The following is a 144,179-nucleotide window of genomic DNA, read 5'->3' as shown; positions in this document are numbered from 1 at the left end:
GAAATAGTGATCTGTCACAGACTGCAAGTGATAAAATGTTGCTTGACATACCAGTTCTTGCAGTCGCTTCTTGCTCATGCCTTTCCGCTCGAGTTGCTTCTCAATCACCTTGGCATTTTGTGCATAGGAGTCAGCAATCTCCCTCTGTCCAACACAGAAAATACAAATTAGATCATCTCTAGTCCTGCCATTCAGCGAGATGACTTGCTGCCTGTCAATATTTTTTACATCCACACCAAATTTACAATGTAGGGAATTTAAAAAAAAATTGTTAACTCCAAAACTGATTTATTAGTATATCATCATTTTAAGCAGTGAATCAGAAGCAGCTAGGGTGAACCAAAGTACAGAGGATTGTCACATGGTTAATAAGGAAAAGCTGATCTAGTTGGGTCCCATTGGAGTTTAGAAGAATGAGAGACCATCTTTTTTGAAACATTGAATATTCCTAAGGGCTCGACAGGATAGGTTTCACCTTGTGAAACAGTTCAAGGCCAGAATACATAACCACAAAATGTCACAATACAAATTTTAGTTGCAGCGCGGAAATAGGCCCTTTGGCCCAACAAGTCCACACCGACCAGAAATCCCCACACACTAGCAGTATCCTGCACACACTAGGGTCAAATTAAACTTACACCAAACCAATAAACGAGTTTGGAATTCCGACTGCACATGCCCAGGTCATAGGTCACTCGTTATAAACAGTCTCGGTGGTGCTGCGTTGTGTGCAGGCCTGCGTTTCTTCCACGGTCGGGCCTGGCTCTCCGGCCGCTGTTGAGTTGCTGCTGCGCCATCCCCGTCCCTGACCGGGGTGGCCCTGGGCTGGCAGAGCGGCCCAGGACCTGTAACCGCTGCTCGGTTCTGCCTGTCTCGCCAGGTTGGCCCGCAGCACTCCACCTCCACCCCCCTGCCCCTCAATCCGACATCGTGATCCTGCTGAAGATGGGCAGCTGCCGGCCCTGCTCGAAGACGGGCGACGTGGAGCCGCTGCAGCTGGAGTCGTCCTGGTTGGAGAGAGAGTCTGAGGACGTGCTCTTGCTGGCCATGGGCAGGTTGGGCGCCCGTTGGAGCTGCTGGTAGTGCTTGTGGCAGCAGCAACCTCCTCCGGGCTCTGGCTCAGGCAAGGCCGGGGCCCTTGCTCCTCCTCGGGGTTGTGGATGAAGTGGCAGTGGGTACCATAGGGGCAGAAGCTCCTTCTTGTACTTGGGGTGGCGGCTGATGGAGCACAGCTCAGCCAGGCACGGGCGAATTGGCACGTTGCCGTAGCGGCCCATCGGGGTGCGGATTCCTCGGTAGTTGGAGTGGGGTTGGGCTGCAGTTGCCGCTTCTTCTCCGCGCCGGCTGTGGGCCTGTGGCCGCCAGTGTCGTCGGGTCGGGGATGTTGGTTGGGCAGGCGGGAGAGGCAGATTTGAGCTGGAGTTGGTGCTTCTCTACGCTGGTGTCCCAGCCCAGTGGCAGTTCAGCAGTGCTTGCGGTGTTGGGGACCCGGGTTCGATCCTGGTTGCAGATGAGGTGCGTGTCTGTGTGCGTGCGGCTGCTGCAAATGTCTCTCAGCCAGTCCAGGATATATACAGCACTTTGTTCGTTTTTTTTTAAATAATATAGCACTTAACCTTTAACAAATCCCACGATTCCTTGCGTTTTTCGGAATACCGAACTCACTTATTAACGGACAAACCTGTAGGTCTTTGGCGCGTCGGAGGAAACCGAAGATTTCGGAGAAAACCCACACGGTCATGGGGAGAATGTACAAACTCCGTACAGGCTGCACCCGTAGTCGGGATCGAACTTAGGTCATCGGTGCTGCAAGCACTGTAAGGCACCAACTCTACTGTTGCGCCACCGTGCTACTGTTAAAAAATGTCTTCTCTCAGAGGGATTGTGAGACTTTGAATTTCCATGCTCCAGAAGGGATGCATATTTTCAATAAAATTTGAAAAAAACATGAATGAAAATGTATTAAAATGATACAAGAACGCTTGTTAGTAATCTACTTTAACCGTTCACATTGCAATTCAGGAAGCTTTAAAAGACAATCACTATGTTTTAATATTTATTTTCCCCAACGTGGTGTGGCTGTCACTTAAAATGCCAGCATTTGGTATGTATTACGAACTGTCTCCAAGCACGAAAGCAGCTAAGAGTTAACCACATATTATCTTCATGAAAACTATGCAATACTAAAACAAACATTTCCAGAACTCACCGCTTCAATCTCCTCTTCCTCCTCATCAATAGTGGATACAGTGACAGAGCTGAATTTGCCCATGTCTTTGGTCCTCTTTGTCATCATCACCTGTAGAAGCAGAAACGTGTAGACTAGTGCTTATGATGAAGGAATATTTTGCTTGTTGATTTTAAGAAAATAAAAGTATGTAGTCTATTTAATGAGACACTATATATCATTATTTTTTAAGCCTGGATAGGTCATACTTATTTGAGATTTATCTCCCAACAAAAACAATACTACTTTACTTTTTTACTGGTTGTTCCAAGCTGTGCGATCTGCTCCAAAGCTTTCATTGAAGCAATTTCTCAGCACAACATCACCAACAGGCAAGAATAATGTTAAGCATGAGGACAGTACTCAGATTTAAATTTGTTTACTCAGGGAATCCTTAACTTTTCCCCAATGGCAGAATTGTGAACAAGAAATTTATATACACGGACCCACATTCTATCGTTTCACCTTACTGGGTTTAGCATAACCAAACGCGTGATTCATCCTCTAACTGAAATATACTGTTAGACACAATGTTTAAGAAGGAACTGCAGATGCTGGAAAATCAAAGGTAGACAAAAATGCTGGAGAAACTCAGCGGGTGAGGCAGCATCTACGGAGCGAAGGAAATAGGCAATGGTTCGGGTAGAAACCCTTCTTAGACACAATATGTAGAAGCATGAAATCAGGGAATTCTACCCAACTGGTCTATGCCAAATAGTGGGTATCCTTGCATGTTAACCCCATCTCCCAGCACTTGGTCCATAGCTCTTCATTTCTTAGCGATTCACGTGTTTATCTATATAACTGTCAGCAACCGAGCTTCAATCACACTCTCAGGCTGTGCATTCCGGCTACTTAAAACTCCATGGATGTTCTCCATATATGAAGGTCCCCCTCACATCCTATCTGAATCCCTAAACCTATATGCATTAGTTCTGATATGGGGCTCCGATTCTTGCAATCTTCTCTGTCTATACCCCACATATAATTTTTACATACCTCAATCATCTGCTCTCCCAACCTCCTCCGCTCCAGGGAGAAAAGGTTTAGCTTCCCCAATCACTCTTTATAACTGAACTGCTCCATCCCAGGCAATATCCTGGAGAATATCATTTACACCCTCTGGAGGGCTATCACATCCTTCCTTAGCTTGATGACCCGACCTGGTCGCAATATTCCAGCTGACATCTGACCGATGATTTATGAAGTTGGAGCATAACCTCCATACTTTAATATACACCTATCCATGTTCTCCTGAGATGCTGCTTGATCTGCTGAGTTACACCAGCACTATATCTTCTGTATTCAATACCTAACTCATGAAAGCCAATATCCAGTATGCCTTCCAAATCACATTGGTACACAAAAAAGCTGGAGAAACTCAGCGGGTGCAGTAGCATCTGTGGAGCAAAGGAAATAGGCAACGTTTCGGGACGAAACGTTGCCTATTTCCTTCGCTCCATAGATGCTGCTGCACCCGTTGAGTTTCTCCAGCTTTTTTGTGTACCTTCGATTTTCCAGCATCTGCAGTTCCTTCTTATATTCCAAATCACATTGTCTATCTGCATTGCCACCTTCAAGGATCTATGGATTTCTACTATGAGTTCCCAATGTTCCCAACGCTATACTTGCCAAGATCCAATCAGTCGTTGTGTGTCCCAGCCGAGGTCAGGCAGCATCTCTGGAGAACATGGATTTGTCTACAAGGTTAAGCCTAACAACAGTGCTAGTGAAGTTGCAGGGAAGAGTTCTGAGGAAGAGGATTAATCACTTGGAAAAGCAGGAACTTATCAGAGACACCCAGAGTGACTTTGTCAAGGATAGATCCTGTCTGACCAATTTGATAGGATTATTTGAAGAGGTAACAGGATGAATGAGTGAGGGTGGGGCTAAAAATGGCAAGTGGATTTAATGCAGAAAAATGTGAGGTCAGGCAGCATCTCTGGAGAACACTACCTTTGTCTACAAGGTTAAGCCTAACAACAGTGCTAGTGAAGTTGCAGGGAAGAGTTCTGAGGAAGAGGATTAATCACTTGGAAAAGCAGGAACTTATCAGAGACACCCAGAGTGACTTTGTCAAGGATAGATCCTGTCTGACCAATTTGATAGGATTATTACAAACAGCAATGGCCCTGGCACCAATCCTTGTGGGACATCACTGGTCACATAAATAACCCACTACCATCACTCTGTCACCTTTCGCCATGCCAATTTTGGATCTATGTAAATCACATCTACTGCCCCACCCTCACTGATTCATCCTGTTACCTCTTCAAATAATCCTATCAAATTGGTCAGACAGGATCTATCCTTGACAAAGTCACTCTGGGTGTCTCTGATAAGTTCCTGCTTTTCCAAGTGATTAATCCTCTTCCTCAGAACTCTTCCCTGCAACTTCACTAGCACTGTTGTTAGGCTTAACCTTGTTACCAGGTTAGAACAGAACAGGTTTGCTGAACGCTATTAATGTGGTACCTCACTTACCTTCAGCAAACATTTGGAAATCTCAGCTAGAGTCACAGCTATTTCTTCTCTTGCCTTTCATTGCTGCCTGGATTTAGGGATAAACTCCATACTTCTATTCATGTCAAGTCATCTTTATAACGAAGCCCAAAGGAAACTTAATAAACACCACCTCATCTTCCATTTGAGTAGGTTGCAGCTTACCAAAGTCAATGTAAAATTGTACAACTTCAGGTAACTGAAGTATCAGAACTTTCATTGGCTCAAGTTTACCCTCCCCATCAGCACTGCTGGTTACATCCCACAATACTGCATTTAATAACATTTTGCACATCCTTGGTTTGTATGTTTACTCTAGGGACTGTTCATCAACACAATGAGCAATACACATCCCTAGAGCAACCACAAATTGGCCACAATCAATCACAAATATTCCCGTCGTCCTATCCAGCCCTCCTTCACCTTCTCTGCAACTAACCTTCAAATTAACCTCACCTTAAAACTAACTTGTTTACAGAAATACAATTGAAACAATGCAAATTAATTAATAGAGAAATAAAATTGAAAACCGGTACGCTGATTAATCCCGATTCTCTTTCTGTTGATGCTGCTGCACTGCTGCTTCTCGCTTTTTCTGTGTTCATTTTCAATTTCTTGATTGTATTTATCGATGTACCTCGAAGATATCATTCGAACGATGCCCAGAACTACACATGATTTACATGTTTACCACAATAGTACTGATTTTCCAGTTGCATTTCTGCATAATCTTTTATTTTCAACTTAGTGATTTACTGACATTGCATCATAACTTTTCATTATTATCACATCTGTTCCCCAAAACACTGATACTTCTTCACTTTCCCATTTTTAACTCTCATGTTGCAAGGGATATGTGGTTTCCTTTAATAAAATTGTAAATCTAAGTATCAAAACTATTTGCTGAGTGGTGAGAACTTCTGCGGTCACATTAGCGAGCCTGTGTGGGATTTATTAAAGTTGAAATGAGACATGGAGGCTGAACAGAGTTGTACATTTGGGCTCCTTCATTCAAAAATGATCAACCGTAAAACATTGAGACACACAGCACATTGATAAACATCTGGAAGAGAAACAGACATTAAAGTTTTAGAGACACCCTTCATCAGATAACTTAAATGTCAAGGTTAAAGCCCTGTCCCACGGTACGAGTTCATTCCACGAGTTCTTCCGAGTTTGCCCTGATTCGAACTCGGAGATTTACGGCAATGGCCACTCGTCGGTACTCGGGGCTCTCGTGGACATTTTTCATCATGTTGAAAAATCTTCACGAGTCTTCCCGTGCTTACCTGCCGTTAGCGAGTCTTCCCTGAGTTGGATGATCAGCCATGATCATATTGAATGGCGGTGCAGGCTCGAAGGGCCGAATGGCCTACTCCTGCACCTATTTTCTATGTTTCTATGTATCCTGAGTATCTGCCGCTAGCGCTAAGAGACATCTCCGAGCTCCGACGTACCCGCTACGATCATTCTCCGTGCTTACCACGAGTTTGATTTTTTTTAACTCGGGAGAGCTCTTGGAATGAACTCGTACCATGGGACAGGGCTTTTACTAATTAACGTCATGCAAATCTAACATTTTTTGAATTTTAGAACTTTTACTTCCATGAACAAAATAGGAACTGACAGGTAAACAGCATTAAGATAGAGATCATCTATGATCTAAAAGAATCAATCATTTGATTTTAGGATCATTTTATTACCTTGAATCAGTGCTACTGAATCTCAACAGGATTCGTGGTGGCTATATGGGAGCTGAAAGTTCTTTACAGCTAATGTAAAGCATACTTTCAGAACAATGTGAAAGTAAATACAAAAACAGTCCAATCTATTAGGACATATAAGGTTCCAGCTCATCCTATGAAAGATTCAACACCCAAAACCTGCTTATTTATCTCTGGAGAGATCCTTATGGTCATCAGTTTTGGTTCTCTATGCCTTTTGATACACTACTGACCAGACCTGCCCTAAACCTCCAATGCTCCAAAGAGAACAATCCAAGTTTGTCCAACCTCTCCTTATTGCCAAGAGAGCTAGATAGGGTTAAAGATAGCGGAATCAAGGGATTATGGGCAGAAGGCAGGAACGGGGTACTGATTGGGGATGATCAGCTATGATCACATTGAATGGCGGTGCTGTCTCGAAGGGCCGAATGGCCTACTCCTTCACCTATTGTCTATTGTCAAATAGCCTCTAATCCAGGCAGAATTCTGGTAAAACTCTTCTGCATCCTCTTCCAAGTCTTCACATCGTTCCCATAATGAGACGATCAGTTACTGTGGACACAATACTTCAAATGCAGCATGACCAAAGTTTTATGAAGATGCAATATGTCTTCCGGAGTCTTATTCGCAATCCTTTTCCATATGAAGGGAAGCAATGCCACATGCCTAAGACACAAAAAGCTGGAGTAACTCAGCGGGACAGGCAGCATCTCTGGAGAGAAGGAATGGGTGATGTTTCGGGTCGACACCCTTCTTCAGACTGGTTAGGGATAAGGGAAATAAGAGATATAGACGATGATGTGGAGAGATAAAGAACAATGAATAAAAATATATGCAAAAGAGTAACGATGATAAAGGAAACAGGCCATTGTTAGCTAGTGCGACTTGGTTGGAGGAGGGATAGAGAGAGAATGAATGCTGTGGCTACGTGAAAAGAGAAAAATCAATATTCAAACCACTGGGCTGTAAGCTGCCCAAACGAAATATGAGATGCTGTTCCTCCAATTTGCGTTTAGCCTCACTCTGACAATGGAGGAAACCGAGGACAGAAAGGTCTGTGTAAGAATGGAAAGGAGAATTAAAGAGTAGCAACCAGATCAGGTTGGTTCAGGCGTGCTGAGCAAAGGTGTTCCGCAAAACGATCGCCCAGTCTACGTTTGGTCTCGCCGATGTATAAGAGTCCACATCTTGAACAACGGATACAGTAGATGAGGTCGGAGGAGGTGCTAGTGAACCTCTGCCTAACCTGAAAGGACTGTCGGGGTCCCTGGACGAGTTGAGGGAGGAGGTATAGCGACAGGTGTTGCATCTTCTGCAGTTGCTGGGGAAGGTGTTGCATCTACTGCGGTTGCTGGGGAGGGGGTGGTTTGGGTGGGAAGGGATGAGTTAACCAGAGGGTTGCAGAGGGAATGGTCTCTGTGGAAGGCGGAAAGGGGTAGAGATGGGGAAATGTGGCTAGTGGTGAGATCCCGTTGGAGGTGGCGGACATTTTGGAGGATTATGTGTTGTATGCGATGGCTGATGGGGTGGAAAGTAAGACTAGGGGGACTCTGTTGCGAGTAGGGAGAGGGGGAGCAAGGGCAGAGCTGCGGGGTACTGAGGAGTCATGAGTGAGGGCCTCATCTATGATGGGAGAGGGCAACCTCCATCCCTAAAGAATGAGGACATCTCGGATATTCTAGTATGGAACACCTCATCTTGGGCGCAGATGCGGCGTAGACAGAGGGATTGGGAGTAGGGGATAGTCTTTGCAGGAAGCAGGGTTGGAAGAAGTGTAGTCGAGATAGTTGTGGGAGTCAGTGGGTTTGCAATAGACCACTCAATAGCCATATATCTTTTTAACCCTCAATCTCTTACATTGCCATTTTCATGGTGCAATGGACTTGGCCTCACGATCCCCGTTTACATCAATGATGTTAAGGATCTGCCATTGACCGTATACTTTCTCCTTTCATTCAACCTCCTAAAGTGTAATACCTCACACTCCTTCTGCCATTTTTCTGTCCACAAACTTAAGGGCCTGTCCCACTTGGGCGTCATTTGCATGTCATTTACACATCATTTATGTGTCACGACGCACGACGCGCGTGTCGTGACGCGTACATGGTGCGCATTACGAGCACATGGTGCGCGGTGACATAGGCAGTGACGCGCAGCTCCCCAGGATTTTTGGATGTATAAAATCTTCGGGCGCCATCTGCGTGACGTGCAAATAATTCCCAAGTGGGACAGGCCGTTTACTAACCAAAATTTAAAAACTTACATATTTTGACCTCTTTCTGTTAATTTAATATCTAGACATCCACAACAAGCATAGAACATTCCCGGAGTACCTACCCCTGTTCAAATTACAACCTAAATATGTTCAGTTAATGTACAGGTACATGTGGCTCCTCTATTTTCTTATTTTTTTAATAATTGTACATGCAATATCACTCATTTATAGTTTTTGTACCCGAGTTAGGTGGTGATCCGCAAATACTTGAAGGTATCTAAAAGGCTTGAATAATTCTTAAAATTGACTTCAGTTACAGCAAGAATGGGAAGGCAGAAAGCCAATCATCAGCCAGTTAAGTGGGAACAGCCACTGCACCATCTACCACTTCGTTGGCCACTGAACACTTAGCATTACTTCATAGGCAACCGCTGCGCAGCAGAAATCAGCATTAACAAGTCCTTTGCTTGCCAAAATTGAAAATATTTAAGCCCCTTTTTACATTTTGATAAATATATATTAATGGGGGAAAGGAAGATGGGAGATGTAGGGGAAAGTAATTACTTGTTCTGTCTCCCTTTTACTCCTATAAAATATTCCATTACCAGCAGAGAAGATGTCAGGTTCAAATTAAACATCAACCAGAATCTCTGCAACAGATAAAGGCATCCTTGGAGACAAGTTCAACATGTCCCAGGAATAAGTCCCCAGCTGGTGTAGGTCAGCCAAAATGCCTTTAATTATTTTCCCATAAAGCAGTTTGACTGGGGTCACCAGAAAGTAGTCAATCATCATTTGTTTCAAGCTTAAGCCTTAGAAATGTATTCAAGTATAAATTAATACACTGCAAGCTTCCATAAACAGCGGCCAAGAAGCACCAACTCTCCCAATACTCGGATAGTATTTATCCAGTTATAAACTTTTTGTTTTGAGTGTGTGCAGGTGATGGTAGGCATTAGGTGTTAGAAAGAATCAAGGTTATTCTTAGAATGGTTAGAAGGGGCCAGGGGTGGAAAGAAGGGATGGGCAAAACAACAATTTTCCAGACAATTCAGAGGTGTAGCTGAAATCTTCAAAGCCTGTAAAACCCTTTCTGTTGTGTCTCTTTCCCACCCAACTTGCTAATTAAAAAAAGTCAGAAAAACACCAGTGTTAAGTTTTCCATACATGCTCCTCATCCAGACTAGTCACTCTCTTTATCTTTAGCATTGTTTCTGCACATGATGAAATTTTAATCGAGAACTGCTTTTTATATGCAAAAGTCACCCTGTTCCTTATGGGAATGAAAATCAGGCAGACATAATTGCTGGCTTAAATAAATCACCAAGGCTGAATTGTCCTAACTGCATTGGGCTGCTCATCGCTAGACCCGAGGCTTCTGTTATCATGTAGAACACTGGAACATTTTGTGAAGATATCATCATCAAAAGATTTACTCTTTGAAGTAAGAGTAGTTGAGATAGCTGGATTATCTGTGGGGATCAAATATTGCAAAAGTAAATTTAAAAATGTACCAGAGAAAAATGTTTCCTCCTAGATTTGATTGAATCAGAACAGTCCACAAATGTTGTTAAATCCACTCCACTATTACATAATTAAGCAATAAACTTTTCACATTTCACTCTTCCTCCATGAGGAGTCAAAAGCATTAAACTCAACAACCCTGTTCTTTGGCTCTGCAAATAATTACTTCACCACACGTAAAGGCAGGTATAGCGAGAGAAAATAAGAGTAGAAGAACAAGGGAAGGAATCAAGAGGGTAAGAGAGAGAAAAAATAAAAAGAGAGGCCCATGAAGAAAGGGAGAAGGAACAGTGAAGAGAAAGCGAAGGGGGATGTGGGAGGGTGAGAGAGGAAGTGAGGAGAGAGAAAATACAGATAAGACAACCATGCTTACATTTGACAGCAATTGGCTTTCGCGAGTTTCCATTATTTCTTATCACTGAGGTACTTTTTAATAACTTTTGATTTACAGAGTAAAGCATCCCAAGTTATTTTTTTTTACATAAAAGTATTTCACTTATCTTGAGCATTTGATACAGTCCAGACTCAATCTCAAAATGAATACCTCAAAAATATTTATATAAAAATGACCTCCATGAACTGCCTTAGAAGTCAGTTTTGCGGAGCCAATTATTCTTTAAAGAAAGCAGTGTTCAGGTGACTGAATAATAATAATAATAATAATAATATTTATTTATATAGCACTTTTCAACAAAACCAGTATTTGAACCAAAGTGCTTTACAGAGATTGATTAAATTAATTGAACAGATCAATGCAATAAATCCATACAAATCAAAAAAAGAGAAAAAAGAGAAAAAGAAAAAAGACACAGAAACAGTACACTATAGAAATCAACATGAAACGTCCCCCCACAGCAGAATTCACTGTGAGGGAAGGCACCAAAAATATCCAGTTCTCCCCCTCATAGTCCACCCGAGGTCGGGGCCTATATCTGGCCTCCTCAGCCATATATAATATTGCATGCAACAGGTCCATACAGATGACACGGTCCAACAATTTTTGAAGCTTTAAAGAAAACTTGAAACTTGTTGTGCTTTTCTCTGATCCACTATAATCTCTAGATACCTCCAAGCTCTCATATCTCACAATAAAACTCCAGCCTATGCACAATCAAATAACCTCAAAACTGAACTTATCTGCTATACCAATTTCTGAACTTAGATAACTGATCATTAATATTCCATCTGGATTCTATCCATCTCATCATAGAAGCTCCTCTCCAGTCACTTCCATAATATATTATATCCCAATAATTATGAAAGCAGCCCACACATTACGTACACCTGAGTGTGCATAATAATTATTACTCCAAATCTGATTCATACATTTTCACTTCTATCTTTATCACCTTCATTTCCTTCTTTTTATCACTTACAGGTCCCTCTCTTATCATTCGGCTCACTACATTTGGTTATGCTGATCTCTACTCCAGAATCCCCTTGACAATCTCATTCTCCTGATGTCATCCCTCGCTCATTGCCCTCTCGTGCCACTCAAAGCATCCTGTTCTTGTGCCATTCTTCACTCCCCTATTCTTACTGCTCACTCATCTCGCTGCCCAGCTCATCTGCCGAGTATTAAATGTTGGAATTGCCATTTTTGTCCCAGTGTTTTCCTGATATTTGGTCACACTTCTGTCCATCTCCATATCTTCTTCCAGAATACACGAGTCTATAGCAGATGAAAGATTGAGAAAATAGTCTTTAAGGAAATCCAGCAATGGGATGATGGCTTCTAGTCTCGCCCACATGCTAATCATCTCTGCTGCACCAAATACTCCCGCACCCCAATCCTCCTGCCATCCACAAAGAGTAAGAGCAATTTTGGAATATGAGAGGTATAGAAAAGGTTGCCTGTCAGATCTCTTTTATATCTTTCACCTCTCACCTTAAGCCTGTTCTCTCTAGCTTTAGATTCTCCTATCTCCAGAAAAGATGATAACTATTCATCGTATTTATGCGAATCATGATTTTATCAACGTCTGTAAGCCTCCTATGCTCCAGGGAGAAAAGATCTGGCCTACAATTCCAAACTTACAGACCCAGCAATGCCTTCTTAAATTTCCACGGCACTCTTTCCCATTTAATCACATCCTTCCTGTAGCAAGTAGACCAAAACTGTGCACAATATTCCAAATGTGGCCTTACCATTGCCTTGAATGTCAATACTTTCACCTCTAGAATTTTACAAATTTCTATGTGTTGTTGCCCTCTTTCTTCCTTTAAGATAGCCCTGAAAATCCATCTCTTTAACCCTAAGATTCTGGTCATCTCTCCTTTCAAGTTCTACGGTGAAGCACCGTGCTATATATTGCTACGTTACAGATGCTCAAAAAAATGGTTTTGCAATTTACTCTCTGAAATTCAGAACAAAGAATTTGATTACACAACTTGGAGTTGTGCTGCAGAATAAACATATTAAAAACTTCCACACTGTTCATATTTATCAGCAGGACATTAACTTTTAATTTTAAACACAAGTTTTAAATTCAAGTTACTAGATTAGAAATGAAGACAACAATTCCATCCATTTGTCATATGTCTCAATAGAAACTAATTGTTCCCTTGTGGCAGCATCCAACTGGATTTGGAACATGTTTGTGGAGGCTAAAACTAAAAGATAAGTAATCATCCCATGAAATGCGGCCTGTATACCTTTTGACAGTTTGTGCCCTGGTTCCCATGCCCTGTTGTCACAATTTGACACAAGATATTGCTGCAGTTCAATTACTCTATTCCTTTTGATTAAGAAGTAACTCCGTTAATTTTCCTCTTTTTAACATCTGTTCCTTGGGAAATGCAGTCTTCAGGTGTGTTCTGAACACACCATCCATGTTGAAGGATGGCACTATAACTCGACATTTGTTTAGCTTTTTTTCGCTCTACAATTTTTAGACATAATTCCATCATGTTTTAAATTATTTTCTGGACCAACTATACTGGATCAACAACCATTCAACCGCTAAACTCATTTGTTCTCCGCCTTCCATTAACAATCCTCTTTTCAATATAAGGTAGATAAAAATGTATTGATTCGGGTCGAGACCCTTCTTCAGATCCATAGATGCTGCCTCCCCTGCTGAATTTCTCCAACATTTTTGTCTACCTTCGATTTTTCCAGGATCTGCTGTTCTTTCTTAAACTCTTTTTAATATACAGCTCTATTCAAGATTTTACCTGACCATTACTAACATCTCTGTTCCTTCAATTGCAATATTGCATGATTACATCTTGCAAATGTCCTGAGTTTTTATCTTTGTTGGAGAAATTAAACAATAGCAATTATCACTGTTGGTAGAAGCACAACCAGCAACTGAACATAAAGTTACGAACATTCACATTTTCTTTGGACGGATGTTGTCACTGTATATAACAGAGCATCACATTAACTGAGTTGAAACCCACTCTGACGGCAGCAGCTGATGTCAGCTACATCAGCAGCAAAGGTAGCACAGTAAACCCTTGTTATAACAGACCACAGGAGGGGAATGGTGTTCGTTATTGCCAATTGTCTATAATAACCAAATACGGGAGTATCATTGTATGTACTTGAAACAAAGACCTGCAGATGATGGTCAATACACAAAAGGACACAAAGGTAAATCAGCGTGTCAGGAAGCAACGCCAAAGAACATGGATAGGTGACGTCAGGACCCTTCTTCAGACTGATTCAGTCTGCTGTGTTACTCCAGCACTTTGTGTTGTTTCACCTTAAAACTAGGCGCTAATGGTACTGGTCAACATCAGCGAGCTCCTCTTCACCAGCTGCTGTACGTTCCAGTTGAAACGGCTGTTGTTGTGGTTCGTGTTGCAGCCCCTGGCCAGCAGTGCTTTCTTCAGGCCGCTACCAATGACAAGATGCGCTCCTTCCCCTCTCACCAGTTGCGATTCCAAGGTGGAGTATGTTGGTGGCTGCAGGGTTGGGGAGACACTGTGCCCGAGCACATCCTGTCGGGGGCAGCAGCTGAAGAAAATGCTGTCGCCAGGGGCTACAAAATGAGCCACGACAGCCGCATCAAAGGACCGTGCGGTCGGTGAAGAGCTCATTGTTGCACCATTCGAGTCAGGGATGGCGTCGGAAGCCAGGGCTCTAAACGGCCGGGGAGACAGTGCGAGCCAGGGGTGGGTTGGCAGGTGTTGGTCTCCTCTAACCAAAATCTGTTATAAAGGGGTCCGTTAAGCCAGGATTTACGATGACTAACCACCCTCAATGCTTTTTGGCCAGTAGGCTAATAAAGCACTGCTGTCCAGAAATTCTGGCTCGCAAAAATTAGCATAACTTTTGTTTACAATAATTATTACAAAGAGCAAAGCCACCCTGCACCAATGCCAACAAATTTAAAATGTTTAACACATTTACAGTGACTTGGATAATGTTCTACTGAGGCCTCCATCCTTGTGTATGTGATTGCATTTACCATTTCTGCCCAACCAGATGAAGCCATTCTGTTAAAACCACCACGTGGGGTGAAGCAGCCAACAGGCATTAGAACAGAACACTTCGGCCCACAATATCTGTGTCTAACATTATGCCAAATTTAACTAATCTCCTCTGCTTGTACATGCCGCCAACCCCTACATGTGCCTACCCAAACGCCTCTTAATCGCCATTATTGTATCTGCTTTAAACACCACTCTTGGTAGCCAGTTCCAATGAGTTACCAACCTCTGCAGATGCACCACAGCAAGCATCCTATTGGGTTGCATCACAGCTTGGTTTGGAAATTGCATAGACGCAGCCCAGTCCATCATACAAACTAGCCTTCCCTCACCGACTCTATTTATACTTCACACTGCCTTGGGAATGTAGCCAACGTAATCGAGGATCACTCGCATACCGTCATTCCCTCTTCTCCTCTCCCCCGTTGGGCAGAAGATACAAAAGCTTGAAAACATATACTTCTTCCCCGCTGTTATCAGACACTTGAATGGACTTCTCATTTGATAAGGATGTGTTCCTGATCTCTCAATCTATCTTGTAGTAGCTGTAACATTACATCCTGCACTGTTTTCTTTCTATTTTGCATCACCTTCTGTACTCATGAATGGTTTGATTGAAATCACGTAGAGATAATTTACCTAGATGGCATGCAAAACAACATTTTTCACTGATAATAATAAACCAATCCATTTAAAAACAGTTCAAAATGGTTTAAATCAGGGGTCGGCAAACTACGGCCTCCGGGCCGAATGCGCCCGTAACCCAAAATCATCCGGCCCGCAGGCGGATTCTTTCCCCCGTAATCATCCAGCCCGCCGAGCTCCCACCACGAGCGCAGCCAAGCTCAGGCTGTACCGCATCCTGTGCAAAGCCGCCGGCACAGCTCGCATCTTCTGTGAACACATTTAAGAAAGAACTGCAGATGCTGGAAAAATCGAAGTTAGACAAAAATGCTGGAGAAACTCAGCGAGTGAAACATACAAGGAATGCATGAGGCTGCCTCACCCGCTGAGTTTTTCCAGCATTTTTGTCTACCTTCTGAGAACACGTGATTTGATGCCTGCCATCCGGGACGGGATCCATGTGTACACGTGATAGATGTGGCCCGCCAACCGCTCACATACATGCGTACTGGCCCCTATGCAGAACAAGGTTGCTGACCCCTGGTTTAAATAGAGCTATATATCATAGAAATAGCCCTTTGGCCCAAGCAATCCATGCCAATCAATCTAACCAGTTTAAAATGCTTAAGTGATAGAAATGTAATTAATGTAATTAAAATCATTAAGATTACTAAACTAAAGAAAACCTACTTTTCTGTTTCAATTTTTCAATTCAAGCTCAGCACCCACATTTAAAATGAAGTGATTCAGCTGCTCAGCTGCAGAATGGTGTACTGGAACCACTACATAACACCCCTGGACTCAGTGCAGAGTTCAATGGTGTAGCAAGAGGACAGATTCACTGGCATCTGACCTCCAGTTGCTCCTGACTCCCACATACAACACAGTCACAGAAGTCAGGAATAAACTGACCCATGCACTGCAGCTCGCCAACAACTTTCTGAAAAAATATTGGCAAGATCTGGTCCAATGACCTGAGTTGTTAACTATTTTTCTCTACAGATACAGCAGTTACTGTCCTTATTTTGGAATGTAAAATAAAAGAACGTATTTGACATATCCAAATATCTTGGAAAAATCCTCCTTAAACCCATAAATAGTTACATTTGCAACAAACCGTATGAACGGTGGGGAAAATTGCAAATGTAATTACGTCTTGCTCCCAATTAGTTCATTACTGAGAGAAATGCTGAATTTGAGTCTGTGGCATTTTGCACGTCATAAACATACTCTAAACCTTATTTCCCAGAACAGTCACTTAGGTATTCTACATTGACCAAAATAATAACTTCCTTGAATATGTATTATCTGTATTTTTTTGTTGTCCATATCTGTCTCAGCATAAAGCATGTGTTAACTGCTTGGTCCAATCACCCCGTTTACATGAACAATGAAATCTTATGTGGCCCACATTAAATTTCATGTATTGCTGCAAATATATTATTATGTGACCTTGAATTGCTTGATAAATAAATCCTCCAGCAAATTCCATGATGGAAATATTTAAACATTCAATCTCACCTTCTTCGGAGGTTCCTGTTTTTGACTATATATATTTGTGGTACCAATCCCTTGGCCGAATTTCACCAAAGCACCATCCACAATGAAAGTAACTGGAGTATTCTTCTGTTGGTGCTGATAAAAGAGAAGCAGCCCACACCTGCAAAAGTACATCATTACTAGACATTTTTTACAACAAGAATGTAAACACATCTGGAAATTTTGATAAGGACAATGGATTAAAGATTTGTTAAACCAAAGCTTAGTCCCATACGAACTGGGCATATGAAGATAAATGAACGTGGTCAACAATTCAAACATTAAAAGGAATTTAAAAATTGTATATCCAAATTTCTGCTACTAATTCCTGAATGTTTACATTTAATATGAACATGATATATATGGCTTAAATAACTTGTATACAGTGCACATTTGAAATATTAGTATAGTTAAACCGATGAGAACATGAAACGAAGAAGTGCCCCATCCCAAAAGGTCATCTATTCATGTTCTCCTCGCATGCTGTCTGAATTATTCCACCTTGAATTATTACAACTTCCACTTGTTTCAGTAAACCTGCATCTGAAGTTCCCGTCACCCAAAGCACCATGTGTGTGTGTGTGTGTGTGTGTGTGTGTGTGTGTGTGTGTGTGTGTGTGTGTGTGTGTGTGTGTGTGTGTGTGTGTGTGTGTGTGTGTGTGTGTGTGTGTGTGTGTGTGTGTGTGTGTGTGTGTGTGTGTTATCTCAGCTTTTGCTATTTCAGTTGAAAAAATAAAGTAAAAATTCTGAAACAAATATAATTTAAGAATATATTTTTGGCTATAATGCAAATAGGTCCAATTCCCAAGTGAAGAATGCTAAGTGACTCTTACTATAAGGGATGACATTCTTTTACAATGCCTTTGGGTTAAATAGTTGAATCGGACAGCAAGTTACTTTGAACAACCATATCTGGTATTATTCTGAATAGGCAATGTGATTAGTCCTGGATGGGTGCCAAATTCATGGTGATAAGCAGCTAGAATCCATGATCATTTACATTTTGCACCAGATTGTAGTCACTATTTAATTAGTGACCCGAGCACTCATTTCCAGCACTATCCGATATAGTCTTGTAGTCATACCTTATTCTCTCATCCAACACTGTTCCAAACTGTTATTCACCTACAATGCACCTTCAGTGAAATTATAGGTACCACTTAAGTGCTCATGTTGCTCATGCAGAGGTTGAACATGTATAATTCCCTGTTTATTAGCTCTCCGAATACATACCTCATGCTATTAATCCACACTTCCATGGACGTTCAATTATTATTAGCATAATAAATTAATATTTTGCTTTTAAATCTGAGAAGACGCAACAGAACTTCTAGACTAACCAATCACACCAATCAAAAAATAAATTGTATGGGATGGAAAAATGAAATAATATGTTATGTACTACCTTTTATGACTCTCGTTTCGCCTGTACCATCAATACTTGCATTGGTCACACTCTTGGTTCACCCCTTTCAAAGACCTTTCCTTTCGTCCTTTCTGCTCTCTTCCTTTTGTCCACAACTTCAAGCTTGTTTTACTCCTAACTTTTCCCAAATTTGATTAAATTTATCATTCAGAAAAAAATAATTGTTTCTCACTGCAGACACTTCATGAACTGTTATTACCAAAAACTTCATTAAGCTTATCAAGCAACTGTAGCACCATCTCACAAATATTGCATTTGTTATTAGCAAAGGATCACGTCCTTTAATATTCATACCTGACAGATCAGCTACCTTATGTTACATTTAGTCTTGACTGCTTATATGTAAAATTACACAAGATAAGTAAACACAGAAATATCAAGTACTTACTTTCCACATTTTTTCCTAAATTGCTTCTCTATTCCTTGTGGCCTACAAGTGGGAAGAAAAGAAATGATGACTGTTTTAAACAATTACTCATTAAAATTGAGCTTGTGTGAATGTTTTAACTGAATCCAACCAGTTTGATGAAAGTAATTGGTCAGATAAAAGTTACTTCTGCAGCTGAATTACCCATGGCCATTTGTGCTCCCTCACTTACTCAGGTTTTTTTTCCTTGGAATCTCTTGCCCACATTTCGCTTAATTTAAAACCTCTTTAATTTATTGTCAATTCAAAATAGAGGAGTGAAAGCACCAACTTACATATGACCTGTAAAATCTTAACCCTAGAATACCACAGGTCACAGTTTGTGAATGGATTTACTAAAGTTTTAAAGCCAAGGCACGTTTCAGCATTCTTCAAATGATTCTGCCTTACCGTCGTAGGTAAATGGTCTCATCTTCCTCAGCATTACAGAATTTATGAGCATGTTTGGATGCATCGATGACACGTGCTCTATCTTGTGGTCTCATGGGAAGTTTCTCCAAATGGCAATCTGAAAAAGAAAGGAAACATTTTTTTTAATGCATAATCAGTATTTCCTGGATTGCACAATGAATAGTGTAAGATTAGTTCATGTACACATGAAATTCCCAAATGGTGATCTGACTGAAATCCGGCAGAAAATCGAATCTTAGTGGTCCCGAGATAAGGAATTATAGTGGGTGATGAAAGTGATTCTGCCCAAATTAAAAAAGCCTCTATATTTGCACCTAAAGCATCATTCAATTGTAGGATACTAGCACAGTCACATGGAGTAATAAAGTCAAATAGCACAGAAACAGGCCATTCGGTCCAATTTGCCCATGTTGGCTAAGATGCCCCATCTACACTAATGCCATCAGCCCATATTTGGCCCATATCCCTCTAAACCTTTCCTATCCATGCACCTGTCCAAACGCCTTTTAAATGTTACAGTACCTGCTTCAACTATCTCCTCTGGCAGCTCGTTCCATATACCCACCACATTCTGTGTGAAACTAACACCATCCTACACACTATGGGCAATTTATAATCTTTGCCGAAGCCAATTAACCTACAAACGTGCACGTCTTTGGAGTGTGGGAGAAACCGGAGTACCCAGAGAAAACCCACGCGGTCACAGGGAGAACGTACAACTCTGTACAGAAGTAGCAGTAGTCAGGATCGAACCCGGGTCTCTGGCGCAGCGAGGCATCAACTCTACCGCTACGCCACCGTGACAAAAAGGTCGAAATGGTAACGGCAAGAGGAGTTGTAAAAGGGATCGGCAAAACATTTGCCAAGTCTACCCTTGGTCTCACCGATGTAAAGGAGGGGGAGGGGAGGGGCAACAAATGAAGTAGACAAAGTTTAAGCGTCACCCACCCATGTTCTCAAGAGATGCTGCCTGACCCTCTGAGTTACTCCAGTACTCTGACTTTTGTTTTTGTAAACCAGCATCAGCAGTTCATTGTGTAATTAAGTTTTTGGTAATAACAGTTCATGCAGTGTCCGCAGTGAGAAACAATTATTTTTTTCTGAATGATACATTTAATCAAATTTGGGAAATGTTAGGAGTAAAACAAGCTTTAAGTTGTGGTCAAAAGGAAGCGAGCAGAAAGGACGAAAGGAAAGGTCTTTGAAGGGGGTGAACCAAGAGTGTGACCAATGCAAGTATTGATGGTACAGGCGAAAAGAGAGTCATAAAAGGTAGTGCATAACATATTATTTCATATTTCCAACCCATGCAATTTATTTTTGGATTGTTGTGATTGGTTAGTCTAGAAGATTCTCAGATTTAAAAGCTGGGCTGAGAGAGATCCTCAGCCCCTCTCAACACACTACTCGAGACCGCGGCTTCGGGGCCTACACGGACTCGGGCGTTCGCTTACCGAGGACCAGCACCATCTGTCCGCACAGGCAGTAGTAGACGTGCAGCGGCTTCTCGCCGTCGTCGTACTCCTCTCGGTCGCGGGTGTCGGAGCACACCACGCTGCGGGACACCACTTTCGGCATCTTCGGCGGTCAGAGCGGGGCCGTCGCCGGGGTAACGCTCATTCGCCGGCCGCCATCTTGGACGGCGGGCCGCGGGGCATTGTGGGAGCGCGGCCTGGCCAGGCCAGACCAGACCAGACCCAGACCAGACCCAGACCAGACCAGACCAGACCAGACCCAGACCAGACCAGACCCAGACCCGACCCAGACCCAGACCCAGACCCAGACCAGACCAGACCAGACCAGACCCGACCCAGACCCAGACCAGACCCAGACCAGACCCAGACCAGACCCAGACCCAGACCAGACCAAGACCAGACCCAGACCCAGACCCAGACCAGACCCAGACCCAGACCAGACCCAGACCAGACCCAGACCAGACCCAGACCAGACCCAGACCCAGACCAGACCAAGACCAGACCCAGACCCAGACCCAGACCCAGACCAGACCCAGCCCCAGACCCAGACCAAGACCAGACCAGACCAGACCAGACCCAGACAAGACCAGACCAGACCAGACCAGACCAGACCAGAGATCCTTTTGGACCAAACCATGTGTGGGCTATGAGGTGAATGTGGCTGCTTCACACATCAGCTCCTAGCACCACTGAGACAACATTTCTCACAACCTCAATAGTGTTCCATTGTCATATGGATCAAAACAAAATCGAAACAACGAAATTCTTGCTGCAGCACAATGTGTACACAGTGAGGTTTTGTCTTTCCGCTGAAGATAGACACAAAATGCAAGAGTCTGCTTCAAACATCAACTCCTAGCACCACTGAGTCAACATTTCTCAACCTAGCAGTAGACCTCAAGAGTCGGGAGTGTTCCATAGTCATATGAATGAATGAATGAATTAATTAATACGTTTAGTGGCCATGTATGTACTTTAGTTAGACTTTGTTCCTCCCACACTGTTGAGTGCAGCAAGCTTTCGCCATTCTGTTCGGTCGTGTGCGACGTCTTCCACCCTTGATAGGTTAGCGTCCCGGGCTTCCAAATCCATCTGGAATGTTCGCCTCCATGTGAGTAGGTCGGCCTCTTTTCCTTCTTCCGTCAGGTTGCCATGTCATTGTTATCTTAGGCGCATGTTCTGGTGACATTCTGAGTACATGTCCTGCACATTTTATCCTGTGTACCTCTGTGTCCTGGCTGAGAGGCTTTGTTGCAGTTTCCCAGTAGATCTCCTCGTTTGTGATGTGGTCTCTGTAACTAGTCTTCAGGATCTTCCTCAAGCAGCGTTGTTGGGATGCATCCAATTTATTTTTCATCATCACTTTGATTTTCTATGTCTCACTGGCATAGAAGAGCTTAACTGGAAGAGCTTGACTTTTAGCATCTTGGATATCTCGCCATTAAACCATATTGGCTACATTCTTCTGAAGACTGATGCAGCTTTGCCAATATGGGAATGTTGTACACATATTATTGTATGTACACATACAAGGAATTTGCCTTGGTGCTCCACTTGCAAGTGACAACATGACTTACAGTAAACCATTAGGAATAAAACATAAAACATTAAACATTACAAATCAAACATTATAGTTCAAACAAATGAATGAAATAAAATACCAAAGCAAAAGGAGGCTACAGACTATTGGTTATTGAGCAGAGCTACTGCTTGTGGGGAAAAAAAGTTATTTTTATGTCTGGCTATGGGGCCTTTGCTGGTTCTGAGTCGCCTTCCAGAGGGAAGAGCTTCAAAGAGTTTGTGGCCAAGGTGAGAGTGGTCAGAGATGATCTGATCCCTCTGCACCAAACCAAAATCAAAACAACAAAATTCTTACTTGCTCATGTATCTGGACACGGCGGATGGCTTGATTATGTGTTGTCTTTCCGCTGAAGATAGACACAACATGCTGGAGTAACTCAGCATGACAGGCAGCATCTCTGGAGAGAAGGAATGGGTGGCATTTCCAGTCGAGACCCTTCTTCAGACTTGATTTTTCATGGACTGGATAGTACATAACATAAGCTTTTCACGGTACCTCAGTACAAGTGACAATAAACTAAACTCAACTACCTGTTCTCGATAGATATATAATTGACAAACAAAATAAATTGAAGTTCATTAAATAACAAAAACCTAATATAGTGTGAACAAAACAAAAGTCCTTAGTGCAACCAAGATGGTTTGCAGTTCAGTTGTTTGTAGTTCAATGGCCTGATGGTTGGTGGAAAGAAGCTGTTCCTGAACTTGGAGGTCACGGTTATCAAACTCCTATGCCTTCTCGATGGCAGGAGTGAAATGAGCATGTGGCCAGAGTGGTGTGGGTCCTTGATGATGGCTGCCTTTTTGTGGCAGCTTCTATAGATCCCTTCGATGGTAGGGAGGGGAGGGCAGTACCCGAGATGGACCAGATAAGACAGTATTCACTTCATTGCAGGATGCCGAAAGATATATACAAAATATATATAGCATTTCTGGGATTTCAACGGATTAAAAAAAGGTTAGGTTACTTTTGTTATACTTGAATTTTGCCTGAACAGTCTGTGACCCATAGCGCTGTGGACATAGTGCTATGTTTAAACCTTTGCGTGCCAAATGGCAGCGCTGTGTGTATTTGGGGGGGGGGGCTCGCTCGGAAGCAGTTCCCTACCATTGGTTGAATTTGGGAGAAGCGCTATTGGCCTGGACTTACTGGCGGTTATTTCAACGGCTGATTTCTTACCTGTATAAAGGCAGGCGCCCGGAAACCATACGTTTTTTTGTTAGTTTATGTACGTGAGCATTTCATGGAAGGGTTGAGTCGTGATCAGCGCCGCAGACGGAGGCAGAAAGCGAGGTGTGCTGCTGTAAACTGGACCCCGTGCAAACCAAAGCAAGTATTGTTTTGTTCTTTCTCTTGCCAATAAAACAGATTTGTAATTAAACAGATGAGTGAGCCTTTTTCTGTTCTACTAGTCAGATCCTTTGGGCAGTGGGTAGGTGCTATAGACCTGCATGGGAAGGTAGACGCTCCTGCCCCCATGAGTCTCGGGTAGATGGTGCTGATCAGCCTGGGAAGGCAGTCCATCTAGGAGAGGGAAAACTGATTTAAAACCTCCACTGCCTTGTGGCCATATCCAGTCATGGAAAAGGCTCTAGGAGTAAACCTCAAGAAAATCCGGAGTCGGAGCCCCTAAGGTAGTTCGTCGTTGTGTACAACCTCGCTCTGGCTGTTCCTGCAATGGCGCTGGTGCCAAACTGTAACGGCCATGCTGTTCCTTTGGATCGATCAGTGATGTGGAAAGGGGGGGACGTGCTGCATGAGCAACAGCCTGTCCTCCATATGACATCGCCCAGGCTTACATCCGACCAGGTTGCATCATCCATGGTCAGTCAAGACTGAGGGGGCCCTACTACTACTACTAGCCAGATCCTTGAACCTGTTCCCTTGTAACATTTGGCGTAGTCGGCAGGATCTGACGAATAAAATAGAAAATGTTTGTTAAAAGGAAATAGCAAACAAGATGGTGCAGGTGCAGGCTAAGCGCCCCTGGAATGAGCTGCTGCATCGATGCAGGGGAGCCTGCAGAAGGCCGTGCTGCAGGTGGGCCCAAGGACCTCGAGACTTCAGCTCCTCTAATGCTTTTAACAGGTCACGAGGGAGAAGTTTATTGTTGTAAATATCACTGGAATGGATCAACACTGGCATCTGCAGGATTTGATCGACTCGTATTGTTTTGGACTATATATTGTGACTACGATGATTATGCTGCAGTACATTGGAAGGTCACAGTGGAGCAGTGATGGAATTGCATTATAACGCAAAATGGCAACATTCTTTTTCCAACATCAACAGAGAAAACTGTAGCAGTGTGGGACAGTGAAACGGGCGAAAGAATCAAGAGACTTAAAGGTCACACATTCATTGTGAATTCATGTTATCCAGCCCGACGGGGACCACAGTTGATCTGTGTAGGAAGCAACGATAAAACAGAAGCTATGGGATATTAGGAACAAGGCTGCAATCCATACGTTTCAAAATATGTACCAAGTACCACATCTTGAACAACAGATACAGTAGATGAGGTTGGTGGAGGTACAAGTGAACCTCTGCCTAACCTGATAGGACTGTCGATGTCCCTGGACATTGTCGAGGGAGGAGGTATGGGGACGGGTGTTGCATCTTCTGCAGTTGCAGGGGAAGGTACTTGGGGAGGGAGAGTTTTGGGTGAGAAGGGATGAGTTAACCAGGGAGTTGCGGAGGGATTGGTCTCTGCGGAAGGTGGAAAGGGGTGTAGATGGGAAAATGTGGCTCGTGGTGAGATCCCGTTTAAGGTGGCGGAAATTTCAGAAGATTATGTGTTGTATGTGACGGCTGATGGGGTGGAAGGTAAGGACTAGGGGGACTTTGTTGCGAGTAGGGAGAGGGGGAGCAAGGGCAGAGCTGCGGGGTACTGAGGAGTCATGAGTGAGGGCTTCATCTATGATGGGAGAGGGCAACCTCCATCCCTAAAGAATGAGGAAATCTCGGATGTTCTAGTATGGAACACCTCATCTTGGGCACACATGCGGCTTAGACAGAGGAATTGGGAGTAGGGGCTAGAGTCTTTGCATGAAGCAGGGTTGGAAGAAGTGTAGTCGAGATAGTTGTGGGAGTCAGTGGGTTTACAATAGACCACTCAATAGCCATATATCTTCTTTACCCCTCAATCTCTTACATTGCCATTTTCATGGTGCAATGGACTTGGCCTCACGATCCCCGTTCACATCAATGATGTTAAGGATCTGCCATTGACCGTATATTTTCTCCTTACATTCAACCTCCTAAAGTGTAATACCTCACACTAGCTTGTCTCTGTTGCGACGAGGAGGAGGGGGAGCAAGGGCGGAGCTATGGGGTATCGGAGAGACATGAGTGAGGGCCTCATCAATGATGGGAGAGGGGAACCGCCGTTCCCTAAAGAATGAGGACATCTCGAATATCCTGGTATAGAACACCTCATCTTGGGCGCAGATGCAGCGTAGACAGAGTAATTGGGAGTAGGGGATAGAGTCTTTGCAGGAAGCAAGGTGGGAAGAAGTGTACTCAAGATAGTTGTGGGAGTCGGTGGGTTTGTAATAGACGCCAGTCAATAGTCCAGTGATGGAGACTGTGAGATCAAGAAAGGGGAGGGAGGTGTTTGAGACGGTCCAAGTAAATTTGAGTGCAGGATAAAAATTGGTGGTGAAATTGATGAAGTCCATGAATTCTGCACGGGTGCAGGAGGTAGCATCGATGCAGTCAGTTTAGGGCTCATGTTGGTTTATGTACGAGAGGGGTTGACTGACGGGCTGAGTTGCGATCAGCGCCATGGACAGAGGCAGAGAGAGAGGGAGGGAGTTGTGGTTGTAAAACGGACACCGTGCATGTTCTCACGCCAATAAAACTGATTTGTAACTAAACAGACGAGTGAGGCTTTTTATGTTCTAGTAGTCAGATCATTGAACCTGTTTAAGAAAGAACTACAGATGCTGGAAAAATTGAAGGTAGGCAAAAATGCTGGGGAAACTCAGTGGGTGAGGCAGCATCTATGGAGCGAAGGAATAGGTGCAGTTTCATGTTGAGACCCTTCTTCAGATCCTTGAACCTGTTCCCATGTAATAACTTTGCAAAAATGCAAGATGTTACAGGTGCTGGAATCTGAAGCAATAAACAAAGTGCTGGAGGAACTCAGCAGGTCAAGTAGCATCTGTGGAGGCAGAACGGTGGTCGATTTCTTTGGTTCAGAACCCGGCATCAGGACTGGAATTACTTTATGAAATGTGACTATCCTTGAAGGTAGGCAAACCTACCAGTTTTTAAACAAGTGCATAATGTTTGAAATTCAAAGTAGCTAGTTTACTTTAGTTGTTCATATCTGTACTTACACAGGAGGATTAAAATATATCTGATAGCCCCAATTTTGCATCTCAACAAAGAATCAATAGATATGGACTCAAGTTGCAGTCAACAACATCAATGTAATGCTCATAGGAGACTGCATTTAGATGTGGTGTTATCCCACAAATTGATTTGTCTGTTCATTAAAGATCATTTGGCATTATCAAGAAAATATGTAGAATGACATAATGCAAATGTTCTTTGTTTAATTGTCCATCAAAACAAATGAAATTAAAATAAATTTTAAATTTCTGGACATAGCTGTGTACAGATTGGCTGTTCTGATTGTTATTAAAATTTAATGAACTTATTAATTTTGATACAGTACTAAATGGACGATAACTTATTTTGAGACTGCCTGAAGTTCGATATATCTCAGGCAGCGGAAGCATCTTTCCCTTATTGATTCTGTCGAGACCACGAAGAAATTTGTGCATTTCAACATCATCACCTCGCATCCTCCTAAAGTTTAAAGAACAGAGAAATAGTCTATTTGATTTCTCATCGTGGGACAGACCTGCCATTCCAGAAATCTGCTGAATCATCACAACACTCTCTATGGCAAGTTTATCAGTTTAAAGGTAAAGAAACCAAAATTGTATCCAATACTCCAGGTGTGGTCTCACTTCATGGCATCTTTACATTGTTACTATCATTTGCTTGCAATAAATGCAAACATGCCATTTGTCTTCCTGTGTTCTGCACCTGCACGTTAGCTTTCAATGACATGCACAAAGATACCAAGGTTCCATTGAAAATTAACATTACCCAATCTCTCAGCTTTTAAAAAAAAACTTAGCATTTCTATTTTCTCTCCCAATGTGTACATCAGTCATCACAGTAGACCGTGTTCAGCCTATCTGGATGCAACACCGCTTGGTATGGAAAATGCTCTGCCAAAGATGGCAAGAAACTGCAGAGAATTGTGGACACAGCCCAGTCCATCACGCAGAATGGGCTATCTTCCATGCTATGTTCTATCTGTAATGTTGTTCCCATTTATTCAGCTAGTCTTTATTTTCTTGAAGCCCTTTTGCGTTCTACACCATATTCATCTTCATGGCAGCAGCAAGCCTGAAAGTAATACATTTAGTTCCTTATGTTTAAGAAGGAACTACAGATGCTGGAAAATCGAAAGTAGACAAAAACGCTGGAGAAACTCAGCGGGTGCAGCAGCATCCATGGAGTGAAGGAAATAGGCAATGTTTGGGGCCGAAACCCTCAGTCTGAAGAAGAGTTTCGGCCCGAAACATTGCCTATTTCCTTCACTCCATAGATGCTGCTGCACCCGCTGAGTTTCTCCAGCATTTTTGTCTACATTTAGCTCCTTACACTGAATTGCTAAATAGTCACAAGTCAAAGTCTGCCAACTTGAAATGAACCGGTTCATTCTGACTTCCTCTTCAACAAATAGCGATTAATGTTAGGTCACTTGTTTGTTTTTAATTTTTGGTTGATAGATTTTTGTTAATCAAAGATGGTGTCATGTACAGAGTACAAGCAATTATATGGATCAGGTTGGGCACCAGATATGACCATTCACATTTTGCCGCATGCTTCACATCTCGGTATGTCAATTGCTCTACAAAGACCGCAAGTTGTGAGTGCAGCCCAGTCCATCACACAAACTAGCAACCTCACCATTAGCCATAGTCATAGTTATAATCATAATCATACTCTATTAGCCAAATATGTTTTGCAACATACGAGGAGTTTTATTTTCCATACATAGAAACATAGAAAATAGGTGCAGGAGGAGGCCATTCGACCCTTCGAGTCAGCACCACCATTGATTGTGATCATGGCTGATCGTCCCCTATCAATAACCCGTGCCTGCCTTCTCCCCATATCCCTTGACTCCATTAGCCCCTAGAGCTCTATCTAACTCTCTTTTAAATCCATCCAATGACTTGGCCTCCACTGCCCTCTGTGGCAGGGAATTCCATAAATTCACAACTCTCTGGGTGAAAACGTTTTTTTTCACCTCAGTCTTAAATGACCCCTTTATTCTAAGAAATAGAATATAAAGAGAGAAAGAAATATAGAATCCAAAAAGAAATATACAGTCATACTAATAAAAAACAACAGGACACACAAAATACATTTTAACATAAACATCCACCATAGTGACTCTCCACATTCCTCACTATGATGGAAGGCGAAAGAAAGTTCAATCTCTCCCTTCTTTGTTCTCCCCCGGGAGGGGGCCTCTAACCTTGACGGGATTATCTTACTCCCGTAGCCGGCGGAGGGCCTCCTCGTCGGGGCGATCACGCTCCTGCATCGGTGGGATGTCAGCTCCCCGCGCCGGGCGATCTACCCCGGGGTCGGGGCTTGTCGAACCTCACGCGGTTTTGGAGCTTCCAGACTTGGTCTCCCGAGACTGCGAGCTCCTTGATGTTAAAGTCCGCTGGCCGCGGTTGAAGCGTTGATCCCAGGCAAGGAATCAGCTCCGATGGTAAGTCCATGCTCCGCAGTGGGGCTCAGTCCCGAGCAATGCCTCCAGCTCCACGATGTTGGGCCGCAGAGTGACCGGAGATACAGCCTGGAAAACAATCACATCTCCGACGAGGTAAGAGATTGAAAAAAAGTTTCCCCCAACCCCCCCCCCCCCCCCCCCCCCCTCCTCCCCCACATAAAACAAACTGGAGAATATTAACACAAACTTTTTAAATACACTAAAAATAACAAAAAAAGACGTAAATGCCAGACAGACTGTAGGCAAGGCTGCCATCGATGTGTCATCCGGTTTAACTCTGTTTATACTTTGCGTTGTCGCAGGAAAGCAGCAAACATAATCAAAAACCGCTCACATCTTGGTCATTCTCCTCCCTTCTTCCGTCGGGCAGTAGATACCAAAGCTTGAAAGCAGGTACGATCAGATTCAAGAACAGCTTCTTCCCCGTTGTTAACAGATTCTTGAATGGACCTCTCATGGGCTCGGGATAAATTCCCAATCTTCCACGATTACAATGTTGTTAATTTATTGTATGATTGATTATGTATATTTATCTGTGTTTTATTATGTTAATGGGCCTGTAAGTTGCAGCAAGCAAGAATTGCATTGTTCTGGTGCCAGTACATGTGCCAAACTTGACTCTTGATTCCTCCTGTCTACCTGACTAGATTCTGCACTTTGTTTACTATTTGCACTGGCCATCTAAGCATGATATGATTTGCCTGGAAAACATGCAATCTTGTTATCTCGTTAGGGCAGTCTAGAACTAGAGGGCATAGACTGATGGTGAGAGAAAAGAGTTATTAGAGACCTGAGGGGCAATTTTGTTGTGCAGAGGGTGGGTGCATATATGGAATAAGCTACTAGAGGAAAATCCAATGCCAACATTTGGACAAATTCATGGATAGGAACGGTTTAGAAGGAGGCACGATAAACCAGATACTGGAATCTTGAGGAAGTAGGATCCTGACCTGAAACAATGTCTGTCCACTTCCTGCATAAATGCTACCTAACCCTCAATATTTAGAGGGATAGTCAAGTTAAGTCAAGTCAAGTTTATTTGTCACATACACATACGAGGTGTGCAGTGAAATGAAAGTGGCAATGCTCGCGGACTTTTGTGCAAAAGCCAAACAACGAAACAACCAAAAAAATTATAAACACAATCATAACACACATATTCTTTTACATAATAAATAATGGAAGGAAAAATAATGGAAGGAAAAACGTTCTGTAGAGTTAGTCCCTGGTGAGGTAGGCGTTTACAGTCCGAATTGCCTCTGGGAAGAAACTCCTTCTCAACCTCTCCGTTCTCACCGCATGGCAACAGAGGCGTTTGCCTGACCGTAGCAGCTGGAACAGTCCGTTGCAGGGGTGGAAGGGGTCTCCCATGATTTTGTTTGCTCTGGAGTTGCACCTCCTGTTGTATAGTTCCTGCAGGGGGGTGAGTGAAGTTCCCATAGTGCGTTCGGCCAAACGCACTACTCTCTGCAGAGCCTTCTTGTCCTTGGCAGAGCAATTCCCAAACCAGATGGTAATGTTCCCGGACAAGATGCTTTCCACCGCCGCTGCGTAGAAGCACTGGAGGATCCTCGGAGACACTCTGAATTTCCTCAATTGCCTCAGGTGGTAGCGCTGCCTTGCCTATATATAGCCAAATTCAGGCAAATGGGAATTGGACTAGCTCAATTATAAGACCTGGGTGAGTTGGGCTGAAGGGCTTGTTTTCATGCTCTGTGACTCTCTTATGACTGCTTGATGAGCCTGCTGCCCACTGTTACTGGACAGCCGGAATCCCATTAAACTCCTCACATCAGCAGACATTAGAAATTGGGGAAATGAAGCCCCCTACTGCTATCATTTTGGGGAATATTTCTCCTGCAGCAACACATATACATCACTAATTCACTGGTAGGTGATTTGCTTTATCATCTTTCCCATTCTTTTTAAGCATGGTGTTCCCTTTCTTTATTGAGCTTGCTACCCACCTGAATTCACAATAAGTAAATATAAACTAGTGGATAGTTCTTGTTTTTGCATTTATTTCCCAAATAGTGCTCCCTTTTTGTTAATGCTAACGATGTAAATTGCAAATCTACCCTGGTGATTTATGGAGCAATTCAAGGATTCCTTTGATTGAATCCTTTTATCTTTAGGGTTGGATTTTGACATATGTCTTAACTAAGAGGATGGGAATCTCCTATCTCTGATGATTTCAACAAGAAACTAACTACAGAAGTTTCAAAATAGATTTCCCCTGGGAAAGGTCTTGCATTGTAAATTGGCCAGACCAGTAAGAGATGGTACAGAGATGAGAAGTGTGGGAAAAATCTCATTCATATTTTGAGAATGCACTCTTGAGTTTGGATTAAGGTTTATAAATGAAAATATGACAAAGAAAACTGATGAAAGTTGACTCAAATGAGAACAGAAAATAGATACCAACTAATATTAAAAACATGATTTTGAGATTGAAATCATCATAAATCATATCAACAGCACCATTTGATTTTGATGTTTGCAGTTCTATTTTAAAAGAATCATTAAATGATTAAAAAAATAATAATAATTCTGCTCCTTGATTAAATGTAGAAATGTCACAGTGATCTGGAAAAGTTTCATTTTATACAGAAAATAATACTAATAATCAACAATAAATTAATTGTACTTGCATTTAAAGAAGCTTGTGACATCTGAAGGGCTTGGTACACAATAGCCTGGACATTGTGGTCAATGGTAATGTAACAAGACTCAATCTGACTTTGAAGAAAGTTGCCTGCAGAGATCAGTCGATTAGGACTTCCTCATTTCCAACATCTGCTGTTGTCAAGAGTTCAGTGGGTCCCTGGCGTCCAGCAACAGTGATGTTGTCAAGCTCACTGAACAACCAGTCACGTTGAAAAATTCGGAAGACAGCAAGCAAGTAAAGAAGTAAAAAGTTCAATTTTTAACATAGACGTTAAAAGTTGGATTTAGCATCAAATAAAGTTTGGCACAAGCACATCATTTAAGATAGAGGTTGAAGTTTCATAAGTTGCAAGAATAAATTTAAAACATTTGTAAAAAACATAAAATGTTGAAATATATATCGGAGGAAAATACAATCCATATGCAGATTACTTTTTAAGGCCAGGATTGCCAAGCAATAATAGTGAGATTAAACGAGTACTTACCAGTACGAAGTTTGATCTGTATTTTATGAGGAGTTACGATGAGGGATTACGTGAAGAACCCACCCAGCGCGCAGGCGCGGCATACTTCCAAGCAGCGGTGTGGAATCACAGATAGACACAAATTGAAGTAAAGATAGTTAAGATTAATGAGACATCAGGCCGAGTTTGATCTATACAATGAGGGTGGGAGCGGAGGGCACGTAATCCCTCATCGTAACTCCTCATAAAATACAGATCAAACTTCGTACTGGTAAGTACTCGTTTAATCTCACTATTTTACTTCGGAGTCACGTGAGTGACTACGTGAAGACTTCAAAGGTCTGTGATTTCAAACCGTGTAACAGTTATATCACTCACTGCCGAAAGATCATCGAGGGAGGAAGTGGTATCTAAAGACCAACGAATTTGTTTGTTTTAAAAAAAACAAATGTTTATTAACAACAACAAAAAATAGCTCCCCTGGGCATTAAATTATAAATTTGCGGTTTCTAAAATTCTTTCCGCAAAGACGTCCTTCTCCATCAGCGGTTTGCGGTAGAATTTTTGGAATGTCGATTCCCTTGACCATCCCGTTGCAGTAAGGATGTGGTCTAGGGGAACCTGCATCCGATCCGCCGCTGACGTGGACGCTGCCCTGGTTGAATGGGATTTAAAAACATCCGTGTTAATCCCTGCCGTATTAAGGACCTGTTTCAACCATCTGGATATAGTCTGGCTGGTAACCCGTCCAAAAGGCTTTCTATGGCTGACCCATAAGGCTTTCTCTCTCCCTCTAAGAGTCTGGGTTGTGTCTATGTAATCATAAAGGTGGGTCACCACACACAGCCTAGGATCTGGAGGGTAGGCCTGGCCTGCTCTGTTTAACCAACCCCGGCATGGTAAACGTAATGGAATCTGGGGTGGTCACCATGTGGTCCAGACTTAACTGATGCAGCGACTGCACCCTCTGAGCAGACACAAGCGCCATGAGCATGAGGGTCTTGTAAGTGGACTGTTCCAGGCTCAGGGATCCCACCGGAGGCCAACCTCGAAGGTGTGACAATACTACACTAACATCCCACACATGGGTGTATCTAGGTGTAGGGGGTTTGGTGTTATAAATCCCTTTAAGGAGTTTGATAACCAGAGGGTGGGATCCAATACAATGCTGTCCTGTGGGCATAAGGTATGCGGACAGGGCGCTCCGAGCTGCGTTGATGGCACTGGTGGTGGTGGGCCAGGAACTCCAGCACATCCGTGATCGAAGCCGTGTTGTAAGATGTCCCTGCTTTCAGACAGTACTGTTCCCATTTCCTGATGTAGGTCAGGTACTGTTTCTTGGTGGAAACTCGCAGGGATGCCGACATGGTGGTGATTGTTCTCTCTGATAACCCCAATCCCTGGTAAGGTCTGTTCAGAATCTGGAAACCAGGAGGTTCAATTTTTCATGGCATGGATGACTTATGCCAGTTACCGGGTGAGTCAATAATTGGGGGTGGTTGTGAAGGACCATAGGTTTCTCTACCACCATGTCGTGGAAAATTGGGAACCATGGTTGGGTAGGCCAGTCGGGTACGACCAGAATGCCTGAGGCTGAGTCAGCTTGAATTTTCTGGAGTACCCGACTGATGAGGCAGAAGGGAGGGAAAGCATAGAAAAAGAAATTTCCCCAATCCAGCGTGAAGGCATCTACCGCTGCTGCCTCTGGGTCTGGTTCCCAAGCCACATACATGGGTAGTTGGTGATTTAGTCGAGACGCAAACAAATCTATATCTGGCGTACCATATTGCTTAACAATTCTAGCAAATAGTTTCGGGGTCCAACATCCATTCGATGTTGTCGTTGAATTTTCGTGACCTGGTGTCCGCCACTGAATTTAGCTTGCCTGGTAAATAGGCAGCTGATAGCCAAATATGTCTCTCGACACACCATTGCCAGATTATAGTAGTCAATTTGTCGCATGATACTGATTTTATGCCACCCATGTGCTTGATATAAGATACCGCCGTTGTGTTATCAATCATAATCCTAACATGCACATGCCGCATATCAGATGCATATGCTTTTAGCCCATAAAAGGCGGCGAGCATCTCCAAGAAGTTAATGCCCAGTGTTTGTAGTAGCGATGCCTCTGAGTTAGTCCATCTGCCACCTGTGCTGTCTATAGAGTTAGTAGCTCCCCAGCCTAAAGCACTGGCATCCGTTGTAATGGTTATGTTAGGATTGGCGACGGCGATAGGACTGTGACTGTGCCAAATGTTATCCACCCACCACTGAAGTTCTGATCTGGCTTCAGCGGGTAACTCCATTTTACGGTCATAATGCCCCCTATTAAGACGTAATGCATGTGTCCTTGCTCTTTGCAAATTTTGATAATGCAAGGGCCCATATTGGGCAGCCGGGAATGCTGCTACTATAGTACCAATGACTCTGGCTACGTGCCGTATCCTTGGTTGCGGTATTGCAATTAAATGGTTACAGGCTTCTGTAAGTGTAACTTTTTTGTCTCTGGGCAGAGTGACAGTCATATGGATGGTGTCAATAGTGAAGCCTAGGTAATCCATGTTAGTAGTAGGCTCCAATATTGATTTATCTGGGTGTAGAATGAATCCCAAAGTTTCAAGGAGTTGTTTAGTGGCTAAAACTCCTGCGACAGCTAGTTCCCTTGTTCTCCCTAATATGAGAACATCGTCCAGATAGGCCACGACTAAATGTTTTTGTTCTCTCACTTTTGTCATGGCCACTTTAAGAATTTTTGTAAATAATCTGGGAGCTGTCGTTAAACCATTGGGCAAGGCTCTATACTGCCATTGCTGGCCCATCCAGATAAATTTCAGATATTTGTAATAATCCTTATGAATGGGTACTAAATAGTAAGCATCCTTGATGTCTATGCTTGCCATGTAGTATCCCTTGGAGATCAGTTGTCTGGCAGTGACAAATGTCTCCATTTTGAAATGTTGATACTCAACAGATTGATTAAGTGATGTCAAATCAATAATAATACGACATCCACCATCTTTCTTGGATTTGAGAAAAATATTCGATACAAATTCCTGCGGCTCGTGTGTGGTCATTTCTATGATGCCTTTACCCACGAGCCTGTCTAGTTCAGCTTGTCCTTCTACCTTCTCTAATTCTGAGGGAAGGAATACCCTTTGGGGCATATGCTGAACTGGCGTTTCTATGCCTGGTTTGAATTCAATTTTGTATCCACTGATGCTGTTGAGTATAAACTTGTTGTTAGTAAGGGAGCACCAAACATGCTTGAAGAACCTCAAACGTCCTCCTGTTAACACAACACCCTTTGACTGTGCATGTTGGCAGGAACCAGACCCACCTACCTCCATGTTTATTTGTGGGGGCGTTTCCGATGGGTTTGGCCCGAGGGTGTCCGTGTTGGTGCTGCGGTGGGGCGGCGCATCTTCCCACGGCTCCGCCCTCGGCCCCGCTCTAAAAAAGAGCTCTGGGGGTAGTGGGAGGCGGTCACCAGGCTTTCACCAGCTCGGTACCTACTGGTGGATGCCGAGGCGTGCTGCCAACTGGGTGTCTTCACCTGCTCGGTCCTGGCGCTGCCCTCATGAGGCCCACAGGTTTGGCCGCCTCTTCCAATTCTTTAAGTTTCTTGGCCAAGTCTGCTCCAAATAGCAGCGCCTCTCGTTCCGGCGCTGGAGCTTTGCAAAGGCCAGCATATTTGGGATTGAGGGCAGGCCTGATGTTATCCGGCCGTAGGCTGTTGAGCTCGTACGTGGTGTTGCACATCAACGCCAGCGCATCCTGCTGGGGTATGGAGAGCTCGTCGTTACCGACGGGCCGAGCAAAGGCGGTGATGGCTGCAGTGTGGAGCTTCAGGACCCGCTGCATTTTTACCTCCTGAGTCCTGATCTGCTGCCCCAGCTGGTTCCATATTTGCCCGTTGACAGTTTTCACCCGCAGCGCCTCGCAATTTTCTGGCGCTGTATAGGTGTCAAGGGTCTGCTGCACGACCTTCTCCTGCAGCGGCTTGTTGGAAAGCCTATTGATGCTGGCCGCCATTCTAGGTGGTAGTACCATCCCGGTCGTTGGGGGCGCTGCGTACCGACCGACGACACCCAGTAGCTCTTCTTCCAGCTCGCCCGGCATACTTATGTTGTCGTCCGCCTGCCCTTGCCCTAGGCCAGCCCAGTCCTGGCCTCCCTTACTGCCCTCGAACAGAGAGGGTACAGAAGGGTGTGGCGATGGTATGGAGGAGGCCAAAGCCCGTCCTCCTTGGAGATGCCTAGCCTGCATCTCCTCATTTATCATCTGCTCCAGGAGCTGCCTCATGCAGCTGATGCGGGCGTCTCCCCGTTTCGCCGGTGGAGAGCGTTCCCGTTCCTCCGACGAGTCGGAGGACACCGGCCGGTCAGTTTTGCGGGTTGCCTTCCTCCCTGTGCGGGGCGTCGAAATCGGCGGCACAGGGAGCGGCTCGGTGTCGGGTGAGCGGGAGCGTTGAAATAGCTCCTCCGCTACTAGTGGCTGCCGCCCAGATATAGACCCTTCCTCGGGTGGAGTTGGGCAGGCAGTCCTTCTAGCTGGTCGCTTTCTGGTGGCCATATTCTCACCGTTGAGCGACTCTGTAACACAAAAAAGGCACTTACCTGAGGTCTTGTCTTTATGCTGCCGCTGGAGAGCCTGGCTCCAGCTGCTGCCGCTGTTGCACTGCTGACGTAATGCCGCGCCTGCGCGCTGGGTGGGTTCTTCACGTAGCCACTCACGTGACTCCGAAGTAAAATTATGACTTTGTATTGCTGTTAAAAAGTTGCATAGCCTCAATGCCCCAAAACAGCATGATATTTGAAATCCACTTTCCCAAAATAATGCATCTTAAGAAGAGTCTTGGCACAAAACGTCACCTATTTATTTTCTCCAGAGATGCTCCCTGACCCGTTGAGTTACTTGTGTCTATCTTCGGTGTATACCAGCATCTACAGTTCCTTCCTACATGAAACAAAAGACTTTCTGGGTTTCTTCATTTAACTTCATATCTTTGTTGTAAGATAGTTTCACTTTTATTGCAACCAAAATATCAGCAATCTTTTAAGGTATTATTCTACAGCAAATAACACCATAGCAAGCCTGACACAGAAAATCCTCTTTCATGCTTGTATTTCTTTTGGCAAACTTTCCACATTTTGTAACCTGCATTTCATTTCAAATTATGTTCTCTGTATCATTACTCTTAGGAAATGCTTGGAGGATTTTCATCCCCCACTTTAAATCGGCAATATTTTTCTCCTTCTAATACTGTCAGATCAATTTGGCATTTCCTTCTCTTAGTTAATTCTAATACTCTCTTCCTGTCCCCCTTCCTCTCGCTTTCATGCCCTCTTTCCCCCTTTCCCAGCCCTAAGCACTGCTCATAATGTCTATTCCATGTAGCTTCGACTTCATCACTTTCTTGCGATATTCCATCAAGCTCCCTTCTCCCAGCCTCACTTTTTTCATGCTTCCTTCTTCTCAACATTACTCCCTTTGTCCTTTTGCCCTGCTCCTATATGAGGAGATTCAAACTAGTACATACGGTATTACAGGCAAGAATTAATGATATTGTATCAATAGTACGTGGCGGCCAGAATTGCTTCCAATGGCAACCAGACTGAATAATTGCAGGGATGCTTGTCCATTTGGATATTTGTGAATAAAAACAACCTTGATATCACAGACAACTGGCATACATTTTACACAATTGAAGCCATCGTTTATATATGAGAGCTAAAACAGATTTAGCTCATCCATTATCTACAAACAAGGCCCTCAAATATTTCTCTAATTAATGATAAGGGGTTGCAAATTTCCTCCATCCTCCCATTGCAAGGCCACAAAAAAATAACCATATTACTCTATCCGGCAGTAACTTTGAGTTCCAAAAACTTAGCACGAATCAATCATTATATTTGTGTTCAAATTTAACTGCAGTCCATTAAGGCTTAGATAAGCAAAAATAAAATAGCTGAGGATTTTAGACTAGATGAGGCAGAGTCCTATCATGTTCATTAAGCATATTTTCATACCCAATTTCTAAGCAGTGTTTATATGCTCCAGTATATGATTTATGTTGACAAATGAAAGTATCTTGGGATGATTAAGAAATGTGAAGGAATGTATATCCAGTGAAGAATTGGGCACAAAGTGCTGGAGTATCTCAGCTGGTCAGGCAGCATCTCTGGAGAACATGGATAGGTGACGTTTTGGGTCAAAAACCTTCTTCAGTCATAAGAAGGGTCTCTACCATTAAAAAAACAGAGATCATAAGGAAAGATCTGTCAATCTTCATTTTCTCCCCAAGTACAGTATCCTATTCATTCATTCATTCAATCATTCACTCATTCATCCATCAATTCCAATGAATACAAATGCTGTCTCAAGAAGGTGATTACGAAGGGATTCCCTTCAACAAACAGTTGCAGCCAGCCAATGGTTAATTATGTTTGAAGCAAGCATAATTCTTTCAAGAGCGCAGAGGCCATTTGTAGCCTGGCTCAGCCCTGAACTTTATTGTGCAGCTCCCATTATCGTAGAAATAGATTAAATGTTTTTTTGCCTCCACTTTGAAATTACTCTTATTGTTTATTCTTATCAAACATTTATAAAAGTGTGATGAGTAACCTAATCATTAACAACTCATTACGTTCGGGAATAAGCCTTTGACCAATGGATCTTTGAAATATAGAGGAGCCAAGAGTTTTAGGGATCAATGTTGATCTGGGACTAAATTCAAAGCAGTTAGGATCTCATCAATGGGTCAAGCCTCTCGAGGGACTGCATCGCCTTCTCTTGCTCCCATTACTTATATTGCCTTGGAATTTCTCCTGCGAGGTATAAAATCGGAGAACGGAAGTCTTCTTCCCTGCTGAATAGAGAAGAATTCACTCCTAAAATAGACCAACAACAGTGATCAGAGAATAGTGGAGACAGTGGATGCCTGGAGCATTTTGCCTTGCAGTAGTATTTCATGGAATTCAATGAGCTGACTGGAACCTTCATGATACTGCTCCCATTCAAACTCTGCTCCTCCATTATCACCACTTGGCTGTAATAGCAATCCTATAGTAGCGTCTGTTCCCCTGCCATATTCACCGCAGGCGCCTGTGGTGTCTGATACCATCTACTCAACACATGTTGATTTAGTTTAGTTTATTGACACATGTACCGAGGTACAGTGAAAACCTTTTAGTTTAGTATTGAGATTTAGAGCAGAAACAGGCCCTTTGGGCCACCGAGTCCACTCCGACCAGCAACCCCCCCCCCCCCCCCCCCCCCCCCCCCCCCCCCACACACACACACACACACACACACTACCACTATCCTACACACTAGGGCCAATTTACAATTTTTACCAAAGCCAATTAACCTACAAACCTGTACGTCTTGTGGGAGGAAACTGGAGCACATGGAGAAAACCACGTGGCCACGGGGAGAACGTACAAACTCCGTAGAGACAGCACCTGTAGTCGAGATCGAACTGGGTCTCTGGCGCTGTAAGGCAGCAACTTTACCTCTGCGCCACCGTGCCATCATGCCACCCAGTCAGGATCACTCTCAATGTGTCTATCCTCAATTCCATATTGACCTTCCTTCTCCATTTATAAGCTCATACTGAAATAGTCTCACAGCTGTTATGCAGCAATTCAGCAGGGGGTGACGTGAATTGGAGGAGATACACTTCCAACTGAATGTAGAGAACATTGCCCCAATCATAGACAGAGCGGGACTAAGCACTATGACAGGCAGTGAGCCAGAGGAGGATAGGTCATCCACCCTTTCCTATCCCAGTAAATTCCAATTGGATGGATCAGGCTTGGACACTTCCTGAAAGAGCTCTTCAGGGTATATTGGATTTCACAACCACAATCAGATTGGAGTCTGATTCTATGACCAGATACTTTGGGTCATGGATGGAGAGTCACTGATCTGAAACATTAACTCTGCATCTCTCTCTCTCTCTCTGCTTCTTTTATTGATATTTCTTGTTTGTATTTCAGGTGCACGATAGAGAGCATTCTGACTGGTTGCATCGTGGCCTGGTTTGGCAACTTGAATGTCCAGGAGCGAAAAAGACTACAAAAAGTTGTGACCACTGCCTAGTCCATCACCGGCTTTGACCTCCCCACTGTCGAAGGGATCTATCGTGGTAGCAGCCTCAAAAAGGCAGCCAAAATCATCAAGGACCCACACCATCCTGGCCACAAACTCATCTCACCACTGCCATCAGGAAGAAGGTACAGGAGCCTGAAAACTGTAATGTCCAGTTTCTTTCCCACAGCCATCAGGCTATTAAACACAACGAATAAGCTATGAGCTCTGAACTGCAAAAGACTATATTATTATTTTGTAGTGAGACCAGACAGATTGAGCAAAAAGGTTTTTTTTAAAATAAAGATTAACAATGAAAACCGGTGAAGTTTGCGAGTCTGTCGGCACTAACAATAATAAGCGCCTGTCGCTGGGAGGAGCACTGGCTAACTGACGGACACACCCCAAAAGCCCACGAAAACCGACACCCCGGGGGTCACATGACCGCACCGACCAATGAGGAGGGTTTTGCCCTCTCCACCCCACCACTAGGTGCCGCTACAGGACCCCCCCCCCCCCCCCAGAACCCGAGGAGAGGAAACGAGCGGGCGTCCGAACAACCCACCCAGAATGAGTGGAGACCGGAGGGACAAGCACAAGCGGTGCCACGGACAGAGCAGGAGGGACCGGCACAACTGGCGCCCCAGGCGGAACAGGGCAAACAGGCGGAAAAGGGGAACATGCACAACAGGTGCAACAGAGGAACAGAGCACGACTGGCGGACGACCCCTATGCTGGGGTTGGGCCAGCACCACTGGGCTGTCGATCTCCAAATGAGCAGGCTTTAGGCGGGCCGCCTACACAATCTCCTCACAACCCCGTCATCCAATACAAGAGTCGCAACCCCAGGCCGCAACACCCGTTAAGGCCCTTCATAAGGCCTCTGGAGCGGAGTACGATGCGAGTCCCTGTGAACAAAGACGAAAGAGCAGTCCTTAAGCACCGGCAGCACCTCCACAGGAACGACCCCATGGCGGGACGTGGGAACGGGACCCAGGACCCCCCACTCTCTCACGCGCCAGCACAGACGAGGCGGGCTCCGGCGACCCCCGAGCCGCAGGAAGGAAATCCCCAGGCACCCGCAGCGGCGCACCATATACCAGCTCCGCGGACGATGTGTCCAAATCCGCCTTAGGAGCCATGCGGATCCCCAAGGCAATTGGTCCACCCAATCCGGGCCAGTGAGCCGCACCTTCAACGCTGATTTCAAATGTCTGTGGAAGCGATCGACCAACCCGTTGGCTTGCGGGTGATACGCGGTGGTATGATGCAGCGGAGCACCATACAGCTGAGCCATGGCCGACCGCAAGGCAGAGGTGAACTGGGCACCACGATCAGTAGAAATGTCAGCAGACACGCCGAAACGCGCCACCCAGTGGGCCGCGAGAGCCTGGGCACAATTCGCAGCAGAGGTGTCGGACAGCGGAATAGCTTCAGGCCACCGTGGGAAACGATCCACGATCGTGAGCAGATGAGTGCCACTGCGAGACGACGGCAAAGGACTCACCAGTCCACATGGATGTGCACAAACCGGTGGGAAGGAACCACAGAATCCTGATGCTGCACACAAACATGCCGCTGGGCCTTAGACGTCTGACAAGGAATGCAGGCCCTGGCCCACGCCGCAACCTGCTTACAAAGGCCATGCCACACGAACTTGCCGCCACCAGTGCAGAAGTTACCCGGATGGAAGGATGAGCCAGTCCATGAACAGAGTCGAAAACACGGCGCTGCCAACCAACCGGAATGACAGGTCATGGCTGGCCGTTGGAAGTATTACACAGGACGGTCACCCCTGCAGGGCCAAATGGCATGTCGGCCAACACCAGACCCGATGCAACAGTACCATATCCTTGCATCTCGTCACCATCGCGTTGGGCAGCAGCGAGCGCAGCATAGTCCAACCCCGGGGCGACGGACAGCGCAGCGTGGACTGCAGGACGGGACAAAGCATCTTACCGGCCACGTGTCGAACATCGGTTGTAAACTCAGAAACGAAAGCCAGCTGCTGATGAGCAGAACAGGGATCAGACACCTTCGCGAAGGCAAACGTGAGAGGTTTGTCGTCCGTAAACACGGTAAATGTCCTGCCCTCCAGAAAATACCGGAAATGTTGGACAGCCAAATAAAGAGCCAACAGCTCACGGTCAAACGCACTGTAATTGCGCTCAGGAGGGCGTAGGTGCAGGCTGAAGAAAGCGAGCAGTTGCCAATGACCACCGATGAACTGTTAGTGGACCCCTCGTTCGTGGACGAGGCGTTGGCCCCGGACGTTCACAGCCCACAGAAAATTGGCCCCGAGCAACGGCTGGGTGACGTCGGCGATGGTGAAGGGTCACGATTAACACTGAGAATCGAGCACAAAGGAAACAGTCCGAGTCCCATAGGAGCGAATGGGGCTGCCATTAACTCCGGTCAGGGCGGGGCCTCACTTACCAGCACGGGTATCGAGGCCGATCGAAGATATGATCAGTGCCGCATTTAGATGAAGAGGCCCTAAGCTGTTCCACTTGTGAGGCCCACAACGACCGGACAGCCATGGCGGCCAAGTCTCCCACAATTCAAAGCGAGGGAGAAAGTGCCCAGCGCCGACCAGTTGCCGTTGCAGTGCGCATGCGCAGGGCGGCCGATGATGTGCTGGCCGTGGTTGTGCGCATGTGCAAGGCGGCCTGCCGTGCCGGCGGATGAGGAGTGAGTGGAACCCGGCGGCCCAGACACGGATAGCGGGGGGAGATGGAGAGAGAGAGAGATAGAGAGGGGGGCCGCCCAGAGTTGAATGGTAGGTGTTCTGCCTTGGCCGGAGGCCCCCCTAGACCTCGAGGCCCATCTATTTTTTCGGGGGGCCCCCTAGAAAGTGGGGGCCCTAAGCTATAGCTTGTTTAGCTTATACGTAAATCCGGCACTGGATATGATGCAGATCTCATGCCCAGAGTCCACGAGGAGGCGTAGCCCGGAATGGTGATCCCTGACGTAGAGGCGATGTTTCTGGCCGACCGTGATAGCCTCTGGCCGTGGCGATCAGCCGAGGCATTTCCTGAAAACAAGCAGGGGGTGTGGCATTGGCGGGCCTCCGCACCCCAACATTGGTGGTAATAACACCACTGGCACTTACTGCAAACCACGGCGGTGGACTGTGAGCCAGTGAAGTCATCCTGAGGAGGAACAGCCAGACGAGGCCGCCGTGGCGACGTCGTGGACACCCGGTTGATGGAACAGCCATCCTGCTGTTTGTAAAGCCACAGCTCGTCCGCCCGTTCAGCGAGCTGCAGCGGGGTCGGTGAAATCGGATCCAGCGAGAAGCAGGCGGATGCCATCGGGCATCTGCTCCAAAAATGCCTGCTCGAACAGCAAGGCTGATGCTCACCCTTGAGCGCTAACATCTTCCTCATGAGAACCGACGGCTGCCGATCTCCCAAACCATCCATATGTAGCAGCCAAGTCGCGCGATCGCGGTGGCTGAGCACGAAGGTGTGCAGCAGCAACGCCTTCAGGGCCTCGTACTTGCCAACGGCCGGTGGATTCTGCAGGAACGGCAGCAGCCGCGATGCCATCTCCTGGCTCAGAGCGCCCACAACGTAGAAGTGGCGGGTCGCATCCGCAACGATCTGGCAGAGCTCAAACTGGGCCTCGATGTGTGCGAGCCACACATGAGGCTACGCCGCCCAGAACACGGGCAGTTTGAGTGCGACCGCGTTCTGTTGGGTGGGCGAGTTGTCAAAGTTCTCGTTGGTGTACATGGCGAGAAAAAAATCCGTAAAACGTTCGAATCGTTGGGGTCACCAAATGTACTGAGAAAATGTTTTTTATTTTGAATAAAAATGAACAACGAAAGCCCGTGAAGTTTGCGAGTCTGTCTGCACTAACAATAATAAGCTCCTGTCACTGGGAGCAGTGCGGACTAACTGACGGACACACCCCAAAAGCCCGCGAAAACCGATACCCAGTGGTCACGTGACTGCACTGACCAGTGAGGAGGATTCTGCCCACTCCACCCCACCACTAGGTGCCACTACAATTTGTTATTTGCACTATATTTGTTATTTATTGAACTTTTTCCTTTTTTTCCGTTATGGACAACGTTTACATATTCATATATTCTGTCGTGCTGCAGCAAGTAAGAAGTTCATTGTCCCGTCCGGGACATATGACAAAAAACACTCTTTTGACTTGAGATTCCCAGCACCTGCAATGTGTTGCCTTCACATTGTTGTCCAATGACCAGGTCACTCAGACCCTGCCCCAGTCACGTTTGCATCCGGTTGAACCAAAATCCATTGTGCTGCCGTGAGGGGGCGCTACTGAGCGATGTACAGGTAGCCGTGGAGAGCCCTGGTCGAATTAGCACTCATCTGTCTCCACGTTCTTTCCCCGCTGTTGCATTCTGACCTGCTGTGTGTTTCCAATGGGGTTTTTTTTGGTAGTTAGATCTCTGGTGCCGGCAGTACATTGATATGGTGTGTGTGAGATGCACGATGCAATGTGAAAATAGTACCCAGGTGTGTTCCCGAGGTATTTACTCGGGCGTTACATCCACTTGCGCTTTGTGCGTTGAAACGGTGCAACCTTCGGGGGTGGGCTGTTATTTACTGTTTGACCCTCATTTTTTTTTTCAATCAGAAACATGAAATGCATGAATTTAAAGACAAAGTTGCTAAAGAACCGAATTGCACATTGCAATTCACAAAGTGCTGGAGTAACTCAGTGGATCAGGCGTGGAGGGAATGGTTAGACTAAGTTTCGGGCCGGGACCCTTTTTCAGAAACGTTGCCTATCCATTCCCTCCACAGATGCTGTTCGAACCGGTGAGTGTGTTTTGCTCAAGATTCCAGCATCTGCAGTTGCTCGTGTCTGTCTGCACATTGGATTAGGTGAGGCTTAGAATAAAGTAATGCACGGATAATGTTAGGGAAGATGATAGATGTTCTGGGGTTGTGACTCCGGTAAAACTGATCTCTGAGAGCAGTTGCTTGTGTGTGATGTGCTGGGAGTGGGTTGGCTGAGATGGGATAGTCCTGAGAGTGGGGCGGAGACTCAAGGCACTGGATCCGATATGCACTCACACACAAGGTAAACTCCTGTCATAACAGCGCGGTTCTTGGAGAGTGGAGACTCAGTCTTAAGAATGGCATCACTTTTTATCTCATTCGTTCTTCTCATCGCCTTTACCGGTGAGTCTCCCTGTATTTTTGTTCTCAATCTCCTAATAAGGGCGTTTAAACAATGTTAAAAACACACACACTTTGTTACTTGCCTAATTTGCATGTTACAACATTGTTACAATTGTTACAATCGTAACAATGTAACACTATATGCGTTTTGTAGCGGGCAATACTTGATATAGATGCAAATGTCTTCATATTCTTTTGAGGTAGCCCCCCACCCCACAAACATGTGTTTGCACCGAAGGTGTTTTAGTAATGTGCAAGAATTCCAAATGTATAACTGGTGTGCCAGAAAGCAAGTCTTTGTAACTATGGTTACACTAAAGGTTGAATGCTTCTTGCTGTGCATTGGCATTTAATGCTACTGGTGATACTGTGCCACTAAATTTAAGTTAATTTTCATAAGAAAAATAAAAACCAGAATGTCAGATACCAGAACGTTTGGAGCCTGTTCTGTCATCCAATGAGTTTGTGCTGATCCAATCTCAAATCCACCCTGCCCGATCTCTATGAACCTTGTTTCTCTTATAGTCCAAATCTCCACCTCAGCTGTGAATATAATACCTTGCTGTTGTGCATCAACGACATCTTGGGTACAAAATACCAAAGAACCACTGCCCTTTGAAAGATGACAGTCCGTCTCATCTCTATTTTAGACTGGCAATCCCTTATCCTGAACCTGTGCCTACTTGTTCTGAATTCCTCAAACAAAGTGAAGATAATTGCAATATTCACCCTGTCAAAAGCCCTCCCAATCATCTAGGCTTCACTGAGATCGCCTCTCCTAACCAGAGAGTATGAATCCATTCTTTCAGTCTTTCTTTAGTGGAGAAACTTTTTAACTCGAGAGTTGATTTAATGAATCTTTGTTACATTATTTCTAAAAAAATTATATTCTTTCTTGAATAAGGTGGCCAAAGGTGTACCCATTACTTCAGCTATGCTCACACTAAAGTCCTGTAGAAAAAACATCCTTACTCATGTACTCTATCCATCCTGAAATAAAGGCTAATGTTTCCTTTGACTGCCATTTAAACACAGATCTGTTCTGTGTCACGATTTGCAAAACTGCAGTTAATTATTAGTAATGTTAAAATATGGTCCCCATTCATTAATTATTTGAAGGGATAGATTGGCTCGGCACGGAAACCTAACTGAAGCTTGAACTCAGGATTAGATGAAAAGTTATTCTTTATAATCTACGAACCTATCTCCAATGACGTATTATTAGTAAATCATTCCACTTTTTGTTCTTTTTTGACATTTGTAATTATTTTTTTTCCTCTCTTTTTCTATCTGTATAAAAAATTCTAAAAGCAGAATCAATCCACAATTGAAAATTTTAATAATGTATGATTGATGTACATGAAAAGGTTTTACTATAATATGTAACTATATTTTACCATAACATGTTTGCTTCTAATAAAAATATTATTAAAAAAATAATAATAATTAGTAATGTATACTATACTATTCCCTTTCTACATGCCGATAAATGTATATAACCCTGCTACCCTGGCAAATTAACCAAATTTGACATATCTTTGTATTTCTGATATTTGTAATTAGATATTCATTCCATCTAGAGTTATTTTTGTGTGCCGTTTGTTACTGATTGCTATAGGATTTTAATGGTCTCACCTATTCTGGACTGCTCACATCGTGGACTTTCAGAAATGATCATTGTCCTCAGGTTTAGGAATTTAATTAATCAGAATATTGGTGGGATTGAAGACAGTGGAAATGAAAGAGCTTAAAGACAGACACAAAATGCTGGAGTAATTCAGCGTGTCGGGCAGCATCTGTGGAGAAAATGGATAAGTGACTTTTCATGACTGGACCCTTGATGTCAGACTTTGATGTTTGAACTCTCAGCTGGAGCCTTGAAAACAGTGAGATAGTGGCATCATTAATGGGATAGTCATCATTGGTGATTGGAGTGAAATGATTTCAATTCATCAACTCTGATTCTGATAAGATGCCTCGACTGATTGCAAAAAGGTCTGTCCTTCTTTGCTACGTACAACCCACCACACCGATTCTTTGCAGCACTACGGGTACATTTTGATAGAAGTGACGATTCACTTTTTACTTTTAGCAAGTGTGAAATTATGACAAAATGGTAACAAGTAGATTTCAAGTCAACTTCCGGACTTCTCTGTAAATTATGTCTGCTGAGGAATAAGAATGTAAGCATAGGAAAACATAGGAAACAGAAATTGCAGTACTCCATTCTTGTTCTTGCACTGCTATGCAATAAAATTGTAGATTACTGAATTTCCTGCACTAAATCTGTATCCTTTCATTCCCTTTGTGTACAAATATCTTTCTATGTTTCCAAAATTTACTCAGTGATTGAGCCTCTTCAGCCCTCTTGGGTAGAGAACTCCAAAAATTCACTACCCACTGTGTGAAGACACTTTCTCTGTCCTTAAAGTGTACACATAGTTTTTCTACCAAAGACGGGCATCACAGTCTCAAAATCTGTGATTCCTGGTATGAGGTATCCAGCCAGTGGGGAGAAAATATCCCTTGAACTCTTTCTTGCTTAAGATTCCAGTATCGGCAGTCTCTTGTGTATCCCTTCAATTATTCTCCAAGGGGAGACCAACCTCTAATACCAGAGATATTATCTGGTACATAATATTCCAGATCATTAGATTTTCTGTTTTTTTCAACAACAATGATCTCTACATCTTTGCACGTTATTTCTCATCTGCCCGTCCTCACTCACAACCTGTTTCTATCCATTTGAATCCTCTACCTCCTCTTCGCACTGCCACTCATCTCTGTGGTGGAGAAAGTCCTTAACAATGTACTGAATTGTAACTTGGCTTTGAAAACTGGCATTTAATGTGTATTTAAACGTTCAAATGACCAGGTCAGAATGTGCAACTTCAATTGAAGGTGCAGATTTCTTCCACTGTTCAGACTCATCCACTGAGAACAGAATTAATTATTTTTTTCACATGTACAAGGTTTTGATTGAATTGCGATATACATTATGGAAACGGGCCTTTTGGCCCATCGAATGCACGTCGACTATCAATCACCCGTTCATGCTAGTTTTGGGCTGGAAACGATCTGGGACTAATGTAGTTTAGTTTTAGTTTAGAGATACAGCTCGGAAACAGGCTCTTCGGACCACCAAGTCCATTCCGACCATCAATTATTCGTTATTCATTTATACTAGTTCTCTGTTATCCCACTTGATCATCCACTCCCTACACACCTGAGGCAATTTTACGGAGGCCAATTAACCTTTAAATCTGCATGTCATTGGGAGGAAACCAGAGCACCAGAGGAAAATTAAATGGTGCCAAAACCACACAGATAACAGCCGAGATGAAGATCAAGTCCGGTCTGTGGCATTATGTGGCAGCTGCTCTATTACTCTGCTACATTCAGCCTGTCTTTGACTCTGACTAAATCCTTTAACATTCTGAGCTAAGCTTCAAGAATCTTCCAAAACCAAAATGCTTCCAGCAGAGCAACCTTTTGTTTCTTCCAATTTTAACTTGCCACCAGCCTCCTGTCCTACACCTTCATAAAGGACTAATTAATCCTTTGCAATATTCCTATTACTGGCTTCTTGTATTCATGTAGAATTAAAATCACAGAGTTAATTTATTTCGACCCTAACCTGCATTATATCCTCTCTGTCTCTTATCAGATTCGCAACAACATTTGTTGTCGTCCTTTACCCAAGGGAGAACAAAAATGCTTCCTTGTGCATCTATGGTTATGGAAAGAAATGATGTACTTGCGGTGTTTGTAATCCACATCTGTGGAGTGCAGCTGCCAGACAATAACCTGATTAGAAAGTCATAGCTACATTTGGACCTGCATAATGCTTCAGAATAGCCAGATAATTACAAATCATATATTGTATCTGAAGCCAAAAGAAGATAGAAACACAGTGGAGATCTTGGAATAAGTAGGGAGGTGCAGCATCTATTTTCCTATCAGTTTTACAATGCTCTTGTTCAAATAGCAATTCTTAGGCCCCCTTCGTTCATTGCTGACCATGGGTGTCTCCAGGGTGCTATTCCCTATATGGAAGACGTCTGTGCGTGACTTTGTTTAACGTGGGGAGATTGGTGCATAGACAGCCACCCCACGGTCCTTGACAGATCTGGGTCAGGATCCAATGGCATGGAGTCCAAGACGACTGGAGACCCTTTTCTGCTGCAGCCTTCATCCACCTTCCCAGCCGTTGTGACGCTCCACTAAGGTCAGCCATCATCCTCCACCTGTTCCACTGTTGAGGTCTTGGTTGGATTGCTCTTTGTCAGAGACCTCCCTCTCAACCTTACTGCTATGGGTGGCCCTACCAGGAGCATAGCTCCAGACGGCATCACTCTCAGGATCTCAGGTCCACACAAGCTTCTCCACCACAACATGGTGACAATCCACGGAGAAGTAGGAGTGGTTTGATGGTATTCCTGGCAGTCTTTTGCTTTTTATTTACCTTATAAAATTTGATTAAAATTGATTTTAAGTACATTAGATGAATTCAATAGGTAACATTAGTGAACCATTTCATTTTGATTTGGTCCACAGCCTACTGCTCCAATTTAAAAAAAGGTGCATGATCTCATGATTTTTGATGATGATGGAGCTTGTGTGCTAATGTATATTGGGGGAACAGAAAAGTCAACGTGAAATACCATATATTATTGTTTGAAATATATCACATATAGCTTAGTGACAGAAGGAAATGCAAATGTTGGAATCTTGAGTAAAACACAAAGTGCTGGAGTAGCTGAAGAGGTCAGGCAGAATCTGTGGAGGGAAAGGACAGGGGATGGGTGGGTGGGGTGGGGTCCTGGTGCCATAGCTGACATATACATCTCTTTCAGAGCTTCATTAATGATTATTGCTCTTTGTGGGATCATGGCAAAATTGCTTTGGGAAATCCTGAGATGAAAAAGGTGCTATTTATATGAAGCAAGCTCTGTCCTTATCTGTATTGATGCCAAGGGAATCATTTAGAGTGGAAGTTAGGTTTAGCAAAGCCAACTGTGGAGAAAAGCAGAATCTGCATTTGGTAGCTGGGAATTAGAGTAATAGAGTGGTACAGCATGGAAACAGGCCCTTCAGCCCACGTTCCCCATGCCGACCAATGTGCCCTATGTACACTAGTCCCACCTGTGTACATAGGGCATATCCCTCTGAACGTTTCCTATCCATGTATTCGATTATAAAACTTTTATGGCACATAAGGGAGTCATTTGGCCCATCTAGTCTGTGGAAGCCTCCAATAAACCAATTCTATCCATTCCCATTCACGCTCTTTCCCTGCAGTCCTACTCACGATTTCTTATCAAGTGAATACCCATTTTCCATTTGAAAGTCCTGTTTAACTCCGTTTCCCCATACCTTTTTAAGGTAACAGGTTCCAAATTATAATTAGCCTCCAAGTTAAATGTCTTTCCCTCGAACCCCCTATGTATCTTTTCCCCAAGTTTTTTTTAAAGTTTGTATAATCTTTGAACTATATGATATTGGGACATTTTTCATCGATCAACTTACGCCAGTTGCGTTCTTTACATTATAATTACACTTCCTTTACTCCAAGAAGAACTACCTCAGTTTCTCCATTGAAAGGCAAGATTGTGGCATTTGCAAATGAGAGCACTAGGTGAGGATAGTTTTGAACTTTGTGTCGCCTCCACCAATGTACGTATTTCTACGATGCACTTGAATATGGGTCGGTAGACCCGCACTCTGAGCAAGCCAATTGTGCACTTGTTTTCCATTTCAGTCTCCAAAACACACACAACAAACTGTTTTGTTTTTTCCAGTCTGAGATTCAAAGAACAAAATGAACTGAAAGCAGGTCAGGTATTTTACTGTCCACATACTGTATACGCCAACTAAATGCAGTATGATGTCATCTGTTTGGAACAAAGAGCTGCTGCCATTCTCCCCGTGCCAATAAGGGGCAGAAAAAAACCTTCACTTTCAAAGACGTTAACTTTGTCATTAAAGCAATCAACATGAATTGTAACCTAGAAAATGGATCAGTACTTTTTATTCAGAATACGTGTTCGTTCTCATTTTCACTTAATACAAATTTAGATTTCTTTGGATTCCTACATGAACAAGGACCTAAATGACATAAAAGACTATTAAGAGTTCTAAAGGGCCTGTCCCACTTGGAGGTCATTACGCGCCATAATTTTGAATTGAATCCTAGTTGGATCGCTATGTCCAGTTCAGGTCTTCATTTTAAAAACAGGATGTGGAAATCCTGAACAAAGCACGAATATAAGATATCCTAGGGTGTTATGACTAGAATATTTTGAAAGACTGAATAGGCTAAAGCTTCTTATACTAGGGAAGAAAATATTGGTTGGTGACCCAATCAGTGACTTTAAGATTATGAAGGGGTTTAGCTTTAGAAGGGGAAAGTCAATGATCCACAAACTTATCTTCATCAAAGGGTTGGAGCGAGTCAAAAACTTCAGGTTCCTGGGCATGCACCTCTCTAAAGATCTGTCTTTTCCTGGGCCCAGCACTTTTAGTAACACCTTTTAACACTGTAACTTTCTTAGAAGAATGAGAAGATTTGGTAAGTCACCGAATGCTCTCTTGAACTTCTGCAGATGTGTGGTGGAGCATATTGACTGGTTGCATCAAGGTCTAGTTCAGCAAACTGAACAGGCAGGAGTGAAGGAAATTGCAGAGTAGTAGATGTGGCCTGGTCCACCAGGGCTACTGAGTTCCCCACCATTAAAGCGATCTACAGGAGACGCTGCCTCAAAAAGCCAGTTAATATCATCAAAGTCTCACATCACCCTGGCCATGCTCTCATTTCACACCGACCATCAGGAAGAAGGTATAGGAGTCTGAAAGGCATGACTACCAGATTCAAGAGTAGCTTCATCCCAACAACTATCAGACTCTGGAACATTGCGCAACACTAACCTCAGCTATGAACGTCAAAGGACTATCTTTAGTTGCATTAAGGACAACAGGCTTTTTTGCACTAGTGTTGTGGTTAATAATTTGTTTGATATATATTATGTGTGTATTGCATTTAACGGCTGTTATGCTGCTGTATAGAAACATAGAAAATATGTGCAGGAGTAGGCAAATTCACCCCTTCGCTCGAGAGCCAGCACCACCATTCAATATGTTCATGGCTGATCATCCAAAATCAGTACCTCGTTCCTGCTTTTTCCCCATATCCCTTGATTCCGTTAGCCCTTAGAGCTAAAATTAACTCTCTCTTGAAAAAAAACAGTGAATTGGCCCTCTACTGCCTTCTGTGGCAGAGAATTCCACAGATTCACAATTCTCTGGGTGAAGATTTTTTTTCCTCATCTGTCCTAAACGGCATACCCTTTAATTTTTAAACTGTGACCCCTGGTTCTGGGCTCCCCCAACATCGGGAACATTTTTTCTGCATCTAGCCTGTCCAATCCCTTAAGAATTTTATGTGTTTCCATAAGAAACCCTCTCATCCTTCTAAATTCCAGTGAATACAAGCACAATCGACCCATTCCTTCATCATGTAATGATTTCACAGAAACATAGAAACATAGAAATTAGGTGCAGGAGTAGGCCATTCGGCCCTTCGAGCCTGCACCGCCATTTAATATGATCATGGCTGATCATCCAACTCAGTATCCCGTACCTGCCTTCTCTCCATACCCTCTGATCCCCTTGGCCACAAGGGCCACATCTAACTCCCTCTTAAATATAGCCAATGAACTGGCCTCAACTATCCTCTGTGGCAGAGAGTTCCAGAGATTCACCACTCTCTGTGTGAAAAAAGTTCTCCTCATCTCGGTTTTAAAGGATTTCCCCTTATCCTTAAGCTGTGACCCCTTGTCCTGGACTTCCCCAACATCGGGAACAATCTTCCTGCATCTAGCCTGTCCAACCCCTTAAGAATTTTGTAAGTTTCTATAAGATCCCCTCTCAATCTCCTAAATTCTAGAGAGTATAAACCAAGTCTATCCAGTCTTTCTTCATAAGACAGTCCTGACATCCCAGGAATCAGTCTGGTGAACCTTCTCTGCACTCCCTCTATGGCAATAATGTCCTTCCTCAGATTTGGAGACCAAAACTGCACGCAATACTCCAGGTGTGGTCTCACCAAGACCCTGTACAACTGCAGTAGAACCTCCCTGCTCCTATACTCAAATCCTCTTGCTATGAAAGCCAACATACCATTCGCTTTCTTTACTGCCTGCTGCACCTGCATGCCTACCTTCAATGACTGGTGTACCATGACACCCAGGTCTCGCTGCATCTCCCCCTTTCCCTAATCGGCCTTCGTTTAGATAATAATCTGCTTTCCCGTTTTTCCCGGTTTTGCCGTTTTCATCGTTCCATGGTTGATACATATGATGATTAAACATTCTTGACTCTTGATTGGAAGACTGAGAAATATGAGTTCTGAACCAGAGGTCATATTATGTTAGTCAAAAATAAACCAATGACATTTTGGGGGAAACTTTGCTGTCAAAAGAGTGGTTGCAATGTAGAACGTGTTACCACAGGAAGTGGATGAGGTTTGGTACGGTTTTTCCATAGTCAAATAGTTATTTAGGACCAGGGAAATGTGTTTGATTCTCATCGCATCAGTAAGAGAATTTATATTCAATTACGTTAATAACTTGATTCACTAAAAAAAAACTGTCTGAGTAATGATAGCTGTGACACTGCTGGATTCTTGTAATAAGCCAACAATTTCATTAGGTCCAGCAAGAACTCTGGCTAATATGTGATTCCTGACCCACAGAAGTATAATTGACACCTACTATTTTAAGTAAAATAGCAAGCCACTCAGCTGAAAAGACAGTTAGACATGGGCAATAGACGCTGCCTTGCCAATAACACTGAAATGTAGTGAATGCATTTATAAAAGATGAAAACATAGATGCCTTTTAAGGACAAGTTGGACATGTACGCAATGGAGTAAGGAATAGAAGGTTACGTGGATCAGGGAAGATTATGGCAGCTTTCCTGGAGCATAACCCTGCAAAAGACATTGGTGCTCAATGGCCTGCTTTGACCTGTACATTTTATGTATTTTAGCTTACATCAAATCTGCAACATGGAAGCAGGCCAATATTTCTAAGTGTTATTATAGTTAACTGTTTTAAAGAGATTATTCAGGTGCAGCATTTCATTAATTATAAGAGGATATCACACAAAACATTGCTGATTCAAATGCAAATAATGCAAGAGATATATTTCAGAAACTTTTATTTGCCAATGATGATATAACAGAGACTACACATCGCAACCTCCAGACGGTAGTTGAGGCCAGTTCATTGGCTATATTTATGAGGGAGTTAGATGTGGCTAAAGGGGTCAGGAGGTATGGAGAGAAGGCAGGTACAGGATACTGAGTTGGATGATCAGCCATGATCATATTGAATGGCGGTGCAGGCTCGAAGGGCCGAATGACCTACTCCTGCACCTATTTTCTATGTTTCTAATAACATGGCTCGTACTGCATAGAGAGTTGGAGCAGGGAATGGAGGGATATGGATCATGTGCAAGCAAATGAGATTAGTTAACTTGGCATCATGTTTGGGTATGTACACTGTGGGATGAAGGGCCTGTTCCTGTGCTGTACTCTTATCTTCCATGTTCTAGAATACAGAGATACAGAGAAGATTTGTAAGGGCTTGGACACTCTAGAGGCAGGAAACATGTTCCCGATGATGGGGGAGTCCAGAACCAGGGGCCACAGTTTAAGAATAAAGAGTAAGCCATTTAGAACGGGGACGAGGAAACACATTTTCTCACAGAGAGTGGTGAGTCTGTGGAATTCTCTGCCTTGATCAGGTGGAGGCAAGTTCTCCGGATGCTTTCAAGAGAGAGCTAGATAGGGCTCTTAAAAATAGCGGAGTCGGGGGATATGGGGAGAAGGCAGGAATGGGGCACTGATTGGGGATGATCAGCCATGATCACATTGAATGGCGGTGCTGGCTCGAAGAGCCAAATGGCCTACTGCAACTATTGTCTATTGTCTAACTCCAGCTCCCCGTTCACTGCAGTGAATACTGCGGAGCTGTGGCTCAGCTGTAGTACAGATGCCCATGGGGTAGCTGCAGCTTAGCAAAGACATCACCTTACATCTAGGTTAGTGCTCAAATGTGGTACTGAGTGGGTGATGCCCTGACATAGGTGCCAGTGTTCAGATGTGATGATAAACCAAGGCTCTGTCTGATATCTCGGGTGCATTTAAAAGATCTCGTAGCCCTAATTGAAGAAGAGCATCCAACATCAGTAGAGGCAGCACATTGGTGCAACTGGTAGAGCTGCTGCCTCATAGCCCAGGTTCAATCCTGACTTCAGGGGCTAATTGTGCAGAGTTTGCATGTTCTCGCTGTGATCAGGTGGGTTTCCTCCGGGTGCTCTGGTTTCCTCCTATATCTCAAAGAGTCATTGTGAAAATGGAATAACATAGAACTAGTGTTAACAAATGATTGATGGTTGGCATGGACTCGGTGGGCCGAAGGGCCTGTTTCCATGCTGTATCTCTACTCTAAAACTGAACCAAATCAGCGCTGGATCATTCTCTGGCCCAAAACCTATACCCTTCCACTCTACATTACCCTAATAACAATTCTACATCACTCAGGCCATGGCCTCCCACCCTACCCCACCACCACCAATAGCCACTTTGCTAATCATACCTTAAGTGGCGGGGCCTCCTAAGCAGCTGCGGCTTGCCTGCAGTCCGTTTGTCTTTTTTTTTTGTCTTGTTGGGTATGTTTTTGGTTTATTTTTAGTTGTATATGTGACTTTTAAAATCTCTTCCTTGAACGGGGATGCAACCTTTTTTTTGTCGTGTCCCCGTTGTCGCTGATGGACTTACCATCACGGAGCTGGCTGACTTCGGAGGCTGTGGTGGCGCAGTGGCTGCGACCTGACTTCGGAGCTTCGGAAGCTTCGGCCACAAGCCCTGTGGACATTAACATCGGGAGCTCGCAGGTCCCTGGTAGGAGACCGATTTTTCGGGAGCTCCCGCAACAGCAACTTCACCCGCCCCGAACCGCAGGGCTTTTCATCGCCTGTTGCGGCTTAATCGGCCACGGGACTTACCATCGCCCGCCGGGGGCTTTACCATCAAGAGCCACGATCACCTTGACACAGCAGTTTGACTGCCTGACCGCGGGAGAAGAACAGGGAAGAGATAAGACTTTGCCTTCCATCATAGTGAGGAGGTGTTTGGAGATTCACTGTGATGGATGTTTGTGTGAAACAATTGTGTTAATTGTGTGTTTTGGTTTTTTTTTGCTGTTATGACTGCAGGGAATGAAATTTCATTCAAACTTTCGTTTGTTTGAATGACAATAAAAGGCATTTTATTCTATTCTATGGTTCTAACTTCTATGTGCTTGAATTATCAGTTTACAATGAGAAGGATCTGTCCTCTAGTTAACAACTGTATCATCATAACTATAAATTATATTTCCTATTCCCTACCCACTAACAACATCAAGAAAGAGAAAATAAAGTCTCTTTCGACAGTTTATTGTTTTTTGTTAATCCTGGGACCTGCCTAGATCTGATGGAAGATCCTTTACCTGAAATGTTGACTGTTTCTCTCCCCACAGATGCTGTTTGACCTGTTGAGCACTTACAGCACTTTGCTTTTGTTTCAAATGTTCAGCATCTGCAGCACTTGCTCCACCAGCCCCATACCTTTCTAAAAAGCGGCTTCTGATAACTGGTTGCAAAATGTGGAATTCTTAATACTGAATGCTCTCAGGATTTGGACTTGGAGCAATAAGCAATTGAAGCAAAGTGAATGTATGACTGGAAAAATTGATGTGTAAACTGCTGTTCATTAACGTGGTGTGAAATTGATACATGATACGGGCGCTATTAAAAGGATTTCAGTCACACTATTATCTCACAATGCTCCTTAATAAGCCATGCAATTATTTATTAGGTCTTCCAGTAAAATAACATTAGTTAACTTAAATTATGTAGTTTCAAGATCTTATCATAAAATCTAGGTGTCTATATTAATGTAATAGTGTGTACAGAAGTATTTCAATAGTAGAGCTTTCATTATACAAGAGCAATTTTTTTTCAAACGACAGTCATTCAGTATTAATAAATTAGCCCTGATTACCCAGATTACATTCAAGATTCAGTTACAATGATGAAAGGCCTACGACCTGAAACATTAACTCTTTTCTCTTTTCACAGATTCTGCCTGCCCTGAGTATTTTCAGCAATTTCACATTTTGTTTCAGTCATAATTCTTATCATAATTAAATATGAGCTTGATGATAATTTTTTTGCCCACCCCAGCGAATACGAAACCGAGGATTAGTATAAATGAAACTTAGAATTGAATTGAATACTTGATTCTCACATGTGATAAGTCACAGTGAAATTTCTTTGCTTGCATACCCAAGGTATGCAAATAGTCGCCATGTAAAGGGCATCAGCAAAGTTACAAAGTATCCAGCGCCAGGATCCACCCTTTGTTTCCTCCCACCTCCCGCCCCCTCAAGGCGGCCCCCCCCCCCCCTCATGCCGGGTCTTCCATTGTTCTTACTCCCCCCCCCCCCCCCCCCTCACGGCAGTCCCTCCATTGTTCCCGGCAGCGCGTCCTCCGACTCCCACTCCGTCAGCGCCCTTATCGACCGTTAGAAATGATGGATAATAGATGCCATCAAATAGACAATAGGTGCCCTTCGAGCCAGCACCGCCATTCAATGTGATCATGGCTGATCATCCCCAATCAGTACCCCGTTCCTGCCTTCTCCCCATATCCCCTGAGAGCCACTATTTTTAAGAGCCCTATTTAGCTCTCTCTTGAAAGCATCCAGAGAACCTGCCTCCAACGCCCTCTGTGGCAGAGAATTCCACAGACTCACCACTCTCTGTGAGAAAAAGTGTTTCCTCGTCTCCGTTCTAAATGGCTTACTCCTTATTCTTAAACTGTGGCCCCTGGTTCTGGGCTCCCCCAACATCGGGAACATGTTTCCTGCCTCTAGCGTGTCCAAGCCCTTAACAATCTTATATGTTTCAATGAGATATCCTCTCATCCTTCTAAACTCCAAATGGCACAAGGCAATATTGTAGAATGTGGATAAAAAGGTTAGTTTAATAACAATCCAATCAGATTTCTTTAGGTATTTAAAGTGGTGGTTATTTGTTTGAGGTTAAGAAATCATTGTTTTATTGCAGAATACACTGAGACCAGAAAGGCTAATTTACTGGAATTAGTCCACAGTTTGGAAAACAGGTATTTGTGTATTGAGTTGTAGAAATGTAGGAAACATAAATAGGATGATTTTAATTACATCCTTAATTCACCTGATATAATTCGTGTCACTTGTGACATTCTTACCTCTATATGAAATGGTTCTGGTCTCAAGTCCTACTCTCGCAAGTTAAAACAAATATCTGGGCTAAATTGAGTGACAGTGCAAGTCCTTCAGATGAGACATTGAAATAGCACAAGAAGAGATATCCCATCACAATTATTGTAAAGATGTCTGTGCATTCCTTTATGCTCTTATGCCCCTGTCCCACTTAGGAAACCTGAACGGAAACCTCTGGAGACTTTGCGCCCCACCCAAGGTGTCCTTGCAGTTCCCGGAGGTTCCCAGAGGTTTTTGTCAGTCTCCATACCTGCTTCCACTACCTGCAACCTCCGGGAACCACCTGCAACCTCCGGGAACTGCACGGAAACCTTGGGTGGGGTGGAAAGTCTCCAGAGATTTCCGTTCGGGTTTCCTAAGTGGGACAGGGGCATTAGTGCATGGCTCTGTTTATGAGTGTGTCAATAAAGCCCACTCACTGGCTCACTGCTATACTTCTGGAAGACTGAAGGGGGCACTGCACTAAACCACAGCACTGCTGGAGTGGTGCTCTGCTGAAGAAGGGATATGTTTCCCTTGGCTTCAGACGTCTGTCTCTTGCTCAGAGAGAGGGAGTGCCAGAACCATGTGTGGAATTCCACACAGGTGTAAGAGGGAAAATGATGCACAGGGGCAGGAGGTGGACACAAGGTGGAGAGCAAGTCTCTCTTGCCAAAATCAGTGTCAAAACATTCCTTAAAAAGATGTCACAGTGAGTGTTCTGCCATTTCAAGATGCACTCTGCTTATGAGATACAAGAAACTGCAGATATTGGTTACTAAAAAAGACACAAAGTGCTGGAGTAACTCAGCGGGTCAGGCACCATCTCCGTAGGACATGGTAAGCAATGTTTCAGGTCAGAGCCCTTCCAAAGACTCCATGTTCACCAGAGATGCTGCCTGACCCACAGGTTGCTCCAGTACTACTGTATGTGCATTTATGATGCACACACACCTATCTACCTCATTGATGACCCTCGGATTATCTTTGATCTGACTTTACTGACTTTATCTTGCACTAAACATTATCTCCTTATCATGTATCTGTACACTGTGAATGGCTCGATTGTGATCATGTTTTGTCATTCCGCTGAAAGGAACTAAACTGAAATTCCTGGATTTTCGAATACCTCAGGCTGTATTCTCTGATGGAATTGTGGGCATAGAGGTCTCAAAGTTCTGAAAGTATCTGCAAGCAATGAATGGTAGACAAAATTGCTGGATAAACTCAGCGGGTGAGGCAGCATCTATGGAGCGAAGGAAATAGGCAACGTTTTGGGCTGAAACCCTTCTTCAGTCTATATATTTCTGCAGATGTGCAAGCCACTCCTAATAGTACCTTGGATCGTGCCATATTTTTTTTATCATTGCAGAGTACCAGCTCAGGTCATCTCCCAGTTGCCTCCTTCCCCCAACACCATCCTGGGCGGGTACACTACACTGTAGAGGAGAAGAAGAAATTCACATGTAATTTTGCCTGGCGCCATCTAGTTAAGATAGTTGCACACTGAGGTTTGAACAAACTATGTCAAAGGCATGCATCCAGCACTTGTACTGTACATCAGGGGAATAGGAAAGCTGATGTGGCAGTTTCCCAGGAAGAGGTGACATAACATCTGTCCTGACTAAGAGATGTTAGAGATGACTGCAATGAGGGAACATACCCGAGTAATTTGCTGCATTTGCCTTCCGACCTAAATCAAGAGTTATCAAGAAGCAGGGAGAGTAGTATACTAGTCAAAGACCAAATTGAATAAGATTTGCCCAACTATCTCCCCTTTCTGTGATAAATGTCACCTCCAAGAAGCCACCCTAACCCATTCTTTTGTATCCTGTATAAAAAAACAAAACTTCTGGATGGGAATATTTAATACCATTTCTAAAACACTCAAAATTCAATTGGAGTCAGATTCAAAATTAATAATATTAGCAATGTCAGAGGGCTGCCCGAAGTTAACAATATTCCAAAGACGTTTCCTTGACTATGGTTTAATAACTGCGAAAAAACTTATACTTACATTCTGGAAAAAGATAAGTCTCCACAGTGAAGATGTGGATCACAGAAATGACCGAGACACTCCAGAAAAAATAAGGCTTGTTTTGACTGACAAATCAGATCAATTTTCCAAAATATGGTGTCCTCTCATTGAATTTCTTCAACAACAGAATGGTTGAACACAAATTCAAAAATGCTAGGCTTGTTTTGAGCGGGCGTAGGGAATCAGATCAATTTTCCTTAAAATATGGTCTCCTAGATGTGAATTTGGCTAAGGGGATCAGGGGTATGGAGAGAAGGCAGGTAGAATGGTTGGAACACATGATCAAATTGATGCGGTGCAGGTTCGGTTGGAATGGCCTACTCCTGCACCTAATTCTATGTGGGGTTTATATTCACTTCTTTGTTAGTTCAGGGTTTTTTTCCTTCTTTCTTTTTCATATCTTTCTTTTCATTCTTTCCTTTTTACTTTTTTCCGATTCACTTATCAGTTTATAAAATGTTAAAACTGAAGCTGTACGAAAATTGTACCATTGTTATTTATGTCGATTACTTTCTCCTTGTACAATTGCTTCTAATAAAATAAATATTAAAAAAAAAAAAAAAAGAAGAAGCAGGGAGATTCTGCACATCTTTCACAGTTGGTTATCTTCTGCTGATTTGTTGCAGTGGTCTTGGTCCTTCAATCTGCACACTCTCAGATATCTACTGCACTGTGCTTTAACCCCTGCTGGCTGCTGTGCCAAGAACCTGCCACAAACCCTTGCCTGCCCTGCTGTAGTGCTCTGCTGTGCTGCGGATGCGAGTAGCCCCAGTAGCTAATCCCTACGCTCCAGTGGTGATCTCCATTAAGGAGTTATCCATGGCTCGGTATAGAGAGGCTGCCTGTGTGGGAAGGTGTTGTGTAGGCTGTGACTGGGGTGGGGAAGCCACTCAGCGCTGAGATGCGGGGCTCAGGGCTACACTCTGGCTGGTGTAGTGAGTGTGGGTCGCAGCTGGGAGCAGCACAGAACCAGCTCCATTTGTGGACAGAGCAGATATATCCTGCAATGTCCCTCATCATTTCCCCTTGGATGTGATTGATGGAAGTCAGTCTATTTGTCTGCCTGCAAAGTTGCGTAGTTTAGTTACTTTGGTTTAGTTCAGAGATACAGTGTGGAAACAGGCCCTTCAGCCCACCGAGTCCATGTCGCCCAATGATCGCCTCTACACCAATCTACCTTAAATGCAATGAGGGGTGGATGTTAAATGCTGCCCCTCAGCCGAAACATCGACATCCTAAAAACGAAACAACAACAAAAATATGTCTAGGAAGCATTTGAAGGGGTGCAGTTCTCATTATCTCCCTGTATTGCTCTGGTATAAGTCAATCTTTTGCCCAATGTGCTCTACAAAGCACCATGACTGACAGAAATTTCATGGAATAGTACAAATTCCCGCACATTGCTGGGTCCTCAAATGAGATTCCACTTGATTCAATGCTGCACCCTTTAATTGGACAAGTATCGTGGCAGTGCAATTGCTGACTGTGCTGTGATTCGGTTGAAAGTGTAATAAACCTCACCTGTAGTGAGAATGGCAATTATAATGATGTTTTCCCTAGGATTCTAATCACAGCTCTTCTCTGCAAGTATCCTCAAGGAATTCACTGAAATGAACTAATCCTCTGTTCTCCTTATCCTGCATTGATTCCGAGTTCATCGCTATTCATGGCTGGATGTTGTCGGTCTATTGTGATCTATTAGTTGTCAGACCAAATATCTCTAACATTACTAAGTTATTTTTAGAACATGTTGTAACTCACTAGATGGCTTCCCAATTTTAGCTCTGCCTCATATGTTTGTCGGGTGCTTTTCCATACGCCTTATAGAAGCAGTGTCAATCTCCTGGCTGGATAGCATGCCAGCTGAGTCGTCCCAGGTTGTATTATACAGCACAATACAGATCTACTGCACCCAATTCGTGTCTAGTGCCAACCTTTTTTAACCTTTTCTGAATCGATTCAATTTAGCAAGTTAATAGCACCACGCAACAAGCCCTCATTGTGAGTATGGGACCTTATCTCCACAAGCTGTGTGCAGAGGTTCTCTTAATGATATTCTTGAGACAGATTGGTGAGGACAAGGTCAAGTTCCCAGCTTAGCCCCACTCTCAACCCAGTTCCAGGTGTATCTCACTTTCTTTATGCAAAGGAACATTTTTTTGTTGAAATTACAAATGCTGGGTTACAAGAAATGACACAAAGTGCTGGAGTAACTCATCAGGTCAGGCAGCATCTCTGGAGAACATGGATAGGCGATGTTTTGGGTTGGAACCCTTCTTCAAACTGGTCAGGACCCTATGTCAGCATTTTCTGCTGTTGCGCCAGGCTGATTCAGCAGCAGAAATGAATTGTGCATGACTAATTGTATAGATGAGGTTACAGGTTGTGATAGAATACACTTGTTTACACTGAAGATAGACACAAAAAGCTGGAGTAACTCAGCGGGGCAGGCAGCATCTCTGGAGGAAAGGAATAGATGGCGTTTCGGGTTGAGACTGATGAAGAGTCTCGACCTGAAACATCACCTATTCCTTTTTTCCAGGGATACTGCCTGACTCTCTGAGCTACTAGCATTTTGTGTCTATCTTCGTCCCAAAATCATTACCCAGTTTGGAGTTGTTAGATTTTTTCCAAATCTCTCCAATTTAGCAATACAGTAACGCCACAATGTGAAATTAGATATTTGTTGATGTCACAAATTGTCTAATTAATGTCCGATGGATCAGCAGACCTGATCCTTACGTTTTTAATGTATATTTTAGGAATGAGGAACTGCAGATGCTGGTTAATACACAAAAGGGCACAAAATGATTGAGTGGCTCAGCAAGTCAGGCAGCATCTCTGGAGAACATGGAAAGGTGACATTTCAGGTTGAAGAAGGCTCTTGACATGAAACGTCACCTAATCATATTCTCCAGAGATGCTGCCTGACCTGCTGAGCTACTCCAGCACGTTGTGTCCTTTAATGCTTATTTTCCTGTTGTAATTTATCAAAACCGAAATCTCTGCCCTGACCTGTCTCTAGCATATTTATTTGTTGCTAGCTTCCCAGATACAGTTTCATGCTCCTATTATTCCAGCTTTCCAGCAGGTAATGACTTTATTAATGATTTATTCATCAAAGTCATTACACATCATCTGCACATTTATTTTTATTGCCTTTAATTTTGCTTCTTAATTTGTATGTGCTTCACTCATCTAGCTAAGTAAACTCATTTTCCTGTCTACGTGGACCAGAATGACCAATTGCACTGATGTGATTATATTTATTAAATTATGAAGACTGGTTGAACCTTTCTGAACAGCTGACCAGGATCACATTATGTTGCTATAAGCAGATTCTTGGAGGAAACGCTGTTAGTGGAAAGTTGTGTGGGTTTATTATTATTATTGATCTACAATAGTCACTGACCATCTGCAAAAAACCTGAGTACACCTTAGACAGACACAAAATGCTGGAGTAACTCAATAGGTCCTTCTGCATTTGTACAGGGCCCTGGTGAGACCACACCTGGGGTATTGTGTGCAGTTTTGGTCTCCAAATTTGAGGAAGACCATTCTTGCTATTGAGGAAGTGCAGCGTAGGTTCACAAGGTTAATTCCCGGAATGGCAGGATTGTCATATGTTGACAGAATGGAGCAGCTGGGCTTGTATACTCTGGAATTTAGAAGGATGAGAGGGGATCTTATTGAAGCATATAAGATTATTAAGGGATTGGACACGCTAGGTTTAGATTCTAACTTTAACCCCCTCTTGAACTTCCTCCACCTCTGGACCACCTACAAGACATGGAACAAACAAAAAATGGAGACCAGGGTCCTCAAGACTGCACAGTGACACAATGGTAGAGTTGTTGCCTTGCAGAACCATAGACCCGGGTTCCATTCTGTGCAGTGTACGGGTGATTGCTGGTCAGTGAGGACTCGATGGGCAGAAGTGCTTGTTCCACACTGTATTCCAATCTCGAAACTACACTAAACTACCATTTAACCATGGCTCAACTCCTCCTCTGCATCAGTTATCTAAAGCCTTAAATTCATAAATCTTTAAAAAATATATATATACATCTTGTTTAAATTTCTCTAATTGCCATAGTCATAGAGTCAGACAGCTTGGAAACAGGCCCTTCAGCCAAACTTATTCATGATGACCAAGATACCCCATCTAAGCCAGTTCCCACTTGTCTCCATTTGCCCCATCTACCTCTGAAACTTTCGTATCCATGATCCTGTCCAAGTGCTTTTGATCGAGATGAACAAATCTTTTACAGTCAATATAAGTTGGCTTCTTGTGCACTTCCAGTGATTTCATTGTACTACTGATAGTCATGCCTTCAGTTAGCTAGAATCCCAAATTCCCTCTTAATCCCTGCTTTTCCACATCCCTCTGGCCAAACTTTTAATTACTTGTCAAAATGTCACCGTAGATCTTGATGTCAATGTTCAATAATTATACCTGTATTATTTGATTATATCGCGTTTTTGACAGTTGTATTGTATTGTATTCAAATTTATTGTCATTGTCTCAATTTGAGACAACGAAATGAATTTCCCTTACAGGCAGTATCATAAAAAAAAATTAAAAAAAAAAAAAAAAAAAAAATTAAAAATAAATAAATAAATAAATAAATGAATACATGATAAATAGATAATTAACATATTAAAAATAAAATTGAAATTGAATTGAATTTTTTTAAAGAAGCACAAACACAGAAAGTCCACGACACAACATAACATAAATGGCACCAAGGTGAGAATGGCACCATAGCCATAGTTGTTTTGTTGCAGTTGAGTTCCATAGGTGCTGTTGCACCATTTATAGTTGCATCCCAGTGACCATGCTATTTACTTGGGATAGTTGACAGAGATGCCAAACGCAAATCGCAATGTGCTGCAGCATCATTGCAGAGTTGGATTTGTGGTTCACATAGAAGAAAGAAATCTGCCCCTGTAAGATAGTTCCAATTCAAGCTTACAGGGTAAAAGTAAATGATTGCCTGTGTCAGCTTCAGTGGTGGTGTCTTCATCTCCAAGATAAAGTGAGATGCAAAAGACATAATGTACCAGCTGCTGTTGGCAATACAAACAGACATGACCTACGGCATTAAGGATAGCTTGCAAGTTTTGATTGCCAGCCATTATTCCTGACAGCTGCAAAGAAAGGTGTATTCGAATCTTCTCTGAGTAATTAGGACCGTGGGAGATTTGAATGGATCATTCTTGGTAACAATTAGCAGACTCTACTTTCTGTTTCTTTTCATCTAACAGAATTAAAGGATAGACTGCAACATTCACCGGCCATTAGAGAGAGGTTTCTTTTTATTCAAACCATCTGCTGGTGGAAGTACGGTCGGAATCCTGTCCAAGTAATTGCTGCCTTACAAAGTAAACCTTGCGTTGCTCAGAGCAGCCTACTTAACAGACAAAAGGACACAAAGTGCTGGAGCAACTTAGCGGGTCAGGCAGCATCCCTGGAGAACATGGATAGATGACATTTTGTGTCGAGACCCCTTTTCAGACTGATTCTTGTGTTGTTTAAATCACATGAGACTTAATGTGGCAAAGAAAATGTTAGGTTTTCATTTTGCAGGTGTTTATTAATGATATTTAGGCAATGATCCATTTTGCTGTGAATTACCCACAGATTTGGAGAATATTTGCCTCAATTACACATCAGAAGATCAGTACAAAACATCAATGCCGGGACCTCAGCAATTGTTTTTTTCTGATTTCTAATCCTTCCTATCTTTTTTGGCTGTAAATGCATCAAGTAGGAGTGGATTTTATTTCGGAATGAAGAATACTTATTTTCCCTTTGCACTGAAGAGTGGACTAATGATTCCTGGTAATTAAATTGCATGAAGGAAAACTAGATGAACAGCTATTGAGAGCTTATGTACGGTGCCCTCCATAATGTTTGGGACGAAGACCCTTCATTTATTTATTTGTCACCGAACTCCACAATTTGAGATTTGTAATGAAAAAAATCACACGTGCGTGCACATTATCAGATTTTAATAAAGGCCATTCTTATACATTTTGGTTTTACCGTGTAGAAATTACAGCAGTGTTTATACATAGGAACAGTATACATTAATACATTTATACATTAAGAACAGCTTATTCCCCACAGCCATCAGGCTACAAAACACAACAAATAAAGTATGAGCTATGATCCGCCAAAGACTATATTATTATTATTATTTGTTATTTGCACTATATTTTATTTATTGAACTTTTTCTTCCCCCCCCGTTATGTACAATGTTTACATATTCACATATTCTGTCGTGCTGCAGCAAATAAGAATTTCATTGTCCTGTCCGGGTACATATGACAATAAAACACTCTTGACTGTTGACTCTAGTCCCCCCATTTCAGGGCACCATAATGTTTGGGACACATGCACTTTAACCACATGTGATTTTTTTTCTATTACAAATCTCAAATTGTGGAGTACAGAGGCAAATGACGGGTCTTTGCCCAAACGTTAGTTAATCACAGTGCTAATTGCATATACATGAAGAAATACCCAGTGTGAACCGGTTACTGCAGAATTACAACAAACACAAAATTACAGGCTTTCTGATCAATTCTGAGATGCATTCACGAGTACTTTCCAGACCACCTGGTTTGATTTAAAATCACAGCAAGGATTGGGTATTGGCATTTTTGAATTTCACCCTCCTTTTTATTCGCACCTGTAATCATAATTCTGACGAATATGGGTTTTCACATTCTAATAATGACAAGGAAGTTCGTGCCAATGGTCACACCTTGCCTTTCGACTTGCCAAATACATTTTATTTTTAGCTCACAATAAAATCAGTTATTTGATTCTACTGGGTCACACTGACCATTCATTTTGTACAGTACTGTGCTGTATGTCTTGTTTTCCCATTGTTTTTGTTTGGGAGTATGGCTTAGATTGAAACGATTAGTCTGCCATAGTGATGGTATTTCACACACATGGTAGAGTCACAATGGTTTTACTTTAAGAGAACTTCACTGCGAGGATCTTTCTGGCCTTGATTAACCTGAAGATCTTAGAAATTCTCTTAGAAGCTGATGTTCAATGAAGTCTGGGTTGTGTATTGCATTCCTTTGGTTATTTCCATAGAAAGACCCTATTTGACTTTCATGTATCACCTGTCATTGCTTCTAAGAACTTTCTACAAATAAATCCTTAACATTGTCACTATTGGTCTTTAGACTTTTGTTGATCCACTCTGTTACTGCTGCCTCGGCAAGGCCACCAGCATGCTCAAGTACGAGTCTCACCCTGGTCACTCCCTCGTCTCCCCTCTCCCAACAGGCAAGAGGCGCAGAAGTATGAAAACGCATACTTACAGATTCAGGGACAGTTTCTTCCCAGCAGTTATCAGGCAACTGAACCATCCTCTCACCAACTACCTCTTTGGAGACCCTCAGGCAGTCTTTAATTGGAATTCACTGCATTTTATCCTCCACTAAACATTATTCCCTTTATCCTGTATCTGTACACAGTGGGTGGCTTGACTGTATTCTTTTTGCTGACGAGATAGCATGCAACAAAAAAGCTTTTCACTGTACCTCGGGTCACGAGCCAACAATAAACTAAACTAAACTAACAAATTGTGGGTATACACAAAATGCAGAAGAAACTCAGCGGGACAGGCAGCATCTCTGGGGTGAGGTAATGGGAGACGTTTCGACTACGCTTACCCTCACCTCTCCACTGCCAAGCAGCCGTTGCCTCAATTGAGTTCCAGGCTCAGCATCAGGCTGTGGGTATGATCCATGTGGCTATGATCTATGTGCTGACTACGCATTCAGCTGATCTGGCCAGAACCCACTCTTTACTGGTTAATTGTGAGCTAAACATAAAACGTATTTGGCAAGTCGAGGTGTGAACATTGGCACAAACTGCCTTGTTGTTATTAGAATGTGAAAACTCATATTCAGCAGAATCATGTTTGCAGGTGCTAATAAAAAGTGGGGGTTTTCCAAAGGTTATGATTTTAATTTCCGAATTGTCTTGGAGTGGCAGAGAGAATTATGGGGTGGGGTTGGATATGGGGCTGAGGAGAAATGCCATCAGAGGAGGAAGGTTCGGAAAATAAACAGAAAACCTTTGGAGCTGAGGCAAAGGCCACGTGAGATGGTGAGCCTTGTCCACAAGTGCACAGAGATGACACCATTCTGCTCCAAGATTCAGGCGTATAAGGTTGCAGTAAGTGCTGGTTGTATCTTCAACAGTGGAAAGACTGGTACAAGAAAAGGGCATCAAAGGCCACACAAGTCAACTGGCATTTGTCGGGAATTTGCCACTCTGGCACTTTGTCATCCTCCTGGCCCTTGTCCTTCAAGTGTACCTTCTCTGTCGTGGGTTTCCAAGCTGCCCGGTTGCTCAGTCTGTAAGATCATCTCCAAGTTAATCGAGGCACCCAGTGCAATTCCAGCATAACTTACTTAATAACATGTTGTGTGATTAAGCTGCTGTGGATCCTCTTTGTTTAGGAGTCTTTGACCATTCCATAGATGAATGCACCTTGTCCCCAAGAAGCTGGTTCTTGTTGTTTTGGAAATCTGAATACATCAGGTCATAGAGTCGCAGTTATACAGCATGGAAACATGTCCTTTGGCTCAACTTGCCCATGCTGACCATAATGCCCCATCTACACTCATGCCACCAGCCCGGGTTTGGCCCATATCTCTCTAAACCTTTCCTATCCTTGTACCTGTCCAATTGTCATTTAAATGTTGTTATAGTACCTGCCCCAATTACCACTTCTGGCAGCTTGTTCCATACACCCACCACCCTATGAGTGAAATTAACATGAACTGCTGCAGGAATCATGCCGCCTGTCTAGGAATCCAGTGAATGTTCTTCATGGAGATCATCTAAATGTTAACGATGAGTGAAAGCATCTTATGCACCTCGGGTGTAAGGGATGACTTAAGAGCCACTTGGGTGCAGTATGTTACAGTCTCTGTGGTAGGAAGGTCCACGCATGTACCAGCTGTGAGCAACGTGGTTTGCAAATGTTATGAGATTGATTCACTGCAGAGAATAGAAAATTCTCACCAGGACAATTGTGTAGGTGACAAACAACGCATAGAAACAGGTTGAGTAATGAGCACTGCCAATTCCAGTCCAGTGCTCCATTGATCATGGTGCAATGTACAATTGTAGACTTTCGTAAGAACATAATAAATAAATGCAGGAGCACGCCATTCCCATCCTTGTACTTGCTTCATCATCCATTAAGATGATAGCTGATCATTTGCCTCATTGTCACTTTTCTGGACTAACCCCATACAAACATCCGGAAATAAATCGACTCATGCAATGACTTTCTTAATGTACAATATGCAAAGTGACGGTAAGGGGTGACACGGTGGCGCAGCAGTAGAGTTGCTGCCTTACGGCGCCAGAGACCCGGGTTTGATCCTGACTACATGCGCAGTCTATGCGGAGTTTGTACGTTCTTCCTGTGACCGCGCGGGTTTTCTCCTGGTGCTGCAGTTTCCTAAATTACAAAGACATGCAATTTTGTAGGTTAATTGCCATTTGTAAATTGTCCTTTGTGTGTAGGATAGAACTCGTGAATGGGTGATTGCTGGTCGACGCAGTGGGCCGATGTGCCTGTTTCCACTCTGTGTAACAAAACCGCCACAGTCCTCTTGGGTACAGAATTCCAAAGAATCATAACCTTCTGTGTGAAGACATTCTCCTCATCTCTGCCCTTAATGGCCAACCTGTTACGTTGAGACCAAGATTCTCGTTTCTCATCTCCACAGCCAGGGAAAATATTGTTTTCTAACTCTACCTATCAGGATGCTGAAGGGTTTGATTCATTTTTTGAGACTTTCTTAATGTACAAGCCTTGTCAGCTTAAACTCTTGTTATATGATAAACCAGCATGCTAAAGTATTGAAGATTTTGCTACTCTTCCTGTATCCCAAACATGTTCTTCCTTACATGGGGGGGGGGGGGGGGGGGGGGGGGGGGGCAGACCCACGCATAGTATTTCAATTGTAATCTTCCCAGAACCCAATGTATTGGGAGAAAAAAGCTTTTGCTCAAACACTCTTACAGTAAAGGCCAATGTGCTGTTTGCTTTCCAAATTCTTCTGTTGTACTTCCATGTTTCAGTGATTGATGCACAGGGCACCCAATCCTTTCAGAACATCATAAATCAGCCCAGCAGGTTCGCCTTGACAAAGGAACAATCTCCGTCAATGACCGAATCTGTAAGAGAGCAGGGATTAAGGAGTCGACAATATTTTGTATTAATTAAGTTCTAGTTATCTGTTTAAATGTGGTATTTTGCGTTCTATAATATATTTTTTTCCAAAATGGTAATTAGTCGATTTGTAATAGTTTTGAAAATTTCCAAATGTCATCATTAATGGTTTTATACTGGTTTCATTGCCAGCTGAGCCCTGGAGTTATCCAGTGTAAAATAATGCCCATTGGCCCAACAAGTCTCTGCCAACTATTAACCACCCATTTACACAAATCCTACTTTAACCCCATTTTATTCATTTTTTACATTTTCCTCAACTCCCTCCACGTTCCATGACTTACCTATCTATATACTTGAGGCATTTTACACCACCAATTAACATATCGATTCACACATCCTTGAGATCTGAGAATCATTCGGAGGAATCCCATACGGTCACAAGGCGAATGTGTAAACTCCACACAGACAGGACCTGAGGTCAGGATTGAACCTGGGTCTCTGGCACCGTGAGGCAGCGGCTCTACCAGCTGCACCACTGTGCTGCCCAGGCACACTAGGCTTGGTTTAGCAGCTATCAATGTTGCGGTTGGCTGTTCTGCTTGTGGGGTTTGTAGTGGGCATGTAGGGGTAAAATATGAGATGAGGAAAAAAATCATCCTAATGTGATGGGTAAAGAATTCACCGCCTGAAGCATCATAGAAACTGACGCCCATCTCACATTAAATGTAAAAAATGACACAAGTGCTGGAGTAACTCAGCTGATCAAGCAACATCCTTGGAAAACATGGATAGGTGACGTTTCAGGTCAGAACTCTCCTTTAGAACAAATGACTTGGGTCTTGACCAGAAACGTCACCTATCCACGGTCTCCAGGGATGTTGCCTGACTCGCTGAGTTACTCCAGCACTCAGCGTCTTTTGTTTCCAACCTAGCATCTGCTGTTCCTTGTTTCTTCATGTTAAATGTACTTGGATGTGTCTGAGCCACTGCTTGGTGCTGGATGGTGGAAGTTGGCTGGATAGTTATTTTATGACCAACAAATAGGACTTGATCTTTATCTCCATCACTGATTTAACATGAATCTTTGATTTCACCAGCACTTAAGGTGGGTGAACTATTTGTCGGTGGCACTCTGTGGAGCTTTATGATCTTATAGAAACTTACAAAATTCTTAAGGGGTTGGACAGGCTAGATGCAGGAAGATTGTTCCCGATGTTAGGGAAGACAAGGGGTCACAGTTTAAGGATAAGGGGGAAATCTTTTAGGACCGAGATGAGAAAAACATTTTTCACACAGAGAGTGGTGAATCTGTGGAATTCTCTGCCACATTGGCTATATTTAAGAGGGAGTTAGACGTGGCCCTTGCGGCTAAAGGGATCAGGGGGTATGGAGAGAAGGCAGGTACAGGATACTGAGTTGGATGATCAGCCATGATCATATTGAATGGCGGTGCAGGCTCGAAGGGCCGAATGGCCTATTTTTCTATGTGATCTAATCAGGAAATAAAGACCCAATGAATTTCAAGATGTAGGAACCATATGTTTTTTTTTTCAGAATGGTTTAGAACACCTTACTATAGGTGATTGCTTCTGAAATGTATTTGTAGAGAGGAAACATGGAGGAATGTTTGGCAAAATCATTTGGAAAACGACCATTTGGTGTTTAGATGAATATACTTTATATTTTAACTGCAAGTCAAACAGTTCCTCCAATGCACTGGAAAACATTTCACCTTGTACAAATCTTTCACAACATATTAAACTGGTCAATCAGCTCAATCTCCCGTGGGAGATTGCTGTTTACAAAGCTGTTGCTAAACTAATCCATGTAACTTTGACAGTTCTACCGAACGATCTCATTGTAACTAATGGGTGTTTCACTATTTTGAAAGCTGTGATAAATACTCTGTTTGTTCTTTCAAAGGCAGGAATTTATTGAAATATGCTGAACGTATGACTCCCTTCCTTTGGGAGTGCATTCAGAAAGTATTCAGACCCCTTCACTTTTTCCACATTTTGTTACGTTACAACCTTATTCTAAAATTAATTAAATTCTTTTTTTTTAATCATCAATCTACACACAATACCCCAGAATTAAAAAGTGCAAACAGGTGTATAGAAATTTTTGCAAAGTAATTAAAAATAAATAACTGAAATATCACATTTATATAAGTATTCAGACCCTTTACTCAGTACTTTATTGAGGCACCTTTGGCAGCGATTACAGCCTCAAGTCTTCTTGGGTATGACGCTACAAGCTTGGCACACCTGTATTTGGGTAATTTCTCCCATTCTTCTCTACAGATCCTCTCAAGCTCTGTCAGGTTGGATGGGGAGCGTCGATGCACAGCTATTTTCAGGTCCCTCCAGAGATGTTCGATCGGGTTCAAGTTTGGGCTCTGGCTGGGCCACTCAAGGACATTCACAGACTAGTCACAAAGCCACTCCTGCGTTGTCTTGGCTGTGTGCTTAGGGTCGTTGTCCTGTTGGAAGGTGAACCTCCGGCCCAGTCTGAGGTCCAGAATGCTCTGGAGCAGGTTTTCATCAAGGATCTCTCTCTGTTCTTTGCTCCGTTCATCTTTCCCTTGATTCTGACTAGTCTCCCAGTTCCTGCCACTGAAACACATCCCCACAGCATGATGCTGCCACCACCATGCTTCACCGTAGGTATGGTATTGGCCAGGTGATGAGCGGTGTGACACTTGGCATAGAGGCTAAAGAGTTCATCTTGGTTTCATCAGACCAGAGAATCTTGTTTCTCATGGTCTTAGAGTCCTTTAGGTGCCTTTTGGCAAATTGCAAGTGGGCTGTCATGTGCCTTTTACTGAGGAGTGGCTTTCCGTCAGGCCACTCTACAAATAAATGCCTGTTTGGTGGAGTGCTGCAAATATAGTTGTCCTTCTGGAAGGTTCACCCATCTCTACAAAGGAACTCTGAAGCTCTGTCAGAGTCACCATTGGGTTTTTGGTCACCTCCCTGACCAAGGCCCTTCTCCCCCGATTGCTCAGTTTGGCCGGGCATAGGTGGTTCCAGAGTTCTCCCATTTAAGAATGACAGAGGCCACTGTGCTCTTCAGGACCTGCAATGCTGCAGAAATTGTTTAATACCCTTCCCCAGATCTGTGTCTCGACACAATCCTGTCTCAGAGGTCTACGGACAATTCCTTTGTCTTCATGGCTTGGTTTTTGCTCTGACATGCACTGTCAACTGTGGGACCTTATATAGACAGGTGTGTGCCTTTCCAAAACATGTACAATCAATTTAATTTACCACTGGTGGACTCCAATCAAGTTGTAGAAACATCTCAAGGAAACAGGATAGAAACAGGATGAACTTAAGCTCAATTTTGAGCATCATAGCAAAGGATCTGAATACTTATGTAAATGTTATATTTCAGTTATTTCTTTTTAATTACTTTGCAAACATTTCTAACACCTGTTTTCGCTTCTTCATTCTGGAGTGTTGTGTGTAGATTAATGATAAAAAAACGTTTTAATCCATTTTAAAATAAGGCTGTAACGTAACAAATCATGGGAAAAGTGAAGGGGTCTGAATGCCTTATGAATGCACTGTATGTTACGAGAAAGCTTGATTTTATTTCATGTTGTACATATTTGAAAATGGATGCAAGTGTTCGCTCTATTGAACCAGAAACAATTTCTGTTTAGTTTTTTTAGTTTAGAGATACAGCGCGGAAACAGGCCCTTCAGCCCATTGTGTCCAAGCAGCCCAGCGATCCCCATACACAAGCACTATCCTACACACTAGGGACAATTTATTATTTTATTAAAGCCAATTAACCAACAAACCTTCAGTGTGAAACCATCTGGCTTCTCTCACCAACGTTTTCAAACTATCTCCCAATTCTGGCTTTTCCAATCAGAAGTAATATTATTTCTCTCCACTTCATCACTTTCCCTTGAGTGTCTTGAACAAATTCTTGATTTAAACCTTTAATATTCAAATTGCACAGGATAATTTTAATAATCTCTGTTGGCAATTTAAATCTTGGGGTTGCAATCTGAAAGGGCTCATTTTATTCTATCCATCACCTTGTTGAAATCCTAATAATTTTCCATTCTTTTGCACATATTTCAGTCTCTTTTGTCATGAATTGGAATAACCCTCTACTCAGTGCTAGACATTCTTCTTAATGTGAATTCACATTAACATGTTGATACCAACATGACATATCAAGGCCAAGTATAATTACATCCTTCCCAATTCTTTAAAATTAAATACTCCATTCTAGTTTCTGATCTTCATTAATATTGCAATATGATTTTATCAGATCAAGAAATTAAAAGCATGATATTGCTTTGTGCTAAAGGATTTTTCCCCATTGCATTACACATAGTCATGCCTCCTTTTACAGATTTTTTGCCACATATCACCACAAAGTTAGCTGGTTATGCTTTGAATCTACGCATAGTATTTATATCAACGGCTTCCTTAAATTGAAACTTTTTAACACAGAAACTCTGAATGATTAATTTTGTTAACTCCTATTAGCATATCAAAGATATCAAAGATCAAAGATATGACAACCTTTTCTTTAGTTTTTTTCCACAAGGAAAACTCCTAATATCTGGAGTTACTTGCATGCTATGGAATAAATTAGTTCTCCAATGAATAAGCAACCTAGTATAGAAATTCTGAAGAAGGGTCTCAACCTATCCATGTCCCCCCAAAATGTTGCCTGATTCGCTGAGTTACTCCAGCAACTTGTTTCTTTTTTCCAAACCAGCAACTGCAGTTCCTTGTGTTTCCATTTGTATTTTATCCCTGGAAATTCCGTTAGAATTCAGCCACATACAGAGGAATTACGTACCCCTGAGTAATGAATCTTTGGAATTTTCTGCTCCAGAGAACATAGAAACATAGAAACATAGAAAATAGGTGCAGGAGTAGGCCATTCGGCCCTTCGAGCCTGCACCGCCATTCAATATGATTATGGCTGATCATCCAACTCAGTATCCTGTACTTGCCTTCTCTCCATACCCCCTGATCCATTTAGCCACAAGGGCCACATCTAACTCCCTCTTAAATATAGCCAATGAACTGGCCTCAACTACCTTCTGCGGGAGAGAATTCCAGAGATTCACCACTCTCTGTGTGAAAAACGTTTTCCTCATCTCGGTCCTAAAAGATTTCCCCCTTATCCTTAAACTGTGACACCTTGTTCTGGACTTCCCTACATCGGGAACACTGTGAGCACTGAGCTATTAAGAATATCCAGGGCTGAGATAGATTTTTGGACCATGGGTAAATTAAAGAGTAATGTCTCATGTTATTTAAATAATATCCAGCTTTTCTGTTCCCTCGACCAAAGTTCAAAACTTGCCATTTCCCCACAGTTCACTGCGTCTGCCTTGCTCAGTTACTTAACCTGTCTCTACAGAATCTTTATGTTATCCTCACAATTAATTTCCCTGCTTCATATTTTCCTTGTTAGCAGATGAGTATTTAATATTTAGACTCATTATTTAAGACATTCATTTAAATTTGTAAATAGTGAGGTCAGACCCCTGGAAAATGTGGATAGGTGATGTTTCGAGTCGAGAACCCATCTTCAGACCGATCAGTCTGAAGAAGGGTCTTGACCCAAAACGGCACCAATCCATGTTCTCCAGAGACCCGTTGAGTTACACCAACATTTTGTGTCCTTAAAATACAATTAGTTCAAACTCAAGTACAACAGATCAAGTAATAGGGGAAGATATAAGTGTGCAGAACAGTAATACACTTCTTTCCATAAAACCATGTGCATGATGCTTAATCATATGCTTTTTTTAATGATCATTCTCTAACTAATAACTTCCAGCTATCCAGCTGACTTATGATATTTGATATCTTAGAGATGTGGGATAATAAATCAATCAATCACATTTCGGACAAAATCCCTGATCCGGGTAGTTTGTGTCCATACATCCAAGTAAGTTGGGGTAGATATAACAGTACTATTGCATTTAGTAGGAACAGGAATGGTGGCAGAGATCTAGTGTGAATCCCATGTACAGATTGGGAAAGAACGTACACAAATCCAGGCAAACATAGATTGGTTAACGACATGTCAGTGATTATAAAGGAAGCCATTGCTAAACAAGGAAAAAAATGATCGACCAGCATTTCTGTAGTGACTTTCACATTCATATGCGGAGCCATACCATCACATAACCAATGATGGAGTACACTTTCTGACATAGCCCAGCCCATGGATTCCACATGCAATCAATGCCACCCAAGTGAAGCTGTGGAATCTATCTAAAAGCTTGCAGTATTAGAAAGGTATAACAATTCTATAACAAGCTTCTATAACAACACAATCACACTGCTGAACTCGGAGTCCCGACGATAGATTTCTCTGGTCCCTCCGTCCCCTTTGTTTAATCATTCTGGATTTCCTGATTATTCTGTATCTTCCCTCTTTCTATTTTTTTTGTTTTTCTTTATGTACAACTACTACGGACTAACGCAAAACTGCATTTCGTTGTACTGATACTTGTATTTGTGCGATGACATTAAAGTTGAATTGAATTGGTGGTTATAATAATGAAATCAGTCTAACTAATGGCTGTTGAAGATGGGGCACTTTATGACAAACATTAGAAACAATTTGCCAAGTTATATGTGTAAGGCAGTTACTGATAAATCCATTTGGGGATATCACCCATTCCTTCTCTCCATAGATGCTGCCTGGCCCGTTGAGTTACTCCAGCAATTTGTGTCTATCTTCGGTGTATAACCAGCATCTGCAGTTCCTTCCCACACAATCCATTTCGGGAATTCAGGAGGAAGTGGATAATTTTATTTTCTGCTGTTGAATACTATCTTTGCATTTTCTTGTTGCAGTTGACACAGTAATTCAAACAGAAGAGTCATCATCGTTCTGCAATATTGGATACTTCCCATGTGGTGATCAGAACGTGTGCCTGCCACTGCGTCTTCGTTGCAATGGAGTCGAAGAATGTGCAAATGGAACAGATGAAAGGAATTGTGGTAGGTGTAATGCAGGGTATGGTCGACAGCGGGATGTTGGGGGTGTGTGTGACTTGTGCCTATGGGGTTATGTCCGGAAACAGGTTATAAAACTTAAAGGAGCGATTTATTGAGTGTGTATTCTGAAAAATATATTGTGTGACAAAACTCCTGCTCTTAATACATCGGCAGCTTTTCTTTTCATCCCAGGAATGATTAGATTAACATATGATGAGCTTTTGACGGCACTGGGCTTGTGCTCGCTGGAGTTTAGAAGAATGAGGGGGAACCTCATTGAAACGTACAGAATAGTAAAAGGCTTGAATAGAGTGGATGTGGAGAGGATGTTTACACTAGTGGGAGAGTCTAGGACTAGAGGTCATAGCCACAGAATTAAAGGGCGTTCTTCTAGGAAGGAGATGAGGAGGAATTTCTTTAGTCAGAAGGTCATAGAGTCATAGAGTGATGCAGTGTGGAAACAGGCCCTTCGGCCCAACTCGCCCACACCGGCCAACAATGTCCCAGCTACACTAGTCCCACTTGCCTGCGCTTAGTCTACTTCTGTCGTATGTCTTTTAGACCTGCAGCTCCGTTGAGGCGAGCCAGGCCAATGTGTCATCGCCCAGGTCATCAGACCTCGTTCACCATTCAGTGGCCGGTGTTTGGGGAACCGGTGACTATGTGCTCCACTGTCTGTGTTGGGTCCCCACACTCGCAGGAGGGGCTGTCCACGAGGCCCCACCTCTTCATCACGACTCCATAGTAGCTTAGTCCATAACCCTCCAAACCTGCCCTATCCATGCACCTGTCCAACTGTTTCTTAAACAATGGGATAGTCCCAGCCTCAACTACCTCCTCTGGCAGCTTGTTCCATGCACCCACCTGTGTAAAAAAGTTACCCCTCGGATTCCTATTAAATCTTTTTCCCTTCACCTCGAACCTATGTTCTCTGGTCCTCGATTCCCTTAAAGCAAAAGACTCTGTGCATCTACCCGATCTATTCCTCTCATGATCTTATACACCTCTATTAGATCACCCCTCATCCTCCTGTGCTCCATGGAATAAGGACCCAGCCTACTCTATAGCTCACACCCTCTAGTCCTGGCAACATCCTCGTAAGTCTTTTCTGAACCCTTTCAAGCTTGACAATATCTTTCATATAACACGGTGCCCAGAACTGAACACAATATTGTAAATGCGGTCTCACAAACGTCTTATACAACTGCAACATGACCTCCCATCTTCTATACTCAATACTCTAACTGATGAAGGCCAAAGTGCCAAAAACCTTTTTGAACACCTTATCTACCTGCGACTCGACCTTCAAGGAACCATGCACCTGTACTCCTAGATCCCTCTGCTCTACAGAGGCCTACCATTCACTGTGTAAGTCCTGCCCTTGTTCGACGTCCAAAATGCAACACCTCACACCTCTCTATATTAAATTCCATCAACCATTCATCCGATTGGACCTGGCCAATCGATCCAGACCCTGCTGCAATCGTTCACAACCATCTTCACTATCTGCAAAACCACTAACTTTTGTATCATCAGTAATCTTGCCCTGTATGTTCTCATCCAAATCATTGATGTAGATGACAAACAGTAACGGGCCCAGCACCGAACCCTGTAGCACACGACTAGTCACTGGCCTCCAGTCCGAGAAGCAACCTTCCACAATCACCCTCTGCTTCCTTCCATGAAGCCAATTTGCTATTCATTCGGCTATCTCTCCTTGGATCCCATGAGATCTACCATAGAAACATAGAAAATAGGTGCAGGTGTAGGCCATTCGGCCCTTCGAGCCTGCACCACCATTCAATATGATCATGGCTGATCATCCAACTCAGTATCCTGTACCTGCCTTCTCTGCATACATCCCTTTAGCCACAAGGGCCACATCTAACTCCCTCTTAAATATAGCCAATGAACTGGCCTCAACTACCTTCTGCGGCAGAGAATTCCAGAGATTCACCACTCTCTGTGTGAAAAAAGTTTTCCTCATCTCGATCCTAAAAGATTTCCCCCTTATCCTTAAACTGTGACCCCTTTTTCTGGACTTCCCCAACATCGGGAACAATCTTCCTGCATCTAGCCTGTCCAATCCCTTAAGAATTTTGTAAGTTTCTATAAGATCCCCCCTCAACCTTCTAAATTCTAGCAAGTACAAACCGAGTCTATCCAGTCTTTCTTCATATGAAAGTCTTGACATCCCAGGAATCAGTCTGGTGAACCTTCTCTGTACTCCCTCTATGGCAAGAATGTCTTTCCTCAGATTAGGAGACCAAAACTGGACGCAATACTCCAGGTGTGGTCTCACCAAGACCCTGTACAACTGCAGTAGAACCTCCCTGCTCCTATACTCAAATCTTTTTGCTATGAATGCTAACATACCATTCGCCTTCTTCACTGCCTGCTGCACCTGCATGCCTACTTTTAATGACTGGTGTACCATGACACCCAGGGCTCGTTGCATCTCCCCCCTTCCTAATCGGCCACCATTCAGATAATAGTCTACTTTCCAGTTATTGCCACCAACGTGGATAACCTCACATTTATCCACATTATACTGCATCTGCCATGCATTTACCCACTTACCCAGCCTATCCAAGTCACCTTCCAGCCTCCTAGCATCCTCCTCACAGCCAACACTGCCCCCCTAGCTTCGTGTCATCCGCAAACTTGGAGATGTTGCATTCAATTCCCTCGTCCAAATCATTAATATATATCGTAAATAGCTGGGGTCCCAGAACTGAGCCTTGTGGTACCCCACTAGTCACTGCCTGCCATTGTGAAAAGGACCCGTTTACTCCTACTCTTTGCTTCCTGTCTGCCAGCTAGTTCTCTATCCACATCAATACTGAACCCCCAATACCGTGTGCTTTAAGTTTGTATACTAATTTCTTATGTGGGACCTTGTCGAAAGCCTTCTGAAAGTCCAGATATAACACATCCACTGGTTCTCCCTTATCCACTCTACTAGTTACATCCTCGAAAAATTCTATAAGATTCATCAGACATGATTTACCCTTCATAAATCCATGCTGACTTTGTCCAATGATTTCACCACTTTCCAAATGTGCTGCTATCCCATCTTTAATAACTGATTCTAGCAGTCTCCCTACTACCGACGTTCGACTAATTGATCTGTAATTCCCCATTTTCTCTCTCTCCCTTTTTAAAAAGTTGTGTTACATTAGCTACCCTCCAATCCTCAGGAACTACTCCCAAATCTAAAGAGTTTTGAAAAATTATCACTAATGCATCCACTATTTCTGGGGCCACATCCTTAAGTACTCTGGGATGCAGCCTATCTGGCCCTGGGGATTTATCGGCTTTTAATCCATTCAATTTACCCAACACCACTTCCCGACTAACCTGGATTTCACTCAATTCCTCCAACTCCTTTGACCCGCGGTCCCCTGCTATTTCCGGCAGATTATTTATGTCTTCCTTTGTGAAGACGGAACCAAAGTAGTTATTCAATTGGTCCGCCATATCCTTGTTCCCCATGATCAACTCACCTGTTTCTGACTGCAAAGGACCTACATTTGTTTTAACTAATCTCTTTCTTTTCACATATCTATAAAAACTTTTGCAGTCAGTTTTTATGTTCCCTGCCAATTTTCTTTCATAATCCATTTTTCCTTTCCTAATTAAGCCCTTCGTCCTCCTCTGCTGGTCTCTGAATTTCTCCCAGTCCTTCAGTATGCTGCTTTTTCTGGCTAATTTGTACGCATCATCCTTCACTTTGATACTATCCCTGATTTCCCTTGTTATCCACGGATGCACTACCTTCCCTGATTTATTCTTTTGCCAAACTGGGATGAACAATTTTTGTAGTTCATCCATGCAGTCTTTAAATGTCTTCCATTGCATATCCACCGTCAACCCTTTTAGAATTAATTGCCAGTCAATCTTGGGCAATTCACGTCTCATACCCTCAAAGTTACCTTTCTTTAAGTTCAAAACCATTGTTTCTGAATTAACAATGTCACTCTGCATCCTAATGAAGAACTCAACCATATTATGGTCACACAGAAAAGCTGGAGAAACTCAGCGGGTGCAGCAGCATCTATGGAGCGAAGGAACTAGGCAACGTTTCGGGCCAAAACCCTTCTTCAGACTGATCGGGGGTGGGGGTGGGTGGGGAGGTTTGTCCCCACCCACCCCCCAGCCCCCGATCAGTCTGAAGAAGGGTTTCGGCCCGAAACGTTGCCTATTTCCTTCGCTCCATAGATGCTGCTGCATCCCGCTGAGTTTCTCCAGCTTTTCTGTGTAACCTTCGATTCTCCAGCATCTGCAGTTCCCTCTTAAACACAAAACATATTATGGTCACTCTTGCCCAAGGGGCCACGCACAACAAGACTATTAACTAACCCTTCCTCATTACTCAATACCCAGTCTAAAATAGCCTGCTCTCTCGTTGGTTCCTCTACATGTTGATTTAGATAACTATCCCGCATACATTCCAAGAAATCCTCTTCCTCAGCAGGGGGGGGTTGGGGGAAACTTTTTTTCAATCCCTCCTTTTACAGATTATTTTGCCACAATCATATACTTTTTTAAATGATCGTTCTCTAGCTAATAACTTCCAGCTATCCAGCTGACTTATGATATTTGATATCTAAGAGATGGGGGATAATAAATCAATCAATCAAATTTTGGACAAAATCCCTGATCTGGAGAGTTTGTGCGCATACAGGTATATCCAAGTAAGTTGGGGTAGATATAACAGTACTATTGCATATAGTAGGAACAGGAATGGTGGCAGAGATCTAGTGTGAATCCCATGTACAGATAGGGAAATAGAAGGTACACATATCCAGGCAACCATAGATTGATTAACGATATGTCAGTGGTTATAAAAGTATATTCTATTCTGATCTAGTGGGAGAGCTGGCTGCTGTGTCTGGTCTACTAGCAGGAGCAGGCCATGAGTGGTGATCAGACTTCACGTGGCGGAACCTGCTCACGGAATGACCTGTTGTGTTTTGATAGCTCACTATTATTTAAGGCTAGTAAACTTAGTTTGGTTTTAGTTTAGAGATACAGCACGGAAACAGGCCCTGGATAAAGTGGATGTGGAGAGGATGCTTCCACAAGTGGGAGAGTCTAGGACTAGAATCCATAGTCTCAGAATAAAATAATGTCCTTTTAGGAAGGAGATGAAGAGGAATTTATTTAGTCAGAGGGTGGTGAATCTGTGGAATTCATTGCCACAGAAGGCTGTGGAGGCCAAGTCAATGGATATTTCATAGGTAGAGATAGATTCTTGTTTAGTACAGGTGTCAAAGGTTATGGGCAGAAGAATGGGGTTGAGGGAAAGATAGATCAGCCATGATTGAATGGTGGAGTAGACTTGATGGGCCGAACGGTCTAATTCTTCTCCTATCACTTATGAATTTAAGAACATCTGTGAAAAGAGAAACAGTTAACATTTCAGTTAAACCTGAGATGTTATTGATGGTCTTTGACGAAACATTAGCTCTGCATCATGTCCACAGACGCTGCTTGCCTTGCTGAGATTTTCCCTTATATGACAATGGATAGAAACCCAAATACACAATAGGGATTAAGGGTAGTTACTCAGGTTGACAAGCGTTGCAGGGTTACTTGATGAGGTTTGCAGCAGTGACCACAGTTTTTCACTATTTACACAAATGGATTGGACTTGCAAAGCAAAAGTAATACATCATCATTTATGGATGATACCAACTTGAGTAAGTTTATGTTCATTTTTAAAAAAAAATATTTTATTTATTAGAAGTGAGTACAATGCATTGGTACAAAAACGATGTTAACATATTACATTCTCTGTACATGTTCATTAGTGATAGGAGCTGAATTAAGCCATTCTGCCCATCAAATCTACTCCGCCATTCATTCATGGCTGATCTATCTATCCCTCTTAACCCCATTCTCCTGCCTTCTACCCATAACCCCTGACACCTGTACTAATCAAGAATCTATCTATCTCTTCCTTAAAAATATCCATTGACGGCCTCCACAGCCTTCTGTGGCAATACATTTCACAGATTCACCACCCTCTGACTAAAGAAATTCCTCCTCATCTCCTTCTTAAAGGAATGTCATTTTACTCTATGACCTCCAGTCCTAGGGCCTGCCACTAGTGGAAACATCCTCTTCACATCCACGCTATCCAAGCCTTAGTCCACTCTATCCAGGCCTTTCACTATTCACTAAAGAAAAGAACTGCAACATAACAAAGGAAGCCATTGCTAAACAAGGAAAAAAATTACCGACCAGCATTTCTGTAGTGCCTTTCACATTCATATGCGGAGCCATACCATCACATAACCAACGATGGAGTACACTTTCTGACATAGCCCAGCCCATGGATTCCACATGCAATCAACGCCACCCAAGTGAAGCTGTGGAATCTATCTAAAAGCTTGCAGTATTAGAGAGGTGTAATAATTGGTGGTTATAATAATGAAATCAGTCTAACTAATGGCTGTTGAAGATGGGGCACTTTATGACAAACATTAGAAACAATTTGCCAAGTTATATGTGTAAGGCAGTTACTGATAAATCCATTTGGGGATATCACCCATTCCTTCTCTCCATAGATGCTGCCTGGCCCGTTGAGTTACTCCAGCAATTTGTGTCTATCTTTGGTGTATAACCAGCTTCTGCAGTTCCTTCCCACACAATCCATTTGGGGAATTCAGGAGAAAGTGGATAATTTTCTTTTCCGCTGTTGAATACTATCTTTGCATTTTCTTGTTGCAGTTGACATTAAAAGAGAATGGACAACAAAGCCCTGCACTATTGGATACTTCCCATGTGGTGATCAGAACGTGTGCCTGCCACAGACTCTTCATTGCAATGGAATCGAAGACTGTGATAACGGAGCAGATGAAAGCAATTGTGGTAGGTGTAATGCAGGCTATGGTCGACAGCGGATGTTGTGGGTGTGTGTGACTTGTGTCTATGGGGTTATGTCCGGAAACATAGAAACATAGAAACATAGAAATTAGGTGCAGGAGTAGGCCATTCGGCCCTTCGAGCCTGCACCGCCATTCAATATGATCATGGCTGATCATCCAACTCAGTATCCCGTACCTGCCTTCTCTCCATACCCCCTGATCCCCTTAGCCACAAGGGCCACATCTAACTCCCTCTTAAATATAACCAATGAACTGGCCTCAACTACCCTCTGTGGCAGAGAGTTCCAGAGATTCACCACTCTCTGCGTGAAACAGGTTATAAAACTTAAAGGAGCGATTTATTGAGTGTGTATTCTGAAAAATATATTGTGTGACAAAACTCCTGCTCTTAATACATCGGCAGCTTTTCTTTTCATCCCAGGAATGATTAGATTAACATATCATGAGCTTTTGACGGCACTGGGCCTGTGCTCGCTGGAGTTTAGAAGAATGAGGGGGAACCTCATTGAAATGTACAGAATAGTAAAAGGCTTGAATAGAGTGGATGTGGAGAGGATGTTTACACTAGTGGGAGAGTCTAGGACTAGAGGTCATAGCCTCAGAATTAAAGGGTGTTCTTCTAGGAAGGAGATGAGGAGGAATTTCTTTAGTCAGAGGGTCATAGAGTCATAGAGTGATACAGTGTGGAAACAGGCCCTTCGGCCCAACTCGCCCACACCGGCCAACAATGTCCCAGCTACACTAGTCCCACTTGCCTGCGCTTAGTCTTCTTCTGTCGTATGTCTTTTAGACCTGAGGCGAGCCAGGCCAATGTGTCATCGTCCAGGTCATCAGACCTCGTTCACCATTCGGTGGCCGGTGTTTGGGGAACCGGTGACTATGTGCTCCACTGTCTGTGTTGGGTCCCCACACTCGCAGGAGGGGCTGTCCACGAGGCCCCACCTCTTCATTGCTACTCCATAGTAACTTAGTCCATAACCCTCCAAACCTGCCCTATACATGTAAGGCAGAGATAGATAGATTCTTGATTAGTACAAGAAGGAGGAATGAGGAGGAATTTCTTTAGTCAGAGGGGGGTGAATCTGTGAAATCTATTGCCACTGAAGGCTGTGAAAGCCGTCAATAGATATTGTTCGACGTCCAAAATGCAACACCGCATACTTCTCTGTATTAAATTCCATCATTCATTCCTCTGCCCACCTGGCCAATCGATCCAGAACCTGCTGCAATCGTTCACAACCATTTTCACTATCTGCAAAACCACTAACTTTTGTTTCATCAGTAAACTTGCTAATCTTGCCCTGTATGTTCTCATCCAAATCATTGATGTAGATGACAAACAGTAACGGGCCCAGCACCGAACCCTGTGGCACACCACTAGTCACAGGCCTCCAGTCCGAGAAGCAACCTTCCACCATCACCCTCTGCTTCCTTCCATGAAGTCAATTTGCTATTCATTCGGCTATCTCTCCTTGGATCCCATGAGATCTAACCTTCCATAGCAGCCTACCATGCGGCACCTTGTTGAACATCCATGTACACAACATCTACAGCTCTGCCCTCGTCAGGTGAATCTGTGGAATTCTTTGCCACAGGAGGCTGTGCAGGCTGTCAGTGGATATATTTAAGGGAGAGATCGATAGAGTCTTGATTAGTATAGGTGTCAGATGTTATGGGGAGAAGGCAGGAGAATGGGGTTAGGATGGAGTGATAGGTGAACCATGATTGAATGGCGGAGTAGATTTGATGGGCCGAATGGCCTAATTCTGCTCGTATCACTTATGATCTTATGATCTTCATAGAGTCAGAGCATAGAAACAGGCCCTTTGGTGCAACTCATTTATGTTGACCATGATGCCTATTGACACTAATCCTATTTGCCTATATTAGGACTGCATGCCTCTACTCTTTCTCTGTCCAAGTACTTATCCAAATGCCTTTAAAACACTGTAATTGTATCTGCCTCTGTCACCTCCTCTGACAGCTTGTTTCATGTAATCAGAGCGCTGTGTATGAAAAATCTTGCAAGGAGAGGTGCCAAATGATAACATGCAGCATCATTAATTTTGTGCAAGAGACTCCGATGGTAAAATAAGACAACTGTTCTAAATTAGTGAGTGTTAAACATTTAGATCTGTAACAAACAATTACCTCAACATTTCCTTAACTGACGGCATGTGGCAGCATTTCTCAGTACCCTGTACAAGGGTGCAGTTGATCCAAGAGCCATTGGATTCCTGCGCTGCCTTAAACAGACCTGGGGAACACAATTGTATTCTGACTGACATACACTATAAACCAACTGACTCCCATGGCTATCTGGACTATACTTCTTCCCACCCTCTTCCTGTAAGGACTCCATCCCCTACTCCCAATTCCTCCGTCTACGCCGCATCTGCTCCACGGATGAGGCGTTCCACACCAGGACATCTGAAATGTCCTCATTATTCAGGGAACGGGGGTTCCCCTCCTCCACCATAAATGAGGCTCGCACCAGGGTCTCTTCCATACCCCGCAACACTGCTCTCTCTCCCCATCCCCCCACTCGCAACAAGGGCCGAGTCCCCCTAGTCCTCACCTTTCACCCCACCAGCCGTCACATACAAAAAGTAATCCTCCGTCAGTTTCGCCACCTCCAACGTGACCCCACCACTCGCCACATCTTCCCATCTCCCCCCATATCTGCCTTCCACAAAGACCGCTCCCTCCATAACTCCCTTGTCAATTCTTCCCTTCCCTCTCGTACCACCCCCTCCCCGGGCACTTTCCCTTGCAACCGCAAGAGATGCAACACTTGTCCCTTTACCTCCCCCCTCGACTCCGTTCAAGGACCCAAGCAATCATTCCAGGTGCGACAGAGGTTTCCCTGCATCTCTTCCAACCTCATCTATTGCGCCCGCTGCTCTAGATGTCAGCAGATCTATATCGGTGAGACCAAGCGGAGGTTGTGCGATCGTTTCGCCGAACACCTCCGCTCGGTCCGCAATAACCAAGCTGACCTCCCGGTGGCTCAGCACTTCAACTCCCCCTCCCACTCTGTCTCCGACCTCTCTGTCCTGGGTCTCCTCCATGGCCACAGCGAGCAGCACCGGAAATTGGAGGAACAGCACCTCATATTCCGTTTGGGGAGTCTGCATCCTGGCGGCATGAACATCGAATTCTCCCAATTTTGTTCGTTCTTGCTGTCTCCTCCCCTTCCTCAGTCCCCCTGCTGTCTCCTCCCATCCCCCAGCCTTTGGGCTCCTCCTCCTTTTTCTTTTCTTGTCCCCGCCCACCCCCGCCTCCGATCAGTCTGAAGAAGGGTTTCGGCCCGAAACGTTGCCTATTTCCTTCGCTCCATAGATGCTGCTGCACCCGCTGAGTTTCTCCAGGTTTTTTGTGTACCTTCGATTCTCCAGCATCTGCAGTTCCTTCTTAAACACAATTCTATCTTTAAGGATTTCACCTTTGTCTGAATTCTGTTACCAAGGATGCCAAGGGATGGCAGGGCTGTCATATGCTGAAAGAATGTAGCGGCTGGGCTTGTATACACTGGAATTTAGAAGGATGAGAGGATATCTTATAAGATTATTAAGGGATTGCACATGTTAGAGGCAGGAAACATGTTCCCGATGTTGGGAGAGTCCAGAACAAGGGGCCACAGTTAAGAACAAAGGGTAGGCCATTTAGATAAGAAAATACTTTTTCACATAGAGAGTTGTGAATCTGTGGAATTCTCTGCCTCTGAAGTCAGTGGAGGCTGATTCTCTGGATGCTTTCAAGAGAGAGTTAGATAGAGCTCTTGACGATAGCGGAGTCAAGGGATATGGGGAGAAGGCAGGAACAGGGTACTGATTGTGGATGATCAGCCATGATCACAGTGAATGGCGGTGCTGGCTCAAAGGGCCGAATGGCCTACTCCTGCACCTATTGTCTATGTCTATACGTGTAAATATCCAAACAATGATTGGACATATTTTATTTCCTGAGATTTGAGGATAACCAATCATTGGTTGACACGGTGGCGCAGCAGTAGAGTCCACATTGATCTGTACCGTCAGCTTTAAATGTGTTCAGATTTGACTTTAGACGTCATCCCAAGAGTGAAGCTTTGTGGGGTAAATTACACCGGTACTCATTTACTTCTTTTTCCCATTTCAGACGATTTATCTGGCTGGCCTCAGGTTATGGAATGGTATATGACGCAACTTATTTTTGTGGAAGACTCGAAGGAAAATTGCAGTGAGTAAACGAATATTTCAATTTATGTGAAAAATAACAATCTGTGGCTTAGAAATTCAGGAGCACTCAATTTTTCATGCAAAAGGGCGGCACGATTGCACAGCGGTAGAGTTGCTGCCTTACGGCGCCCGGTTCAATCCTGACTAAGGGTGCTGTCTGTACGTAGTTGTACGTTCTCCCCGTGACCCACGTGGGTTTTCCCCGGGTGCTCCGGTTTCCTCCCATACTCCAAAGATGTACACGTATGTAGGTTAATTGACTTTGGTGAAAATTGTAAATTGTCCCTAGTGTGTAGGATTGTGCTAGTGCAAGGGGATTGCTGGTCGGCAAGGACTCGGTGTTCTGAGGGGCTTATTTCTGCACTGTATCTCTAAAATAAACTAAACTAAACTAAAAGTGGATTTAAAATTGAAGCTTAACTATTCAAAAGAAGTATTTCATTTACCACCATTGCAGCATCTTACTCTATATAAATGCATTCTCCTCAACCGAACAAGGGTTTACTTAAAACATTGTGCTGGAACAATAATAATAATAATAAGTTTATTTATATAGCACATTTATAGTCAATTTTCATTGACCCCAAAGTGCTTTACATAATTTAAAAATCAGTTCCATACAAAGCATAAAGATGGATTAACAAAATAATAAAATGCATAAACAGGACACAACATATAACATAAACATCCACCACAGCATTCATCACTGTGGTGGAAGGCACAAAACATTTTTGGCCGTCCTCCTCCATTCCATTCCCCCCCCCCCCCCCCCCCGTGGACAAGACCAGAGTCCAGAGTCCAGTCCAGGATCGGTCTTTCCTCACCGGAGACCGCGGCTTCAAGATTGTGTAGGCCGCAGGCCAGCGGTTGAGATTTAAAGTCCCCGCCGCAGCCAGAAGCACCGTAGACTGCAGGGCCGGCGGTCGAAGCTCCCCTCCAGGGGTAATGGTAAGTCCATGCCGGGCCCGCGGTAGAAGTTATCCGCGGGCCGGCAATGGCGGCTTCTTCTTCCCCCGGGTCCCCCACGAGGGATCCCGGGCTGTAGACGCCGCAGCAGCTGGAACTCTGCAGACCGCGGCTTCAGGCTGCGACTTCAGGCTGCCGGCTGCCCCGGGCCAGTGAAACGGAGCACTCCCCTCCGGCGAGCCCCAGCGAGGGCTCAACCGCTCCATGCCGAGTCCACGCTGCGCCTGCCGCTGAAGCCCCGGGCATGTCTCCGGGAAAGACCTCGCCGATCCTTGATGGTAGGCCACGGGGGAGGCGACCTGGAAAAAGTCACCTCTCCATGGAGGAGGCGACCGAAGCGGTTTCCCCCTTACACCCCCCACACCACCCCCCACACAAAACACAAACAACCCCACTAAATACACACTTTAAAACATACTAAAAATAAAAAATAAAATTGAAAGGCTGATGCGCTGCTGCCATGGCTGCCGCCAGAACAGCGCCCCCAACTCAGTGGGTTAGGCAGAGTCCCTGGAGAACATGGATAGGTGATGCTTTATGTCAGGACCCTTCTTCAGACTGATTGTAGGGGTGGGAAGAAAGCTAGTAGAGAGGGGGGGAGGCCAAAGAGTGGCAGGTAACAGGGGAATATGTGTGTGGGGGGGTTTTGACAGGCAGATGGGTGGACACAGGGCAGAGATGACAAAAGATGTGCGACAAAAGGATTGGAGTTGTAAATCGTGAAGCCAGAGGAAGGAATGTAGGTAGAGGGGAGAAATAGTTGTGTCCATGTGGGAGCACGGGGGGTGAGAAGAAAGGGGATATGGGGGGGGGGGGGGGGTGGAAGAGGAGGTGGGGGGGAAGGGGTTTTTAGAGATGACCTAAAATTGGAGAATTAAATGGCTTGTTAGCTACCCTTAAAGAACATGGGGTGCTGTCCCTCCAGTTTGGATGTGGCCTCACATTGGCAATGGTTGAGGCCCAGGACAGAAAGGTCAGTATGGGAATGAGAAGGTTAGCAGCAGGCCTTGACGGACCCAGCCCAAGCATTCAGTGAAATGGTTGCCGAGTCTACACTTGGTCTCACCAAGGAGGAACATTGGGTGCTGCAAATTAAGTTAGAGGAGGTGCTGTCTCACCTGGATGGACTATTCGGTCCCTGGATGGAGGTGAGGGAGGAGGTATAGGAGGGACAGGTGTTACACTTCCTGTGGGTGCAGGGGAAAGTGCCCGGGAGCAGGCGGCCTGTGTGGGAAGGGACGAGGGGCCGAGGAGTTGCGGAGGGATCGGTCTCTTCGGAAGGCGGACAGAGGTGGAAATGGGAAAATGTGACTAGTGATGGATCACAGTAGAGGTGACTGAAATGTTGGTGGATTATGCGTTGGATGCAGAGGCTGGCGAGGTGAAAGGTGGGGACCAGGAGAACTCTATCATTGTTCTGTCTGGGAGGGACGGGGCGTGAAAGCAGAACGATGGGACACAGAGGAGACAGGGGTGGGGATCCATATAACCATATAACAATTACAGCACGGAAACAGGCCATCTTGGCCCTTCTAGTCCGTGCCAAACACTTATTCTCCCCTAGTCCCATCTACCTGCACTCAGACCATAACCCTCCATTCCTTTCAAAAAAGAATTTCACTACACCTAGGTGTATGTGACAAAATAAATTTGAAATTTGAATTTGAATTTCCCGTCCATATACCTATCCAATTTATTTTTAAATGATAAAATCGAACCTGCCTGCACCATTTCCACTGGAAGCTCATTCCACACAGCTACCACTCTCTGAGTAAAGGAGTTCCCCCTCATGTTACCCCTAAACTTCTGTCCCTTAATTCTCAAATCATGTTTGAATTTCCCCTACTCTCAATGGAAAAAGCTTATCCACATCAACTCTATCCCTCTCATCGTTTTAAAGACCTCTATCAAGTCCACCTCTTAACCTTCTGCGCTCCAAAGAATAAAGACCTAACTTGTTCAACCTTTCTCTGTAACTTAGTTGCTGAAACCCAGGCAACATTCTAGTAAATCTCCTCTGTACTCTCTCTATTTTGTTGACATCTTTCCTATAATTTGGCGACCAAAATTGTATACCATACTCCAAAATTGCCCTCACCAATGCCATGTACAATTTTAACAACTTCTATACTCAATGCTCTGATTTATAAAGGCCAGCACACCAAAAGCTTTCTTTACCACCCTATCTACATGTGATTCCACCTTCAGGGAACTATGCACAGTTATTCCTAGATCCCTCTGTTCAACTGCATTCCTCAATTTGCTACCATTTACCATGTGCGTCCTATTTTGATTTGTCCTGCCAAGATGTAGCACCTCACACTTATCAGCATTAAACTCCATCTGCCATCTTTCAGCCCATTCTTCCAAATGGCCTAAATCTCTCTGTAGACTTTGAAAATCTACTTCATTGTCCACAACACCACCTATCTTAGTATCATCTGCATACTTACTAATCCAATTTACCACACCATCATCCTGATCATTGATGTATATGACAAACAACAGTGGACCCAACACAGATCCCTGAGGCACCCCACTAGTCACCGGCCTCCAACCTGACAAATAGCCATCCACCATTACTCTCTGGCATGTCCCATTCAGCCACTGTTGAATCCATTTTGCTATTCCACCATTAATACCCAACAATTGAACATTCTTAACCAACCTTCTATGTGGAAACTTGTCAAAGGCCTTACTGAAGTCCATATAGACAACATCCACCGCTTTACCCTCATCAATTTCCCTAGCAACCTCTTCAAAAAATTCAAGAAGATTAGTCAAACATGACCTTCCAGGCACAAATCCATGTTGACTGTTCCTAAACAGACCCTGTTTATCCAGATGCTTATATATATTATCCCTAAGTATCCATTCCATTCATTTTCCCATCTGACGTCAAACTAACAGGTTTACTCTTAGAACCCTTTTTAAACAATTGAACAACATGCGCTGTACGCCAATCCTCCGGCACCATTCCTGTTTCTAATGACATTTGAAATATTTCTGTCATAGCCCCGCTATTTCTACACTAACTTCCCTCAATGGCCTAGGAGATATCCTGTCAGGACCTGAAGACTTATCCACTTTTATATTTTTCAAAAGTGTCAGTACTTCCTCTTCTTTGAATCTCATAGTTTCCATAGCTACTCTACTTGTTTCCCTTACCTCACATAATTCAATATCCTTCTCCTTGGTGAATACCGAAGAAAATAAATTGTTCAATATCTCCCCCACTCTTTTGGCTCTGCAGATAGCTGTCCACTCTGTCTCTCTAATGGACCAATTTTATCCCTCGTTTTGCTATTAATATAGCTGTCGAAACTCTTTGGATTTACTTTCACCCTACTTGCCAAAGCAACCTCATATCTTCTTTTAGCTTTTCTAAATTTATTTCTTAAGATTCTATTTACATTCTTTATACTCCTCAAGCACCTCATTTACTCCATGCTGCCTATAATTATTGTAGATCTCTCTCTTTTTCGGAACCAAGTGTCCAATTTCCCTTGAAAACCATGGCTCTTTCCAATTATTACTATTTCCTTTCAACCGAACAGGGACATAAAGATTCTGTACTCTTAAAATGTCACCTTTAAATGTTCTCCATTTCTCTTCTACATCCTTCCCATAAAACAAAATGTCCCAATTCACTCCTTTTAAATCCTTTTGCATCTCCTCAAAGTTAGCCTTTCTCCAATCAAAAATCTCAACCCTTGGTCCAGTTCTGACCATAGTTATATTGAAACTAATGGTATTGTGATCACTAGACCCGAAGTGCTATGACAACAAGGGAGAAAGCTATGACATCTATGTGTCAGAAAGGGACAGCTATGACACTCCATGACAGCAAGGGAGAAAGGTCATGAACTAAAGAAAGAGCACACATTGGATGTCCTAGAATGGAAAGCCTCATCGAGGGAGCAGATGGGGTGGAGACAGGGGGAGAACAAAGAAGGGAAGAGATTGAACTTATTTTTCACCTGTCACTGTGAGGAATTTGGAGGAGTCACTGTGGTGGATGTTTATGTAAATATGTATTTTGTGTGTTCTGTTGCTTTTTATTGGTACGGCAAATCAAATTCCTTGTATGTTGCAAAACATACTTGGCTAATAAAGTACGATTATGATTATGATAATTATGATTATCTGTTGCAGCACTTACGACATATCCAAGTAGTTGCACGTGTCAAGGGATGGCTTCCATATGTAACGGCCTAGGGCTTCTCACTGTGCCAACGTTCTCTTCCAATTTAGCTGTACTGTAAGTACAATCAAAGCAGTGGACTAACATGTTGGATGACCACAGCAATGTTTACCTCTCACAAAACAATCTTTCCATCACACATCACATGTCCAATATTTGGGAGGGGCCTCAAGTTAACTGGGCATCAAAATGCATGGTTCAAGCTGCAATGGTTGCAAGAGTTAGAATTAAAATAGAATTTAGTGAAGTCATCCAACATACAAAGGTTACCATGTTTGCCATGTATTGGTGATATGTGAGATGACAAAAGCCTTAATGGCATTAATGTGCGGAGGGATCTTGAGGTCCAGGTCAAAAGCCCTGAAAGTGGCAACACAAGAAGTTAGAATGGTAGAGAGGGTGTATAGCATGCTTGTGTTTATTGGCCAGGCGCTATGAGACCCAGTTGCAGGAGAGATACAGAGGCTTTGGAAAGGGTGCAGAGGTTTACCAAGATGATGCCTGGATTAGGAGCTATAAGGTACAAGGAAATTTTATCCAAAGTTGGATTGTTTTCTCTGGAACAGCGGAGTTTAAAAGGAGGCCTGATGGGAGTACATAAAATTATGAGCGATATTGGTCAGGTAGACAATCTAAACCTTTTGCCCAGTGTGGAAATGTCAAAGACTAGAGAGCATAGTTTTAAGGTGAGAGGAGCAACGTTTAAAGGAGATGCTTGGGCAAATGTTTTACACAGAGGGTGGTGGGTGACTGGAAGGTTGGTAAGTAGCAGGTGTAGATAACTGAATGGAAATATAATGCAGAGATGATAAATTATGTTGCTCAGAAAAGATTGGATGCTTATTCTTCCCGGTTGCAAGCTATTCAGCAATGGCAGATAAGAAAATAGAGTTGATATTGTGGAGATTAAGAAGCAGGTGTACAAAAAAATATTGAAAGATGCAAGAACTATAGAGAAATGAAAGTGCAAGATTCTGCTACGAGAATGAGTGGTACCGTGATTGCATTAGAGGCAAGGAAGGTGAGGAATTTCCAAATTGTGATCAGAATTTTGGGTCAACCACGAGATTTGGATGATCGTTGTCCTAGACAATGAAGTTTATCAAGTGGAAACATTTACAACTAGGGGGTGTTTTAGGTATAGACAATAGACAATAGGTGCAGGAGTAGGCCATTCGGCCCCTCTAGCCAGCACCCCCATCCATTGTGATCATGGCTGATAATCCACAATTAGTACCCCGTTCCTGCCTTCTCTGCATATCTCTTGACTGCTATCTTTAAGAGCTGTCTAGCTCTGGCTTGAAGATTCTCTCTCATTCATCTAAATTCCAGTGTATACAAGCCCATCCGCTCCATTCTATCAACATATGACAGTCCGGCCGGCCCGGGAATTAACCTGGCGAACCTGCGCTGCACTTCCTCAATAGCAGGAATGTACTTCCTCAAATTGGAAGACCAAAATTGCACACAATACTCCAGGTGCGGTCTCATAAGGGCCCTGAAAAACTGCAGAAGGACCTCTTTGCTCCTATACTCTACTCCTCTTGTTATGAAGTCCAATATGCCATTTGCTTTCTTCACTGCCTGCTGTACCTGCATGCTTACTTTCATTGACTGATGAACAGGGACCCGCAGATCCTGTTGTACTTCCCCTTTTCCCAACTTGACTCCATTTCGATAGTAATCTGCTTTCCTGTTTTTGCCCACTTACCCAACCTGTCCAAGTCACCTTGCATTATCATAACATCCTCCTCACTGTTCACACTGCCACCTAGCTTTGTGTCATCTGCAAATTTGCTAATGTTACTTTGAATCCCTTCATCTAAATCATTGATGTATATTGTAAATAGCTGCGGTCCCAGCACCGAGCCTTGTGGTACCCCACTAGTCACTGCCTGCCATTCTGAAAGGGACCCGTTAATCCCTGCTCTTTGTTTCCTGTCTGCCAAACAATTTTCTATCCATTTCAGCACTCTACCCCCAATATCATGTGCTCTAATTTTGCCCACTAATCTCCTATGTGGGGCCTTATCAAATGTTTTCTCAAAGTCCAGGTACACTACATCCACTGGCTCTCCCTTGTTCATTTTCCTAGTTACATTCTCAAAAATTTCCAGAAGATTAGTCAAGCATGATTTCCCCTTCTGACCTGGATCGATCCTGCTACTGCTATCCAAATGTGCCGCTATTTCATCTTTTGTAATTGACTCCAGCATCTTCCCCACCACCAATATCAGGCTAACTGGTTTATAATTCCCTGGTTTCTCTCTCCCGCCTTTCCTAAAAAAATGGGATCACATTAGCTACCCTCTAATCCACAGGAACTGATAGAGAAACAAATGATTTAGACTTTACACTTAAGTCTATGGAGATTGCATATTCTGGTTTATATAAAGTGCTGGAGTAACTCAGTGAGTCAGGCAGCATCGCAAGAGAATATGGTGACGTTTTGGTTCGGGTCCCTGCTTCAGATGTACGAGGATGTTGCTTGGACTTGAGGGCCTGAGCTATAGGGAGAGGTTGAGCAGTCTTGGACACTATTCCCTGGAGCGCAGGAGGATGAGAGGTGAACTTGTAGAGGTGTACAAAATCATGAGAGGAATAGATTAGATAGACGACTAGAATAGGGGAATTGAGAACCATGGGACATAGATTTAAGATGAGGGAGCAAAGATTTAATAGGAACTTGAGGGGTTACCTTTTCACACAAAGGTTGTTAGGTGCTTGGAACGAGCTGCCGGAGGAGGTAGTTTAGGCAGGTAATATAGCAAATTTAAGAAACATTTAGACGGGTACATGGATAGGACTGGTTTAGAGGGATATGGGCCAAACACAGACAGTTAAGACTTGTATACATGGGACATGTTGGTCGGTGTGGACAAGTTGAGCCGAAGGGCCTTTCTCCACACTGTGTGACTCTAATATCTCAATTCCTCTGCCCTCATCCATTGAGACTTTTACAATGATGTCAATGTTTGATACAGTTTGACCTGAATAATTCAGAACATTTGCTCCAGATAAGAGCTCCCTGCTGCTAAAAATGTTGTGGTAATAAAATGAAAAATGTATTCAGAATGTTTTTTATCTTTCTCGCCATCTAGAGATATGAATGATAACAACATCACAGCTCTCACAGATGAAATGTTCATTGGATATCCAGGACTGAATGTATTGTAAGTACTTCTACAACAATGACCAATTTAATTAGAGTTTGGAAACTAAAGATGCATATCTTCATGCCAATCGCTAATTTAAAGTGAGCCACTAGAGAGATCAAAGCCAATCGTTTTAAAACAGTACAGAGGCTCCCTGACCAGACTTATGGAAATCCAATTTTATGTAAATCCTTACTAAACATGATGCCACAATTGCTACAATTGTTTCATTTCATCAAATATCTATCATAGTATTATCCGTAATAAAACATAATGCAATATAGTGTGATCGATACATCTTCTAGATGTGCTGGGACACATCCTCAGTGATGTGACCTGGGGTCATCGGGTGTTTCGGGTCTCACAACATCAGACACCCTCGCCCAGGCGACCCAGCCGGGGTTGATCAGGCCCCGACTTGTGTCCCAGCAGCAACCGCCCACGGATCAGCCCTCTTAGTCCAACGCCACCTAGTGGCTTTCTCTGCGGCTTCGCTTGCGGATTGAATGGCCCTCTTCATTGCCAGCCCCGTAATGCCCAACTGGTTGAGGACTTTGCAGAGTGAGCGTCCTGCAAAGCCTCTACAGCCCACCTCTATGGGCTCATAGTGTGTCTTCCAGCCTCTGTCCTGGCACATCTCCACCAGTTCCTGGTACTTTGCGGAGTGATGTTGCTGTGATGAGCTTTCAGAGTGGAAATTTCAGCTGTTTGCCCAGATCGACGTGCAGCTGCCAGTCAGCGGCTGTGTAGAGGAGGCGCGTTGTGGTTGTGGCCGAGGCTTCTCTCCAGCTTTGACAAAAGTAATTGATTTCTTTGGGGTGTGGTGGCGTTTGATGTTACCGATGGCAGTGGCCATGCTCTCAGCAACCACCTTGAGCACCTGGTCATGGCACCACCGATAGCGACCTTCCCCAAGGGACTATTCAGTCATTATTGAACATCATGAAGCATCTATTTTATTGTATCAAAAAACATCCAGATTAGCATTTATCCCTTGGCCTAATCCACATCTCCAAAACACGTTGCCAACTCAGTAACATAAGCAAAGATTTTTCTGCCTTTCAAAGGGGGTTGTTGCATTTTCAGCAGATTCCACAGCAGATCCTGGAAGAGTTATCAAGATCTTATTTCTGTCTCTACCTTCACCAAAGCACGTCAGTAGCACAAGCTGCTGAGTAGATACCATCTAAAATAACTCCTAGGCCATGATAAAGCACAGTGGAGCAGCAGTAGAGGTCCTGCCTTACAGCACCAGAGGCCCGGGATCAATCCTGACTTCGGACGCTGTCTCTACGGAGTGTGTACATTCTGGCGGTGCTGGGCCGAAGGGTTGAATGGCTTACTCCTGCACCTATTATCTATTGTCCCAGTATGGGTTTTATATCTGGGTGCTCCGATTTCTTCCCACATTACAACATGTGAAGGTTTGTAGGTCTACAGAGAAAGGTTGAATAAGTTAGGTCTTTATTCTCTGGAGCGCAGAAGGTTAAGGGGGGACTTGATAGAGGTCTTTAAAATGATGAGAGGGATAGACAGAGTTGATGTGGACAAGCTTTTCCCTTTGAGAATAGGGAAGATTCAAACAAGAGGACATGACTTCAGAATTAAGGGACAGAAGTTTAGGAGTAACATGAGGGGGAACTTCTTTACTCAGAGAGTGGTAGCGGTGTGGAATTAGCTTCCAGTGGAAGTGGTGGAGGCAGGTTCGTTGGTATCATTTAAAAATAAATTGGATAGGCATATGGATGAGAAGGGAATGGAGGGTTATGGTATGGGTGCAGGCAGGTGGGACTAAGGGTAAAAAGTTGTTCGGCACGGACTTGTAGGGCCGAGATGGCCTGTTTCCGTGCTGCAATTGTTATATGTTAATTGGCTTGTGCAAATTGTCCTTAGTGTGTAAGGTACAACCAGTGTACGGTGTGATTGCTGGTCGGCATGGGCTCGATGGGCCGAAGGGTCTGTTTCCACACTCTATCTCTAAACTAAATAAACAAAACTGATTTTGGTAATGTACAATTAGCATGACCGTAAAATTAGACCTCCCGTGATAGGATATGAGAGCACATCCAAGACCCATTCAACTGTCACATAGTGCACTCCATGTGTTGCTCTAACCCTGGATCCTGGCAGTGGTGCACAAAGTTGAAATCCTTATTGGAATAAAAAGATCAACATAATAACGAAGAATTGAATAGTGACCATTTTCAATAGTTTGCACTGTATCCAGGAAAGCTGCTTTTATTCAATTACTTCCTTCACCAAACACCTTGGAAATATTTGGAGTAGAAATAGCAGGAACTATTAAATACAGTGAAGAAAGCGAATGGTGTGTTAGCTTTCATAGCAAAAGGATTTGAGTATAGGAGCAGGGAGGTTCTACTGCAGTTGTACAGGGTCTTGGTGAATCTCTGGAACTCTGCCACAGAGGGTAGTCGAGGCCAGTTCATTGGCTATATTTAAGAGGGAGTTAGATGTGGCCCTTGTGGCTAAGGGGATCAGAGGGTATGGAGAGAAGGCAGGTACGGGATACTGAGTTGGATGATCAGCCATGATCATATTGAATGGTGGTGCAGGCTCGAAGGGCCGAATGGCCTACTCCTGCACCTGATTTCTATGTTTCTATGTTTCTATGTTACAGGGTCTTGGTGAGACCACACCTGGAGTATTGCTTACAGTTTTGGTCTCCTAATCTGAGGAAAGACATTCTTGCCATAGAGGGAGTACAGAGAAGGTTCACCAGACTGATTCCTGGGATGTCAGGACTTTCATATGAAGAAAGACTGGATAGACTTGGCTTGTACTCGCTAGAATTTAGAAGATTGAAGCGGGATCTCATAGAAACTTACAAAATTCTTAAGGTGTTGGACAGGCTAGATACAGGACGATTGTTCCCGATGTTGGGGAAGTCCAGAACAAGGGGTCACAGTTAAGGATAAGGGGGAAGTCTTTTAGGACCGAGATGAGAAAAACATTTTTCACACAGAGAGTGGTAATCTCTGGAATTCTCACCCATAGAAGGTAGTTGAGGCCAGTTCATTGGTTATATTTAGATGTTAGATGTGGCCCTTGTGGCTAAAGGGATCAGGGGGGTATGGAGAGAAGGCAGGTACAGGATACTGAGTTGGTTGATCAGCCATAATCATATTGAATGGCGGTGCAGGCTCGAAGGGCCGAATGGCCTACTCCTGAACCTATTTTCTATGTTTCGATGTTTCTATCATTGATTCATCTGGGACCAAATTAATTAAAAAACTTGATGTTGAAATACAGGGTTTATCTGCCAGTTGGCTTGAATGTTTTTGTCTTTTTTCAGTAGATTTCTGTCTTTTATCCCACAGGAGGTTACAATATAATTTAATTAGTTCCATATCCAAGAAAGCCTTTTGGGGGCTGCACAACTTGACAAAACTGTGAGTATTTAAAGGGTTGATGGCTTATCTCAATTCCATTCCTCCAGACTCTGAGGAACAATAGTTATGATTATCACTGATAGATAATAACATGACTCTATTCTTTATTTGGAGTGTATACTTTTTCCACAAGATTCAGTGTTGAATTTTGCAAAGGTCTTAGGAAATTTTGTGGCAAGCAAGCAGTTAGGCAGAGTGGCACAGCAGTGATGATATTTTTTTCCCCTCACATGGTTCTCAATCCAATTCCAGTTGACAGAATGAGGTCTCCCATCTTTGGTTTAGTTTAGTTTAGAAAAACAGTCCCTTCGGCCCAGAGTCTTTTATCTCTGTTTGCTTTGTTGTTACCTTCTCCCAACTAACAATGATCTGTTCAACATGTTCCTTGATCTCCATTCCCTTTGTCCTGTTTTCATACCTTACACTTCCTTATCTACACAGTTCCTTATCTATGTACCACCCACTCCCCTGACATCAGTATGAAGAAGGGTCTCGACCCGAAACGTCACCCATTCCTTCTCTCCAGAGATGCTGCTGAGTTACTCCAGCATTTTGAATCCATACTAACCATTGATTACCCATTCACACTAGTTCTATGTTATCACAATTTTGCATCCACTTCCTACACATTATTTACATAGGCCGATTAACCTACAAACTTACACATCTTTGGGATGTGAGAGGAAAGCGGAACACCCAGAGAAAACCCACACAGGGAGAACGTATAAACTCTGTAATCATAGCACCCGCAGTCAGGAACGAACCCTAGAGTACTTCCCTCCATAACCCACGTGGGTTTTCTCCGGGTGCTCTGGTTTCCTCCCACAGTCAAAAGACGTAAGGTTTGAAGGCTCTGGTAAAGATTGTAAATTGTCCCTAGTGTGTAGGATAATGTGGGGATTGCTGCTTGGTTGGCTGCAGGGCTTGTTTTTGCGCTGTGACTCTAAACTAAGCTATAAACTAAACTAAGACAAGTTGCTATATGTGAGATAATCCTACGTGTTAATTAGCTGCAGCATTTCATTTGAAACGAGAGCAACTGTACTTCAGAAGTATTTTGTGTTGAGCATTTTGAGCGCTTGTAATATCAACTCCAACCCTTCTTTTCACTCTTTTCCATCAGCCTTCTGAGTCACAACCGAATTACTGTCTTGGAGCCAGGACTTTTCAAAGATCTCCATCATCTTGAGTGGCTGTAAGTTCAGACAGTTCTTTCATGTTCCATGAAATGCTTTTCCTAATATAGTTTTATTATCTTATTTCACACTGCAAATCTCCCAGTTTTAAACACCAGTAGATCTGGCCACAGAGGAATTTGTAAACATTAGATACTAACTCATTTGTAACATGCCAGGCATTTTCAAAGTGATAAGTGATCAGTAATTCAGAGATAGACACAAAATGTGGGAGTAACTCAGCGGGTCAGGCAGCATCTCTGGAGACAATGAATAGGTGACATTTCGATTCAGAACCGTTCTTCTGAAGAAGGGTCTCAACCCAAAACATTACCTATTCCTTGTCTCCAGAGATGCTGCCTGACCCGCTGAGTTAGTCCCATCTATCTTCAGTGCAAACCAACAACTGCAGTTCCTTCGTAGAAATTCACAGACTCCCCGGGAGAACAAAATGTGGAAATCCCACCAAAGATTTTATTGACATCCAGGTTTGTAGGTTAATTGGCTTCAGTAAAGTTGTAAATTGTTCCTAGTGTGTAGGATAGTGCAAGTGTACCAGGTGATTGATGGGCAGTGTGGACTCCGTGGGCCAAAGGGCCTGTTTCCGCGCTGTATCTCTAAAGTCTGAAGTCTACTATATCTGTGAATATATATGCCAGGACTGTAACTTTCCAATCCCAGTCCCATATGAAGATTTCATGATGTAGATTTGCAGGTGATGCCTGAGACTTTATACCTTGCCTCATGTGCATTCTGTTTACAAAACACCAACACATTGATGCTGAGCCAGTCACTTAATATTATTTATCAAGTCTTAGATGCAATATCCTTCCAGCAGTAAACAGAGCAGAGGTCTTCAAACCAAGATGGTGTGAAACCCAATTTGTGAAAAAAGTACAGTTTTAAAGGAAAATGAATGAATGAATGATGTATGCATGAATGAATGATTGAATACATGCATGAATGAATGAATGCATGAATACATGAATGAATGTATGAAGTAATGAATGAATGAATGCATGAATGGATGAATGCATGAATGAATGAATGAATGAATGAATGAATGAATGAATGAATGAATGAATGAATGAATGAAAATAATCTTAATGCTGATTTAGAAAGATGAGGAAAATTATCTTTCCAGAGGGTGGTGAATCTGTGGAATTCATTGCCACAGATGGCCATGGAGGCCAAGTCATCGGGTATTTTTAAGGTGCAGATTGACGGATTCATGATTAGTAAGGGTGTCGGAGGTTATGGGGAGAAGGCAGGAGAATGGGGTTGAGAAGGAGAGATAGATCAGCCATGATTGAATGGCAGAGTAAACTTGATGGGCCAAATGGCCTCATTTTGCTCCTATAACTTATGAACGTGTATGTCATTCCTTTTAAAGACTCAGGTAATTCTGAACCAAATGTTTCCTATTTTCGCCTCTTCAATTTGCAAATTTATCGTTCAACCAATTTCTAATTCTGGCTTTGTACATAGTGTGTGTGGCAGAACGCTGCATTTGTAATTACCGTGGAATGTTTTAGAATTCAGAACGTCATCCAAATTCTCTTTCCATTACAGGATCTTGGACAATAACATGATAAGAAGTGTCACTCAGAAGTCCTTGGCCGGGTTGAATCCTCTCTTCTTCTTGTAAGTAATTCCAAGGTGCTCCTTTTCTTATTGAAATGTTTCACTTGAGAGAAATCTGCAGAATATTCTGTGAGCAAAAAAACAAAGTGCTGGAGGAACACAGCATCTGTGGAAGGAGATGGACAGATGACATTTCTAAAGAAGGGTCCCAACCCGGAACTTCACCTATCCACGCTCTCCAGAGATGCTGCCTGACCTGCTGAGTTACTCCAGCACTTTGTATAGTTTTTCTTTGGTAAACCAGCATCTGCAGTTCCTTGTTTCTAAATTTCTCTTCATTTATTAATTAGAAATTAATTGGCATTCAGCCGCCTAGAATAAAGAGGTTGTGGAGGCCAAGTCAATGGATGTATTTAAGGCGGAGATTGTCATTCTTGGTTAGTTCGGGTATCAGGGGTAGTGGGGAGAAGGCAGGAGAGCGGGGTTGATAGATTAGCCATGATTGAATGGCGGGATAGACTCGATGGGCCAAATGGCCTAATCCTGCTCCTATCATTTATGAACTTATGAACATCTGTGAAAGAGAAACTGTTAACATTTCAGTTAAACCTGAGAAGTTATTGACGAAGATGTTGAATGAGGACATTTGATGGTAAATTGTGTAGCTTCCAGACAAGGTGTTATTCTACATGGATATTTATGATCTTGGGAAAGAATAATTTCATTGAAATGCGTTTTATACAGGAAATGGCAGTCTTCAATAAAAAAACAACTTTTCTTAAAACTGGACAGCTTTTAAATAGTTCTGTGGTAAATGGCATTCATATTCTAAATGCATGTCTAAAGGATGATCGGAAAGCAGCAATTCTGCAGAAGAATGCTCAGCCAATGTTAAATTCAACAGTAAGATCGTATTTTTGTTTAGTAACCATGTGCTGGTCATAGCAACCCAAACTGAGAGACAGATTGCTTTTGGACAGGCTGGTCTGGAGTCCAATTGAAAACCAGGGAATGGAGGACAAAAATTAAATACCAATGGTCTTTGTGAAGAAATAAGGGGAGGATGGGATACTGAGCTTAAAGGAAGTTTTAAAAGGATTTTACTAGCTGACCAGTGGAGATTGGGAATGGAAATGAGGACAACGTGCGATCAGGGAGAAGAAAAGGTTACAGCGAATTTCTGAAGAAAATGGGCAGTCACGGTGACGCAGCGGTAGAGTTGCCGCGAATGTAGCGCTGGAGATCCGGGTTCGATCCCAACCACGGGCGCTGTCTGTACGGAGTTTTACGTTCTCGCCCTGACCTGCGTGGGTTTTCTCCGAGATCTTTGGTTTCCTCCCGCACTCCAAAGACGTGCAGCTTGTAAGTTAATTGGCTTGGTAAATGTAAAGATTGTCCATAGAATGTGTGTAGGATAGTGTTAATGTGCGGGGATCGCTGGTCGGCACGGCCTTTTTCCGCGCTGTATCGTTAAACTAAACTAAAAAAAATAATGGAGTATAGAATACAAGGGATATGGACCACCAATGGAGAGATTCAAACTTTCTTGATGAGTAGAGGGAGCTGACATTCCTCAATCCACGCAGCAGATCTCCCCTACCATTAGCTGGAACAGGCAAAGGAAATCTGAGACATCCAGTCTATATATGGTATTTAAATGAATAGCAAACGCACCAGAAACAGGGTGGTTATATGCCATGCTATTGGAAGCCCACGTCTCCAGCTGAAGGCTGTGGGGGGAAATGTAATTCATTGCATTCACTGCAACATTCCCCATTCCATCAAGAGCAGGATTTAGTATTTCAACTGTGTTCATAACTTGAGTACTTAACAGCGAGAAGAAAAAAAACCTGTTCCTTTTTCAGATATTTGACAAATAATTCATTGGATCATATTCCCAACATCTGTCGTGAGACTCCAAATCTGCGTTGGCTGTAAGTATGAGAGCTCGTGGCGGTGTCATGAAATAATATTTTAAATCCAATCTTATGCTTATATGGATAGGAGATAGAGCATGTAATGGGCTCTGTGAGGGGACGTTTACAGCACATCTTCATGAGTCATTTGCCAGCATCCCCATTCACTCAATTAACTAGTCCTGAAGGAAGTAGTGGCCACAGTTGGCCTGTGGCAGCTAGTGAGAGAGTCGTCATTTTAGTTAATACAGCTTTAGCGTATTGTCACGTGTACCGAGGTACAGTGAATAGTTTCTGTTGCATGCCATCAGGTCAACGGAAAGACACTACATGTAAACCAAGCCATTTACAGAGTTTAGATACATGATAAGGGAATAACGTTTAGTACAAGGTAAAGCCAGCAAAGTACGATCAAGTATAGACCATGGGTCACTAAAGGGGTAGACCATGGTCTATCCTTGATCGTATCGTTCAACACTGCTCTCTAGTTGTTGGTAGGATGATTTAGTTGCCTGACAACAGTTGGGAAGAAACTGGCCCCGAATCTGGAGGTTTGCGTTTTCACACTTCTGTACCTTTTGCCTGGTGGGAGAGGGGAGAAGAGGGAGTGGCCAGGGTGTGACTCATCCTCGATTATGCTGCTGACTTTGCTGAAGCAGCGTGAGGTATAAATGGAGTCAATGGATCGTTTTGCAGAACACCTTCACTCAGCCCACCTGAACCAACCTGATCTCCCGGTTGCTGGACACTTTAATTCTCCTTCCAATTCCCACACAGACCTTTCTGTCCTCGGTCTCCTCCATTGTCAGAGTGAGGCTAAACGCAAATTGGAGGAACAGCATCTCATATTTCGCTTGGGCAGCTTACAGCCCAGGTGTATGAATATTGATTTATCTCACTTCAGGTAGCCCCGGCATTCCCTCTCTCTCTATCCCTCCCTCACCCAAGTCACACTAGCTTCTAATTTTCACCCTACAAACAGCTAACAAAGTCTGAAGAAGGGTTTCGGCCCGAAACATTGCCTATTTCCTTCGCTCCATAGATGCTGCCGCACCCGCTGAGTTTCTCCAGCACTTTTGTCTAACAATGGCCTGTTTCCTTTATCATCGTTACTTTTTTGCATATTTTTCATTCATTGTTCTTTACCTCTCCACATCACCGTCTATATCTCCCGTTTCCCTTATCCCTAACCAGTCTGAAGAAGGGTCTCGACCAGTAACGTCACCCATTCCTTCTCTCCAGAGGTGTTGCCCGTCCCGCTGAGTTACTCCAGCTTTTTGTGTCTATCAATGGAAGGAAGGTTGGTTTATCTGATGGTCTGAGCTGCGTCCACAATATTGTATTGCTTTTGTCTTCGTGACGTTTATAATGATACTGTACAATATATTATTGCTATAGTTATAAATATGTGACTATTAATTGCAATGTTATTATTATTGTGTGGGACTTTAGTTTGGTGTCGCACCACATTGATTGTTGTTCTTCCCAGCAGTTGTTGTGTTGGGGATTTATTTTGTGTAACACAAAAAGTCTCCTCGAGGACACATGGAGACTGCATAATGAGTGCCCTGCTACTATGGTTACCTGTGATGAAAGAAAAGTTAAAAAATCCAACTGTGGCCCGAATCTTAACCTTAGCTCAGAGTGACTGGAGTACTCAACACAAAAAAACCCTGGGTTACAAAATCACAAGAGAGAGCATGAAAACCTCGTCTTCATCTGTCTGTCTGCCTGCCTGCTATCAATGCATCTGTCCATGACTGATTTTGCAGATGACCATCTTAGTGAGGTCACACTGAAATCATATGTGACAGGAACAGAAAATAAAGTAACGGGAACAGAATTGGCCATTCAGTCTATTGTCTACTCCACCATGGTTGAACTGTCTTTCCCTCTCAACCCCATTCTCCTGTCTTCTCCTCATTACCCCTGACACTCACACTTATCAAGAATCTATCAAACTCCGCCTTAAAAATATCTATTGACTTGGCCCCCACAGCCTCATGTGGCAATGAATTCGATAGATTCACCAACCCTCTGATCAAAGAAATTCCTCATTTCCTTTCTAAAGGTACGTCCTTTTATTCTGAGGCTATGTCCTCTGGTCCTAGACTCTCCGACTTGTGGAAACATCTTCTCCACATCCACTCTATCCAGGCCTTTCACTATTCTGTTTGGTTTAATGGAGTGTTCCCCTCATCCTTCTAAATTCCCGTGAGTGCAGGTCCAGCCAAAATTATGAGTGAGCCCTGGGCCATGGAGAAGCTGCCCTGACCCTTCCACATCTTTTGGGACACATCCAATGCAAAACAATAGCATTTTTTTTGTTTTCGAGATAAAGTATTGCTACAGGCCCTTCAGCCCACAGCAACCATTAATCACCAGTTGATATCAGTTCTATGTTATCCCTCCAGCGGGCAATTTACAGAAGCAAATGAATGTACAAACGCGCTCGCCTTTGGGATGTGGGAGGAAACCGGAGCACCCGGAGGAAAGCCACGAGGTCACAGGGAGAACGTACAAACTCATAGTATAATTATACACCGAGTGTTATCAAATGACCACATTTTATTAGCTGGTTTGATATATTATAGCTGTGTACTAGGATATTTAAGTCGAATTTTAATTCTACACGGCCATTATATAATACTCCAGGACTTTCTCTTTCCCAAATGGTTCTGCAACAACCATACACTAATTTCCACAACGTATTAGCCAAAAAATAAGTTAATTAATGTAGGTAAATAACTCAGTGATGGAACACTTGACCCAGAAGCTCCAGAGGTTTTGTTTCGTGCCCTTTGGCTTTGTATACATGAAGGCCTATGGAAAGTGAGTGTGTATTTATATATGTGTGTGCTCTCTCTGTATATAATACATGCATATATATGTGCACAGATAATGCATCTAATATGTGTACTATTTTTGGACACTGTTTACGGATAAAAAAGATTTAATATTCAAGGTATTAGGGTTCACAGGCCTTAAATGGACTGAATGTCTTAAGGGCCTGTCCCACTTTCACGACCTAATTCATGACCTTTTTTTACTCGTGGACATTTTTCATCAGGCTAGAAAAACGCCCCGACCTACTTGATGCCACGACCTACCTACGACTAGCATCACGGCCTGCTAAGACCTACCTACGACCTCCTACGACCTTGTGACGACCCTGCTGCGAGTATGAGTCAAGGGCAAACTCGGCAGAGGTCGTGAATTAGATTGTGAAAGTGGGACAGGGCCTTAAGTGCTTGTAGCAGCTGAAGGAAAACATTCAAAACTAAAATTAAAGTTGGGGGGTAAAGTAAGATTGAATTAAATGTGTTGACATGCACTGAATAACTGTTAATCTCTGCACTTTGTTTCATTCAAAACAGTGATCTGGAAGGGAATAACATTGTCAAAATCGAGAAGACAGCATTGGAGATGTGCACCCGTCTTTCAGTCCTGTGAGTATGACTTGTGTCTCGGTACTATTTTCAACCATGAGGATGGGTATTCTCCCTGTTTTCAGGCAGGAATGGGTCAAGGCCCTTTGCTCAACCTGATCCCTATCTCTGGTCTCTCCACCACTGTAGGCCAGGAAACAAGCAAGCTCTGCTTGAGCTGGAAGCAGGAAGAAGCCAACTTTAAGGGGCAACTCATGGTCCTTTGTCATGTAAAGGAAATTGCCACAATTGTGATGTTTAGTTTGTACCTCCCGCTTCACTCTGGTGCTAAATGGCTCTTAAATGGACCTCTCCAAAAATAAACCTGTTTTACTTATTTTTATTGGGCAAGACATCGGGGGAAGGCCATCAAGACCCAGTGACCATTGAGGCAAAGATGCTATAGGATCTTTGCATTGAGGTTCCCAGTGAGAAGGGGGGGGGGGGGGGGGGGGGGGGGTAGAGCGCAAGAGAGTTGCTTTCAGAGGGGGTGAGGCTGGAGTGGGTAACGGAAGTGGAATGGGTTCAGAGGGGTCGAGATAGTCCAAAGAAGGATCCTGTTCCAAAATGTAACCTAGCCATGTTCTCCAGAGATGCTAGCTGACCTGCCGCATTACTCTAGTACTTTGTATCTTTTTTTGGTAAAGCATGTCCACGAAGAAAAATGTCCACGAGTAAAACATCTGCAGTTCCTTGGAAGTCTGAAGAAGGGTCTCGACCCGAAACCTCACCTATTCATTCGCTCCATAGATTCTGCCTCACCTGCTGAGATTCTGCAGCATTTTCATCTACCTTCGATTTTCCAGCATCTGCAGTTCCGTTTCCACTTAAATCATGTCAGACTTGCAAGGAAGGGTCACATCCCCTCTGAAGTCTGAGACATAACGGCGCAGAAACTGATGTTATTGCTTTCCTCTCTACATTAATGTTTTTAAATCAGATTCATCCGAAAGGACCAGTATTAGGCAATTGAAATGCATGGCATATATTTTCATTTAACATTATGGATTAAATAAGTTTAAAATGTTTAATTCCTACTTTTTTCCCTAAAGGATTCTCCGCAACAATGAAATCCGACATCTGAAAGGGAGTCCGTTTTTGAACCCTTCAGTTATAGTTGAGCTGTAAGTGTGTTTATTTAAACATCTTTAGTACAATTTGTCAAGTTCATTCATTTTAGCAATTTACACAGCTAAAAGAAATAATCGCCATTCCAAATAGTGTCTAAAAAGGTGAACTGTTGAAGAAAAACGATGTGAAGCCTTGGGTATAGGGTTATTTTCTTTCTTATGTTTATTATTGTCACATGCACCGAGGTACAGTGAAAAGCTTTGTTTTTCATGCTATCTGTAGATTGATGATGGATGTGAACCAATCACACATAAGCCAGCATCACTAACTCCACCCCAGTATAACACTTATACTAACACTCATTCCCGGCACTGCCAGTTCGAGCAGCTAGGATGCAATGACAACCTGTCGTCCTCAATGCTGCTAAGTTTCAAGTGCTCATTAAAGATGTGTTTAAATCACACAATGTCTCTGGCTCCTGTATACTATCCAAACAGATCAGATAATCCATACAAAGACTCAAGGGCCTGTCCCATGTGGGCGTCATTTACAAGTCACACAGATGGCAAGCAAAGATTTTGTACATCCCAAAATCCTGGGGCGCCGTGCACGACCGCACGTGACCGCGCAAAGTGCGCACCTTGTGCACATCACGCGCGCGTCGTGCGTCGGGACGCGTAAATGACGCCCAAGTAGGACAGGCCCTACAATCAGTTCAAACTCAAGTACTATAGATGGAGCAAAGCCTACTCAAATTCAGAGTACAGAATATAGTTCGCAGCATTGTTGTGCATCAGTTCCTTCGACAAGTCCGAAATCCTCAATGGGTGAATCAAACATACCCTAACTTGTGGAAGGGCAATTCAGAAGCCTGATAACAGAGGGGAAGAAGCTGGTCCCAAGTCTTGTGGTGCACACTGTCAAGCTTCTGTACCTTCAGCCGGACGGGAGCAGGGAGTAGAAGGAATGACCAGGGTTGGGCAGTCGTTGACTACGTTGGCTACTTCTCCGAGGCTGTGTGAAGTGGGAAGTACGGTCTGTGTGATGGACTGGGCTACATCCACAACTCTCTCATTTTCACAATGAGAATTAAAAATATGATTAGTATTCAAAATGATAGAAGCAATGGATAAATGGATAACAGACAAATAACTTAATTGTATTATGTGATTAGTACATAAAATACATAATGCCAAGGTCTATACTTAAGTGTGGGATGCATAAGGAAGTGGATTTAGAAGCAACTATTCCCTTGTGAAATAGAACTAGTGTACAGGTGACTGATGGTTGGCATGCACTCGGTGGGCCGAAAGGCCTGTTTCCATGATGTATCACTAAATTTAAAAAAAAAGAATGTTTCATTGAAATGGTCCTGTGAGGTAGTGAACCTGTACTTATGATTAGAACACAAAGTGCTGCAATAACTCAGCGGGTCAGGCAGCAACTCTGGAGGACATAGATAGGTGACAATTGGGGTCGGGACCCTACTTCAGTCTGATTCATCGCCTATACATGTCCTCCAGAGATGCTACCCGACCTCCTGAGTTACTGCGGCACTTTGTGTTCTCTGCGAGATTCCATCGTCTGCAGTTCCTTGTGGCCACGCGATCCTAATGATTTTCAGTTTTGTGCTGGCATTCTGCTTTAAAGCAGCATGCCATCAGATGCAATTTTACAAATCTCAGTGTCTACATATTTAGCATAGAACCAAAATTATTTATATGGGTTGCCTTTCTGTTTTAAAGAGACCTGTCTGGAAATATGATTGAAGAAATCCCGCCTACATTTTTCAGAGGTCTTATGTACATGCAGCTGATGTAAGTTACTGAATTTCTGAACATTTATCCTTTTTCTAAAATTCTGATATATATTGTCTTTTATACAATGATTACAATGAGGCCATTTGACCTCTCAAGACTTTCCTTCACTGGTCTGTTATTTCATCAAGCAATTTGAAATATATGTTGTGCTAAATTTCTCCTTGAAACCCCAAATAAATTAAGGAAAACTCCAATAAAATATGTCTGCACCTATATTTTGCTAGTGATGCCAACATCCTGTGATTTATTTTAAAAAAAAAGGCAAAATGTATTTGACGTATTGAAAAAAGAAAGGACAATATTCTTTATTCATTTACAGGATAGTCCATATGTAATGCCTGGTGGGTAATCCAGTTTGGAACTATTCACCTAGAGAGTATTGCTGGAAAATGCACAAGCAGATCTCTGACAAGCAAAAGATTGCTCTCAGCTGGAACTGTGCAATCGCACTCTTGATAGCAAAAAGCACAATGCTGGAGGAACTCAGCAGGCCAGGCAACATCTGTGGAGGGAAATGGACAGATGACATTTCAGGACAGGAGTCTTCTTTAGACAGACTTATAGACCCTGATACAAAATGTCAACTGTAAGGGTAGCGGCAGATTTTTCAGGAAGAAATTAACTCCCTAGCCACGATTGGGTGAGAGATAAGGGGATAAGGGGTACGCATGCAAGCTGCTCAAGACTTTCAGGGCTTCTACTTTAAAACCGCTTGAGCACACAGTTTTTTCATGAATATTTTCTTTATTGTAGATCTAAAACTCTAAGATACACAGAGGTTTTCCGACTTGTTCCAGCAATCTTCTTCAGCGCATTGCTTCATTTACTAGGGAGTTCCTCGTGTCTCCTTGTTCACATGGGGCTTGACATGCTTGACCTGTGGCTCGACATGCTTGACCTGGTCGAAGGATAAACCTTCTCCCTCTCCTGTCCAAAACGAATCCCCAACTAAACTAACATGCAAGCAGTTAAGCTGCATAAACACGCCCCAAGACACGTCATAAAATCCCACCCACATTATAACGGGCTGGCTAATATTTAAAGGAACATGCCATCCACAATGACGTGCAAAACAGGCCAAATGGCCACTACATGTACATTTCTCTCCACAAACGCTGTCTGGTCTGCTGTTTTCCTCCAACATTTTGGGTTTTTTTCACCCAAGATTCCCTCATCTGCAGTCACCTGTGTCTCCAGCACTCTCAATAGGTTGTCACGGCATCAGGAAGGAATGCTCGAAGAAAATGGTTTCTGAAAGGTGACCTGCACTTGTGGAACCATTTCAAAAATTAAAGTGAAATATTTCAAGAGAGAAAGATGCAGATGAAAACATGTCTTTTACAGTATAGGCATTTTCTGGAGCTTTATGGCCAACGACATACAAAAAACCTTTTGGAAACTTTGAAAACCATGCAAATTAGCTATTTTTGGTGTTTCTTTCCAGGAATTTATCAGGTAATCCTATCACCCATTTACATGTGAATCAATTTGATGACCTTACAAATCTCAAGTCCCTGTGAGTACCGTTTATCTTACTTTGGCTTATTGATAGAACACATTTCTAGTTTCTTAATGTTCAATCTCCTTTTTGGTGAGATGACCCAAAACCAGGCTGGCTGTTGGCAGCTAAAATTAGCTACCAATTGTTAAGTTTAATGGTGTGCTGAACCAGGGCTGAACTCCAAGTTTACAAATAAAAATTGTTGGGCTTTGTCTCAGTCTATTTTCCAAGTAATACTTGGGAGTGGTTTGTCGTTGGTGTGATAATCTCTCTTCCAGCACAACTTTTGTGTCTCTCAAGGCAGACAAGGTCCGGCAGTTCTTCTTTCCCAGTGGTAATCTTGACTTGTCTACCCTTGTCACCTAACCGTAGAGGATTGGTGTCATGGTTTACAGCCCAAATAAACTTAAATGTGATTCAATGGGTCAGTGGTTTTTTATTGACACATATACCGATGTACAGTGGCATTCCGTTCAGTAAAGTATTATTATGCATAAGCATGATCTTAGATTAAGTACAAAGTGTACAGTGATAGTCCACTGAGACAATATACATGAGCCGCCAGGAATGACTCTGCCCAGAGTACATTCACTTCGGCAGTGTGTAGGAAGGAACTGCAGCTGCTGGTTGATACCGAAGACAGACACAAAATGCTGGAGTATCTCAGCGGGCCAGGCAGCATCTCTGGAGAAAAGGAATAGGTGATGCTTCAAGTCAAAACCATTCTTCAGAGGCTGAAGAAAGGTTTTGACCAAAAAAGTCACCTATTCCTTTTCTCCAGAGATGCTGCCTGGCCCGCTGAGTTACTCCAGCATTTTGTGTCTGTCTTCACTTCCTTAGTATTCTCTGTTTGTAATGTTTTCTATTGATGTGCATGAATTTTTCATCCCTGACACCTACCTGACTTTGGCTGAGGCCACAACACCTTCCTGAGTCTGGCAATATAATATTCCCTGATTTTTGGTAATCTGACCTGTACACAAACCTAGAATGGTCTTTCAAAGCCTTGTGCTGTTGCAGTGAGACCCCTGCTCTTATACTCCAACACCGTCACAACAAAAATATGTAAAATGTAGTTACCCACTGCTGAAAATCTCTATTCTGTCTGCAAGCACGACCCCCAAACTAGTCCTTTGTCACTTTAAGGACCTGTCCCACTGTATGAGGTAAATCAAGAGTTCTCCCGAGTTTTCCACTGATTCGAACTCGGAGAATGTCCGTAGCGGGTCAGTGGGAGTTCGTGGATGTCCCGTAGTTGCTCCTACCAGTAACGGTAGGTACTCGGGAAATCCGGTAAACTCGTGACGTTTTTTCAACACTGTGAAAAATGTTCACGAGTAAAAAAATACTCGTGATGAAAAAAAATTGTTACTTTTTACTCGTACGAGCCGCTACGAGACATCCACGAACTCCTACCTACCCGCCACGGATATTCTTCGAGTTCGAATCAGGGGAAAACTCGGGAGAACTCTTGAATTACCTCGTACAGTGGGACAGGCCCTTACATTCTATACTTCATTTCCAACATGTTGTCCCTGTTTTTGGCCTCTTCCACTGTTGTAATGAACTACAGGATAAGTTGAGGAACACAAGCACTTTTACAACATTCTCCACACAAAACTAAGCTAAATAATTCCATGTTACGATTCAACAAATCCCACTTTTTTTTTTCTTGATGCACATTTAGTTTTTTTTAATGTCTCACTATCATCCCCTTTTATCTCGCACCATCATTTATTGTTATTATCGGTTTAGTTTATTGTCACGAGGTACAGTCAAATGCTTTTGTTGCGTGCTGAACAGTCAGTGGAAAGACAATACATGATTACAATCGAGCCATTTACAGTGCATAGATACACGATAAGGGAATATCCCCTTCTTTCCAATATTTACAACATCTCTGTTCAAGATTCCTTCTCTTCTACTTTTCCCTTTTTTACTTGATTAAAAAAAAATGCTTCTCTAACTTTTCCCAGTTCTACTCATTTTTCCCAGTTCTACCAACTTTTCCCAGTGCTGGAATATTCAGCGGGTCAGGCAGCATCTGTGGAGGGAATGGACAGACAATATTTTGGTTTGGGACCCTTCTTCAGAAAATGCCTGATCTGCTGCATTCTTCCAAAACTCTTTGTATTACTTTCCCCATGTTGTAGAAGCTCTTGGGGGTCTATGTTTATAGTTCTTGTTGGTTTCCCATTATTTATTCTATTTCCTCTCCCTTGTTCAATAATTTGTTTGCGTCCCTGTCTAAAGGCGATTAGCCTGAACCAGTGAATGTTTCTTTCTTTTGCAGCCGTTACTTGGTCAGCTGAGCATTTTCCAACCTTTTCAGTTTGATTTCAGATTTGCACCATTCATGGCTCTCTGCTTCTCTATGACCCACTGGTTCCTGTTCAGTTCTCTGATCTTTCGCCAATGTTTTATCCATAGTAACACAATGTAACCTTTCCAGTCTAGCAGGTCACAGATCACTTTTAATGACTCCATCAATCCTGCAGCCACTCTCTTTAGAAGTCAAGGCTGTAAGTAGCAAAACAAGAGCGTTTAGTGGCCTGTTAGCTGCATTAATATCTCCAGGTCTTGTCTCCACTAATTTTAATGACTTAATGTCTCTTACTTCATTTGAAATTCGGTCCTTCAAAATCTCCAAATTGTTTATTGTATATTCTATGAAAATGATACAAATATTTTTTTAATTTTTCCGACACTTGCTGATTTCCCATTATACGTTCCCTGGTTCTAAGGGATTCTCTCTTGCTTTCCACATTTTGTAGAAGCTCTTGTGGTCTATGTTTATAGTTCTTCTTGGTTTCTATATTCTATTTTCTCTCCCTTTAACAATATCTGTTCCTGAACTCTGAAAGAGTTCATTTACATTTTTTCTCCCCCCTCTCCATTTTCTTATTTTCTTTTTCATATGTTATTGTCATCCTTTTCAAATCCAAATATGATTTTTCTCGTGTCTTCCAATTCCTAACCAAATTTCTACCCATGACAATAGATTACCACAAATTTTTTTTATGTTCCTTTTGATAGTCTCTTGTATGGAAGCATGTCGAATGTCATCTGTTAGTCCATGAAAATAAGATCCCTTATCTGCCACTTTAACTAGCTTTTCAAAAAATGCAACCAAGTTTATCACAATAATGCATAAACTGGACAAGTCCATAAAACCAAGAAATAATTTGACAGCCATTTGGGTTGATATGCTTCAGTGTGGTACCTGGAAGAGCCAACATTAGCTACCTCCTTACATTTATTTTCCTGCCTTTCAGCTTTTCCTTTTAATTATTTTCACCAAAATATCATCCATTTCCCTTTCAAAAGGTATAATGGATTTGCGTCGACAATCTTTCAGGCAGCACATTCCACGTTTTGGAAAAAAATATTCAGAATAACTAATTATGTAATTCTATAGGCCAATGGTTTCAATTAAGATGTAGAAACAAGGAACTGCAGATACTGGTTCCCCAAACAAGACACATAGTGCTGGAGTAACTCAGCAATGTCAGACAGCGTCTCTGAAGAACATGGATCGGTGACGTTTGGGTCAGGACCTTTCTTTAGTCTGATAATGGGTCCCAACTCGAAACATCACCTATTAATGTTCTCCAGAGATGCTGCCTGACCTGCTGAGTTACTCCAGCACTTTGTGCATAAATTAGGACATTAGTTACTGGCTGACTAACCAATGGAAATAGACTTTGTCATCTTGGTTTTTCAAAAGCTCACCTAATATTGCGTAGCTCCAGTGAGCTACATCTTAATTTTTGTGTACATTTTCTGAAATGTCTGCTCATTACGCCATTTCATGTATCATCTTAGATAATAGAAACATAGAAACATAGAAACATAGAAATTAGGTGCAGGAGTAGGCCATTCGGCCCTTCGAGCCTGCACCGCCATTCAATATGATCATGGCTGATCATCCAACTCAGTATCCCGTACCTGCCTTCTCTCCATACCCCCTGATCCCCTTAGCCACAAGGGCCACATCTAACTCCCTCTTAAATATAGCCAATGAACTGGCCTCAACTACCCTCTGTGGCAGAGAGTTCCAGAGATTCACCACTCTCTGTGTGAAAAAAGTTCTTCTCATCTCGGTTTTTAAAGGATTTCCCCCTTATCCTTAAGAAATAATCCCCACTCGACCTTTCCAATGACTTTGATATTCTTCCTAAATTAGCTAAGTAAGTCATAAATATGTTAATTGGATTTTATAATTAATAACTCCTTCCATTTTTATTTTTCAGAGACTTGGATAACATCGACAGATTGAACATAGAGACCCGAATGTTTAAGAAAGTGGAGAAACTATCATACATGTATGTTAAATGCTTCCAATATAAATATTTCCAGAAAGATAATACACATTATTGTCAAACAATTGGAGTTTATTAATCATCTTGCACTTAAGTTAACTTGTTTTATATATAGGATCTGCAACAGTTTTGGTACTGCCATACAACACTAAACTTAGTAAGTCACAGAGTCTTAATACATAAATTTATAGCCTTGAAACAAACTATTTGGCCCAAAAGGTCTGTAACTGGTATGCATACTCCTCATGTTCTTTCTCCCAGTCCATTTCAGCCAAATCCATTAATATTTTCCTATTTCCCCTTGGAAGCTTGTTCTTAAATACATATCCTATTATTGTCTAGGGAGGGACATCCTTGTGCCCATATCTCTCAGAAGAAACTAAAGGGAATTGTATCCATGTTAGGGTCTCGTATCTACGTCAGGGAATATCCCCATGCAAAATGGTTTTCCTCGGTCAATTCCTTTCATGAGAAAGGAGTGCAATAACAGAATCTCTTTATGTCCATTGAGAAGATAACTATGTTTGACTTAATAACCTGAAGGCTATATGTTTCCCATAGGTATATGTGCACTTACAGGAACTACCCAGTCATTTCCTCAGAGAGATCTATGGATTGGTGTCTTTGCTAAAGTTGTCTATATTTGAGTGCTGCTCGCCTCTCCTTACCAAGAGCATAGTCAAGTGTAAGATGGTCATTCATGGGGAAAGTATAATGTTTACTGCTGGTTTGCATCAGTTCCCGAAGCTGTTAGCCACCCACCTAGCCTCAGATGTCTGTGAGATTTGTTTCCCGTTGAGCTATTTTGGCTTATTCAGAGGACCAGCCCGGTGCAAAATTCTAACCTGCCCCGTTAACCATTAACCCAGCTAATAAGTCTGTCCAGAGGACATATTTCGGCATTTGGCTTGTGAGAGTGTACATGTTATTATTGTGGAAGTGAGCTAATGTTCGAACAGTATGTCTTTGCGGTTCACCTTGCCCAGTTTCTGATTGTAAAACAATCTCAGCTTCCTCAATGTTCTTTTATTGTACTGCCAGTGCCATATTTTATTCATGTCTGCATTGTAGTTCAATTTTTGTTTAGAATATATAATAATATACTCCATTGAAGGCTCAATAAATAAAATTAATTTCCTGCTCCAAATCAGCAATGCAGTACAGAAAGTCCCATGTTCAAACCCAGGGCTGTGATCCTTCCACCAGTGCCAAAAGCAAGGCTGAGACTTTTGCAACTATTTCCCCTGTTCACCTTCTCACCAATATACTTTGCAGCAGCAGTATCATTTCACAAGGTTACCTGTCGGTGCGTTTGTCTCTACAAATGTAAAATCACCAAGGGAGGCTGTGGGAGGTGTGATAATTCAAAGAATCATACAACCATGAACTTCCATGAAGATCAACTCAAGAGGCTCAGGAGACATATATTCAGGGCAAGCAGCAGTCTGATGCTGTCAGATACAAAGAATCATCTCTTGACGAATATGTCAGATTCCATCGGTTGCTCAAGGTGTCAAGTTCTACTGGAAGTAAAGATGTATCAAAGATGCTGCTTAGAATGGGACAAAGTCAGGAGGGAATGACCCAGGGAATCCTCAATGATGACCATTCGCCCCCTGGCATCCGGTTAAACATGGGCAAGGAACCACTTCCTTCAACCGGTTCTCCTGCAAATTGGCCGACAGGAAAGAATAACTGATGGTAGCAAAAGCAAAGGCAGCGTGCTCTGTGCAAGGAACTCAACTTGTCATCACTAAGTTTGACCAGTTAGCGTCACCATTTACAGACCTGGTCAAATTCTGCAAAACGCAAATGCTTGACTGGATCTGTGACAGGCGTTGAGAGGAAGGGCACTCATACTCAAGAGCTCACCTACTGCAATTACATCTGTCCATTCCATAATCCTTGTATGAACAAAGTCCTGAATTTATCTTCAAGACTCCTCACAAATGGTTTTGTAGCTCTTCCATCTTGCTAAAGGAAACCAGTTCATTTTGCATTGTGCAGTTCTTATTTGGAAATTAGTGGTGAAACAGCAGCAGAAACCCATTAGGACACTGCTGCATGATCCTGCACTTGTATAGAGGAATGCAGCTCCTCGAGCATCCAGAATAAAACAGCCATGCATTCTCTCTAGCCACTAGAAGCCACTACTGTGACTGCATTATATCCAATCCACAAGATATGCTGCAGCAGACCTCCAAGGTTTCTCCAAGATCGCCAAAAATCTGCAAATACTACAGTCTAGAATAACATGCAGCCTGTAGCGGATTAAGAAGTTGATTCATCTGCACCCCCCCCCCCATCTTCCCATGGTGCAGAGGGAGATTAAGAAGGGATGAGACAAAGACTTAAGGATTTTGCCTTCCACTACAGTGAGGAGGTGCCTGGTGAACCCCCTGTGGTGGATGTTAATTTGTGTTTACTTCCAAAGGCGTTTTGGGATTTTTACTATATGGAGGAGACAAAGCACTTAAGACTTTTCCTTCCACCACAGTGTCTGAATGCCTGGTGAACTCACTGCGTTGGTGGTTGTTAATTTGTGGGAATTGTGTGTGTTGTCATTTTTACTATATGTAGGACTGCAAGGCAACTAAATTTAGTTTAGTTATGTGTCGGAAGGAACTGCAGATGCTGATTTAAACCGAAGATAGACACAAAATGCTGGAGTAACTCAGTGGGACAGGCAGCATCTCTGGAGAGAAGGAATGGGTAACCTTTCAGGTCGATGCCCTTCTGTCTCGACCCAAAACGTAACCCATTCTTTCTTTCCAGCGATGCTGCCTGTCCCACTGAGTTGCTCCAGCATTTTGTGTCCATCTAAGGTTAAAGTTATTCTGTTTTCTCAGAGCTGATATCATAAGAACCAATTAGTTTAACTGCAAGGTGGTGTGTCAGGAGCAAAGATCAAATTAATGAAGTATTAAACAAATTTCACATAAACATAGATTTATAAAGAAACTAATTGTATCTCATTCTACAGAATTAATTTATACCCCATATAAATGTTGCTAGATTGTACAAATTTTGCAGGAGTTATTTGAGGTCTACACAGTTTGACATTAGAAGTTATTTACGTTATTATTCGTGCCAGCTATTTCTTCTCTTTCATTGGGCTGATACATTTGGAATTTTAGCAGTGCGAATGCTTTTTAGTAAATGACCTAAGTGATCACTCTATACAGGCATGAAGAACGAGCTTTGACAGGTTAATTAACTGTAGTAGACAAAACAATGAGCCAATATCCCCTTCTGAGATTCATAATTTCTCGGAGTATGCGACAATCTTACTTAACAGAGTATTCGGTTGGAACTGAAAGAATGTATTGTTCTCAGGGTGACATTGGGTAACAAATCACTTTTTCAAGCATAAAGGGAGCATAGGAGGAATTTGCAGCATGCCAGAAATGTTCTAATGTACTTCTTTAATTTTGCTAGATACTTTAATAAGTTTGAATATTGCAAATATTCCCCAAATGTTCGGAGCTGCAAACCAAACACAGATGGAATCTCGTCTTTTGAAAACCTGTTGGCCAGCACCATTCTGCGAATCTTTGTGTGGTTTGTGGCATTCATCATTTGTTTTGGAAACGTCTTTGTTATCTGCATGAGGTCGTTCATTAAAACAGAAAACAGGCTACACACCCTTTCTATCAAATCACTCTGCTGTAAGTATTGCCTGAAGATTTGATTTATAAATGGTACAACATAACTAGCTGGAGATTGTGTGATGTATAGATAGAATTATTAAGAAAAACATAGTTAACACTAGTATAATGCCAAAAAGCTGAATATTTAATGCGACTGGGAAAATATGATTCAACCGGCAATAACAAACTGTCGGAACATGAAAATGCAAATGCTGGTTTACAAAAAAAAAAGACACAAAGTGCTGGAGTAACTCAGTTGGTCAGGCAGCATCTCTGGAGAATATGAATAGGTGACATTTCAGCTCAGGACTCTTCCCCCAAACTCTGTTGGAAATTCAACATGCAAGAGACAGGATTCCAGATTTGGACTTGAAACAAGCCCTTTGGCCAACTGAGTCCGCTCCGACCTGTGATCAACCCGTACACTAGCACTATCTTACACACTAAGGACATTTTAAATATACAGAAGTCAATTAACCTACAGACCTGTACGTCTTTGGAGTGTGGGAGGAAACCAGAGCACATGGAGAAAACCCATGCAGTCACAGGGAGAACGTACAAACTCCGTACAGACAGCACCTGTAGACAGGATCGACCCTGGGTCTCTTGCGCTGGAAGACAAGACAGGTTCCACAACTCTACTGCTGTGCCATCCCAGGATTCCAGACAATTATGAGAATCCCAAAGACAAAGAAATATTGGCTTGGAGATCCCATTGCACCTGGTAAGCACTGCATGGGCAGTGTCAATCAGGATCCAGCAAAGAGTAGCTGGGCACGATTGCCCTGTAAGCATTGATAATGAGATTGGGACGGGAGCAAACCAGGAAACTACCTTAAGGAAGGTCTAGCCACAAGCTATGGGGAGCCTTGGACTGCACAGCAGTGGAGGTGAACAATGGCTGTGAACAATCCCAAAACTTTATTCGGAAAAGTGTAGGAGGGCACTCAGCACCTTAGCTAATACTCATCTCTCAACCAAAATCAAATGGTCTGATTATTTATTTCATTGTGACGGTTTGTGAACTTTATTAGCAGCATTTATCCTACACCTCAATAGTAAAAACACTTTATTGCCTTGACGTCTAAAGCCTCCAGTTTTATGCAGATCATCTGCCTTTTGGTTGAGTTCGATGTTGGATGTATTGGGGATCTGAAATTGAAGTTTGAAATCATAGGCATGAGCAGAGGATAGGAGTTTGGGGGAGAATTAATAGTTGCCGGGGATTTGGCAGGGGTAAGTTGGTGAAGGTAGGTTGTTAGATGTCTGGGGACATTGGGAGAAGGAGCAGCAGCAATTGTTAAGGGTTTAGGGCTATCAGAAGAGGGATTGGGCAGGTCTTTCCCAGAGGTTTAGGGGGAAGGGTGGTGGGGGATGCATAGTTTGAAGTGGGTCATTTTGGGGTTGGGATTGATATGTAGAAACATAGAAAATAGGTGCAGGAGTAGGCCATTCAGCCCTTCGAGCCTGCACCGCCATTCAATATGATCATGGCTGATCATCCAACTCAGTATCCTGTACCTGCCTTCTCTCCATACCCCCTGACCCCACAAGGGCCACATCTAACTCCCTCTTAAATATAGCCAATGAACTGGCCTCAATTACATTCTGTGGCAGAGAATTCCAGAGATTCACCACTCTCTGTGTGAAAAATGTTTTTCTCATCTCAGTCCTAAAAGGATTCCCCCCTTATCCTTAAACTGTGACCCCTTGTTCTGGACTTCCCCAACATCGGGAACAATCTTCCTGCATCTAGCCTGTCCAACACCTTAAGAATTTTGTAAGTTTCTATAAGATCCCCCCTCAATCAATCAATATGACAAAGTATTTGAGAATTGGGAAGAAGTAGATAATGGGCACAATTCTGGAGAAGTTGATCATTAAGGAAGGGTGGACTGTTTGTTGGATCAGTTGACGGAGAAGAGTTGTTTGGGCTGGCAGATATTGGGCGATGGCTATGGGTGAGCCGTTAGCCGTTAGATTGGGTAAGGTTGCATGAAGGATCCGTGGGTGGTTAGTAATCAGTGTCAGTGTGTGAGAGGGTTTGTAAGGTGGTGGTTGGTTTGAGCCCATGGATGTGCTGCACCTCACCACATAGCTGATCTCCTCCCTTGCATTTGCACCTCAGATGCACGGGGGATCTGGAAGAGATCAAAGTACGATCTTATTGAAATTGAATCATAAGGCCCGGTGCCATCCAACTTCCAGGCAAATCTGTCAGTTGTAAAACACATAGGACTTTAAGAGATCCTGAAGAGTGCTCCAGCGCTCCACAGAGGCAGCAACTTTCTCAATGTATCTTTGTGTTTATTTCACAGGTGCCGATTGCTTGATGGGAGTCTATCTCTTCCTCATTGGTGCCTTTGATGTTAAGTACCGTGGGGAATATAACAAACATGCCCACCAGTGGATGGAAAGCACAAAATGCCAGCTTATTGGTGCACTGGCCATGCTTTCCACTGAAGTCTCTGTCATGCTACTGACATACATGACTCTAGAGAAATACATGTGCATTGTCTTCCCATTCAATCACTATAGACCAGGCAAGCGGCAGACCATGTCAACGCTGATATTAATCTGGATTGCAGGTTTCATCATTGCAATCATCCCACTGTGGAACAAGTCCTTGTTTGGCAATTACTACGGAAAGAATGGAGTGTGCTTCCCTCTTTATTCTGATCAGTTCGAGAATCTTGGAGCAAGAGGATATTCTACCGGAATATTTCTGGGTAAAGCAATTTTTGTTTTCTGTTGTTTTGATATGGATTTGTAGGAAAGAGCAATTTCCCATTAAGTGAGAAAACCTGTATTATTCAAAACAAATTCTGCTGAGAAATTAGCGTTCAACTTCCACTGAAGTACTAAACATTTGCTGCATTTGTTATTGTTCATTACAACTCCCAAGAAAATGTACGCAATTGTTGGTAGTTTGTAAGATGGGACTCTTCATCTGATAATCATCTCCCATGATAGAGCACAGAATATAGTTTCTGTTTCAGGACCCTGATGTTGGGCAACGTGGCCTGCCCACCAAATGACTGAGGGTAACTAGATGCTCATGACTGGGGAGATTGGCTTGGGAAAGGACGCTGCGGTTGGTTATCTTAAAAAGCCACAAAGTGCTGGAGTAACTCAACAGGTCCAGAAGCATCTCTGGAGAACATGGATAAACAACGTTTTGGGTCGGGCTCCTTCTTCAGGCTGAAGAGGTCTGAAGAAGGGTCCCAACCCAAAATGTTGCCTATCCATGTTCACCAGAGATGCTGACTGACTTGCTGAGTTATTCCAGCACTTTATGTCTCTCTCTTTGTAAACCAGCATTTGCAGTTCCTGCGTTCTACATTTTACAGTTCTACTGCAAAATCTGCTCAATGTATACTTACCTTGAAGAAGTTCTCATCCTCTTTCAGTCTGAAGATGGTTCCCAACCCGGAACGTTGCCTCTCCGTGGTCTCCAGAGATGCTGCCTGACCTGCTGAGTTACTCTAAAACTTTGTGTCGTCTTTTCAAAATCAGTATTTGCAGTTATTTGTTTCTACATTGGTTTGCTTCTCCTTCCAGCGAATGTAGAGACATTGAACAATAGCCAACAAGGATAATGTTAAATTGAAAAGTAAAATATATAAAGAGGACAGGGCTCGTGGTGGCCAGTGGAAGTTTTTAGGAGCCAGCCATAAAAGACTGAAATGCTAATAAGGAAGCGCATAGATATTGAGAGAATATCCAATCAAACAATGGATATATAAATAGCAAGGTAAGTGTGAGACCGAATCGTCCTATTTATTTCTCCATAGAGACAACATTGGCGAATAAATAAAAGGAAAGAAAGAAATGGAAGATATGCAAAATTATTTTTTGCGTTAGTCTTCACCATGGAGTTAATTGTAAATATCAGATAACAGATGAGCTAATTTCAAATAACATGTCCTTAGTCTCTGGCGGAAGTCATAGTTGTATTAAAGGATAATCATGTTTAACAAATTTGCTCAAATTTGTTGAGGATGTAACAGTTGATCGAGGAGAACTTGCAAATGTAGTGTGTTTAGACTTTCAAATGGCATTTGACGTTACCAAATGCGAGCCTGTTTCATTCATTAAAAGCCAAAGATATTGTAGGAAAGATGTGAGCGTGGAGTGAAACTGGTTATCACATAGAAAGCTAAATATTTTCTTAATAAACCTTTTTCTTTGATCACCTGTCCTATCTAGATGCAATTAGCATTAACATCACCAATCTCCTGGAGGACACAGCGAGTTAAGCAGCATGGAAAGGAATGGTCAATGGTTTGTGTTGAAACCGTACATTGGTGCTGACTTGCCAGCCAGTCCTCTCCATTCACAGATGCTGCTGACTTCCTCCAACTGAGTTCCTTCCAGCATCTCTTGCCTCTGGTGTTGGCATTGATATCTATAGTTTGATTATAAATTGAACCCGCTGTAGCTGTCTAGGAATTTAAACTAAAATTAATAATTCCTTTTAAACTTTTTCTCAGATGTCACCATTATCAAAAAAAGGTTCATCGCCATCATTCAGTTCTTCTTGTCACATCCGGCTTGTGTGTGAATCTCGCTATGTCAATGTTATTGGCTCTTAACTGCCTCCCCAGTTTAGGGACCATTAAATCTAGACAATAGGTGTTGATATTGGTGACAAAACTCATATTCCATATACAAAAAAATAACAATAAATGGCAAGCCACTCAGTTCAGGAGCCAAGTGGGATTGGACAATAAATGTCCGTGACTTCCGTATCTCATGAAGGAACATATAACAAAAGACTGAGCATGGTTTAAAAAAATCTCTTATTAGTGAATAAGGTCGATGATGTTGTTTTTCTGTGCAAATATCCGTAAATATCCAGCAAACAAAAAATCAGTGTTACAGGAACTCAGCAGGCCATGCAACAACTGTGGAGGAAACTGGACAAACGATGTTTCAGGTTGAGATCTTTCTCCAGAATGACGGACGAGAGAGGGAGGAACTGGTGGAGCTGAGGGGAAGGGATGGGACCTCATTCTTCCATAAACATTCAATTCAATTCCAAAATAAACGATAAAACCACAGGAGTGCCCTCTAATTTTACATCCTGGATATCAATGAGCCTGGCTATTTATAGGATAACATGCCTTCCTTATAATTATTGTTCTGGAGATATGTAAAAAAGAATTTAAGAATGTAATATTTAACATTACACAGAGAAAAATAGATCACAAGGTCTGAAGAAGGGTCCAGACCTGAACCGTCACTTGTCCATGTTGTTTAGAGAGGATAAGTTACACAAAAAAACAACAACAAAAAATGCTGGAGAAACTCAGCGGATGCAGCAGCATCTATGGAGCGAAGGGAATAGGCAACGTTTCGGGCCGAAACCCTTCTTCAGACAGCTGTCTGGGCCGCTGAGTTACTCCAGCACTTTGTGTCTTTTTTAGATTGGATTTACTTAAGTGCAGCTCTATATTTACCTGTAAATGTGCATGAAAATTGAATATATGCTATTGATACAAAATGGTCACATAGAAAACAAAAATCTTTTCTTAATAAACCTTTCTCTTTGATCACCTGTCCCATCTAGATGTAACTTGCATTAGCATCAACTGTCTCCTGGAGGACGCAGCAAGTTATAGTGCATTGTCCATAACTCAAAGCTTGTACTGTGTATAGTACATTTAAGCTCCACAGATTTATATTACAATTCATGTTGATGCCTCCACCCTTAATCTTTCAGTGTCACGGTGAACATTGCATTTGACATTTTGCGAGATCTTAGTCAGTCCAAATAGTTCAGTCAAACTGTGATTAATGAACGTTAATTGTGGCCATCATTTTTGAAGATTTATTCTGCCACATGTAACTGCTGGCACAGCATATTGTCAGAATGCAGTTTTACATTATGGTATGTGATCTTGTGGCCCACAGACCACAGGGTCTACTCGCTCGAGTCTATTTGATTCCTAACAGTGCGTGTTTTCTTGTAGGTTTGAACTTACTAGCTTTCTTCATCATAGTCTTCTCCTACACCAGCATGTTTTATTCAATCCATAAGACGGGAGCACAGTCAGCTGAGAGGAGTTTTTTTTCCAGAGAGGTGGCGATTGCAAAACGTTTTTTCTTCATTGTGTTCACTGATTTCCTCTGCTGGATCCCCATCTTTCTATTGAAGATACTATCTCTACTCAGAGTAGAAATACCAGGTAAGAAATCAAAATTGGGTAAGTTTGTGCCGCTACCTGTGAACTGACTGTGTTGCTACAATTGGCAATAACTGGAGTAGAGATGGTGCTTCTGCCTGGGGCTTTGGGGAGTGACTTGTTTTTCTATGTGCCCTGTAAATCGCCCCCCCCCCCCTTGACTCAACCTTTGGTCATCTGTGGTATTATGCAATAATAGTGTAAGGCTGAGCAGAGGGGCACTAGGACCCTGTGTGCCAGAAGCCAAGCTCCAGTAACCGGATGTGACTGGAACCCAGGGTGTGGGCAGTTAGGGAGTTGCCTGGCCTTACACACGAGGCTGTTACTGTTGCTGCTGTTGTACAGATTAAAGATATACTCTGTTTACGTCGTGGTACGAGCCTTATTACAAGCATAACTCGACATCATCTACGTGTATCAGCCTCAATGATTTTAAAATATTCTGCCACAAGATGCCTTGAGTTTTTGTAACTTTAACAAATGCTCAGCATCAGACCTATCAGACCTAAGCCTTATAGTCTCTTTTAACTTGTATGCATCCATTTTAGAGTCTCCCTTGAAATATGATCTCAGATAGGTTTGTACATGCTGTGGCCTCCATTTTATTCTTACGTTTGGTGGTATGGAAAATTTCCATAACATATAGCTATTATAATACAATCTACGCACGATCATGTCTTATATATGTTTTACTCTTCCTGAATGAGCGTCAGAAATCATTTGTATACTGTTTTACCTGACCATGGAGCCATCACTGTGATCTGATTCACTTGATTCGAACAGGACGGATAATTTTATGCAAAGATGCAAAGCAACAAATCTGATATATTTTCCAAACACCTTAAAGAAAATAACCTCTGCAGATAGTGATTATTATACGTTATCATTATTTGGGGCAGCTTCAACTGAACAAACGTGTCACCCAAACTCACCAGCCGCTGTTCCCACTGCACCCTTTTTATGAGTGTGCTCGCAGGCCCAGTCATCCACTGGGAGGCCAGTTCCCCACTGGCTGGAGAGGTATAGCTGAAGCACACTTCCTGGAACTGGCACTCAGCAGGAGCAGATGGGAAGACTTTAGTCCATGTGCTTGCGAAGCCTTCGTTTCTGCCAGTTTGGGCAGCAAAGCTGGTAAAGAAGGACCACTCAGCCTTTGTCCATTAATAGTCACCTCATTTGATCTATTTGGTTTTAATAAAAAGCAGACAGCAAAATTTATTTCTGATGAACAAGCCACAAACAGTATAACCAAAGAAGGCCAACTAATTGACCAGTACAGATATACAAAACTGGATAAAGATTGTTACACAGTTTTGAAATATTATCATTCACCCACAAAATAGAAATGATAATTCTCATCATCAACACCGATAACTGATGTCAGCCCAAAGAGTAAAGAAAATCACCGCATTTAATAAAAGATTTATTCAAAGGTAACACTGTGGAAGGAGTTAGTCAGCACAGATAGTCCAGATAACGTTATTAAAATATCATGCAGTTGTTATGCCAAATAGTGATATTTTCTAATTAGTTTACAGATTGTGTGTAATCAACTCTTAATTATTTTTGTCTGAAAATCCTTTGAGTTATTCTATCCCCAGGAATGTATTATGTCACGTTCATTTATTCCTTATAGAAAATGTAACTTATTCTTTCTTATTTTGTTAACAGGTAACGTGACATCTTGGGTTGTAATCTTCATTCTGCCTATAAACAGTGCCCTGAATCCAATCCTCTACACAATTACAACTGCATCCTTTCAGGAAAAGCTAAAGCAGTGTTTGCAGAGCCAAGATTTTCTTGGGCCAACAAAGAGCCTCACAAGTAGCACGCAAACGAGCAATGTATAGCAGCCGCCCGCAAGAGCTTCACTCGAGGGAGTGCTACCATCTTACTTTCCGAAATGAGTGGTTTGTAACGTGGCCAATCATTACAACGTTGAATGAGGCTTACCATCTCGGCAAGAGCAATCACTGTGTAACAGACTCACATCTGACAGCATAATTCGAGGGAGCTTTAGCACCACATTTCATAATCCCATCGCTGAACTGTGGGAGATGTATATCAAGTCTGGACAAATAATCACTGTGTAACGCAACTATTCCTGGTGACCACGTCTCTAACAACTTCCCATGGATTAGTGCAACATCTGTTACCTTTACTGCCTAACAAATTATGATGTACAAACCACCAACTTAGCGTGCACTGAGTGCGGGAGGAAAGGGGTGAGGCACCCTCCATTTATTAGTTGGCATGCATTATTCCACCCTTTCACCAGCTCCAGACCATGAAATTGCTCAGTGTCCCTCCCAAATCATCATACACAATTGTGCCACTGTTTTTCACCACCAAATCATACAATATTGATACAGAGACTGTACAGCTATCTTTGCTTTTGAAAGCGAAACTGGCAGTAAAATAAATTTGGACATTACCAATTGAGGAAAAGCATTTTTTCAGACTTAGTAATTTCATACTAAGCATATATATCACACACATTGTCAATGTCTAAACATTGACACTGTGGATGTGCCATGTACAGTATATCAACATAATGTTGTGGAAGGACCGAATGGCATTTGTACAGACGTGGGTTTGCACTGTGAGTGTTAAAATGTGTATTTCCATGATCTTATACAAATATCACTTCAACAATAACTGTTTGGTCTGCTATCAAGTGTGAGCTGCTATGCTAAGTTGATATGTAAGAAGGAACTGCAGATGCTGGTTTAAAATGAAGGTAGACACAAAAGCTGGAGTAACTCAGCGGGACAAGCAGCATCTCTGGAGAGAAGGAATGGGTGACGTTTCAGTCTGAAGAAGGGTCTCGACCCGAAACATCACCCATTCCTTCACTCCAGAGATGCTGCCTGTCCCCGCTGAGTTACTCCAGCTTTTTGTGTCTACCTTCATGCTCAGTTAATATGTCAGCTCAACCAAATTGCGGTAGACATATTGAAGAACTGGCAGTGAGATGTAGATGACTTATAGAGTGTCCGATTACAGAGGACATTCCTTCTTAAAGGGTGAACATGAACAGGTTCTCATATTGAGAAACTTACAAACTGTGTGGCACTAATCTCAAGTGAATTTCTCTCTTCCACTTGCTATGTGGTGTAATATTACGTCGCACTTGAATTGTACGCAACTTACTTAAAAGTAAACTATTCTTTTTTACTAGATGTGCGTTGTGCATGTAAAACCTTCTATTGTAAATGTTTTTATTATACTAGACGGGACTGAACTGCTCCTGTTTTTCAATTTATGAACTTATTACTATTCCTTGTGACAATATGTTAACAGGTATTACATTTTAACCTATATGTGCAGTTTTTAAAGCTCATGGTAATTTATGAAGGTGATGAATTTATGAAAGTTTTATCCAGTGGCTTGTGAGTTATAACCCAGAGACCTATTCCAAGAAATGCTAGAATTTTTTGTTCTTGCTGTGTAATCGTGTGTCATTTCATGTGCTTGCTCATTGTTATTGTGCTGCCAACTGCTGGAATTATATTGTGCCAATAGCAAAATGTTCTTTTCGTCCAGTACATACTGTATGTGAGCAGAAACTTGACACATGAATTATATTACCAAACAGGAAGATACAGTCCGAACCTGAACAGAGTACATGTGAAGGGGCTGACATTGGAACATGCACAGTCAGTTTTGAAAGGATTACTCATGCTTAGTTTGTGTACATGATGCCAGATTGAAATTTGAGCAATTATGGGTAAAATCCATCATTGTGGTTTGAATCGGCTCTGTGGATTAGAACGATTAATAACGCAGATAAAACAAAATTGCGTTCCATTTTGTTCAACAGTGCTTGATAAGGAGAGTCTAAAAGGACAACACAACATTGCTTATTCTCGGCTGCAATTAGTTCCACTAACTTAATGTTATGATTGTTCTTCCAGTCCACTGATAACAACAGTAAGGCCACATATGCTGTTGGGAAAGGTGGAATGCAAAGGGCAAAGACCATAGAATTCTTAAGTGATGGAATTATTCTGTTCGCATTCAGGCTAATTGTGGTACCACTGCTCCTACTCTTGCAGATAGCAGTCTCCAGGTCAAAACTGACACAGGATCCTGTCTGCGCATGTTAACACCTTATCGGGCAATGCAATAGAGCTGCAGGTAGTTATTTTAAGCTAGGTCCAGATGATTAAAAAGGAAGGTTTGCAGAACCAACTCTGCATTCTGCAATACAACAAAGTGAAATTTAAATTGGGAGAGTACCCGGGCTTCCCTGATGCCTTATACCCGAGACTTTCATAACACTTCTACTCAATCTCCTGTGTTTTAAAATGAACAACACCCGCTCCTCCAAAACAATGTTTTTTTTATTCATTCAAGGGATGTGGCAACATCCAACTATCGTTCAGCTTTAATTGCCATTGACCAGGCGGTGGTTAGCTGCTTTCTTGAACCACGTAATGGCCCCAAAGGATAAAATTAGGTTTAAAAAAAAACCTGTTAACTCATGGACGCAGATAGAGTATCTTTTTATTCCATATCGATTTAATTACTGGAATTTCTCATAAGCAGACTTCTACAGACCTTGAAACATAGTCACGAATCTCCTCTGAATCCACTCTATTACAATTCCTTCCTTACTATAAAAATGTTGACCAAAAACAAATATTCCAGTGTGCCCCGCTGAGAGATTTATACATTTTTAATTTGATTTTTCTGTTCTTAAATTCTGTGCCTGGCCAATGAAGTAAAATGAGCTGTAAAAGTTTTCATAGCTATTTATTTGTCCAGTAACCTTCAGGAATTAGTGGAAAATGCAGTCCAAGTTCCATCTGTTCCTCTACATATCTCAGTTTCTGCAAATGAGTGTGTGCCTCTTCCTTATGTATGTTCTCCCCAATACATTACCTTGAACTTCTCCAGACTGAATTCTATTTGATGGTCGCCACCCATCTGATCACCCCATTGGTACATTCCTGTTGAGTTTCTCACTCTATCACATTCCAGATTGTGCTATCATCTAGGCACTTCTTAATTTTGCTGTCTACATTTAAGTCTAAATACATCTCAAATAACCATTATCACCAGAGAGAACTGAAAACGTTACATCTTCTTAATTGAGGTGCAACTAAGATTTGAAGGCAACTATGTTGCAATTAGAGTATAGTATAATCAGATTTAATTGGATAACTGTACAAGTCCTCCTCCCCCTTCAGTCATGGGGTAGACTGATTCCCCCTCCCCCACCCCCCCAATCACCAATCTTTGCCCATCGCCATTCCTGGACTTTTCACTCGTCACTTTAATTTCATCTTTCATGAATCTTGTTGTGTTTTAGAACTGTTGGCAGACACATTTCCCTCCTGGGATGAATAAAGTTCTACCCGATCGTATAGCACACAAAGAAAAGCTTTTCACTGTAGCTCGGTAGAGGTGACAATAATAACCCAATACTAATACACAAGAAATGAGTGCAGTTATGGGGGCCATTGAATCCAATTCCCTCAAGATTAATGTGCTTTTGAAAAATTACAAAACCAGAATTTAGGGAAAGCATTTAGTTATGTAGACAAGCAAATGATATTTAAGGGCCTGTCCCCCTTGGGCGTTATCTGCGCGTCATTTATGCGACATCATTTACGTGTCATGACGCACGATGCGCGCGTCGTGACGTGCACGCTCGTGGCGCCCCAGGATTTTGGGATTCACAAAATCTTTGCGCGCCACCTGCATGATGCGCAAATGACTCCCAAGTGGGACGGGCCCTTTAGTTATGCAGACAAGCAAATCACATAAACAATAACAAATGATATTTATTTTACACGTTTAACGGCAAAAACACTGCAAGTCACTGCATTTCACACAGATTCGAAAAGAGATAAAAGCGCAGGACACCAATCGTGTGGCCATCGATATGGTTTAACAATCATCTTAAAGAAGGCCATACAGTTTATGGAGGGACTATAGGGTCAATTGTTGACCGTGACTTGGGGGGATGCAACAGGATATCGGCAGCAGATGATCTCAAATTTAGAATGGGTACAAGGAGGGGGTACTTTAAAACACAGCAGCAGTCAGAATAATTCCTTGACACCATTTATGAGTATAAAAAAATATGCATTTTCTCGGAGAAGTGGGAGAGAGAAGTCAAGGCTAGTGGTCAACAGCTAGCTAAAAGGGGCAGACTCATTTGACCGAATGACCTTTGCATATATTTTCCTAATTTTTATATTTTAAAGGAAATTATACACGTGACAGCCGTTTCAGGTTCAATTAGAAGTTTTAAACATAGTTATGAAAAAGAATTGAGATGCAATAATTAAGCATTTTAAAATTGCTCTAATGAATTGACATTGTCCATAAGGTGGTGAATTCACACAAGCACATTCATAATACTTTTCTTTTCCTATCCTCAATATGAATTATTAGAATCTGCACATTCTAATTACTTTTACAGCACAACATCATTGTTTTTATACAAACTTTTGTGGCCTAAATTACTAAACATGTTTTTTCTTTCAAGCAATATAGTACATGATAGTAAATGCTGTATACATGCGCTTTGTAATTCTTAGCTTTAGAGTTAGGGCAATATTATTTGTGTGCAAATGTTAATGCAAAGTGTTATTTTTTTCATGCAAAACTGTAAAATATTTTGTACCAGCTGTATTATATGCTGCAATAAAGAAACTACTTAATACTTTACCTGATCTCTAGACTTTGTACATTTGCATTTCTACTTCTAGTTTTATATCTTATTCTGTCCTCCCAGATCCCACATATCCTGTGGACAAAGATCTGGTGCAGGAAAACCACTCTAGACCTCCTGAAGACACACAATAACAGTGAAATGAAGCCTTGGATTTTTCTAACTCCTCTTACAAATCTTTCCCTAGCCCTTTATTGCTGATTTGGAAAATAAAAACAATCCAATTAAGATATGGATTCTCGTGGGAGTTTTAAAATAGTAGCACATGCATAGCAGTTTTGATGTAGTAAAACATGACAGGGAACTACACTAAATCAAAACGTAGAACTTTGGTACTAAATAATAGAGCCTATATCTAACTTAGTTAAGTCGCATCAATGTGGTTGGTCCACTGCAGATCATTGGTAATATTAACTCCAAGGGATTTGAAGCTCTCAACTATTTCCACTTCAGCACCATTGATGCTGATTGGGGGCATGTACTTCACCGTGCTTCCTGAAGTCAATAACTAGTTCTTTCCTTTTGCCGACATTAAGAGAGAGATTGTTGTTCTGACACCATGTGTGGCAAATTTTCTATCGCCTTCCTGTACACTGTCTCATCATTGTTTGTGATCTTGGACACCATAGTGGTGTAATCTGCAAACTTGTAGATAGAGTTAAAGCTGAATTTGGCCACACGCTGTTGAGTGTATAGGGACTATAGTAGGGGGACTGAGAATGCATCCTTGCAGGGCAAGGTGTTGAGAATGGCACAGTACAAAGGTTCATTAGAAACATGTCAAATGGTAAATTAAATCAAAATATTACCAGAAAATAACAAACGTTCCTCTTCCCACCCTAATCCTTAGGCCTCAAATCTTTAACGAATCCAGTGGAATATTGGATACTACTATTGGTCTGATTGGCACAGTATCTGGATGGTGAATCCCTGGCATGATGCTATGGAAATTTGAATAAGACCAGGCAGACTTTAAACCAAAGTCTTTTTGGTGGTCCAGGTATTTAGCAGGGGAAAATAGGAACCTGAGGTGTAACTTTTTCACACAAAGGGCGGTGGGTGTATGGAATGAGCTGCCGGAGGAGGTAGTTGAGGCGGGTACTATCATGACATTCAAGAAACATTTAGACAAGTATTACAAGGATAGGACAGGTTTAGAGGGATACGGGCCAAACGCAGGCAGGTGGGACTAGTGTAGATGGGACATGTTGGCCAGTGTGGGCAAGTTAGGCCGAAGGGCCTGTTTCCACGCTGTAAGACTCCATGACTCTATGACTAATGCCCTTGCAGGAAGATTGGTCAGGACTGTAAATCGAGTTTAAACAAATTTGGAAGGTAGCTTTGCAAATGATAAGAACTGTGCAAAGGGATTGGGAGAGGTTTCAAAAAATACAACCAGAGCAACAAAAATAAACTTTGCAGACAGAACCAGATAAAGAGAGAGTACAAAAATAGTTAAGATAGATTTATAATTCACTCTGTGAACACAAGAATGTTATTTTACAAAATTGCAGGGTTGCAAAGCTTAATTACCCAGATGGAATTGCAATGCAATTGGAATAAGAAAACCTAGTTTATGGAAAAAAAAAGAGTAAGAACGGGTTCTAATATTTCAGAAATCATAGACAAAGAAAGATAGTAGGGGGGAAATGACAGTATTGATTGATGAGTATTAGAGTCCTGGAAAGAGATGTCCTGGATTGCTTGAGGAGAATGTCTCTGTTTAGACTCAAGAAACCATAAGGATGCAATTACAAAACCAATGCGTTTCTATGATCTGGCAACTAGTGGGAAGGAATAGATTTACAGGGAAATCGCAGAGATATGCAAAAGCATAGAGTCTAGGGTCAAAGTAGAGATAATGGCGACATGAACTATCCTGGCATAGCAATCACAAAAGTAACATTATGAGGAGTTTCGGAAGCACGGAAATTCGGAAGGAATTTCTTTGTGGCTCAATTAAACAGATACGTGGCTGATACTGGCAAATGAGCCAGACCAAGTGCAGCAGGTATCAAAGGGGGACTTTCAGGTAATAGTTTAACATTTAAGATAGCTATGGAAAATTATATAGACCACTCCGATGTAAAAATAGGGAATGGGGAAGGGCCATTTCAATGGAATGAGAACTCATCTGACCCAGTCAAATTAAAATCAAAATTTGGCAGGCAAAACTGTATTTGAACAGTGGATGATATTTCAGCTCCATTGCAGAATATTTGCAAGAGAAGGATGATAGGGTAACTAAAGCCAGCACTCCCTGAATTACCAAAAAGATGAAGTAATAGGGTGATTTCACGAAAGGTCACTGGATCATAGATCCTCACCCACGTGACCGCAAAATTTAACTGGGGTACAAACGTCACTTCCGGTACATGTTATTGATGCTAGAAACACGTACTTTCAAACCCGTTAAAAACCGCGAAAATGGCCCCTTTTTGAGCTGTAAATAACTGTGCCAGTCGGGGTGACCGCGAGGCACAGCTATCTTACTTTAGAGTCCAGAAGATAAAGAAAAACGAAGGTAAAGACAAGAGAGCGCTGAAGGGAAAATAACAGCGGAAGTTGTTGGCCGTGCAGATATAAAGATCGAGAAATATCGGGAATTATCGCGTTTGCTCACTGCATTTCATCAAAACATCAATAATGCCTTAGTTTTGATGAAATGCAGTGAGCAAACGCGATAATTCCCGATATTTTCGATCTTTATATCTGCACGGCCAACAACTTCCGCTGTTATTTTCCCTTCAGCGCTCTCTTGTCTTTACCTTCGTTTTTCTTTATCTTCTGGACTCTAAAGTAAGATAGCTGTGCCTCGCGGTCACCCCGACTGGCACAGTTATTTACAGCTCAAAAACGGGCCGTTTTCGCGGTTTTTAACGGGTTTGAAAGTGCGCGTCTCCAGCATCAATAACATGTACTGGAAGTGACGTTTGTACCCCAGTTAAATTTTGCGGTCACGTGGGTGAGGATCTATGATCCAGTGACCTTTCGTGAAATCACCCTATATAGAAGAACATATACGACATACACCAGGTTGTTAACATAAGTGAGGACTAGATTGTGAGGACAGAAAGTTCAGAGAGGAAGTAAAAAAAGGAAATAAAGAGCGATTACTACTGGCAGCAAACATAAACTGGAATCCAAAAGTATTCTATCGACCCATGAACAATAAAGGGTTTGCAAGTTGTAAATCTACTTGTCGAGGAAGAGAATGTGGTCAATGTACTAAATGGATAGTTTACATTAGTCCTCACCAAAGAAGAAGGTTCTGTTGTAATGTTGACAAAGGAAGATGTACAGCAGTTGAGATTCAAGATGGGACTATTAATAAAGATAAAGTTCTACAAATGTTAGCAGTATTTCAAGTGACAAGTTGTCTGGTCCAGATAGGTATGGAAGAAAATTACACAGGTCATCGTTATGGGTGGACCTGAAGACCGGATAATTACAAACATGGCGGGATTGTCATATGCTGAGAGAATGGAGCGGCTGGGCTTGTACACGCTGGAATTTAGAAGGAAGAAAGGGGATCTCATTGAAACATATAAGATTATTAAGGGTTTGGATACGCTAGAGTTTCCGACGTTAGGGGAGTCCAGAACCAGGGAGCCACAGTTTAAGAATAAGGGGTCAGGCATTTAGAACGGAGATGAGGAAACACTTTTTCACACAGAGAATTGTGAGTCTGTGGAATTCTCTGCCTCAGAGAGCGGTGGAGGCCGGTTCTCTGGATACTTTCAAGAGAGAGCTAGATAGGGATCTTAAAGATAGCGGAGTCAGGGGATATGGGGAGAAGGCAGGAACGGGGTACTGATTGGGGATGATCAGCAACGATCACATTGAATGGCGGTGCTGGCTCGAGGGGCCGAATGGCCTACTCCTGCACCTATTGTCCATTGTCTATTACACCCTTGTTCAAAAAAGACTGCATGGATACTGTGTGTAGAAAGGAACTACAGATGCTGGTTTAAACCGAAGATAGGCACAAACAGCATCTCTGGAGAAAAGGAATAGGTGATGTTTCGGATTGAAGAAGGGCCTTGACTCGATACGTCACCTATTCCTTTTCTCCAGAGATGCTGTCTCACCCGTTGAGTTGCTCCAGCTTTTGTGCCTATGCATGGATACTATGCAGCATGTATAGTGTTCTAAACTATGGTACAGGCAATCAAACATACAAACTGGGGGATTATTGATGAGAAACAAGTTGCACTGGAGATGGCCATGCAAACAACAACTTTTTATTTGTGTATGAAGCTCGTTAATGACGTTATGCAGATATAAATCACATTACAAACCTATGTAAACTAAAACCATACATCCTGAATATAAGGATTTGGCTTCGTGGCACAGCTTGTTGTTGTTGTTCGTCCTTCGTAGTCGAAGAAGACCTTGATGAAAAAGCTACTTTTCTTAACTACTAAACCAGGTTCGCTTCTTAATAAACAGACACCACACAAACTGTTTGGTAGACCAGTTCAAAACTTTACTTAACATCGGCCGATGGAAGGGAGCGAGAATTCCAGCTAAGTGACCAATGTAAACACTCAACTGTCCTCAGTCCTCTTTTCTTAACAACAGAATTACATTGCCTTAAATAGGGTTTTTTTGTCCCCTTAGCACATTCCACAGACATTAGCCATGGTCAGAGGTACAGGAAAAGGTTTCCACAGAATGCATCACATCAAAGGCCTTTTGTTTACATGGTACAAGATATACTAAAAACATTGGTCATTTGCTTTAGGTTATTTTATCTCCACTTCCCTGGTTCTTCTTTGTCACTTGGTCCCTCATAAACATAGGCCATCTGCTTTATTGCCTCTTGCTTCAAAGATGTGACCAACTATGTCTCTCTTCCTCTATCGCCTCCTCCCCCATAAACATAGGTCATTTGCTTTATGGCATCTCACTTCAAAGATTTGACCAGCTATCTCTCTAGCTTCTCCTCTGCCTGTCACTTGGGAGACAATGTTATAGGATTTATTATCTCACACACCCGCAACCTAAGGCAAGCCTAATTTGAGACTAAATATAAGCTGTAAGCTAGCCCAGAAACCAATTTAATATCTTCTTATATTTTTAACTAAAATTCGGCTTCATCATTGACTTCAGTGTTTTAGTTTGTGGGTCCGGAGGTGACTGGTGAGACTGATCCGGGCCCGGAAGGCTTGGCTGCATATGGGACACAGTTGGGTGGGCGCTGCAGTAGAAGTTGAAGTGGCTCAAGCCTTGCGCGCGGTGCGTTTCCTCTGAGCTTCTGCGGTGCGCTTCTTGTCAGCTGCACGCGCTCCTGTGGTGATCGCGCTTCGCCCAGTTGGGCAGTACGGGTCCTGAAGTCACGACTTGCGCTGGACTTGGATTAAAATGAGGGAGAGTTGCGCAAAATCGTCAGCCTCACTCTCTCGTCCCGGCCTATCTGGATCCAGTGGTAAGACATAGACAAGACGGCTGGCGATAGGTCAGGATACAGTGGATGGCCACCAGTGTTCTGCGTGAACATTGTGCCCTAATTGCGCTCCACGACACTTTGCTGGGTCCACATTCCTACCCGTTGGACCGCCAAATGGTGGTCTCCGCCGCGTATTCTGCCGGATCCAGTCTTCACCTTTCCTGAATAAGGTAATAGCCACAAGGCAGTGGAGGTTTGCATTTGGTCTGTTCCTTCACCCCTCCAGGGTGCTATATGGAGGACGCCTGTGCGTGACTTTGTTTAACGTGGGGAGACTGGTGCACAGGCAGCCACCCCACGGTCCTTGACAGATCTGGGTCAGATTCCGGTGGCATGGAGGACCAGGACGACCAGAGACCCTTTTCTGCTGCAGCCTTCATCCGCCTTCCCAGTCATGGTGACGCTCCACTAAGGTCAGCCATCGTCCTCCGCCTGTTCCACACTAGTCCCACCTATCTGCGTTTATCCTATATCCTTCTAAACCCCTTCCTATCCCTGTACCCGTCAAAATGTTTTTTAAATGTTATTATAGTACCCCTGTTCCAACTACCTCCTCGAGTAGCTCGTTCCATATACCCATCACCCTCTGTGAGAAAAAAATGCCCCTCAGGTTCTTATTAAATCTTTTCCCTCTGGTTCCTGAATCCCCTACTCTGGGTAAAAGACTCTGTGCATCTACACTATCTATACCCCTCATGATCTTATATACCTCTATGTTCACCCCTCATCCTCCTGACCTCCAAGGAATAAAGTCCTAGCCTGACCATCCTCTCCACTTATCTCAGGCCCTCATGTCCTGGCAACATCCTCGTAAATCTTCTCGTAAAATGTCTATGCACAACCTCATAAATCTTCTCTGGCTCTGGAATAACTAAGGGAGCTTTTCATTGTGTGTTTGAAGCTTCTGTTCAAAGAAAACCATTGAGTGTGAGGCACTTTGGGATACACTCTCTAAGGCTCTAAAATATACTTCAGTGCAGACCAGTTCAGTCAGCAGATGATGGAAATCGCAAGTATCATCAGTGCGTCCCATGATAGTTTAATCAAGCAATGCTCATGACCGTGTGCATGCTGTTGTATTAGGCAATGTGAGGTATGCAGCTGCCACCTAGTGACACACATCAGGTACTGTTCTTCAATACGTAGAATGCAATTGTGACTTTCAAGAAGATAAGAGCTTCCAAAATGGGCTTCCTCTACACTTCTGTTTCCTCTCAATTTCATAGATTTGAGCTCAAACTTTAAGCAAAAATTTCAAAGTAGTAGTGAAGTCCAGACATGTTGTTGCCGGTGAAACATTAAAACCAAAGCCATATATGCCTCCTAAGATGAGTGTAAAAGATCCAATGCGACTACATTGAAGGACAAATGAGGGGGTCCTAATGTTCTGGCAAATAATTATCTCTCAATCAATATTAATAAAACAAACTCTATAATTGCTATTCCTGGTAAATTACTCTTCACTAAGTAACTGCGCTCTTTACTACATTGCAGTAGTGGTTCCTCTTCAAAAGGACTTGATCAGCTGTAAAAATATTTATAACAAATGGTACAAATCTTTCTTTAATGTAAATCCAACATAAATCCCATAATGTTGTAAAACACATGAATTAGCTCAAATATTACCTTTATTAAAAATATTTAAAATATTTATTAATTATTATTTCGATGAAATCTTCAGAAAATGAAAACGTATATATATATATATATATATAAATATAAAAGCAATGACAGCAAGCAAAAATTATTTGAATGATCGAGTGCTTTGTGTGTTCATGTCTCACAATAAATGATTTTGTTTATTGAAGAAGGTTGACAAAAATGCTGGAGATACTCAGCGGGTGAGGCAGCATCTATGGAGCGAAGGAAATAGGCAACGTTTCGGGCCGACACCCTTCTTCAGACTGATGTGTGGGGGGGGGGGGGGGCGGCAAGAAGAAAGGAAGAGGCAGAGACAGTGGGCTGAGGGAGAGCAGGGAAGGGGAGCAGAAAGCAGGGACTACCTGAAATTGGAGAAGTCAATGTTCATACCGCTGGGGTGTAAACTGCCCAAGCCAAATATGAGGTGCTGCTCCTCCAATTTACGGTGGGACTCACTCTGGCCATGGAGGAGGCCCAGGACAGAAAGGTCAGATTCAGAATGGGAGGGGGAGTTGAAGTGCTGAGCCACCAGGAGATCAGGTTGGTTATTGCGAATCGAGTGGAGGTGTTGGTGAAGCGATCGCCAAGCCTACGCTTGGTCTCACAGATGTAGAGCAGCTGACACCTAGAGCAGTGGATGCAATAGATGAGGTTGGAGGAGGTGCAGGTGAACCTCTGCCGCACCTGGAAAGACTGCTTGGGTCCTTGAATGGATCCATTGGAGGTGGCGAAAATGTCGGAGAATTATTTGTTGTATGTGAAAGCTGGTAGGGTGGAAGATAAGGACAAGGGGGACTCTGCCCTTGTTACGAGTGGGTGGATGGGGAGTGAGAGCACAGTTGCGGGGTATAGAAGAGACCCTGGTGAGAGCCTCATCCAGGGGGGAAGAGGGGAACCCCCGTTCCCTGAAGATTGAGGACATCTCCGATGCCCTGGTGTGGAACACCTCATCCTGGGTGCAGATGCGGCGAAAACGGAGGAATTGGGAGTAGGGGATAGAGTCCTTACAGGAAGCAGGGTAGGAAGAAGTGTAGTCCAGATAGCCATGGGAGTCAGTGGGTTTATAGTAGATGTCGGTCAGTAGTCTATCACCCGCAATGGAGATAGTGAGGTCAAGGAATGGTAGGGAAATGTCGGAAATGGTCCAGGCTTATTTGAGTGCCGGATGGAAGTTGGTGGTGAAATGGATGAAGCCAGTGAGTTCTGTCTGGGTGCAGGGGGTGGCACCAATAAAGTCGTCGATGTAGCGGAAGTAGAGTTTGGGGCTAGGGCCACGGTACGCCTCGAACAAAGATTGTTCGACGAACCCGACAATGAGGCAGGCATGGCTTGGGCCCAAATACATAGCTATGCCTTGTATTTGGAGGAAATGGGAGAATTCAAATGAAAAGTTGTTGAGGGTAAGGACCAGCTCCGCTAGGCGGAGGAGAGTATCAGTAGACGGGGATTGGTTGATTCTGCGGTTGAGGGTCGAGGAAGAAACGGAGGGCTTTAAGACCCTGCTGGTGGGGGATGGTATAGAGTGACTATAGTCTTCAAAGTAGGCATACCTTGGGGAGATTTTGCAATGCAGTAGACAACATGTTTAAGAAGGAACTGCAGATGCTGGAAAATCAAAGGTATACAAAAATGCTGGAGAAACTCAGCGAGTGAGGCAGCATCTATGGAGCAAAGGAAATAGGCAACGTTTCGGGTTGAGACCCTTCTTCTGACTGATGTGAGGGTGGGGTGGGAAGAAGAAAGGAAGCGGCGGAGACAGTGAGCTGTGGGAGAGCTGGGAAGGGCAGGAAAAAGCAGGACTACCTGAAATTGGAGATTTCTGAATTAAAGATCATAGACCGGAGCAAGATGGTTCACTCCACGAAAAAGCCATAGTAGGTGATGGGTAATCTGCAGCGCCATTTTCGTAACCGGCTTCCATTATGGCGTCAAGCTAATTCAGGGAGATTCTGCTATATCAGGCTGAGAGATTAAAGGATAGACACAAAATGCAGCGGGTTGGGCAGCATTTCTGGACAAAAGAAATATGTGACATTCCCTCTCTCTCCATCGCTCCCCCACCTGTCGCACCAGCTTCTTGTTCTCACCCACCCAACTGATAACAATGGCCTGGTTCCTTCGTCACTGCTACTTTATTGCATATCTTTCACTCATGGTTCTATATATCTCAACATCATCGTCTATATCTCTCGTTTCACTTTCCCATGACTGAGCCTGAAGAATGGTATTAACTCCGAAAGTCACCCATTCCTTCTCTCTGAAGATTCTGCTTGTCCCGCGGAGTCCGCTTGGCATTTTGTGTCTATCTTCCCTCTAAAACTAATATTGGCCCTCATTGTATATCATCAATAGCCTCTGACTAAAACAGTAATGAAGAGCCAACCTCGTAGGTTAATCAGGATTCACATACAAATTAGACCAAGTATGGATAACAAATTGTAGAAGAGTGAACCAACCGGATTACAAATAACAATCTGATTGTATTGTATTCAAATTTATTGTCATTGTCTCAATTAGAGACAACAAAATGAATTTCCCTTTACAGTCAGTATCATAAAAATAAATAAATAATAAATATTAAAACATATTAAAACAATAAAATAGAATTTAAAAAAAAGCACAAACACAGAAAGTCCACGACACAACACAACACAGTGGCACCAAGGTGAGGAAGGCACCATAGTCCAGCCAGCCTCCCCTCCGATCTTCCCAGATGTCCATCCGTGGTCAGGGCCTTCCGAGCACCCGCAGTCGCCGCCCCGGGTGGCCCGATGTTCAGGCCCTCGCGCCGGGCTGGTGGAACGCCGACGCCGATCCCCGATGGTGAACATCCTCCTCCTCAGGGGCCCGGACCTCCCGATCAGCCGCCTCCCGCAGCTGGAGTCCGCAGCTCCCGAGTCCGCAGGTCGAGCCGGGCAGAGTCGCAGGACCCC

The 144,179-nt window shown here is 42.9% G+C and overlaps 2 protein-coding genes across 2 annotated transcripts in view; one reads left to right on the top strand and one right to left on the bottom strand.

Annotated features, from left to right (window-relative positions):
• The window catches only part of steep1 (STING1 ER exit protein 1), a 25,043-nt gene extending 4,306 nt beyond the window's left edge, over positions 1-20,737 (bottom strand). Inside the window, exons 1-6 of the mRNA XM_055644089.1 lie at positions 20,514-20,737; positions 19,039-19,156; positions 18,610-18,651; positions 16,778-16,916; positions 2,210-2,299; positions 52-144 (exon numbers count right to left, since the gene is read on the bottom strand). Coding sequence (XP_055500064.1) covers positions 52-144; positions 2,210-2,299; positions 16,778-16,916; positions 18,610-18,651; positions 19,039-19,156; positions 20,514-20,637 — 606 coding nt within the window. The 5' untranslated portion in view covers positions 20,638-20,737. The remainder of the gene's footprint in view (positions 1-51; positions 145-2,209; positions 2,300-16,777; positions 16,917-18,609; positions 18,652-19,038; positions 19,157-20,513) is intronic.
• A 23,230-nt stretch (positions 20,738-43,967) lies between these two features.
• On the top strand, positions 43,968-132,691 carry LOC129702337 (relaxin receptor 2-like). Its single transcript, XM_055644090.1, has 19 exons — positions 43,968-45,344; positions 77,816-77,962; positions 84,698-84,838; positions 88,996-89,076; positions 94,197-94,302; positions 97,347-97,418; positions 100,739-100,810; positions 101,934-102,005; positions 103,558-103,629; positions 105,435-105,503; positions 108,863-108,934; positions 109,966-110,037; positions 111,730-111,801; positions 113,249-113,320; positions 117,559-117,630; positions 121,066-121,295; positions 123,596-124,006; positions 127,253-127,468; positions 129,137-132,691. Exons 1-19 carry the CDS (start codon positions 45,299-45,301, stop codon positions 129,313-129,315), a joined length of 2,274 nt encoding a protein of 757 aa, XP_055500065.1. The 5' UTR covers positions 43,968-45,298; the 3' UTR covers positions 129,316-132,691.
• The last annotated feature ends 11,488 nt before the right edge of the window (positions 132,692-144,179 follow it).

Source organism: Leucoraja erinacea, chromosome 12, assembly GCF_028641065.1.
Source record: "Leucoraja erinacea ecotype New England chromosome 12, Leri_hhj_1, whole genome shotgun sequence".
Lineage (NCBI taxonomy): Eukaryota > Metazoa > Chordata > Chondrichthyes > Rajiformes > Rajidae > Leucoraja > Leucoraja erinaceus.
The sequence above is the reverse complement of the archived record's forward strand: the minus strand, read 5'-3'. Positions and strand labels throughout refer to the sequence as shown.

Bases quoted from the DNA above. Each gene is read 5' to 3' on its own strand.
- LOC129702337 (XM_055644090.1), top strand. From the start codon at position 45,299: ATGGCATCACTTTTTATCTCATTCGTTCTTCTCATCGCCTTTACCG. The intron at 84,839-88,995 runs GTAGGTGTAATG...TTCCCATTTCAG, and splicing joins AGCAGATGAAAGCAATTGTG to ACGATTTATCTGGCTGGCCT. The intron at 100,811-101,933 runs GTGAGTATTTAA...CTTTTCCATCAG, and splicing joins CTGCACAACTTGACAAAACT to CCTTCTGAGTCACAACCGAA.